At 36.7% G+C, this 144,179-nt stretch overlaps 1 long non-coding RNA gene across 2 annotated transcripts; it reads right to left on the reverse strand.

Annotated features, from left to right (window-relative positions):
- Positions 1–3,936: 3,936 nt before the first annotated feature.
- On the reverse strand, positions 3,937–111,941 carry LOC130708763 (uncharacterized). Of its 2 annotated transcripts, none has more exons than XR_009009137.1 (3): positions 111,731–111,941; positions 111,139–111,226; positions 3,937–4,398 (listed from the first exon to the last, which is right to left on the reverse strand). It is a non-coding gene; the product is annotated as an uncharacterized LOC130708763 (long non-coding RNA). The 2 variants fall into 2 exon arrangements; XR_009009136.1 differs by lacking the exon at positions 3,937–4,398 and adding an exon at positions 27,939–28,264.
- Positions 111,942–144,179: the final 32,238 nt, after the last annotated feature.

Below are 144,179 nucleotides of genomic sequence, written 5' to 3' on the forward strand. Positions count from 1 at the left end.
AATAAAAGAATTGCTTTCCTCGGGGCTTCCCTGGTGGCGCGGTGGTTGAGAATCTGCCTGCCAATGCAGGGAACACGGGTTCGAGCCCTGGGCTGGGAAGATCCCACATGCCGCGGAGCAACTAGGCCCGTGAGCCACAACTACTGAGCCTGCACGTGTGGAGCCTGTGCTCCGCAACAAGAGAGGCCGCGATAGTGAGAGGCCCGTGCACCGCGATGAAGAGTGGCTGCCGCTCGCTGCAACTAGAGAAAGCCCTTGCACAGAAACGAAGACCCAACACAGCCAAAAAAAAAAAAAAGACTTAAAAAAAAAAAAAAAAAGAATTGCTTTCCTCTAGGGATGAAATGTAGTGCAAGGGTAGAATCTGGAGGAAACTTCATATATATTTCTAACATGGCAGTCAACACCACTGATTGAATAATAGTTTGCCCTTCTGCCTTAGGTTGGCTATCTGGAGCTTGGTAAAAAAAATAAATAATCCTTTTCGTCAAACTTGAGCCTTTAGCATAGACTTGCTGAACCATTTTCGACTCCTAGCTCCCTTCTGACATTAAGGATATGAAAGGAAATGAAAGGAAGAAAAAAGCTTTCAAATCTTAGTAAGGGCCTTTGGTTATCCAAGGATATTTTCTCATCTTTATGCTATACACAAGTTTACTTTATTCAAGAAATTCTGGCTGAACATTTGTTTTATGTAAAAAGCTCATGTTTTTTAATATAATTTGTTGCTTATTTTTAAAGGGTTTGTGATGATACATATTTAAAAATAAAAGTATGCCTAGTAAAATTTGTTCATTTGGCATTATATTTTGTTTTGTTTTATGTTAGCCATAAATGAATTATAACATAGAACTCTAATATGTAACTTCCCTGGTAGAAAGAGGGGTGTGGGAGAAGTTCGGCACCCATCCAATATTCCTTTCCTTGCTCCCCACTCCTGGGGCAACCTCTAAGGCAATTGTTCTCTGCATCCTTCCCCAGAGGCTCTGGAGAACACAGGTTGGAAAACCATTGCCCCATATAAGTATATTATGATTCAATTTCCCCAAATCATTTCTGCATAGGGTTACAGGAACACTTCTGTTGGTGAAGTTAGACAAATTTGTTACATGTGAGTTGCAGTAATTCAATGAGCAAAAGGTGGTTCCGGAGTGTGTCATTTTTAGAGTTTGTCAGTTTTTGCATTTGGCACGTTGCAAGCTAATGAAAATTGCTGATACTGTGGGAGAAATAATCAATGAGGAATGTTTATTACAATGACACAATGCAGGGAACACATTGAAGCAAGCTATTTCTCACATTTCCATCCTTTCAAAATGCATTGCTTTATTGTGCATCTATTCTTATTTCTAGAGAAACTGAGTTATACTTGCAAAATAATAAATATTCATCTCATATGGGTTTTTAAAGGTGACTGATTTGTAAAAATCAATAACTGTCTTTTGCCAGCTTGTGGACTGACATGATTGCCTTCATTTTCAAACATAAAATGACTGCATTAAAATAACATTAAGAGAGAAACATTGGCTAACACAGGAAGAGAAATTCTTAAATGAAAACTGCTCCAGCCAGCTTTAATCAGTTCCTATCATGCTTTTTATTATAGTGCAAATGGGCTCTATTAAAAGGAAAGCCAATTCCAGATGATGATATAAATAATTATAGCTGCCTTTAGCCTCTAGTTAGTGTTATTAACTAATGGTTTCAAAATATGTGATTTATTTCAGAAAGAACATTTTCCTTTAACAATGAAACAGAAAATTGGACTTTATCTAATGTCACATATGCAGATAAAATAACTAGTCTATTTTTTGGATATTTTAAAAAATTGGAATGATGAACTAAATTACTTCATATGGATAAACTTCAAGTTCATTAGTACAGCAATTCGCAAACTAGTTTTTCTCCTACATTCCGTTAAGTGTGAGAAATTCCGTATACACTATTTACCCTGCACCTTCTACCATTTGAGATTATAGTGTATATTTTGCACATCAAAGTCCTTGAGAAATTTTGCAGTAAAGATCTGTATCTATCTTGTTTAACCCAATTTTCCCTAATGAGTTTGAAAATGGAAAATAATTTTAATGCATATAGGTTAATATTCTGTGTTACTGCCATCCATGGAATTCCCTTTTGAGAGATTATGAATGAATTTATATTTTTTATATAACCCAACAACAACATGTTAAGTCAATCATCCAGCCACTCAGTCAAAAAATTGCATTTATGGAATCAGAAGTTTAAGGTTTAAGAACAATAATTTAAAAATTTTAAAAACTGCCTCTAAAAAAATGTGGATCATTGAACCATCCTCTTGAACTACTTGATTTTTCACTCTTGGAAGTTCTAATGAGATGCAAATTGACTTGTGCTCAGTGCTATATTTCTTAGCATTGATTCATTAATTTAACTTATATATAGTTCCATTATTTTATATGGCACAGGAATTGTACTTTTTTCTTTTTTTTTGCCTTTGTCTCCCAATGGATGCTATGGAAGTCTGCTGCTCAGTTGTTCCTGCAAGAAAAACTTACTCAGCTGTGAGGACTGTAGTGAGCTGACAGCCTCCAGCTGTTACAACTTCAGGATCTGCCTGAGCTTTCAAGGAAGGCCAGGCCTTTCCTGGGCAGCACCTAGCAATCTAGCTCTAGTACCGGGGCCTGGCTCTCTCTGCCAGTGCAGGATTCCTCTCACAGACAGCGTTTGCTCTGGAGCTCCCCAGTGCACGGACCAAAATTTTGTCACATCTGAGTCGTGACTTGAAAGCTCTCCCCGGTCAGTCCTCTTCCTCCTGCTCTTTTTATCACCTACAACCCTTACTTCCAATAACCCTTTTCTGTTCCTAACTCTGTCTTGGCATCTGCTTCCAAACAGGCCCTACTGATACTCCCTTATGAGTCTTCAAGATACTTTAGAGGTAAGGTCATGTCTTTACCATTGCATTTTAAATATCTATCATACAAGAGTTAAATAATAAACAATCAGGTAAATTTTCAATATAACTTAGATAAAAAAGAAGCATAAATATACGTACAGAGTTTGCTGGAGATGCCACATTTGAATCATTTTTGTTACCTGGGTTGTGTGTGTGCAAGTGCATGAATGAATGCTGTGTAGGAATTAGTAGAACGTTTATGTGAAAGAGTTAAATTTATTATGGTTCAAGGTAAACTTTACCCCTATTTCTGGATGACTCCAACAGAGAAAACTTTGTCCCAACGCCATCTATAGATTCAGGTCATTAGAATATTATATCCTATCTGCACAACTGGAAATCATTTAGTAATCATTTTAATTCAGGAGACAGATTTTGAAAAAGATATCATAGGAAGATTAACATTTGTGTGCATAACAGATGAAAGGGAGAAGACTAAAAGCAAAATCATTCTAGGAGACATTTACAGCAACAGTTATTTTGGGTTATCACCATCAAAGAGATACTGGCTGATGCCTATAACATGCCAGACATTTTACATACATTTACATGTTTAATCCTCAGAAAAAGCCTAAAGTATATGTATTAAGATTGGGGGAAGAAAGGCTAGAAAGAAACTTTGTTCTAGGTCAAGTTCAACTTTCTCAAACTGCCTCCTATGTGGGAATAGGGATTCTTTTAAGACTAACATTGTTCGCAATAACTTCGTCTAAGTTAAAAAAAAAAAATGTGTGTATGTGTGTGGCAGGTGATCATTGCTCTGGGGCTTGGACTCCAAAACAGATAGGTAAAGAAATATAAGGCATGATCTGACAGGTAATATGAATACAGGTAAACAAGAGGTGAAGAAGTCTGGAAATCTAGAAAAAAGTCCATATAGGGAGCTAAATCATGGTACTTGGAGAAGGCAACAGATGGGTTAAAAAAATGCCATAAATGACCTGAGTCCAGAGACACCCAAACAATAATATAATAAGGAGTCAAGTTCAGAGGCCAAGTTCAGATGTAAGAGCAGTCTTCTAGAACAGGGGTGGGCAAATTGTGACCATAGGCCAAATCTGGCCTGCTGTCTGTTTTTGCAAATTAAAAAAAAATTTTTTTTTTTAATTAGTGGATGATGGATGGAGACAAGCTGGTGTAGATGATAACTAGTTTGCTTTTTTTTTTTTAATTTTTATTTATTTATTTATTTATTTATGGCTGTGTTGGGTCTTCGTTTCTGTGCGAGGGCTTTCTCTAGTTGTGGCAAGCGGGGGCCACTTTTCATCGCGGTGCCTGGGCCTTTCACTATCGCGGCCCCTCCCGTTGCGGGGCACAGGCTCCAGATGCGCAGGCTCAGTAATTGTGGCTCATGGGCCCAGCTGCTCCGCGGCATGTGGGATCTTCCCACACCAGGGCTCGAACCCGTGTCCCCTGCATTGGCAGGCAGATTCTTAACCACTGCGCCACCAGGGAAGCCCCTGCAAATAAAATTTTAAAGGAACACAGTAACACTTATTCATTTACTTATTGTCTATGGCTGCTTTCACATCATAACAGTAGAATTGAGTAGTTAGTTGTAATAAAGACCATATGGCCCAGAACACCTAAAATATTTACTCTTTGACCTTTTACAGAAAACGTCTCTTGACACCTGTTCTAGAAGGCTCTTATAATTGGGCTTGTGATCATAGATCTAAAGCAGGGGTTGGCTAAACATTTTCTGTAAAGGGCAGGATAGTAAACAGTTTAGACTTCGGGGCCACAGATGGTCTCTGCTGCATAATCTTTTTTGTTTATTTCCTCTCATTTAAAAATGTAAAACTATTCTTAGGTCACAAGCAGTACCAAACAGGTATATCTCCTAGGCAGTTAAAGAATCTTGAGGTATACAGGGTGACCACCTGTCCTGGTTTTCTAAGAACTGAGGTGTTCCCCAGACATGGGACTTTTAGAGCTAAAACCAGGAAAGTCCTGGGCAACCTGGGACATTTGGTCCCACTAAAAATGCCCCAGTGTGACACTGAAAGGACATGCTGCACCCTCTTCACCTTATGCCTTATGCCTAGAGAACTTTCCTTAACTGTGAGTTTGCAATAATTATTTTCCCTTGTGAGTGACCTTGATAAAGCATAAAATAGTCATTTTGTGTGGTTACCTTAATTTGCATTACACTCATGAAAAATAAAACTTCCTTTTTAGTTATTTACGAAAATGCTGTTGCTCAGGATAACAAGATGCGTAAGAAGCACTCTCATAGGTTTCTACCGTGGCATGTGGGCATAGTCACAGTTTAGTCACCAGTGAAGTACAGCACACAACAGCCCTTCTTCTCACACTTGATGTCTGTCTTCTCACACTTTGTATTTGTGTTCATCTACAATGCAAAGGTTTTGTGTTATATAGTAATCATCTGAGATTTACTTTCCTGAGTTCAGTGGGAGAAACTGGCCCAAGTTAAACTTTGAGACTTTTCAGGTTTCTTTTTTTTTTTTTTTCTTTTTTGAAAGGGTAAAGGAGGAAAGCCTAAGAGAAATTCTTTAAAGCCACCAAATTCTAGAATATTGCATATCCACAGTCACCAGAATCTACTGCCTCAATGCATTTTCTCCCTCCTGTGGCTCATTCACATGTTCTCAGTGTTGGGCTTCTCAAGGTGTCAGCCTGGAGACTGCAGGCTCCCTAGGGAATCCTGGGCGGAATGACTGAGGCAGGTAACCAGGCAGATGGACCTTCTGAGAGCCACTCAGATTGCAGAACCCAAAGACCCCAGAATGGTATAGGAAGTGCAGCTGAGTGTTTCTGAGATCCCCAGGAAAATGGGAGTCTCTGTAAGGGCTGAGAGCTGGCTGACTGTTAGAGGCTCAGCCATGCTGGCTCTTTCTCAAGTATAGAAATTCTTCTCTACTATCCACCAAACTTGCATACCCCACAGGTTCTGGTAATGGTCCCACCACTAACAGAAACCACCCCTGTTGGAAGGCCGTCTACGGTCATCTATTTTTACTTGTACCTGCCCATTGCCATCTCACCTCCTTATCCCAAATTGCTCATCAAACGTTTCTTCCAAGCCCCCTCAACAACTTTTTGGAGTGTGATTCTAGTAATATAAATGTATTCATCCCATTGCATAATACAATTTAGATCAAATTATAGGATGAAATCAATTCTTGACAGAGCAATGCAAGACAGGAGAAGACAATAGGGGAAAGTGGAAGTAATTCAGGAAAAAGAAATCTTTCTAATATCCTCTAGTTGGAGAGTGGAGCTGTGGAACGGTGGCCTGAGTCCACCACTCCTTGGAGTTACTTTTCTAACCACAGAAAAGTAATATTAATGATACTAAGACCAGAGAAGGGGAACTAGGATTGCTGTTACACAGCGATTTTTTTTTTTTTTTACTTTTTTTTTTTTTTTTTTTTTTTTCTGATCTAGCACCAGCAGGAAGGAAAAGTAATAATCTCCTAAGAGCCATTGTTATTGCTGAGGACCAAGAACAACCGAAAAAGGTATCTGTTCAGATACCTTTTAAGAACTCTGAGGCATCTCTGCAACCGAAACTCTCACCAACTCATCAGTCTATTCCAAAGCCAGGGAAACTATTGAAAATCTGAAAAGCACCCAGCTTATTTCCACTGTCCAGATCTAGACCTTCCTTTAGTGCCTAACCCACCCTTCAAACCTCCAGAGAATCTTCTCGAATATCACCGTGCTATTATTTTTAATTTCAGTAGCTATTTAATTTACCTTATTTCACTAGACCATCTTACATGGCACACACACACAGTACACGTACAGATAATTTACACCCCACGATATGGAATACTTCTTGAAAAAGGGAGCCATTCTTTGATTTACTTTACATTCCTAAAAATACCCCTTAAAACAATACATTATTTTCCCCATATTTGTGGAATAATGGGTTCAAAATAAATAGACTTTCCAGGTAACTTGAGTTTTCATTTGGAATTTCCAAATAAGAAATATGTTTGAAAATAGAGAGGTGACAGGCATGTCCAGGGAGGTTACTTAATTAGACAGGGTGCTGCTCATTTGACTACTCCCTCTCCTTCCCTCATTTGAAGGGTACCTTTACTTTAGGATTATTTGCTTGAGTTTGTGGGTTTACTCTTAAAGCAAAGTTGAGGAGACTTATGAGACTTGAAACCAGATTGCAACTTACAGATTTTCTGTTGAGCATGATATGCCCACAGCAAAAGAGAAAAGTCAGAAGTAAGAATGTGGCAATGGAGGCAAGGAAAGCAGGGTAAATCATAGAGGCTCTGCCATGGCCTTTAAAAAGAAACAAAAGGAAAGAAAATCACCATGGGAAAGGGTAGACAGGGGGAGGAAACAATGGTATGGGAACTGAGCAAGGAAAAGAATAGATTTCACATTGTCTTAAAGGTTGTTTTGCTAGACAGAAAAGAGAAATCAAGATACATAATGGTTCAACCCAAGAAAAATGGATGAATAAATTATGGTAAGCCATGTATCTATCTGCTGTCTTGAGATTTCTCCTGGACTACCTAGTCTTGGCTTTCATTATTTTCTCTTACCTAGTAACTTCCAAAATCTCAGGGACAAATTCTAATCCTCTGTCTCCAAGTCTCAAATATAAACATAATTATTCTGGATTTAGAAATCAGGAGATTTGTATTGGAATTTTAATTCTGCAACTTATAAGCTGCTCGTCTACAGATATTTCATTCAAATTATTTGAACTTCAGTTTATTATTTGTAAAATAGGCCTAAGAATAGTGCCAAAAGTTGTTAGGATCTAACAAAATAACATGAGAAAATACCTTGAAAATACAAATCTTTATGCAAAGGTAAAGGTTTTAACTTATTTTTTATTTAATGTGGGTGTTTCATTGTTACCTACAATTTCATAAGTCTGAAAGCACATTTAATAGCTTACCACTCAGAACTGGTTATTTTTCCTTGTACTACATATACTAGTAGTTTTCCATTATTGTCTTACCTAGGTATGATAAAACTTAGGGTTATCTTAGAATCTTTCCCACCTTTAAAAATTCCCTAAGTCCTGCTATTCCTTCTTTGCAACATTGGAGGGGTGAATCCCTTGCCATTTTTACTGTTTCTATGTCTCTGTTCCTCTAGGAAACTACCTTTCACTCCTGGTTTGGAGCCCATCTTGCATACCACTGTTCAGCTCATCTACCTAAACCACTGCTCTTACCATCTTACCTCTCTTTGTGGATTCTTTCAGTAGTTGCCCCATTTAAAGTCAAATTCCTTGCCAGGTCTTATGACCAGCCACAATCTTGCCCTTCCTTAACCTTTCAGAAGATGTTCCCGGTATGAGTACTCTGGACCTCCCAAATATTCTCTTTCAGTCTTGAGTAGCATGAACGTTAGTAATGGTAGTTTGGGGAAGGATTGGGATTAGGACCATGAGATGATTGAAATGATTACATTAGGAGTAACTGAGATGGTAGCATAAAATATTATGGGATCAGGGCTTCTTAAGGATACCTGTGCTTTTGCCTACTTTTCCCGTTTTGTTCATACATATAAATGATCTATATAATTTTCATTTCTTTTAAAAAATCATTTCTAGCTAAAACAATAGACTTATGTCCAGAAACAATACAGGAACTTTTGTATGAAGGGTTAAAACTCATCCAAATCAAGTAATAAGAGTTTTCAATACAAGAGTCCTTACACAAAGCTATCCCCCAAACACACACAGAGTCTTTTAACATTATCATTTTGTTTCTGAGTAATAGTGAAAAGAACATATAGCAGCCTTGTTGCAACACATTAAATCTTAATTTTTACATCGCTAACCAATATCAATTTGTGCCAAAGGAATACTTATAGTTGATGAAAGAATTAAATAGGTGGATGTAAGTCTAATTTTATCACAAAAACAATTTTCGTCCCTCTAATGCAATATTCATTTTTTTGTCAAATACCTCACTGAACTCTATTTATTGTTATGGGTCTTTGGGCTTTTTTTTTTTTTTTTAAGCATATTGTCCTGCCATATAGCATTGGTAAAGCTATTTCATTCCAGTCTGCCACCTTCTGTTCCTTCTCTAACTGGCCCCCAGATCGTGTCAAGTCTACCTCAGAGATGGTTTCAGAATAATGTCTAGAAGGAGAGGCCACAAGAATGTCTCTAAAGCATCTGTAAGTTTCTCAGAAAATGGCACTACCTACCTTCAGCTTGTGAAAAAAGGTCTTGAAGGTTTTTGTAGACAGGATGATTATTACCTAGAAAATTTTCAAACCAGAAATAATCAACAGCCCAAGAGAACCTAAAATTGTCCTAAAACCCCCTCTATTGGTCATGTCATAACTAGGATATAACATGCTTTTGTTAAACTGTGTTCTGTATTTCAAGGTCTTTCTGTAGTCAGTTCTATTCTGAACAGCTGTCTACATACCGGGCTTTGATGGCGGTAGTAGATACAGTCTGACCCCCACGGTGGAGACAGCAAAGGATGGTCTCTTCTCTCAGTTGCCTCAGAGTCATATAGGAAGACTCAGAGCACAAGGGTGTAAAAGGACATCAGAGTTAGTGAAATATACCAATTGTGTGATACAGATAGCTAAGTGATTGTGCATGGCTAACTACTGAACAAATAGAAAATTGATCAAGGGGGGGTTGCGGTATGACTCACCAGCCACGGGAAAGGGGACGTTGGGGCTCAGTCAACCTTCAAGTTACATTCAACACTTTTTATTTGATGCCAAAATGTAATTGAACATTGTTCATTATGACTTAGGAAATTAACCAAAATGTTATCTCTGGGTTCTTTGCTTTTATGAATGAAGTTTAACTTGGTAAGAAGATACAATCTCTTTTCTTCCCTCCCTCCCTCCCTCCCTCCCTTCCTTCCTTCCTAAGTATATATAGAAGGGCATTCTGGCCATGAATTATTTGTAAATGTACATAGTCCCTGGATCATAGATTGTTTATGGGTATTCACACAGCTTGTACTTATTTAGCTTTAACCATTAGGCCCTTGGGAAGTGATAAAACATAAGATGTTGATATGAGACAGACATTGTTTTCTCCTCTATTATTGTGTGTGTGTGTGTCTGTATTATTTATAAAAAGGATAGTTTGCTTCTGTGTTTCAAGGCATCAGGTATAGTGCTTGTAGGTATTTTATATAATATTTCAAAATGTGGGCCAATAGCTAAGGAAAGTATTCCCTGTTATGATATTACTGCTTAACAGTAAACCACTAACAGTCTCTGAATCCCTGGGTGGCACTGGGACTAAGTCAAAACACATGGGCTATGGGCAGTACATTTAGATGGAGTTCTATTGGATTTCAGCCCCTTGTTTCTCGCTGACTCTGAGGGGAAGCAAATCGACGGCAAAGATATTGCTTTTCAGTGGATCATTTAGAGTCCTCAGGGTGGGCTTCCCCTCAACTGCGTGAGGATATAAATTAGTCACAGGAGTGCCCCGAATCACCACCGGTTGGACTAGTTTCTTCTGCGGGAACCCCACGCAGGCTGTGTGGCAAAAACTCCTGATTAGGTGATTGAAAGCTCCTTGAGGAAGAAAGAGGATACGTCTTTCCCCAATTCTGTTATTCCTTAACTACTACAACGGTGTTCTGCGTACAGTAAGGGCCTATGAAATGTACCTGTAACGATAACTGAGCTAGCTTTTCAAAAGATGGTTACCAGGACTTTGTGACTTGTGCCTTTCTGTATTTTTTTTTTCTCCCCAAAGAATATTCACTAATGAAACTCTGACCTAGTAAAAAGTCTGAATAGAAGTCTAGGAAACAGGGCTGAGTGTGTAGATGCTGGTGAGAATCTCTCAATGCACATTAGAGGCTTGGGAAGCCACCACCTCATTGCTGTTTCATTGTAGTTGTTGTTGTTGTTGTTGTTTATATTTGGTTTATGACATGTAAATGTTTATCTTAAGTCCATTGGGCAATGTTGGTAGTATTTCTCTTGCATACAGTAAATTCCTATGAATATTTGTTATCCAACCGTTTTTATTTTATACCACAGTAAATTCTCAAAACAGAATAATGATTTAATAATAGCTGTACTTTGTGCTCTAAGACTGTCAGTTATTCTGTAATATATTTGTACTATGTTGAGGAGAAAAGGAAAAAAAAATGGAAAATGACCAAGAGTTTAGCAGAGGCCACCCAAGATGATTTGTTCATTGCAACACAGTGGGAGCTAGTTTTGCCACAGTCTATATAACTGCTAAGGGAGATACAGGAATAGGTAAAAGCATGAGTTTGGGAATCAAAAGATCTCTGTCCTAGTCTCACTGAGCTGTGCAATTTGGAGAAATTACAGAGCTTCTCTATGCCTTAGTGTTCTCCTTCTAAAACACTTTTTAAGACTTTCTTAGTTACAACACAACCAGTTTCTTGAATACATTTTTTCTTCACGAAGCACTAAAAAGTAAACTAGTTAAGCCATTCTCTGTGCACATCTTGGAACAAGAAAGTTCTGTTAACAGAGTAATCTCTTTAATTTCTTGTTGTATTCATTTATGATAACACATCTCAGAAACCTCAAAGACAGAAGGCAGAAAAATAAAGCTGAGAAATAAACAGGTTATTTAGCTCATGGGGAAGATGGCAAGCAAACGCTAGCACATTGTAAAACTTCTAGAATTTGTTGACTTGTGTGAATGTTAAAGCTCATTATTGGATTTTTTAAATGAAACTTTTTATTGCAAGCTGCCAAGCAGAAGCGTTAGTGTCCTAGACAAATAAAAGGGTACTAAATGGCCTTGTCATTGGCAGATTACGGGCTGTGATATAGAGATGAGAGACTTGATTCTTACAGATATTGTATCTGCTGCTGTGATCACCTCATTCTGAAGATGATGATATAACTGATCATAAAAAATATTATCTGGTTGATCGCCCATACTTTGTTGAGCTGCCTTGAAAGACATATATATAGATGTTTTCCCCATTTAAGTTTCTTTTCTTTGAGAATTGCAATAAGTAATCTTTTTAGGCAAAAACTGATCTTAAAAGCTCAGCCAGTTTTAACCATTCATGCAGAAGAACATTTCAATTGCTATCAAAATGGAAAATAATTCAACTCGCCTTTATTTCACAAATAAAAATAATAATTTTGGGACTAAGAAAAGGTATAAACAATTTCTGATAATTTTTTCACAGGAATAAGTGTAAAATTATCAGGGTAAAACTGATGACACATGTTTGAACTCAAGAAATAAAATAAATTTGCAAAACATTATTTTAAGACTTCTTTTTCAAAATGTATTGTTAAGTAATATTTTCAGTTAGATGCAAATTTTTTTGTTGTTTACAATGTGTTCATCTTCTATGACTTTTCTCCAAAATTTTATTGGCCCTAAAAAGATGTTTACATTTTGTCAGAAACTATTGAGATTAAAGTTTGCAGCTATTAAGCATGTACAGTGTTAGCATTATTCTTTGTTCACTGAACATCCACAGCTCTCCCTGTGACAGGCTGTCAAAAAACGTGTCTCTGAAAAGACAGGTTAGCTTTTAGAGACAATCAGTGATGCAATTCTCAGTGATGTGCTACACCCCACCAGAGTGCCCCTGAGTGTTCCTGTGTGCAGTGATGTGATGTCTGAACTATTTGTGTGCTCTGCCATAAGATAGCATTAGCAGATGTAATGGGAACAGATCACTCATTTGCAGAAATATTTATGGCAGTGCCTTCAAAGGACCGTTCAATCCACAGTTGCAACTGATGAAGCATGTAGCAAGGACTGTTTCTAAAACCATGTGGGCTAAAATGTCATCCTACAAGGCAGTTAAAATGTGTTAACTTAATATGTGTATGACCAGAGATTAGAAAACACTGGCTGTCATATCTGAGCAGATTCAATGCATGTGCATTTTCAGTAAAAGAGAAGTAAGAAATCATATTATGTTGAAAGGGCCAGGTTAAATTGCTTTAACAAAAGAGGAAGGCTTCCCTCTCGCATATTTTATACTGCCCAGCAAGGAACCTCTTCATATCCAAAATGCACCGTTTTTTCCTGGGCAAAGCTTTTTTTTTAATATTATAGATACTGTTTTCTGAGCAGTACTTAAAATCACACTTCACAGCACTCGAATGCAACACATTTAAATGTGAAACTGAACCAGTCTTACTCTTTTAAGCTGCTGACAAATTCTCTATCAAAAATCCATAGAAGATAAATTAATTTAACAGATGGACATAAGTGTGATGTTGGCCACAAACAATAGCTTTCATCTCTCATAGGCAGCATTACATTCTTTTGTTAAGCACCTCACTGTGCTCTAATTATTGAATGTCTTTTAGTCCCAAAGCTCCCTAGAAGTAGGTCATAAAATATTGTGCCCCGCCAATGGATGCTGCAAATCTTTGTCAAAAGTTTGCCAGAAGTATTGAGAAATTCCTGAAAGGACAAGGAGAGAAGGCTAAATGCATTCAGCTAAAAGCTCAGGAATACCACAAGGATGTAACTTTTGGACATTTTTTAATACTATCATTACTTTGGGCTACTTAGTGCAGTGATAATTTACTAAATAGGAGCAATTTACTAAAGAGACTCCAGAAATGTAAAAGAATTATTGCACCTCTGAAATAAGTACACAGCATTTGCGCTGAAAAGATGACCCAGCGTTTTCCAATAAAGTTGATTTACTACTTAATGCACATCTGAAACAGCGTAGTGTTGGTTCAGAGAGCAGTTTGTAGCAATTTGATTTACACTAATCAAATGAAATGGTGCATTTTCCTGACACGTAAATGAAGTACACATTTTTTAAAAACTTACTTAAGAAAATAGCTATTCGAGATATTTCGTCATGATGGAAGCTAGCAGACATTTCACACTTACATTAAATTGATGAAGGTTAGTTGTCTCTAAAGATACGTCTTTGTAATCATCCATCTTGTAAGTTTACTTTAAGAAATTAAAAGTTCATCCTTCTAATTTTATTTAACTTCACATCAAATATATTTTAAAATATATAAGCAACATGGAGGGTAGAATGAGAAAGTCCAGCCAAATACAAGTTCTAAAAGGAAAGAAAATATTATCTAAGAAATGATGCCATTAAATGTTTTTCTTAAAAAGATGGACTGGGTGTGTGTGTGTGTGAGGGCAGAAATTTTATAAAGTTTATGTCCCACACACGGGTACTGAGCACTTGCTATATGCCAAGCACAGTGCTAGGTGCTTGAAATGCAAAATTGCATACAACATGGTCCTTTAATTTAACAAATTCATATTTATTATTGGAGATAACTTGACATTACTGAATCATCTAAGAGGGCATCCAAACCAGATCTGGCAGTTTAGAGAGATCTCCCAAAGCCTGAGTTGAGCTGGAAGGACAAATAGTTAGTTGTTTTTCAGGTTAATAGTAGTATGTATCTGTTTAGGGCCAAGGGGCAATGTGTCTAGAGGGTATTCCAGGCAGGAAATATGGCTTAGAAAGAAGCATGGGTATATGAGCATGTCCTCCAGATAGGGTAGGACCTAGTGTGGTGGAGAGTAGAGAGCAGATGAGGAGAGGTGAGACAGAGCAGGGTGGGAGTGGGTAAGCAGATGTCACAGCATGAAGGACTCACAGGCTTTGCCAAAGAACCCAGGACTAATTCTGAGGGTCCTGAGGAACTATAGAAGGCTCTCAAGCAAGGCAGCAACATGATTATATTTGTCTTTTAGGAAGAGAAGTGAAGAATTAAGATGGGTTTAAAAAAAAAAAAATCGAGGCAGGGAGATACATTACAAGGGGTTGTAGTAAAAGTGAAGATGTAAACTAAGTCATTCACAGTAGAAGAGAGAGATTTGACAGATATTAAAGTGGTAGAATCAAGTTCAACTCAAGGTGGGTTCTATGTGACAGATGAGTGAGAGATAGGACTCAAGTACAAAGTCCAGTTTGGGCTGTGTATGTGTGTGAGAGATAACTAGAGGGTAACATTGACAGTAACCAAAAAATAAGGAAGAGGAGGGGCAAGTTTGGGGAGAAAGATGATACTTATATTGTGTTTAATGCAAATCCTGGAGCTCATTGGAGAGATTTGGGCTGGGATATAGATTTTTAAGTCATTGGAATAAAGAAGATCATTAAACTTATGTGTGTGCAAGATATTTAGGGAAAATACACAGAGAAGAAAAACAGCTCAAGGCAGGACTATTAGGGGAAAATAAAAACATAAGTACTATTGAAGAAATGCAAATCTATAGAGCAGACTTTAAAAAAGACATCCAGAAAAGCCCAGGAAAAGGAAAAATGCTTTAAAGAAGACAAGAAGAAAGAATTTCAAGAAAGTCAAAGTCATTTAATTATTTAAGGTTTGCAGTGAAGTAAATTAACATAAGGATTGAAGAAAGTTCATTGGAATAAAGAAGTTTCAAGAGAGGATGGGGTTGGGGAGACCTGATGGCAATGGGCTGGAGAAGGAAAAGGAGAAGAGAAAATTATACCAGTAAGTGTAAGCAAGCAAGAGCGGGAAAGTGTAGCAGTTACAGAAGGAGGTAGGACCAAGGGATGTTTCTATTTTTAAGAAGAGAGAGGTGAACAAGTTTATATTTTGAGAATGAAAATGAAATGAAATGAAAACATGACAGAGGTTGAAGGCAGAACCAAAAGAGAAGATGGTGATGGCTCAGTCTCTGAGTAGGCAGGTAGTGGTGCTACCCAGGGAAGGAAGAGGCAGAGCTACCACTGCAAGGAACAAAGGGGGAAGAAGAGATTTGGATGCAGACAAGTTTAAAAGTTAGGAGGATTGAGGCATTGCATGGGGGTGGGCTGGGGCAAATCACACAGTAGTGAATAGATTGGTGTTATTGCAAGTGAATGGTCTCTAACTCCAGCCAGATCTCAGCACTGCCTGAAAATCCACTTGTGTGTCTTTAGTGAGGTCCCTTAACCCCTGAGTGGAATAACTCTGAGGATGATATTCTGCACTGACTCTTAGATTTTTCCACTTTACCCAGATTTTACCTACAGTGGTAACTTGTTTGATAACACATGCTTTAATGCATGTGTCCCCTTTCCTGTGTCACTTCCCCACTCCCCACTAATGTTTCCTGGAATCACATTCCAAATAAACAATTTTTGTTCAAATCCTTTTTGCAGGTTTGGTTTCTGGGGAAGCTCAAACTAAAACAAATAAGGCGCATAAAATAATGCCTGGCAAATAATAAGCACTCGATACATTTTTTATATGTAAATCATAAGGGATAATAAGGGGAATAAATTATATTGTCTATATAAGGTGCTTAGTTCGTTCCTGGCACATAGAATGTGCTCCCTAAGTAGCCATGTTGTTGGGAACTGGGAAAGGCTATTTAGTTTCTAGGATCTGTGCCATGTAGAGTTTAGGAGAATGACCAGCTTCTACCTGGGATGAATCAAGAGAAGCAGATGCCACCAGAAAGAGCCAGGCAGAGAGATGGAGGCAGTATTCATAGAGTGGTTGAGGAATGAAAGGTAGTTCCACATGAAACAAGGCTTTTTTAGGCTGCTGTGGGCACATTTGGGAGGTCAGTAGGGAAAGAGCAGAGAATGTACATGTGAGCAGAGGAAGATATAGAGAGATAAGTAGAGGTTTTCATTCGGGATGGGTGATCAAGGATGACTGAAATGAGGCAGAGTGGGATGAACTGACCCCGTGGTACCACATAAAGTTGCTTCACTCTATCCCAGGCTGAGACTCTAAACCTAATGGAGCTAGCAGTTGATAGAAGGAGCTGGAGTTTGGAAGCTGAGCCCATTAGTCAGACATAGCGTTACTGAATCCAAGCCCATATACTGCTTCCTTCACAACAGGCCAATAAATTAAGAAACAGGGTGCTGGGGCAAGGAATAGTGACTTTATTTGGAAAGCCAGCAGACTGAGAAGATGGTGGGCTAGTGTCCCAAAGAACCATCTTACTTAACTTAGAATTCGCACTTCTTTTATACTGAAAGGGAGGGGGTGTGGATGGTTCCTGGTGCGGGCCAGACCCCAGAGGGGATATGATTATCCTCGCAGCTATCCACCTAGGCCTGGTCAAGATGTTCCTGTAAACCTCCAGCAAAACAAAGGTTATTCTCTGTTCTGCAACTTTTTATCTCTGTATGAATGAAAAGTGTTATACCTTTAAAGGTCAAGCCTGGAAGGCAGAGCCTTGAGAAAGGGCTATTATGTATATTTCAGGCTATAGGCAACATTCTTTTACTGTTGGAGACAAAGGCGCAGAGCCAACAAGACTAAGCACAGGCAACAGAGCACAAAGGTTAGGGCTAAAGGAATATTTTCAATATGGGGTCAGGTTTGTTCTTCTCTATTACAGTTGTAATATACATTGACAGATGGGTGTCTGCAGGTTTAACCAGGACAAGCAGTGATAACCTAAAGGAAGAAAAACAGAACATGTTCATTAACCTGAGTCTTCTCTTGGTTCTATTGTACATAATAATCATTCCTAGGCTGATGTAACTTCCTGTGCCTTGAGAGTAATAGTCTGTAATTACAAGCAAATATGTACCAAGTTCCTAGTATTGCAAAACCAATTATGTGCAGTGATTCCTTAAATACTCCATTAGAGAAATTTGAACACAGACATGGGAATAAAGGGGAGAATTTAGTCCCTACCAGTAGATTATAAATTCAAGCCTATGAAATAAGCCCTGTGTGCTGCCTTGGTGAGCTGCAGTGAAATGATGATTCATCAAGCATTTATTTTGCACCTGTCACATGCTGGGAGCTTCACTTACATTGTTGCATTTATGAAATGTCTTCAGGTAGGAAACAGTGCAGGTGTCGCAGTTTTAGCTGCAGTTTTGCGGTCTGGATTTCTTTTGGTCATGCAGCATTTCAGCAGTCAGGAAGAGAAGGTAAAGCTCCACTGCTTCCTCAAGGCAGTGACAATTAGAGGATATTGCTACCTCCCTCTATCTAGCTGTGACAATCTCCCATTCCACCCTGAAGTCCTCTCAACCGCTCATCACATATTGTATGCCTCTAAGGTGATGAATTGTAGAAATAAGGGAAAACAGAGGAGAAAGGCTGAAATAAGATTTTAAAGAGAGAAAAAATGTGAGACAAGAAAAGAAAAAGTAAAAATAAAAATGGAGACCCAGGAGTGACAAAAACATTATATGGAAAATAAGAAAAAGATGGTGTTTGAAAATGAGCTCTTTGCTTATGTCAGGATGCTTATTTCTACACCTAAAGCACACATTCAACCTAGATGACAAAATAGCATGTAATCTAGTCACATGGGGGAAAGGAAGTTGCAGATATTTTTCCAAAGCCATTATGAAAAAAAAAAAATTTATGCAGATATTTTTCCAAAGCCATTATGTAAGGCAGAGGCCTTACATTTCTACTCCTATTCAGAATAATCTTACAAGTCAGAGAAGGTGGAAACAATGTTTAGTGTTTGTAAAACTGTGGTTGAAGAAAGCTAGGTTCTGATTTTAGAATCCAAATCACAAGCTCTTTGCATTTAATTGTGACAAAAATGGAGGGTTTTTATTAGGTAGGTGTTTGTAGAGAAAAAATCAAATAAGCATTAGGGGATTTTAAACCCCTGATGAGGTAGTTACCTGCTGCATTATTTAGAACACTTGGGACTCCAACTTCTGCCCTTTTGTGTGCCAAGCTGCCGCTGACTGATGTAAGAGCTTCAGAATTTCTCCCTTAGGAGGTATAATCAATGAAAATCCTTTACGAAGACTAGTCCCTGAGGTGTGTCCTCCCACTGCTAGACATCTAAGGGATGATCTTTTTCACAAATCATATTAACTCACTACCACAATAACAGTAATGCTCATTGTAAGTTGCTAAATTTTACAAATTAATGAATGACAAGATGATGGCATAGGTCAATGGTACATGCTTATGTTTCAGAATTATGCTTAATACTAATTAAGAGTTTGATTTGCATGTTACACCTCCACCTATCTGAATAAAAAGGCGATGAGAGTGGAGGCACCAAACGTTATTAGAACTCCACAATTATATTACATTTTTGCGTAAAATGGAATGAAACTTTCTGATGTCTCATAATTACTACAGTGTATTAGCAAAATTTTATTATGCAATTACAACATTAGCTACAACAAACATAAATATTTCTATGTGTTCTTGATTAGAGCACTTTCATAATCACTGTTCACTTGTGTATAAATAGTTTACATACAACTAGAAGCACGTTATATGAATTAAATTAATATAAAAGTGGGATTTCAAACTTTTAAGTTTGCTTTTTCTACGAACGGAAATTATTATATGGACAGTAAAAGGGATAAAACTGACATTGCACTGCAGTATAACCTGGTGGCTCTAAGTGCCTTGACCTGGGTTCAACTCCTTGCCCTGCCACCTATTAACCATGACACCAGGAACAAGTTGCTTCACCTGTCTGTCCCTCAGTTTTCATATCAATAAAATAGGAGCGCCAACTATAGTGAAAACACTTTCTAGGCTTGTGGTACAAATGAAATGCATTGATAGATCATGCCACTTAGAACAGCACCTGACACATAATAAGCACGGCATGAATGATGGTGATTAATACCACTATTATTGCTTGATTGTCAGAGGAGCTACTAATCTAAATCATCAGGATTAGGGTCTTTAATAAGCTTTCTCCAAAGATCCCAAAGAACTCTAGGTAGGCAAGGCAAGTAATCAACAGAAAAAAATTTTTTTCCCTTAACGATGCAAAGTAGCAGCAGCGTGCTGAAACAGTTACGGCAGGTCAGTGCTAAAGGCCTGACTCCCATTCAGATAGCATAATGAAACAATGGTAGGAGTAGGAGAAGCAGGAGTCTGCCAAAGAAGGAAAACTCTTCATCCCTCTCCTCCCTGAGGAAGTCTTCCACCCTTTCCTCACTCCTCTTCTGGAAAGAAATCTAAGGGCTCAGAGTTGAGGAATTTACTGAGGCCATCTTTATCAGTGGGGGAAGGGGAAATGGGACCACTGCTCATTGGCTTCCTCTTGTAGCACGAGGAAGGGGCTGGTCCAGAACCTATTTTCTTGAAGCAAAACCATCACTTGCATTCTCTTCTTCAGTCCCTGCATTTTTTTCTGCTTATTTTTATTTTATTTTATGTTTTTTGAAGTATAGTTGATTTACAATCTTTCAGGCGTACAGCAAAGTGATTCAGATATATATATATATATATATATATTTTTTTTTTTTAATATACTATTCTTTTTCAGATTCTTTTCCATTATAGGTTATTACAAGATATTGTACATAGTCCCCTGTGCTATACAGTAGGTCCTTGTTGTTTATCTATTTTATATATAGTAGTCAGTATCTGTTAATCCCAAATTCCAGATTTATCCCTCCCCTGCTCCTTTCCCCTTTGGTAACCATAAGTCTGTTTTCTATGTCTGTGAGTCTGTTTCTGTTTTGTAAATAAGTTCTTTTGTATAATATTTTTTAGATTCCACATGTAAGTGATATCATGTGATATTTGTCTTTGACTTACTTCACTTAGTATGATAATCTCTAGGTCCATATAATAATCTCTAGGTCCATATACATATGATATATACATATATCATATGTATACATATACAGTGGAGTATTACTCAACCATAAGAAAGAATGAAATGACGCCATTTGCAGCAACATGGATGGATCTAGAGATTCTTCTGTCCTTTCTGCAGCCAACCAAAGTATGGTGAAATCCTGCTTCAGGGCTTTAGGCATAGCGAGAATAAAGGCCCTTGGCCCTATGTGCTACAGTCCAGTTTACCAGAGCATTGCTTGGACTTCAGGATAGGAGCCCAGCTAACAGTAAAGTGATAATCTGCTTACTTGGACTATCATTCCTTGCTTGTAGCTATATCTTCCATTTGGTTGTGGTCTGGAGTAGGATTTGGACACTCCTAAATCCTTTCACAAATCCCATCTAAAAACACCCCAATCCCAACACAATCCCTAACATCACCTAATGACGTTAAGAAATAGGTCCATTGAGAAAAAGTAACCTGCCCAAGGTTACATGGTAGTTAGTGGTAGCCCTGTGGCTTGAAGTCAGGTTTCCTGATTCCCAGTTAAGTGTTCAAAAATTTGATTAAATAGTTATAATAAGATGGACAAAATACAGAAAACTTCCAACAACTTGAAAGATATTGTGAGTTCAGTTCCAGACCATGGCAATAAAGCAAATATTGCAATAAAGGGACTCACACAAATTTTCGGTTTTCTAGTACATATAAAAGTTATGTTTACACTCTGCTGTAGTCTGTTAAGTGTATAATAGCATTATGTGTAAAAAGCCAAATGTACATCCCTTCATTCAAAATACTTTATTACTACAAAATGGTAACCATCATCTGAGCCTTCAGTGAGTTGTAATCTTTTTGCTGGTGAAGGGTTTTGCCTCGAGTTTTATGCCTGCTGACTGCTCAGGGTGGTGTTTCCTGAGGGTTGGACTGGCTGTGGCCATTTCTTAAAATGGGACAGCAATGAAGTTTGACACATCTATCGACCCTTCCTTTTACAAATAACTTTTCTGTAACAAGTAATGCTTTTTGATAGCATTTTACCCACAATAAAACTTCCTTCAAAACTAGAGTAGATCTTCTCAGACACTGCCACTGCTTTATCAACTAAGGTTATGCAATATTCTAAATCCTTTGTTGTCATTTTAACAATCTTCACAGCATCTTCACCAGGAGTAGATTCCATCTTAAGAAACCACTTTCTTTACTCATCCATAAGTAGAAACTCCTTGTTTGTTCAAGTTTTATCATGAGATTGCAACAATTCAGTCACATCTTCAGGCTCCACTTCTAATTCTAGTTCTCTTGCTGTTTCCACCACATCTGCAGTTACTTCCTTCCACTGAAACCTTCAACCCCTCAGTCATCCATAAGGTTTGGAATCACCTTCTTCAAAACTCCTGTTAATGTTGATCTTTTGACTTCTTCCCATGAATCATAAATGTTCTAAATGACATCTAGAAAGGTGAATCCTTTCCAGAAGATTTTCAATTTAGTTTGCCCAGGTGCATCAGAGGAATCACTATCTTTGGCAGCTATTTCCTTACAAAATGCATTTCTTAAAGAATAAAACTTGAAAGTCAGAATTACTCTTTAATCCATGGGTTGTGGGTTGGATGTTAGCAGGCACGAACATAACATTAATCTTGTACATCTCCATCAGAGCTCTCGGGTGACCAGGTGCATTGCCAGTGAGCAGTAATATTTTGAAAGAAATCTTTTTGAGCACTGGGTCTCAACAGTGGGCTTAAAATATCCAGTAAACCATGTTATAAACAAACGTACTGTCATCCAGGACTTTGCTGTTCTATTTATAGAGCAAGGCAGAGTAGATTTAGCATCATTCTGAAGGGCCCTAGGATATTCCAAGTGGTAAAGGAGCATTGGCTTCAACTTTGAGTTACCCCTAAAAAGACAGCCAGCCTGTCCTTTGCAGCCAGACATTGACTTCTCCTCTCTAGCTATGAAAGGCCTAGATGGCATCTTCTTCAAGTGGAAGGCTGTTTCATAGACATCAAAAACCTGTTGCTTATTGTAGCCACCTTCATTGATTATCGTAGCTAGATCTTCTGGATAACTGGCTGCAGCTTACACATCAGCACTTGCTGCTTCACCTTGCACTTTGATGTTATAGAGACAGCTTCTTTTCTTAAATGTCATGAACCAATCTCTGCTAGCTTCAAACTTTTCTTCTGCCCCTTCCTAACCTCTCTTAGTCTTAATAGAATTGAAGAGAGTTGGGGCCTTGCTCTGGCTTAGGCTTTGGCTTAAGGGAATGTTGCAGCTGGTTTGACCTTCTATCCAGACTACTAGAACTTTCTCCATATCAGCAATAAGGCTGTTTCACTTTCTTATCATTCATGTGTTCACTGGAGTAGCACTTTTAATTTCCTTCCAGAACCTTTTCTTTGCATTCACAACTTTGCTAACTGTTTGGCTGAAGAGGCCTAACTTTCAGCCTATCTAGGTTTTCAATATGCCTTCCTCAGATATTTCTCAAAGCTTAAACATTTCTTGCTTTTGATTTAAAGTGAGAGACGTATGACTCTTCCTTTCGCTTGAACACTCAGAGCCCATTGTGGGGTTATTAATTGGCTTAATTTCATTTTTGTTTTGTCTCAGAGAATAGGGAGCCCTGAGGAAAGGGAGAGAGACAGGGGAATGGCTGTTCGGTGAAGCAGACAGAATACAAACAACACTTATAAATGAAGTTTGCCATCTTACGTGGGCACTGTTTATGGTACCCCAAAACATTTACAATAGTAACATCAAAGATCACTGATCACAGATCACCAAAACAAATATGATAATAATGAAAAAGTTTGAAGTTGGGAGAATTACCAACGTGTGACATGGAGATACGAAGCGAGGAAATTCTATTGGAAAAATGGCACAGATAGACTTGGTCTACACAGGCTTGTCACAAACCTTCAATGTGTAAAAAACACAATATATGCAAAGCACAATAAAACAAGACAGTCCTATCATTTTTACAGTGCGCAAGCGTACAGTCTGCTTTTGTATAGAACTGAAGTCTTAGCCAAGCTTTACTTTTTTCTTCCAAAATCCTTTTCATGTTCTTAGCCAGATTCCCACTTAGGCAATTACATCCTGTTCATATAAACTGTCTTTATATCTCATTTGGACAGAGCACACTTCCATCTAATTTGTCTTGCTCTCCTAACTGGCTTTGCAGGCTTTTTGTGTGAGCTTGGAATTTCTGTGCTTCTTCTCTGCACTCCAGTACATCCTTAGGGAGCCATCAAATAAATTAGTTTTTTCAGTGTGCTAAATGGTACCCTGGTGCCCTGAAAGAGTTAATTCACCTCGGATAGGTGAGCAGTTATTCACTCAAGAACCATGACTGTGACCGACCCAAAGGGAGCGGTAACAATCCAGGCATATGGCCAATTAGCCACATGCTGGCTCAGCAGACATTCAGTAGGTAGGTACCCAACCATCGTTTATGCCCCATTGGAAGTGACTCAACCATGGAGAACATGTGACTGGTTCAACTGAGTCCCAGGTCACCCTAGGTGTAGAGGTGAGAAGTAGTTCTGCCTAAGAACACCTATTTAGATTTACATCTGACTTCTGAGGGATGAGGAGGGCTCTGTTTTTGTTTACAACCAGCCCTCGGGACTCCTGAGTATACACATTGGTTCTGCAATGGCCCTGCCCAGATAGGATATCATATTCCACAAAGGAGCATCTCAGGGGTTCCAACTGAAGGAAAAAATAAGTAATTACGGGGTGTTATTCCATCCTCTAGTACTATTCAATAGAAATATAATGTAAACCACATATATAATTTAAAATTTTCTAGTACTATGTTAAGAAAATTGAAAATAAATAGGTAAAATTAATTTTAATCATATCTTTTATTTATACCCACAATATTGTCATTTCAACATGAAATACATATTATTAATGAGATATTTTCCATTCTTTTGTTTGTACAAAGTCCTTGAAATATGGTGTGTATTTTATAGTTAAAGCACATCTCATTTCAGTACCAGTCACCTTTCAAGTGGTCCATAGTCACATGTGGTGATGGCTGCCATATTGGCAGCACAGCTCTAAAGGTGGTCTGAATTGGTATACTCTTGGAAAGGACCACATTTTGCTCTCTTCCCTACCTGTTTCTTTTTTCTTTTTTTGGCCAGGAAAATCCAAATCACCTGAGCTTGCTCAATTCTTTGTAAGTTTGGTCCTGCATCTTCAGAATGTTCTACAGACTTGACCAGTTTTCATAAATGTTTGCACTGTGGGACACTTGTATGCTTTTTATCTCAATTCCTGGCATAAAAGCCAGGCTGGAATATGATGAAAGTAGAGCTATAGCATTTCCAGACATGTGGAAACTAAGAGGAAAAGAATCTGTTTTTCTTTCTTTTTCCTTGAGGTAGAGGGGAGGTGAGAAATATTGGGAAAATTAAAATGGAGTTCAACAGTTTCATGAAACATTAAGAATCCACTATGAGCCAGGCCCTTATGGCACAAAGATGAAAAAAGCCATAATTATAGCAATTGAGAAGATTGTAGTTTAGCGGAGAAGACTGTCCCAAGAATGATTTGATATGCTATAGAAGGTTAATGAGAGGTAAGCACAAGTTTTATTTGAGCAAACTGTGTGGTATTTAACCTAACCTGGGATACAAAGACACCTTCTTGGAGGAAATGGGAATAACAATAGTGAAAGCTTGGATGCCCCAGATGAGAATAACTAGAAGTAGAGCACCACCTGAAACCTAAAGCATGTACATCATGCTATGAGCTGACTTTTTTTCTGTAAGTGATGGGAAGCCATTGGGACTTTCTAAGGGAGTTACCGAATTAGGTTTGTGTTTTAGATGGATTACTCTGACTACTTTATGGAGGGTGGATACAAGGGGTGGGAGAGGGGGCATAGGAGCAGAATAGAGGAAAGGAGACAAAGTAGGGGGCTGATACAAAAGTGCAGTGACTGACCAAGGGGGAGGGACCAGCCTAAGGCCATCGTAGATACACAGGAAGTAAAATCAGTAGGTCTGGGTAATTGGTTAGATCCAGGAGATAAGATTCAAAGCAACTAGGTAGAGATTTCAGGAAGAAAGTCAGCGTAGAAGTGAAGATGGTTACTTTTATTTTTGAAAAGCCTGAATGTGCATCTGCAACATCGCCATGGACTTCACCAATAGGCAGTTACATACAGGTCTGATGCTTACTCATGTAGATAGTAAATAATACCTACTATTTACAGATCATTCAATGAGGTCAAAGACTTAACATTTGTAACTCCATTTAATGGCCAAAGTGACCTTATGAGGCATAAATTATTACGATCAATTTTACAGATGTAGAAGATCAGGCATAAGTGTCACAGTTAGTAAGTTAATTGGATCACACAGGAGCCAGGATTAAAACTCCAGGCAGTCTGAACCCATAGCCTCCAATTGTACTCAAAATTTTATCCTAGTCATAATACCATAGGCTAAAACTCATGAGTGGCGATGATATCGCCCAAGATGAGGATGAAAAGAGATCAGTGGGTCAAGGACTAAACATTTTATCACTTATAATAAACTTGAAAGTGCATTGCTTTTCACATTTAAATATATGATAAATAACTTATTTGCTTACAAATTTAGCATGTTTGGTTTGAAAGCTTGAAGGAATAGATTGTTAATAAATTATAACTTTATAAATTAAATGTTGCCCTTCTAACAGTTTTTAGTTATGAAGTAAGGTATAACTAATTACAATAATTTGATTTTAAATATTTTATATTAGTTTGTAACAAATGATTCAATACTTACACTATCTAGGTTCTCTTTGTTTTTGCCAATTTATGAAGAAGCCAAATTTTAAGAAGAAAGGAAACTAATAATACTAAAAATTTAAACTTAAGACAATTTTAAGACCTGATAACTTCCATAGTGTTAAATGGTCACACAAAACTATCACTGTCTGGAAAGAAACCTCTTCTGCCCACTGTCTGCCACCAATTTCCCCATCCTACCTCCCGCCATTTTTATCTTTTCAGTGGTAAGAAAATAAATGATTATGTTAAAAATCATTTAATGAAACTTTCCCATAGGATGATTATCTATGTCTATTTATTTTTATTGTGTTACTGTCATTATCAGAGCTTTTTGCTTGTTACCCCACTTGAACATGTGTTCCAAAACCCAATGCTTTATACGGCCCAAGGTCCCCACTCCTCCTCATGGCCTCCATTTCTGTTTTCTGTATCAAGAGTCTATTTAGATACTGTTAGATAGTTGCTGTTTGTATACAAATCAAGACACCACTTAGGACCCCAACACTGTCACCCACTCGCCTGAGCATTAATGATCACCCCCTTACACTAACGCTACCCTCGCCCACTGAAGGTGGCCTGGCTACAGCCCGTTTGATATGACCTTTGAATGTTATAATTGGGTGACTCTCAAAGTCTAGCTCTTACAGCCTGATTAGGTCTCTGAGAAATGTTATCATGTATTTCTAGCTTCCCTCTTTTGGTACCAGCCTGCCATGGTGTGCCCAACATGGCTCTTGGCAAAAGGTGTTTATACTTTTATTGTAATTGCTTTTAGTGTACAGGGACTATAATCACACAGTAACATGTCTGTCATAGAAAATCTTACTATTTGCAGGCATTTCAGAAAGTGTTTTGGAGAAGTAAATTCTAGATGACAAAATAAATGAACCTTTCCTATCTGCTTAAAACTCATAAAGCAAAATGATTTCTTTTTTGGTTAAAGAAACTGAAATATCCTTAATAATTCTACAGCTAGACTCTCTCCTAAAATTCAACTAACTAGGTTACAATTAAGTTGTTACAAGACTGATAACTATATATAGAATGATAAATTCATCAGCTAGGCCTTATTTAACACAACTGTCAAGACTCAGTCTTTTTTTTTCTTCCTCTCAGCTGTGCCAATTAGCCTCCTCAATAACTCATATCTAATCTTAGGCAGGTTTGGAGCCTTTCTATTCATGAAGCTGGTCAGGTAGCTGCCCAGTTGACATTTTCTGAAGAAGCCCAGGTCTTACTAAAATCCTTTCATATGCCAGCCTTACAATGTATCTACAGTCATCATTAAGTAATGTTGGGAATAAAAATCAATGACTTACTTATCCAGTAGAGCTGCGATCCATTTGCATGAGTAACTGCACTTGTTTACCCTGATTACAACCTATTGTCACCATAACAAAAAGTATAGTTTTTCATTTATTTTTAGAATAAACAAATACTTACTGAGTGATTATTGCCCATGCGCTAGGCACTGTGAAGGCCCTGAAGGTACATAAGAGAACATCACAACATGGATTAAGTCTCTACTCTTAATGAGTCTGTATTTTCATGTATACTGATGAGGGGGGAGAAGTATTGGATGGTGTATTAGTCAGGGTATAGGCTAGGTATGCTATGGAAAAATATATCCCCCAAACTTACTGGCTTCGGAAAACAACGCTTTAGCTCTCTGTCACTTCATGCCCTTTGCAAGTGAGTCCGGGCTTTGCTCCACATCTCTTCATTCTGGGATTAGGCTAATAGAGAAGCCACTATCTCCCAGGGAAAAAAACATTCTAGAGGGTCTTGCACTATTCATTTAATGCCTTGATCTAGAAGAGATATTGTTTCTTCTACTCCCAACTTGATGATCGGAATTTGTCATGGGAACTTATTCAAGTGCAAGGAGACAGACACGGCTGGGAGGCAGAGAACTGGAATATCTGAAGAGCTTTAATGACTTCCAGGGACATGCAAGTTCTGAAGTTGAGGGGAAGATAGGTAGGGGCCTTCAGTGTGACAAGTATCCTAGGTCCCACAGAATAACATCTTTGGAGCTCTGGGCATCCGAGATGAAGCCTGAAAGATAAAAGTGCTGGAAAAGGGGATAAAGGAGCAGAGGAAGAAGAATTGCAGTTATCGATTATCTACCCTGTTTCAGTAATTTTCATTTCATTATATTGTTTAAACATTTAAATTTAAGGGATTGAGGAGGAAAACAAAATGTTAGCAGTGAACAAGGAGCTAGAGGTATCCCAGAGGTAAACTAGACTCACTGAGCCATCTGATTTAGATTTAGTAACATGGTACCAGATATAACACGGTACATGCAAACTGATACCTGTGACAACTAACTAGGTAAATGCATTTGTTAGAATGCTATGAAATTTAAATTTTTAGAGAAATTTGGGGAATAATACACAATTACAGTCCATACTTGATTATCAGAAATAATTTGGAGAATGGGTGGAAATAAAGTAGGTTACAGGTAACCCCAAACCACACACAGTTCAAATAAAACCACGTCAATGCTTCATGACCTCAAAGCAGGTAACCCAGTTTGCAGATCGATCAAACACTGAATAAACTAGAGTCGGGATCTAGGAAGATTTCATTTCTTAGCGAGGCTGAACAATTAGGTAATGACGAAATTGGAGTTGAAGGGCAGCTCTCCCAGATGCAGGAACTGAGGAGCCAGACTCTGGGTAGGGCTGTTAATAGAGTGGATCAAGTGTGCCAGACTTCAGGACTCCAGACCTGGAATCCTGTCCCCCGCCACTGCAGAGCTGATAATCAGGGTTTATGCCCCAGGGCTAGATTACATGCCCTGTGAGCAAAGTGACCTAATCCCAAATCTCTGCTGCACCTTAAACACCTCCATCTGAAAACGTGCTAATCCACAAACCCATTCCTCCATAGACCAGTTTATCCACCCTCAGATAATCAGGAATTAATTGTATGTGCACGTGTGTGTGCATTTTAATGCATCATAATTAGAAACAAAAGGAGCAATTTTCCACACTTGAAGGCCCAGAAATTCTATTTAGGATATAACAGAAACATTTCTTGATCCTCATCTTTTAATCCACATGTGAAAATACAAAGTGTATTGAAAAGTATCCCTACTAACTGCTTCCTATACTCCCAAAGTTGACATTTTTAAGCCTTCTGAACCTGGTGATTATTTTCTAAGTGAGCAAAAATTTACTTTTCAATGGATATTTTATCATTATCGTTAATTGACTCAAATAACATGTATTGAGCGCCTGTTATACATCAAGCCAAAAACCATCTACTATATAAAGGGTTATGGCTTTGTAATAAGAAATCTATATTCTTAATGCCAAGTATTTAGGACATTATAACCAAAAACTGACAAGTGCAACACAAAACATACTAGGCATGTAGCATTTGGAATAAAAACAATGCCGGGTAATGAATCAAAGGTTTATATTCTAAAACAGCATGCTATAAAAACAGATTTTACAATAAAGGGCAATTTGATCAATGTGCCAGAATTTCAATCTTATTGAAATAGAGCTTTTCTGTTTGTGATAAAACAGTGAACTGATTAATAGCATCAGCCAGGACTTTTCAGGTTTTTTTGCAGGCTGAAGCTTCTCTCCTCTTATCTAACCCAAGGGAGGTGTCGTAATCTAGAACATGGCTTGGCACAAACGGTGGCCTGTGAGCCAAATCCATGTCTCTAACTAAGAATGGCTTTTACATTTTTAAAAGATTATAAAAAGCAAAGACTATACAACAGAGACTGTATGTGACTCACAGAGTCTAAAATATTTACTAGCTAGCCCATTATAGAAAAAACTCACTGACCCCTGGTCTAGAATATTCCTAGACTCCTCTCTCTTCTTCATTCCTCAAATCTAATTTAGTGTCTGCCTCCTAATATCTCTGCCACAAGTGCTCTTTCTCCGTTCCCCTTGCTAACTGTCCTAGATTATGACTCCATTGCCTCTTGGCTAATGTGGTTCTCTGCCTCCAATCTCACCCTTTTCCAACCATCCATTATAATGTCACCTGAATAATCTTTTAAAGAATAGAAGTCACCATGTCCTTCTCAGTAAATCTTTTCTTGACATCCCACCACCGCTACAACATACATATTACAGCTTGCTTCTGCTTCCCTGCATTTGTTCAGATGTCCATGCAACACACTTCACATCAAGCATTTATTTACAGATTTGCTTTCCCTTTAAGCTGGGAGCTCCCGTCAGGGTAGATACAGATATAACATCTGCCACGAAGAAGATGTGTGTCAAAGACTAAGTGAATGAATGAGTTTAATCCAGTGTTATTTGAGTGTAGAAAAAGTTCCTAGGGTTCTGGGTATCTTTGGAAGAGAAGAGGATAGGTATGTGCCACCAAGAGAATGTTTGGCAAAAAAATAGTAAAACTAGGAGAACTGAAAACCAACTTCTCATCTGCCTTTCATGCTAATGTTTCCTTTCGTGAATGCATTTGAATATATAAAATTTTTAAATGTTTAAATTATGCACAACACTAAGATGTGTACTTTACATGTTTTTCCAGTTATTTTTGTTTTATAAAGTGGGCATATGTGTGAATATAGAACTGAAAATTGACAGAATGGGTGCATTGTGTATGTGTGGAGAATAAGGATTGGAGGAAGGCAGGAAAACAGAAGGAAGATAGAAGAGCTTACCATTAGCTGCTTCCCTGCTTCTAACTTCTTTCCCCTAGCTCCAGAAAGAAGGCAATCTCCTTGCCTTCTCAGCATCCTTTTTTATTAGTCGGGGCAGACAATGCTATGCTGCAATAAAAACTCACTCTGAAATCCCATGGCCTTAACATAGCTAAAGCTTATTCTTTGCTTATGTTAACATTTTCATTTTTAAGCCCATATGAGAACATGGGCTCTCCTCCACGTGGTCACTCAGGATCCCTGGCTGACGGCAGCTCCATTGACCAGAACTGTATAATTTGGGATATGTGATCTTCTTCTTTTAAGAGAAGAAAGTACATAAAGACCTTCTATCTTCATTCCATTGCTCAGAGCTAGTCACATGACCCTACCTAACTGCAAGGCAGGTACAGTCTCTCTTGTAGTAGGAATGAAAGAAGAATCAGATAGTGGAACACTAGAAAGGTCTACCACACCCTTTCAGATGAACTAGTTATCTTTAGTAAGACAAAACTATCCACTTTGTAGCACAGAATTCGAACTTCTGTTTATTTAGTTTGGAAGGTGTCCTTCTCAGGGATTATTGATGTCATACACATTTGGCCAGCAATCCAGAGAACTCCGGTTATGGTTCCATCCCATCTTCCTTACATCTTCAGTTTATATTGAGATTTTTTTTTTTTTCCCTCAGTACCTCATTAGCCAGTCAAGAAAATAGAGCAGAATATTTACTCCTGGAATAAGTACCTTCTCTGATCATCCAAACAATAGCTCTCTAATAGTTCCCCAATTCTCCTGATTTCCCTAGGATGAATGGAACCAGAACAATAGTCCACAAATTAGAAATCCGGGCAATAGCTCAGACCCTGAATACTTTGTGTATATGGTGAAGACTGAGATAGTCTTCACCATATATACAAGACTGGGATAGGAAATAGGGTGGGAATGGATTATTGGGGGCCAGGCATACATGAGCTAGATCTCTAGCCTTCCTGACTACTATGAACACAAAAGAGGGAACCACCAATTCACAGCCCGAAGGTTTTATGTTAACCATCTTAGAGTCTTCCTTTTCCTTTCTCGGCTGCCTCGGAGATTCATTTTAGCAAGCTCCTACCCGCGAATGTTGAGAAGAAGGCCACTTATCAATGATCCTCTGTACCCTGTTCAGATATCTGAAAAATCTAAAGAGGAATGAATATGTGTTGGATAAGAGATTAATACAGTTCAGATGAGCCCATGTTGCAAGCATATATAAACATAATTCTTGAATCACATGGACTCTTAGTCATTGTATTAGTGACTTAGTCACTCTTAGTCATCCCTTCTTGGGATTTTAAGGTTAATTCAGTACTTGCTTGAGGCCAGATGTCTGACTAATCACGTCTCCTGAAGAGAAAGAAGCCAGAAGACCCTACCAGCTTTAAAAAGAGAAATGTAAGGAAATGGGTGCATGGAGACTGTTAGCAACACAACCTAATTTCTGGAAAAAAAAAATAAAGGCTTCCTTTGGTCAAAAGGTAAACTTCCAGTTATAAGGTAAATAAGTACTAGGGATGTAGTGTACAACATGATTAATATAATGAACACTGCTGTGTGTTATATATGAAAGTTGTTAAGAGAGGAAATCCTAAGAGTTCTCATCACAAGGAAAGAATATTTTTTTCTTGCTCTTTTATTTTCTGTCTGTATGAGATGATTCATGTTCACTAAACTTATTGTGATAATCATTTCATGATATATGTAAGTCAAATTATTATGCTATACACTTTAAACTTATATACTGCTCTGTGTCAATTATATCTCAATAAAAACTGGAAGAAAAACACAACAAAACAAGGCAAAATCAATAATTCATCTCCTCAACTCCAAGCAGCACTTTATTTTCATATTTAAATTTTTTTCTCTAATTGGGAACCATATTATAATCAATGCATTCTCTAAAAATTTTATTAATCATATTTTACTAGCAATGGTGCTTTAGAATTGAGGGACTAATAAGAATAAATATTTCTGTTTCGCCAAAAAAAGAGAGAGAAAAATAAATAAATATCAAAACAAAACCAAAACAAAATAAAGGCTTCCTGTCCCCTGAGAGGAGGAAGATCTCATGTGAGTTAAGATCATAGGGCTTCCCTGGTGGCGCAGTGGTTGAGAGTCTGCCTGCTAATGCAGGGGACACGGGTTCAAGCCCTGGTCTGGGAAGATCCCACATGCCGCGGAGCAACTGGGCCCGTGAGCCACAACTACTGAGCCTGCGCATCTGGAGCCTGTGCTCCGCAACAAGAGAGGCCACGATAGTGAGAGGCCCGCGCACCGCGATGAAGAGTGGCCCCCGCTTGCCACAACTGGAGAAAGCCCTAGCACAGAAACGAAGACCCAATATAGCAATCAATCAATCAATCAATCTTTAAAAAAAAAAAAAAAAAAAGATCATAACGCACTCATAAGGAGCCCAAATGCCAGTCACCAAGCTAGTCTATGGATAAAGTGAAGATATTTCTCTTCTGCTTGTCATTTTTGGTTATGGATCTTTTCTCTTTCTTCTCTTCCATGTGTCTGTAGATGGGCCTGGGGCAATCTCCTGTTTGTGAAAGTCTCCCCAGTAACTCTCCCCTCTGCCATCTCTTGGGAGGTCTACCATGGAGATGATAAGGTGTCTCAAGTATACACATAGTTTGGTCCTCAGCGTGTCAGCCTGCGCAGCCTGTTTCAAAAATTTGAATCGGTTGCTAATGTTTAAAATTCAGGAGACTTCATATAGAATTCAGGATGCCTGACTGCTCTGGTAATCCTGGGTCTGCGTTTCCCCCATGGCAACTTTTGGCTGGAGCTGAGTAGCAGCTGCTCCCGTTAAAGGAGGCAAGAGCACGAGAATTCTCTAGTCTCTCTGCTCCCCATTGTCTTGTTAACAATGAGGCCAGGCATTTTATATCAGGTTAGCCTTGATGTTTTCCTTGGACTCCCAGCCTGTTTTACTTAATCATTTTTTCCTGCCTGGCCGCTTTAGATATTTTAATTTGTAGCCTCTGGCTAGTAGAATCAAGTTTTAGTCAAAGCATCAAAGTTAGATAGTGTATTCTTGGACATATTTTGCATGGCCTAGAAGGCCAAGATCCAGGTATCAGTTTAGAGGAAAGAAATCTAGGAGGCTGCTTACCTTGCCTCAACCTTGGACAGAAAGAATCCTGAAGAGCCACATGTGGTCTAATCCAATGTGTCAAATGCAAGGGGTGGAATGAAGACCTAGCTAGTGTGCATTTGACAAAAGAATTGCACATGTATTATCTGATTTGTTATAGCCTTTAGTGGCATGTAACAAAAACACACATAATCCAAAATGGTCTAACCAAAAAGAGGTTCTGTTGGTTCCATAACTGAAAAGTATAGGAGTGAGTCTGGCTTTAGCTAGCTATCTGGTGTAGCTAGACCAGAGGCTCAAATGACACCATGGGCATGAGACTTCTGTCTCCGTCCTTTGGCTCTGCTTCCCCTGGCTCTCCTCTCAGACAGCCAACTTGCATCACCATCACAAAATGGCTGCCAGCATTGCCAGAGCTACATCCTTACAGGTCCATATCTAACAGGAGAGATCTTTGTCCTCGCATTCCAGGAAAAGCCTAAATACTTCACATCAATTCTGATCGGGACAGATTGGTCCCAGTCTCTGTAGCCAGGGGAATGTCAGTCAGGCACCAGGGACAGGTCAGGTGCTCCACCAGAGAAGCAAAAGTGGCATGGGGGGGCAGGTATAATCCCCCAGATGGAAATCCATCTGTGGTTACCAGGAGGGAAATGAATGAATGATGGATAGCATCAGTAGCTGATTTCAACTATGTCTGGGCCACTTGTTAAAAAACAAATTCCCACTGCTCAGGTATTCTGATTCATGAGGCCCAGAAACCTTCTTCTTTAATAAGATCCCGAGGGATTCTGATGCAAGAAGTTATTCAAACTTTGAGAAACACTTTGAGACTGCAGTGTCTTATTAAAACTAAAAATAAATTCATAATTACATGCCAGGAACCATATTAAGTATTTTACAACCATTATTTCAGATAATCCTTAAACAACTCTATGAAGTAGGACCATTATTATCTTCATTTTTGGATGAGGAAGTGAAGCTTAAGAAGTTTCATAATTTTCCGGATGACGCCTAGATAATAATAAGTGACAGAGCCAGGATTCAAACCCACAGCTACCTGACTGTAAAGTTAATGTTGTTACTACTTTGTTATAATATCTATATTCCTTTAGATATCTGTGCTTGCCACAGATTGACGGATGATTCATGAGTCAGAGTGTCTGATCTTGCCATTCTTTGACATGAAGAACAACTTACTGATATTCACCAGAGTGAGTCACTGAGTTAGACAAAGTTATATCAAACATCAGTGTGTTGTTCCTACACTGCAGTATACTGTATGTGGCCTTAGGAAAGTTACGTCCGCTTTCTGAACCTCAGTTTCCCTTTCTATAAAGGATTATTGATATCATTTCATAAGGTTGACATAGGAATTAAATGAATAAGTAAAAGTGCCAAGACCATACCTATCCTCAATAAATACTGGGTATTTTTTTTCCATCTGTGGGTTTAATCACAAATGACCAGATGATAATTTCTTTTCCTATCACTTTGTTTTGGCTGCTGATTCATTGAGAACTTTCACTGTAGGCTCCTCATTACCCTTAGCATAGGCACCAACCAATTCTGGCCAATGTGTAATCTTCAGATGTTTGTGATGCCCATGGCAGCTGGTATGTCAGTTTGAGAGAGGTGCTCAGGGATTGGAAAGAGAGGAAGGAACAAATAATTATTAAGTGCCTATTATATAGCAGGCATATTTCAGAAAATAGTTTGTTAAGTTTTTATATTATTGTTGAGGTATAACTGACATATAACATTGTGTTAATTTCAGGTGGGCAATATAATGATTTGATATTTGTATATTTTTCAAAATGATCACCACAATAAGACTCGTTAATGTCTGTCACCGTAAATAGTTACAAATTTTTTTCTTGTGATAAGAACTTTTAAGATCTTCTCTCTTAGCAACTTTCAAATATGCAATACAGTACTATTAACTGTAGTCACCATGCTGTACCTTACATCCCCAGGACTCATTTATCTTATAACTGGAAGTTTGTACCATTTGACCACCTTCACCCATTTTACCCACCCCCTCTGGCAACCACCAATCTTTTTTCTGTGTCTATGAACTTGGTTTTGGTTTTTGTTTTAGAATCCATATATAAGTGATACCATGTGATACCACATAGTATTTGTCTTTCTCTATATGACTTATTTCACTTAGCATAATGCCCTTAGGGTCCATATATGCTGTAGCAAATGGCAAGATTTTCTTCTTTTTTATGGTTAAATAGTATTCACACACACACACACACACACACACACACACACACACATTGTTTTTATCCATTTATCCACTGATGGACACTTAGGTTGTTTCCATATCTTGGCTATTGTAACTACTGCTGCAATGAACATGGGGGCACATAAATCTTTTCCAGTTAGTGTTTTCATTTTTTTCAGACAAATACCCAGAGATGGAATTGCTGGATCATATGGTAGTCAATTTTTAATGTTTTGAGGAACCTCCATACTGTTTTCCATAGTGGCTGCACCAATTAACGTTCCCACTAACAGTGCTCAAATGTTCCCTTTTCTCCACCTCCTTGCCAACACTTGTCATCTCTTGTCTTTTTGATAATAGCCATTCTAACAGGTATGAGGTGATATCTCATTGTGGTTTTGATTTGCACTTCCTTGATGATTAGTGATGTTGAGTACCTTTTCAGTACCTGTTGGCCATTTGAATATCTTCTTTGAAAAAATTCTATGCAGATCCTCTGCCCATTTCTTAATGGGATTGTTTGCTTTCTGCTACTGAGTTGTGTGACTTCTTTATATATTTTGGATATTAACCCCTCATCAGATATATGATTTGCAGATATCTTCCTCAGATATACGATTTGCAAATATTTTCTACAGCTATTTCTATAGGTTACCTTCTCACTGTGTTGAGATTTCCTTTGCTGTGCAGAAGCTGTTTAGTTTCATGTAATCCCACTTGTTTATTTTTGCTTTTGGTGTCAAATCCAAAAAATCATTACCAATACCAATATCGAGGAGTTTACCACCTATGTTTTCTCTTAGGAGTTTTATGGTTTCAGATGTTATGTTTAACTCTTTAATCCATTTTGAGTTAATTTTTGGGTATGTTGTAAGATAGTGGTTCAGTTTCATTCTTCTGCATGTGGATATCCAGTTTTCCCAACACTGTTTATTGAACAGACTGTCCCTTCCCCTATTGTATATTCTTGGCTCCTTTGTCATAAATTGACCATATATGTGTGGGGTTTTTTCCCTGGGTTTTCTATTCTGTTCCATTCATCTATGTCTGTTTTTATGCTGATACCATGCTGTTTTAATTAGTATAGCTTTGTACCATAGTTTGAAATAAGGGAGCATGATGCTTCCAGCATTGTTCTTCTTTCTCAAGATTGCTTTGGCTATCTGAGGTATTTTGTGTTTCCATACAAATTTTAGGATTGTTTGTTCTGTTTCTGTGAAAAGTACCTTTGGAATTTTGATAGGGATTGCACTGAATCTGTAGATTGCTTTGGGTAGTATGGACATTTTAGTAATATTCTTCTCATCTGAAATATCTTTCCATTTATTAGTGTTTTCTTCAGTTTCTTTCATCAGTGTCTTATAGTTTTCAGTGTACAGGTCTTTTACCTCCTTGATTACATTTATTCCTAGGTATTTTATGCCTTTGTTATGCAGTTGTAAATAGGATTATTTTCTTAATTTCTCTTTCTGATAGTTCATTTTTAGTGTACAGAAATGCAACAGATTTTTGTATATTGGCTTTGTATACTGTAACTTTACTGATTTCATTGATTAGTTCTAATAGTTTTTTGGTGGCATCTTTAGGGTTTTGTATATATAATATCATGTCATCTGCAAGTAGTGACAGTCTTACTTCTTCCTTTCTGATTTGGACTCCTTTTATTTCTTTGTCTTGCCTGATTACTGTGTCCCGGACTTCCAATACTATGTTGAATAAAAGTGGTGAGAGTGGGCATTCTTGTCTTGTTCCTGATCTTATAACCATTGAGTATGATGTTAGCTGTGAGCTTGTTATATATGGCCTTTATTATGTTGAGATATGTTCCCTCTATACCCACTTTGTTGAGAGCTTTTATCATAAATAGATATTGAATTTTGTCAAATGCCTTTTCTGCATCTATTGAGATGATCATATGATTTTTATCCTTCGCGTTAGTGTGGTAGGTATATCACATTGATTGATTTGCAGATGTTGAACTACCTTGCTAAGTTTTAACAACAATGCTACATTGTGTAGATGAGGACTCTGAAGCTTGGAGAAGTTATTTGCCCAGGGTCACTCCCCCAGGCAAGTGGGGGAGCCAGAATTTGAACCCATACCTCATCCTAGTGACTCCACAACCTGTGGGCTTTTCTGCATGTGTTACTTCCCTGTGAAAGTGAAGCCCTCATCATGGATGTAAACTATTCGTCTGGTGCTGACTCTACTTGAGTAGACTTTATTAGTGAAAATTTCAGTTTTCTTGGCATATTAATGCTCAAAAGCAGAATGGAAAGGAATCATCAAATGTGAAGAAGGAACACTGACAGTTTTACTGATGAGTTTTACAGTACTGGAGACGTATTGATTATGACAATAATAAACATACCATCTTTTAAATACAGTCTTAGCTTACCTTTTTTTACTCTAGGGTAGAAATTAGAAGTTGAAACTAGTCAAATGCTAATGTAAATATATTCTCTAATAAAGAAAACACCATGGTTTTGCATACATATCAAGTTTTTCTCTTTTCTTTTCCCTGAGAAGAAAAAATCTTTTGAAATCCTCAGTTGAGTTAGAGGAGGTTCTTATTAGGTAAATGTAATAAATTTATGATGAAGATAGGACTTTGTAAAGTTGCTTTTCTTACTTGTTTTACATTCAATTCCTTTAGTACAATGGCATAAAAATTCAACTGAATAGGAAAAAAATTCACTGCAGTTCCAGAACTTGATCAATTATCTAACAATATTATGAAACTGAATATATTATCTAATGCAATCCATTTTATCTTCCCAAGTCAGTTATCATTATTCTTTCTGAGACTCAGTAAGAGAATTCTTTGGGTTTTTCTAAAACTTCCTAAAGTTCAGATACTCTATTCCTTCTCTCCATTGGCCATCAATACTCTGAAAATTACAATAATTCTCTTTCCAACCTATAGAAGCCACTGTCACCAAGTACTTGAAAGCAACATCAACCTCTTTTTCAAATAATGGATTTCAAATATTGATTCAAAAAATGTTTCCATTATTTTAAAATGTTGAGTAGCTAGATGTAAGTTACACATTCTCAAAATGACTAAAAATTAGTTCCAAGATTTTAGCAAAGGTATTATAGGATGGTACAAACAACGTGAATGCTATGCTCTTTCTTCACAGCTCAATCTCAGATTTTAAGGAGTATGTACCCAACATAAAACATATATATATATACATTTTCTGAATTCCTCTAAAAGGCAAGATTACTAGCCTACAGAAGCCTAGTCATTAATATCCAGTGTGCAAATGCTAGAAGCTGGAAGGAGGGAGAAGAGGACAAGTGATTCCTTCTTAGGCACAAACCTACCTTTATATAAAGTTGTTGTTTAGGCAGAGATTTCCTTTGACATTGCTAGTTCTTTTTTTCTCATTGCCTTAACTACATCCTAGTTCTCCTCTGTCCAGACACCTAGAGACTCTATGCCCACATTCTGCCTCACATGGGATCCTGCCAGGACTTGTCTTGGACCCCAGTAATTTGGGGCTCAGGTAGCCACACACTCCAAAATCATAATCTTCATTCTTCTAATAAAACTGATCTGTGGCATAATATCCCTTTAATCTTCCTAAAACAATATATGCACCTTAAGTCCAAACCAAACTCTAATGTATTGGTTCTTAAATGTTACTATGTTTAAGAATCACTTGGAGAAATTGTCCAAAATCAGATTCCCAGGATTCCCCCACAGACATTGTGATTCAGTAGGTCTGAAGGAGGGCCCAAGAGTTCACCTTTTCAACACAGACTACAGATACTCATGATGTAGTAGTTCAGCAGAGTAAACTTTGAGAAAAACGCTTTTTATCAATGACAGTAGAAGGAAAATAAAATAAAATAAGACATTCAGATAGAATAGACAAAGAAGTCTTCTCACATGCCCTCTCCACCTCACCCCTGTTCTCCTTCTTCTGAAGATTTGGCACCAAAGCTTCCTAGCCAAGGACTCTGCCCCGTGAATTTTAGCTGTCCTTGCTTTAAGCAAATTGTTCTTTAAGTCTCTTTGAAATCAGATGGAGGACCCCCTTACTCCACTTACGCATATTCTACCCTTGAGGGCTACTGTATCTGGCAGTGAAAGCAGGTATTCTAGTGTTTGGAAAAAAACAATTGAAAAGGTGTGAAAGACCTTGTTTAGTGAATTGTGTCTGAGAGGTATTCAGGTATTGTTCATGCCTTTGTAACAATTTTTGAAAGCTATAATCTGCCTTAATCAATATTTCCCCCAGTCTACCTGGATAGAATGGTTTCCCCCCAAATTCCTGTCTACATAGAACCTCAGAATGAGACTTTATTTGGAAGTAAGGTATTTACAGATTTAATTAGTTAAAATGAGGTCATAGGTCTTACCATATCAGAGTGGGCTCCAATCCAATGACTAATGTCCTTATAAGAAGAGAAAATCGAAGCATAGAGATGAGATGCACACACAAAGGGAGAAAGCCGTGTGATGATGGAAGTAGATATATCGTGATGCATCTACGAGACAAGGAATACTAAGAATTGCTGGCATCCTTTGAAGCTAGGAAGAGACATGAGATGGATCCTCCCTCATAGTCTCTACCAGGAACTAACCATGCTGACTCCTTGACTTTGGACTTCTGGCTTCTAGAACTGTGAAAGAATAAATTTCTGTTGTTTTAAGCTACCTAGTTTGTGGTAACTTGTTACAGTAGCCCTAGAAAAATAGTATACTACCTTTCCAGTCTTACCTCACTTTACTCCCTTATCCTTACTGTCTCCTCAGGAAGCAGCCTCCACATTTTGCCTTCCTCTGTTCACCCTCTTGGAAGTGCCTTCCCCTTTCTTTCAGCCAGTTCACATCCAAGTCATCCCTCAAGGTCCAGTTTAAACAGGACTTTTTCTATAAAACCGCCTCATCACTCAGCTCAAAGTCAGATTTTTCAGGTATTTTCTCTGAATATCTATAGTAAGCACTATTTGAACAAACTATTAATTATGTAAACATGTCTTAGCATTATGACACTCTTTGTTGACTTGAACTATGAGTTAAATCATAATATGGTTATTTAGATGTTATGCCTTTATAATATTATCTCCTCAATTAGTTTATAAATTGTGCAGTAGAGATTAACCTTGCCAAAGAGAGGTTTGGCCTTTGCCCTTGGCTCCTGGGAGGTAACCTCTAAACCTTTGGAATATCCTGCTTGATTAGAGTGTTTTCGTTTACCTGGGACCTTGGGCTAAACCTGATAATCTATGCTAATAGTGTGATGTATGGTGAGGGGCCTAGGGCCACATGGTTTCAGCTCAACCTCTGGAGGGACTGGAAACTAAGTTCAGCTACGTGGGTGATGACCAGACCTCAGTAAAAACTGGAGACACCAAGGCTCAGGTGAGCTTCCCTGGTTGGCAATATTCCACGTGTATTTTCACATGCTGCTGCTGGGAGAAATAGGTACGTGACTCTATGGGGGAAGACAACTAGACGTCCCACAGCCTTGGTGTCTCCTGGGCTCAGCCCTACGCACCTCTTCCCTCTGCTGATTTTAATCTATATCGTTTGGTTTTATTGCAGTAATAAACTGTAATCATGAGTTTAACTGCTACCTGAGTTCAGTGAATTCTGCTAGTAAATTATCCAACTTGAGAGTGGTCTTGGGGACCCTGAACTTCCCACTAGTGTGAGAAGTAAGGATAGTCATGGGGACTCTGGATATGCTAGTAAAGGGACAGGACTGGACTGTGTCATATTTATACACATACATAACCATAGCACCTAACAGAGTTTAGTACACATCGTTGAATTATTTAATTCTAGTAGCAATTTATTGTCTAATCTCTTCCTTAAACTTCACTTCCATAGCACATCATATAAAGATAACTACTTAAACACAGGGCAGTGAAGAGTGAAAAGGAAAAGTGATTTGAGTAAATGTGCTAAGTAAAGGGAATTCTACGTGATGATAAGTGTGACCATTTACTGAGAATATATGAAGCACCAAGTATGGTACTAGTCCTTCACCTGGAAAACCTCTTAATTCTCATAGCAACCGTTGGAAGTTTTATTGTTACTTTTGCGTCCTTGGCAGATGAGAAAACAGATACAAAACTTTTAACAAATATGTATAACTAATCCATTAATGATTAACTTTTAAACAATCCTTGAATCCCTTATCTTTTTCTAGCCACCAACCTATTTTTCTATGCTGCCTCACAGCCAACTTCACAGAAAAATTTCTCCAGGTTGACTACATCCCTCATCTCCACCTCCTCGCTTCTCACACGTTCCTTCGCCCACTCTAACTTACTTATCTACACCTTTCTGTCAAAATGGTTCTTGTCAAGGTCTCCAACTGCCTTCATGTTGCCAAATCCAGCAACAGTGCTTCCGTTTTCATTATACTCCATCTCACAGTTTATCATGTCCTCCTTCTTCTTTTTTTTTTTTTTAAAGAAATTCGCGTTCTTTTATTTATTTATTTATTTATGACTGTGTTGGGTCTTCGTTTCTGTGCGAGGGCTTTCTCTAGTTGTGGCAAGTGGGGACCACTCTTCATCGCGGTGCGCAGGCCTCTCACCATCGCGGCCTCTCTTGTTGCGGAGCACAGGCTCCAGACGCGCAGGCTCAGTAATTGTGGCTCACGGGCCCAGCCGCTCCGCGGCATGTGGGATCTTCCCAGACCAGGGCTCGAACCCGTGTCCCCCGCATTGGCAGGCAGACTCTCAACCACTGCGCCACCAGGGAAGCCCCCTTTTTTTTTTTTTTTTTTTTTTTTTTTTTTATAAATTTATTTATTTATTTTTGGCTGTATTGGGTCTTCGTTTCTGTGAGAGGGCTTTCTCTTGTTGTGGCGAGCGGGGGCCACTCTTCATTGCGGTGCGCGGGCCTCTCACTGTCGCGGCCTCTCTTGTTGCGGAGCACAAGTTCACAAGTTCCAGACGCGCAGGCTCAGTAGTTTTGGCTCACAGGCCCAGTTGCTCTGCGGCATGTGGGATCTTCCCAGACCAGGGCTTGAACCCATGTCGCCTGCATTGGCAGGCAGATTCTCAACCACTGCGCCACCAGGGAAGCCCCTCCTTCTTTAAATAGTTTTTTCTCTTCTGATTTTTTTATGCTACTTGCTGATCCTAATTAGTCTCTTTTGATGATATCTGTTCCTTTACCTAAACTTACTTTTAAATGTCAGAATGACCCAGGGCTCCCTTTGGGGCCCTATTCCATGTATACTGTCTCCTTAAATGATTTCATTCCCTTGATTTGCAAGCATCTATAGCATGATGATGCCCAAATCTAGAATACCAGCCCTGACATCTCCGTGGTGCTCCAGGCTCAGAAATCTATGTTTCGTGTTTATCATCTGGTCAACACCATCACGTAGAGGAGATTTTTGGTATGGAAAAGGCAAAAGTTTACTCTCCTGGTGCTTCTGCTTAGTATGGTATCAAAGGAAACTGCTTTTCTTACTCTAATCATCACCCAGGATATTCATGTTCAACTAGAGGGGATAAAAAAATTGTGAATGAGCACAACTGTTTTTTAATAATTCATGTATAGTGCATATAGGTACATGCATAATATATTGGGATTTTATGCAACATTTCATAAATTTTGAATATTTACATCCAATTCAATTTTCTACAAATCTGTGTGACAGCTAAATCAAGTCATCTGTTTTGATCTCAGTATTAGAATAAAACCCAAACGCCTTTAATAGTCTTCAGCGTTATCAACAGCCTCTGCTCCCCACTCCCTCATCCCATATTCTGGCCACACTGCCCTTTCTAGTCATTGAATGTTGTTTCCTACTCAGGATACCAGTACTTGCTTTTCCTTCTGACTGGTGTACACTTTTTTCCCCTGATCTTGCACAGCTGACTCCTCTGTCTTCAGGTCTCAACTCAAATATCATCCCCTAGCCCAACTGAAGTAGGAGCCCCCAGTTAACTCTGTATCATGTGACTTTGCTTACTTCCTTCCAGAACTTATCACAATCTATACTATTTTTCGTTGTCTGCCCATGCCCCACTCTCTTCCACCATTGTTAGAATGTGAGCTTGAAAAGAATAGGTTTCTTGTCTGTCTTACTCACTACTGTACCTCAGCACCTATAATAGCATCTGGCCCACAGCTGGCCCTTATAAATAATTTGTTCAATTAATTTGTTTTACTAAGCACCTGTGCCAGGATTTGAACTTGAGTTGAACTTGGCTCCAGAACTCCAACTCTTAAATACTCTGCTTTGCTAACGTTTCAACTAAAGCAAGTGACAGTAGATAGTTAAAGATGATGAGGTTTGGCATCAGTCAAGGAAGACTTCTTGGAGAAGAAGTGAATGATTTGTATACAGGCAAAAGTTTAAAAGAAAACATTCCAGACCAGGTGTACACACAGAACTAGAAAGAGGCTGGATTTATGAAGTGGAGGACAAGGAAAGCTTAATTATAATTATAATGGAATTGATATTGAACAGACACAATGTAACCCTTTGGTGGGAAAGTTTAATTCAATCCTAGTTTTACCCAGTTTCCATGCCAAATTTAAGTTCTTTGGAGGGCTGATGAATGCACTTACACATAGACCCAAAACCCAGTAATTCGGACTCTTACTCTTTATTCATGTTTGCTTTAAGCTGTGCCGTAATAGTCAGCATGGCAGATACCTGGTGGAAAGAGCAATAGGAATTAGGTGCAAGAGTAGGGGCAAGAATTGAAGAAACAAAATGTTTTCATTTTGCAAATAAATTGATTTAAGCATTCTCCAAAATGTTGTACCTTATATATTTTCATCTTGTTTCCAAGAATATGCCACTTTCATTTTGAACTCTAGTGTTGTTAAATAAGAAAGCCTAATTAATATGTAGGAAAGAGTATTATTCACCTCACTCAAATGCTTAGAAAAATATACTTAGCTATACAACCCCTGATTCACAAAGGAAGCTGAGGGCCAACTGCAAACTACAACTCCCACTCAGACATAATGAAGCATGAAATGGCACTTTAGAATTACAATTACATTGAGGGAAAGTGCCTTTCCAAACTCAAGAAAAAAAAAAAAAAGCATTGAAATGTTAAACAAAACTACATAGAGTATACTCTTACAGGTTATTAGCCAATAAATAGTATGTTGTTTGCAGGGGTTATTTTCCTTCCAGTTTATGTGAGTCTTTGCTTTTCCTAAAGGTTGTAATATTTCTTAATAATTTCTTATGAGAACAATTTATTAATATATGTGATTTAAAATTATTTTCAGAAAGAAATATACCTGAGCCTAGAGTTTCATTGTATCAGGTAGCTATTGTGGTCAAATTCTAAATGTATGTTCCTTTGAGTTACCCTCATAAAACATTTCAGACATCTCTGCTTCTTGAATTGTTATGTGTTTTTTATGTTTTCGTTTGAATTTATTTTCTATCCTATCAATAACCTGAAAACTTCAGCTGTTCCTTAAACTTTTTCCAAATATTGAAGAAATTTGCTCATGATCCAGTAGGTAAACGATTCACATATACAAAGCCCAAAGGAACTATTCATAGCCCTCTGATATTGTGTTATTCAAGAAAGAAAGAATAAAAGTATCTTTATACAGATATTTTATTTAACTCCTAAGTATATCATATTAAGCCTGCAAACTAATTTTATTCTTATTCTTTTTGATTTTGCTGTTATAATTATATAAAAATTACATATATCCATTCATGAATTTTGCTGATTTAAAAAAAATACATGAGAATAATGCATTGTGTATAATAGGATATAAAAAAATTAATAGTGATTTTATTTTTATTCCTAAATAACAGGAAATGTTTCCAATTATTTTTTAGAGCAGGACATTTGGTACAAATAATGTTGCTATAGCAACTTTAGAACAGGCTTAATTTGGGCCACAGTGAGTGCACCCACTTGTTTTTTTTTTTTTTTTTTAATTATTTATTTATTTATTTATTTATTTATTTTTGGCTGTGCTGGGTCTTCGGTTCGTGCGAGGGCTTTCTCTAGTTGCGGCAAGTGGGGGCCACTCTTCATCGCGGTGCGGGGACCGCTCTTCATCGCGGTGCGCGGGCCTTTCACTATCGCGGCCCCTCCCGTTGCGGGGCACAGGCTCCAGACGCGCAGGCTCAGCAGCTGTGGCTCACGGGCCCAGCTGCTCGCACCCACTTGTTTTAAATTCATCATTCAGTCTCATCTAGCATTTACATGAAGAGCTGCGTTTACAAATACTGTATCAGGAGTGCCTGTGTGGCAAGTTGTTTAGGGATACTATGCCTCAAATTTCCACTTGCAGTTATGGCATTTATTAAGAGCTTATATCACAGTACCAAGAGCTCTAATGTTTATTAAGGAAAAATAAAACCTTACTCCAATTTAACTTGAGATTAAAAGCTTTGAAGATCTATTTAGCCTTAACAGATCTCTGAAAATATTTTGACACTAAAATACACTTTACTTTCTAGTGTTAAGCCTTACAAAATCTTGGAAAAGATTTTATTGTGTTTGCCTGGAGAAGGATATTTTAGGTTATTCTGCATTAGCTTATTTCTACTGTAATGATACCATGTACCTGTAAGAATTCTCACAGAGTTTACACACATTTAGGATCAAGCTGGTTTCAGATGAGGATACAGCGGCTTCCCAATTCTAGGAAAGCATGCTAAATGCACTGGTCTTTAGGTTTCAATCTCATAAAAGCTAAAATCTTCTACGATTCTAAGATTCATTCTTTGTTACAAATGAGGTATGGCCTTTGAGGCAACAAATATCTTCACACCCTTTACCTCTGCCTGGAATTTATTTCCTGGGCCATTATGTTAGGATTCAACTCAAATGTTAGGTCATCTACCAAACCTTGCCTGATTTGCACCGCAAAACTGCCCTCTTCTCCAGAACATTGGGTCTAGACTGGGCTCTGCTATTTCACATACTTATTTGCATATTTCTCACTACTAGGCAGAGAGTTCCACAAGGAACACTTGCTTAAGCTTAGTGTCTTCTTTCCCCCAAACCAAAACAAATTCAACAAACATTTGTTTTAATGCATCAACACATAACTATTGACCACCAACCACGAACCATAATAATAAGTGTTCTGGACTTACTAATTTTAATTTGGGGCACTATATCCTGAAATGACACCTGGGAGTATAAGGCAGAAAATGTCATTTGTAAAATAACTAAAACCAACAATAAGAACAGTAAGCTATATGAGAGTCTAGAAGACAGTCAACTAGGAGATCGGAGAAGATTTTAAAGAAACAGGAGGATTGAACTAAATCATAAGTATAACTGGGAATTGGGGAATTAGCCAGAGAGTGTGGAAGGTTTTTTCAGAGAAGGGCAAGAGCCAAAAGAAGTGGAAACAGGGTAATTGATTCAGGGAGAGTAAATACTCAAATGTTGCTGTGTCTAACGCTAGATGAAGGAGAGGGATTCCTTACACTTCGGAAGAGTGTTTAAGACAATCTTCCTTTAAAAAAAAAAAATGACTGTGGAAATTATATAGAAAGGTTTTGAATTATGCACTACTAAGTCCCAATGTCCAGACCTAGAACTGATTTTGATATTTATTGTTAACTGTTACTTTCCCCTCAGAACATTTTTAGAATAACAGTAAATAAAAGAGTCATGATAAAATAACATATGAAATACCAAATTCTTTCTCAAATTAACTATTTCCCAATAAGATTGTATTTAATAGATATTTCACTCAAGACAGAAATGCAATGAAACAGTATAATTTAGGAAAAGGTACATTTAGTTGATATCTCATCTGTCCTAAGATATTAGTTCCATACTTTTAATTTCAATTTTTTAATCTCTTCATTGACATGATAGAAATACCTAAAGCAGAAATAAAAAAATAGCTGTTTATATAAAAAAGAATTGAGCTAATGATGGAGAAAAGATTTAAAGATCATCCTCATGGTTCAAGAAATATAACAAAGGGAGGCTCTTAAACTTTGCATTATATTACTGTTATATCCAAGAAAATAAATTTTCTAGAATAAAAGAATGGGCTACTGACAATTGTTATCTAAAGTAGTCATTATGTATGTTCAAAAGTAGTAGAAAACAGGTAAAACTTAAATCATTAAAAGGAAAAAATGTAGAAGGTTGTAAATCTAATGAGAGGTCAAGATGTAACTTCGCATAAAAGACATTCTGAAGAGAAACATTAAATAAACATATGTGAGAGTCAACTATTACAGCAAATGAAGATTGGATTTAGAAAACAGTAAGGAATACAGGTATAGATGTGACAAATGACACAAATATAAAACCCTAATGTTTAACCTTTAAATCAGTGATCTGGGAGGCTGAAACATACTATGACAGGTATGAAAAGCACAAATAAAATAGCATAAAAAGCCATGTACCAAATTAACAAAATATGATTCAGGATCAAAAATTGCTAGTCTGTTGCTAGCAATAAGAAAAATAAAAGGTAAGGAACTTGGTTTTGACAACATGATATTAAACCAATTATGAGAAGTAAAGGCAATATAAAATGGAATGGATAATTCTATACTTTTGCCTCCTAAGAGCACTGAGGATTAATGAGATGACAACACAGTTCCATCTGATACAAAAGGAAGGTGATGAAGCTTCAAGGGAAAAGTGCCTTTATTAATGGGGAAATATGTTTTGTTTGAACATTGAAAACTATAAGCTTGGAATTTCCCTTACTGGAGTCCCAGAAAAATAGTCTTGCTGCTATTTTAGGAGCTTACACTTCTATTTCAAAAAATAATCCCAGATCAGGACTCTCCCTAACCTACCCTATATGAGGCAAATAAGAAGTAATCGTCCTTTTTTTTTTTTTAGTTCTACAGAGAGTGGAAGATACTTTCTCATCTTTCTGTATATTATTCATTGCTTCACATCTCTATACAAATAAATATAATAAAACTAGAATGTGTGATATATAAAAAATATAATAATTGTATAACATATATTAATCACTTACCATGTTCCAGGCACTATGCTAAACATGTTCAGTGTTAACATATTAAGCCTGTTCATTACAATAACTCATATGACTCTGTGTGATTGTGGTTTTTTTTTTCTTTTTTAAACATCTTTATTGAAGTATAATTGCCTTACAATAGTGTGTTAGCTTCTGCTTTATAACAAAGTGAATCAGTTATACATATACAATATGTTCCCATTTCTCTTCCCTCTTGCATCTCCCTCCCTCCCACCCTCCCCATCCCACCCCTCTAGGTGGTCACAAAGCACCGAGCTGATCTCCCTGTGCTATGCGGCTGCTTCCCACTAGCTATCTATTTTACATTTGGTAGTGTATATATATCCATGACACTCTCTTACCCTGTCATATCTCACCCCACCCCCTCCCCATATCCTCAAGTCCATTCTCTAGTAGGTCTGTGTCTTTATTCCCGTCTTGCCACTAGGTTCTTCATGGCCTTTTTTTTTTTTTTCCCTTAGATTCCGTATATATGTGTTAGCATACTGTATTTGTTTTTCTCTTTCTGACTTACTTCACTCTGTATGACAGACTCTAACTCCATCCACCTCATTACAAATACCTCCATTTCATTTCTTTTTATGGCTGAGTAATATTCCATTGTATATATGTGCCACATCTTCTTTATCCATTCATCTGTCGATGGACATTTAGGTTGCTTCCATGTCCTGGCTATTGTAAATAGAGCTGCAATGAACATTTTGGTACATGACTCTTTTTGACCTATGGTTTTCTCAGGGTATATGCCCAGTAGTGGGATTGCTGGGTCTTATGGTAGTTCTATTTGTAGTTTTTTAAGGAACCTCCATACTGTTCTCCATAGTGGCTGTATCAATTTACATTCCCACCAACAGTGCAAGAGTGTTCCCTTTCCTCCACACCCTCTCCAGCATTTATTGTTTCTAGATTTTTTGATGATGGCCATTCTGACCGGTGTGAGATGATATCTCATTGTAGTTTTGATTTGCATTTCTCTAATGATTAATGATGTTGAGCATTCTTTCATGTGTCTGTAGGCCATCTGTATATCTTCTTTGGAGAAATGTCTATTTAGATCTTCTGCCCATTTTTGGATTGGGTTGTTCGTTTTTTTGTTATTGAGCTGCATGAGCTGCTTGTAAATCTTGGAGATTAATCCTTTGTCAGTTGCTTCATTTGCAAATATTTTCTCCCATTCTGAGGATTGTCTTTTGGTCTTGTTTATGGTTTCCTTTGCTGTGCAAAAGCTTTTAAGTTTCATTAGGTCCCATTTGTTTATTTGTGTTCTTATTTCCATTTCTCTGGGAGCTGGGTCAAAAAGAATCTTGCTGTGATGTATGTCATAGAGTGTTCTGCCTATGTTTTCCTCTAAGAGTTTGCTAGTGTCTGCCCTTACACTTAGGTCTTTAATCCATTTTGAGTTTATTTTTGTGCATGGTGTCAGGGAGTGTTCTAATTTCATACTTTTACATGTTCCTGTCCAATTTTCCCAGCACCACTTATTGAAGAGGCTGTCTTTTCTCCACTGTATATGCTTGCCTCCTTTATCAAAGATAAGTTGACCATATGTGTGTGGGTTTATCTCTGGGCTTTCTATCCTGTTCCATTGATCTATATTTCTGTTTTTGTGCCCGTACCAAACTGTCTTGATTACTGAAGCTTTGTAATATAGTCTGAAGTCAGGGAGCCTGATTCCCCCAGCTCCATTTTTCGTTCTCAAGATTGCTTTGGCTATTCGGGGTCTTTTGTGTTTCCATACAAATTGTGAAATTTTTTGTTCTAGTTCTGTGAAAAATGCCAGTGGTAGTTTGATAGGGATTGCATTGAATCTGTAGATTGCTTTGGGTAGTAGAGTCATTTTCACAATGTTGATTCTTCCAATCCAGGAACATGGTATATCTCTCCATCTATTTGTATCTGTGATTGTGTTTTTTATCAATTCATTGCCTCTCAACTCCAAATCTACCCTTCGTTCCCTGTTCTGAAAAAATAGAGCTGAACCCTTTAAATATTTTTCCTTTGCAAAGTGGCACAAGGTTAAGCATCATCCGTAAAGGGTGTTGGGGTACACTGAGGGAAGAAGGGCTGTTTCTCTTCCTGAGTCTGGTGTGCTCCCCTTGCCATGCTCCTGCAGTGAGCATACTTTCTCCTGGCTCCTGCCGCATGCAGCAGCTTGCAGAACCAGTGGCCAGAATCTTCCCCTAAGGCCCCCTAAGTCATCGTCACAGCCAAGCGCCATGGTGGAAGCATCTCCCTAGGGATGACTTCCCCTGGTATCTTCTCAGGCCACTTTGCAGCCAGCACATTCCGTTGTTCTGCCCTGGGTGCTGTATCTCCGCCTTCAGGTAGTAACTGCTCCTTAGGAACTGCTATTCCTGCATTCTGTGGAGTTCTCTTTACTTCTTGCTAGCCGTCTGTTACCTCCAGTAACGGGTAACAGGTAGCAGGTAATCAGTCCTCTGTTACCTCCAACCCCCTGTTAAGGCTAATAATTCTTGTTCAAATAATTATGAGGTTTCTGTCTCCTGCCTGGAATCTCACTGACACAGTGCCTTCATGAGGTAGCAATTAGTAAGCTCATTTTATTGATAGAAAACAGGCTGAGAGAATAACTTTTCCAATATCATATAGCTAATGTGTGGAAGAACTGGGATTGAATCTTGTTTTCTCTAACTTCACAGCTCCAGTACTTAGCCATTTATGACCAAGTATAATTAAAAATAGCTCCCCCTTTTATTCTCAGAAGTGTCCCAGTTTGTTTGATAAATTACATGGCTACCCTAATTATATTAGACTATTTCTCATTTTGCTTAAACAAGCAATTCTCAAGCCTTTACCTCATGACACAAATGAGAATGAAAGTCACATGCATGTCCCATTCTCTGTCCAGTTCCTTTAACCCTTTTCTCTCACACTCAAGAAAGCATATGCCAAGACAAATTTGAGAATGTTAAGGTGGAGATAACCTTGAATAAACTGTAATTTATTATAAAGGCAAGTCTTCCACATATTTTGGTATTTTGTCTACTATCAGTAATTAATTACTTATGATACCTTACAGCTGATTGAGATGCAATATGTCTCAGAAAAAATGGTTATTCTCACCCATTCACTAAGGAAACATCCTCATATGTAAACTAAAGCTTTTCAATTGCTTTATGTAATATACAATTTATTATGTGCAATATAATATATGAATTGTTATTATCCAATGTATGCTTTATTAAAGTACAAAGTGTATTGCTATATTAGTGTACTTTATAAAGAGTTGATTATTCCAAGGGTGCCAAGTTATATCTCAAGCAGGACAATTGCTTTGATACTTTATCACTATCCTGAATATTAACTTTTTCCATGTAAATAGCTCAGAGTAGGGACTCTAGATAGCGAAGACACACACAAAACTGTGCATCTCACCAAGAACATCCTACAATAAATTAATATAAATGTGACAGGACCTTTTCCATCTTCAGATAAATAAACTGCTAACATTTTTTCCCAACAAGCCAGGAATGAAGATTCTTTATCTAAGAATTTCCAAAGCTTTCCTAGGCTTATAAAGTACAGGTTTTTTCTAGACTTACATCTGATGACAAGGAATTGAACAGCACTGAAGTTGTAGTTCCCCTCTGCAAAGTTTAGAAACCAGAAGATTCAGAAGAGGGATTGAATGTATGGTAATTTGGGAATGAGACAGTGGCATGTAGGATGCTCAATAACTAAATAACAAATCAGTGTGTTAAGTGGATAGATGAATACTGTTTCCTCATACAAGTATCATGTGCACTTACCCACCCAATATGCTTACCTCGATATTGTGTAGCCTAAGCATCTGAAATGTGCAAGGCATTGACAACTTCAGACTCCCATTTGGAGTTAGGGTAAGTACTTGGGAATCCAGCCTTGTCATCTTAAGGATTGTGTGGCCCATGTGTTTGAGTGGGGATAAAAGACTAACATTGGGCCTTACTTTCACCAAGAGTCTATCCTCAGACAGCAGCTATGACCCATCATTCTTGAGGCTTTGCCTGCAGGTTTCTCAACAGGGCTTTGGCTTATGTGAGCCACTGCATCTGCTTGCTGCATACTAGTGAGATCTGTCTCCCTTAAGGTATTTAATATCTATCACAGAGGCACCAGATGCCTGACAGCAAAAGAATACTAATGAATGCTGCAGAAGCAGGTTCAGGAAAGATTACGGAAATTGTTTACAGAAGGCTTAAAATGGATGTTAAACTAACTGCTCGCCTGGGTTTCTTTCCATTGCTTCTAGAAATCAGATGTTGTTTATGCGGTTATTTAGTATCATTTGGCGATTTGGGTTCTCTCCAGATATTACAGATATTCTTTATTCTTTCCTAGAATCACAAAACAACTGGTTGATAAGACTGACTACTGCTTGAATGCTTAGCAGTATATCTAGTTCTCGAGCTCCAGTTCTCAGCTGGAATATTCATTTGAAAAATTCTTTGCGTGTTTCTCCTTAGTGAATGTTTGTGCTGATTATAATGTGAGAGTTTACTTGTATGGTTATACAATCTCATTTTTGCAATATGTGTTTTTGAACACAAGGCCATGATATACTCATAATAAAAATAAATAGGCATGCAGTGACAAAACATTATATGTACCTTTTAGAGATATTTCTTGCTGGTGAAGTGTTTATTCATAAAGATCTTTGCATATTTAGAGCCATTATTTCTGCAAATTACAATCAACAGTTTTTCAAGAGAAAATTGGAAATCCATCTTACAGACTGTATAGAGAATAATAAGTTTAACAGCATAACAAGAGCTACTGAACTTACCCCAAGGCAGTTGGAAGGTATTAAAATAAAACTTTAGCTAGATTTGATTTTTTGAAAAAAGCCATTTGCCTTTTATTCCTCTGTAAATTAATGGATTCTTTCTTGATTATAGAAGAATAAATCTAGGGAAACCCGCTGTATGTGCTTCTCTTCTCCCACACTTTTACTGAGGTGACAAGAGAGTCGCTACCAGCCCATTTTTGATCCCTCAGTCTGGCACTTGGGCGGTACCAGTTTTTGTTGGTTCGATTATTTCAACGTCAAAGCCATGTCTGGATGCTCCAAGCCTTTCAGCCAGTAGCAAGGCACAAGGAAAGGATGAAGGAAAATTTTTGGAATGTGCGATATCAGTAGCACGGGTGTGGGTTTGGGGGCCCTGAGGTGTGAATACTTAAGCTGTTCAAGGGGCTGAAAAAAGCAACAAGCAGTTGTTAAGTAATGAAAACTTTCAGTAATTACCAGCCCCACTGTCTTGACTATAACTGGCAAAATATTCTGCATCCCGTTACATATCCTGTGATTCATCCCATCCCCCATGAGACAAAGATTAATGCTGCAATACCAAAGAAGGAAAATGTGATTACACCAGATTTTATTGTAAGTAATACCATTATCGATTTGTTGCCATAATAATGTAGGATGCACATTGCTTTACTTCAGTAAGTTTTTATTTTTCTACATCTTCCTCTAGAGATTTGTGAGCCTATATGTCTATAAACTTGCAACCTTGAGTCTGCAATTGGAAAGGCCTGTCTATTGTTCTAAAGTTACCTTTATTCTGACTATACAGGTAGGCATAAACTATCATAGTAATAAAGTGTTGATCCTTAGTACTATAAATTTGCCCTAAATAGTCCCAATTTATACTTGTATCCAAGGTGTAGTTATTAATACAATTCCTTTTCACTCTTAAAAGTGTCTCAATTTAGACCAAAATGTTATGGTCATATAGGGGGATGGAAGGGGAGAACAGGTAGAATGGACCAGTGAGAATGAAGAAATAAGTGTGGGAAGAGCAGAGACAGATGTTTGATTACTTAAACACAGTTTATGTTGTCAATTTAACATTGAAAACATATTAATATTTTATATTAAGTGTTAAATGAAATCAATAAAGCTAAAGGTATGTTTATTAGGTAGCATAACTATACAGAAACAATTTAGAATGACATAAAAATGCAAGAATAGTTTCTTAGTGGGACAAGAAAGAAGAATTGCAAACATGCCAAACTTCTCACAAATTATATTGTTGTATCGTTGATACTATTGGTATTATTCTAAGATAGCTTTGTATGTAGTACAGAGTAAAGCAAATGAATAATTGCACTTATGTCATTAAGCACCAGGATTTTCAGCACGAGAGAAAAGACGATAGAGATGTAAGCTTCAGTAAATATTTAATAGCTCTCAGTTTGAATAAAAAGCTCCAGTGTGAACTCAGGATATATGTTATATATATGTATATAATGTGTATGTGTATATATATGTATACATATGTATGTGTATATATGTATATATATTTAAAGGACTTTATTTTTTTTAGAGCAACTATAGGTTCATAGCAAAATTGAGAGGAAAATACAGAGATTTCCCATATACTCCCTGCCTCCACACATGCACACCCTCCACTATTATCAACATCACTCACCAGAGTGGAATATTGGCTGTAATTGATGAACCCGCATTGACAAATCGTAATCACCCAAACCTATAGTTTATACTAGGGTTTACTCTTGGTGTTATCCATTCTGTGAGTTGGGACAAATGTATTGTACAATGACATGTTTTCGTCATTATAATATCATATAGAGTATTTTCACTGCCCTAAAACTTCTCTGTTCTCTACCTATACATCCCTACCAACCCCATACCTGGCAACCATTGATCTTTTTACTGTCTCCATAGCTTTGCTATTTCCAGAATGCCAAATCGCTGGAATTATATGTTATGTGGCCTTCTCATATTGGCTTATTTCACATAGTAATATGTATTTAACATTCCTTCATGTCTTTTAGTGTCTTGTTAGCTCATTTCTTTTAAGCACTGAATAATTTTCTGTTGTTTGGATGTACCACTGTTTATTTACCGTTAACCTGCTGAAGGGCATCTTGATTGCTTCCAAGTTTTGGCAATTTAAAAGAGCTATAAATGTCTGTGTGCAGGTTTTTATGTAGACATAGGTTTTCAGCTTCTTTGGGTAAATACAGGGAGTACCCATTGCTGGATCATATAATAAGGGTATATTTAGTTTTGTAAGAAACTGTCAAACTGTCTTCCACAGTGGCTGTACCATTCTCTCTTCCTACCAGCAGTGAATGAGAGTTCCCGTGGCTCCACATCCTTGCCAGCATTTGGTGTTGTCAGTATTCCAGATTTTGGCCATTTTAATAGGTGTGTAGATGCTGTTTCCATCTGTATTTCTTTGGTTAGGTGTCTGTTAAGGTCTCTGGTCCATTTTTTAATCAGGTCTTTTTTTTTTTTTTTTTTGAGTCTCAAGAGTTCTTTGCATATTTTGAATAATAGTCCTTTATTCAGATGTACCTTTTGCAAATATTATCTCCCAATCTATGGTTTGTTTTCTCATTCTCTTGATATTGTCTTTTACAGAGCAAATAGTTTTTTTAATTTTAGTGAAGTCTAGCTTATCAATTATTTATTTCATGGATTGTGCCTTTAAAGTTGTGCCAGAACCATTTACTGAAAAACTATCTATACTCCATTGTGTTGCCTTTGTTCCTTTGTCCAAGATCAGTTGACCATATTTATGTGAGTCTATTTCTGGGCTCTCTATTCTCTTCCACTGATCTGTTTATCTATTCTTTTGCCACACTCTCTTGTTTACTCTAGATTTATAGTAAGTCTTGAAATTGGGTATTATCCATCCCCCAACTTTGTTCTCTTTCAATATTGTGTTGGCCATTCTGGGTCTTTCACCTCTCCATACAAACTTTAGGATCAATATGTTGACACCTACAAATTAACTTACTGAGATTTTGATTTGAATTGTGCTGAATCTATAGATCAAGTTGGGAAGAACTGACATCTTGTCAGTATTGAGTTTTCCTATCCATGAACATGTAATATTTCTCCATTTTTCTGGTTCTTTGATTTCACTTATCAGAGTTTTGTGGTTTTCCTCAAATAGATCTTATACATATTTTGTTAGATATATACTGAAGTATTTGCTCTTCTTGGGTGCTAATGTAAATGGCATTGTGTTTTTTATTTCAAATTCCACTTGTTCATTGCTGATATATAAGAAAGTGGTTGATTTTTGTATATTAACCTTTTATCCTGCAAACTTGCTGTATTTGCTTATTAGTTCTAGAAGTTTTTGTTGATTCTTTCAGATTTTCTACATAAATGATTGTGTCATCAGTGAACAAAAACAAGTTTTATGTCTTCCTTCCCAATCTGTATACCTTTTCTTACTTATTACATTAACTAGAACTTCCAGTACATTGTTGAGAAGGAGTGGTGAGAGGGGACATCCTTGCCGTGTACATAATCTAGTGGGATAGCTTCTAGTCTCTCATTATTAAGTATAATGTTAGATGCGGTGTTTTTGAAGATAGTCTGTTGAGTTGAGAAAGTTCTCCTTGATTTCTAAATTATCATTAATGGATATTGGATTTTGTCAAGTGCTTTTTCTTCATCTATTGGTATGATTATGTGATTTTTCTTTTTTGTCTGTTGATGTGATGGGTTACATTAGTTGATTTTCAAATGTTGAACCAGCCTTGCACATCTGGGGTAAATTCCACTTGGTCATGGTGTATAATTATCCTTATGCTTTTGGGGATTCCGTTTGCTAATATTTCTTTGAGGATTTTAGCATCTCTGTTCATAGGAGGTGATAGCCTGTCATTTTGCTTTATTGTAATGTCTTTGGTTTTGGTATCAGGGTAATTTTGGTCTCATGAGTTAGGAAGTATTCCTTCTGCTTCTATCTTCTGAAAGAGATTGTAGAGAATTGGCATAATTTCTTCCTTAAATGTTTGGTGAAATTTACCAGAAACCCATCTGGGCCTAGTGCTTTCTTTTTTGGAAGATTATTAATTAATGATTCTATTTCATTAATAGATATAGGCTTGTTCAGATGGTCTATTTCTTCTTCTGAGAGTTTTGGCAAATGGTGTCTTTCAAGGAATTGGTCCATTTCACCTAGGTTATTAAATTTGTGGACATAGAGTTGTTCAGAGTATTCCCTTATTATCTTTTTAACATCCATGGGATCTGTAGTGATGTCCACACTTTCATTTCTGATATTAGTAATTTGTGTCCTCTCCCTTTTTTCTTAATTAGTCTGGCTAGAGAGTTATCAATTTTTAAATTTTTTTCAAAGAACTATATTTTGGTTTTATTGATTTTTCTCTATTGATTTAGTTTTCAGTTTCATTGATTTCCACTCTAATTCTTAGTACTTCTTTTCTTTTGCTTACTTTGGGTTTAAATTTCTCTTATTTTTCTAGTTTCCCGATATGTTATATCTTGAAAACCAACAGAGAAAAACATACTTCTTAATTCTGTACACTGAAAAAACCTAGAGACAGTGACCAATTCAGTAGCTCTGAGCACCCCTATTGTCCACATTGCGTTCACTACTATGAATTCTTTCTAAAAGGAGCCAAGGATCCTTGGAGAAATAGATGCCTCCAGGTCCAGGGTAGGAAACGCCAAGGTAGCCTGGACTTCTTGTTATACCAGCAAGTAAAGAAGCTATCAGTGACTACTAAGTCCAGTAAAAGGATTCAGGGGACAACTTGAATAGTCTCCCACTGGCAAAGGGGGGTGGAGAGGAGGGAATCATGCATTTATTCTGCCTTTCTTTAACTGTACCTCAGTGTAAGCAGTTACTTTATGTTGGGAAACTTCTCTTTATGGAAGTGTTCTTACTAATAAATAAAGCTTTTAGAACTAGAATATTACTCTTTTACATTCCTAATTAATCAATCTGGAAAATGATCATCAATAGCTAAGATTATAAAACAACTTGCAGTCAGATAGTATATAACTCCTGAGGACGTACACACCACCACCTCTAAAGTAGTCTGATACTGCATTTTGATCTAACAATCAATACACACAAAATACCTGGGACATCACAGGAATGCAACCAACACAACCCAGGAAGTGGGAAATCTATAAGAAAACCTCCTGGTTTTTTTGAACAAAGAATGTAAGAAAAAAAAGAGGTAAATGCTATAGACCTAAAGAGACTTAAGAAACATGTTAAACAGTTGCAATATATGGACTTATTTGCATCTTGCTTCAAACAAACAAAATATGTAAAGCAAAAACTGTAGTCACTTATAAGGTGATAACCAGAGAAATGTGAATACTAGCTGAATATTTGTTTATTGATCTATTGTTCATCTTTTTTTTGTGGTAATGATATTTTGGTTACTTTTTTTTCAAGAGCCCTGCACATTTTCCATTGACAAAAAAAAAAAAAAAAAAAAAAATGCAAGTATTCTAAATAACCTCCCTTCTGTAGCAATCTAATGATATGGCTGCTTTTCTTAAATATATATGTAAGGACACAGCTTCTGGAACCCTTTCTCCAACTAACACCATCAATTTAAGCACTCAGCACAATCTGATCTTCATAATACACTTCACAGTTATAGCATATAATTATGGTTAATGTACTTTGCAAACAAGCAAAAAAAAACCTCAGATACTCTATTGGTTATTCCTACAGATCAAAATAAACAATTTTTTTCTTCTATGGAGCACGTGCCTCTTGGCCTTGCCACATTTTCTCCTGTAGTATCGCATCTCGACAGTCAGACCCAGAAGGACTGATGCCAAAAACCAAAGCTTTTAACTCGAGGAAGACTGTGAGCAGAGAATGGTTGTGGTGTTACCTTGCAAATAACGACCAGAGAAAACTCCAGAATATCTGAGAGTAGTAGGTCCAGATTGCCATTGGGATATAGGAAAATCAGTTTACATACCAGAATGGGGTGGTTACAAACAGGAGGAAAGTTGGAACAGGTGCTGAGAAGCTAAGTTTAGCTGAGTAATAAGAATGGAATCCAGGTTAAAGATAGAGTCAGGAGAACAGATGGAACAAAAGTTGAGCGGTAAGCAGTGGTGAATAACCAGAACAGGAGCCGTATCACAACCAGAACCAAGAAAAATACAGAAATCAATTCTCTGAAGAAGCAACAGAGATCAGAATCTTACAGGCTTGTTGTGAATAAAACTTCCCTGGAGGCACAGGGTAATTTTTGAAGAACATTGGCCCAGAGGCTTTTCTTCAAAACTTCACTTGCCTTAAAAGAACTGTGGTTCTGGGTGGCTAGGAAACTGTACACTGTTCACTACCACAATTATACATTATTCATTATACATATTAGCTGTAAAAAAAATGTAATGACACGATATCATGGAGTTTAGGTTAAGGATTAAATAAAATTAACTTTTTAAAGCACTTAGCACAGTGCTCCTTAAAGGTTAGCTTCAAAACAATAACAGCTAATGTTGAAGGGAAGCTCTGTTTGTAAATTATATCTTATTAAATGAGGTCACTAAATCCTGTCACTTCTACTCCTTTAAGGTCTTTAAACTTCTTCCCCCTTGACATCTCTGCTAACATGACCTTAGTTTAAGGCAGTGGTTCTCAAAGTATAATCCAGGGATCCCTGGGAGTCCCCAAGACTCTTTCAAGGGGTCCATGCAGTCAAAATAATTTCATTATAATATTAAGATATTATTTACCTGTCTCACTGTTTCCCAAATATTTAGCAGAATTTTCTGGAAGCTACATGACATGTAATGACATCTTTACTCTGATGACTAAAATATGTGTTTGCTCCTGTGCTTTAAAATTTCCTCACTTTTTGTTTCTAATATGGTAAAGATCAATAGATAGAACCTATATAACCATAAGTTCTTTGAGGTCCTCTAGGATTTTTAAGAGTATGAAATGGTCCTGAAACCAAAAAAGATTGAGAACTGCTGCTTTAAACCATCATTTGTTGCTTTAACTTTTACAACTGTTTTCTAATATATCCTGCCCTTTTTCTAATTTCTCCAAAGTGCTTATTCAAAAATGCAAATCTGATCATATTGCATCTCTGCTTAAAATTTTTATATCTCTTATAACCTAGAAGATGGAGAAATAGCAAAGCACAGTGGAACAAACAAGTGAGCCTTTGGTTTCACCTAGGGCTGAATTCAAATTCCATGTGTGTCCAGACTCTACTAATTGTCCCCCAGTCACCATTTATCTTTCTTCATCTTTGTAATAAAACTCCTGAGTTTTAGCTTAGCACATGGTATTACCACTAGAAATTACTCCCTTGAGGATGAGTATAGTCGTATGATGTTGGGCATTGGGAGATGAGCAGAAGTGATATATATGCAACTTCTGGGTCAAGTTGTCCAAAAGAATAAGCTGGTTGCCTCTTGTTTCTTTCCTCTTTCCTGCCAGCTTCAAAGGGAACTAGAGAATGCCGAGACAGCTTCAGTCACATGGACAAAGATCATACCTGTCTACTTCAGATTGTCTGCCTAAGACCATATTGTTTCATGGAAAAAATTAGCCTTTCTCTTGAGTCAGTTTTGACCAAGCAGGCAAAGATTTGCGTTTAACCTCAACCAAGTGCCTGCATGACCTGAATCCCTTAGGTAAATTTGTATAAAGGGCTCTTTCTAGATATTTCAAGTTCCTACTCTGGGTTCCCATTAACCTGGGCCTGCTCCAAACAACCTTTTTTTTTTTTCATTTATTCTTTCATTTAATATGAATGAAGTATGCTAGGCACTGTGCGCAATAGCATAGCAATATTTAGTCACTATTCAATACATCCATCAACACCATGGGATTCAAAAGGAAAAAACAAAACAAAACAAAAACCAGAAAAAAACCCATGTCCTGAGAGGCAAGCAGAGCAAAATGACAGTCGCTGAGGTCCTGCTACTTGTAGACAGACCCAGAAACCATGCGATCCTCAACAAGTGACAGGGTTCCAGATTTATTAGAGAAGGCAATAAAGACAAGAGTGGGACACTAGTCCCTGGCTCAGAATGTGAAGTGCAGAGTGGGATCTGTGCAGAGGGGTACCTGTGTGTGACTGAAAAGTAACATAAGCACATCTTTTATCAAGCCTGGGCTATTCTAGAATCCAGGTGAGACTGAACATGAAAGTAGGAGATGAGTGATCCAAGCTCATCAAGAGCTGGGGAAGCCAAGTAAGGAGAAGTGCTTCTGCACTAACAGGGGATATGTGTAGAATGTTGGAATTATACCTTTCATAGACATACTTTTCCATGTGGAAAAGGCACATACTTTCCCTGCCCATTTTTTGTTTAAAATGGGAATGTGACCCATTTGGGTGATTGACAGTGTTAGTTTTACATTTTTACTAAAAATAGTTTCAAATGTTATATTGTTTTTAGGTTGAGCCATATGAAATTGCTGCTTTGTGGATCAAACACAGAGATAAAGATTCATACAACTGTGACAAGGTAGGAGTGAAGGCCAGGAAGGCCTCTTTTGAGAAATCTGAATATGCAAGAATTGAAGGTAAGCCAACACCAAAGGTCTTGGATACCTGCAGCATCAAAGTGGCTGATACTCAGAAGGATATCAAAATGCCAAAGGTAAAACTTTACCTGTACCATCTACCTAAGGTCTGTCTAAAGCTAAAGCATTAGTGGCTTTTCCTTTTCATCTCCTTACAAATCTAATGCAAGTACCTTTCATTGATAGTTTCTAACTAGAATCCTGCTGGCAAGGGAATCTGTAGAACAGTTTCTAGATGTTACTCCCTGCGGTACAGTGGGGAACCTAGAAGAACTTTAACCTATGTTAATGTCATTTTTTATTAACTAGACTATGGGTAGATTTCCTGGAGTAGAACAAATAAGAGTTCAAAGCAGAAAGAAAAGGTAAGGGAGGTGTGTGTCAACTCAGACTCTTTGTCTTTCCCTTTGTTCCCTCTTCCTTTCCAGCTCCCCCTCTACTGTGGATGAATGGAGATAAATGCTAACACTCATACCCCATATGTGTGTGTGTGCATGTGCATGTGTGTGTACTTCCTTTGGATCTACAAAAGAAAGATTTAGAGTTATTTTTCTGTTAGTCTCTGCACCTTCCTTCATTCAAGGAATAAAGGTCACATCTATAATTTTTAAATTGTGGGAATTGGAATTGTTTCAAAATATATAATATATTAACCAGGAAAGAGAGATATCTGGGGTTCTATGCTGTAACATTAAATACATATTTTATTCATTAATGTCCATTTAAAATAGAAACTGATGTGTTATTGTTAATGAAAATGTAATTTTTCATTTGGTAAAGATGTCCCCAGACTCACCATTTCAGCTTTTCAGATTGATTATTTAAGAAACCTGTGGCAGATCTAAGCCATGGGGCTTTCACTGTAATTACATCTGATTCTTGTATATTATATTAATGCTGGACTATTAGTATAATAATGGCCACCGATGTACTTTTCATTTGTATTTTCACAATAGTATCTATCTATGGAAAGCAGCTAATTTGTCATAATGGAAAGTTGGTGTTTTTAAGGTGCAGTTTAAAAGGGTAATTCCTTATGACTTGACCATAATAGTTCATGTTGGGAAATCGTATTATTTTTTTCAATATGTCAGTGTTAATCCATTTTGAAATCTCTTTAAGCCTGGTTTGGTGCTCAGTCGTTAAAGCTGTAATTGTCAAATGTCTTACACATTGTCATACATACATACATACATACATATAAAGACATTGAGGGGAATTATTTGTGAGAATAGCATTTCTTGGAATTATAGAATTGTTTATATTGACATTTGAAATAATTTTCAAGATTAAAAAAAGGAAGATGAGTAAAATTACTTAGGGGAAATAATGCATCTCTCTCTTCAGATTACTTTCTTTTACTTTATACCTAGATCTAAATATTCAGGCCCATTGTAGAATGTATCTTTTAAAATGAAAACACAATCCGCATGTAATTCTACTACCTAAAAACACCACCATTTTAAAAATATAGCCTTTCTTTTCTTTTTTTTAATCTGTGTGTGGAAGTAGATATGTGTGTTGGGGTGTGCACACATGAATATGGATGTTTGTGTTGTCTGTAAGAATTCAAATTAGGAACACAATATCTTTTGTTTACCATTTAAATGTAAGAGAATTCATCATTTAGTGTTGGAAAGTAAAATCTGAGGGCAGATTGATTTTCACTGCTTTGTAGATAACCTAAAAGTTTTATAAGATCTAGGATTTTGTTGATATGAGTGGATTATATTAATAGATTTTCAATGTTAAGCCAGCCTTGCATCCTACTTGGTCGTGGGGTGTAATACTTTTTAGATAATTCTGAATTCTATTTGCTAATATTTTGTTAAGGATTTTTGTCTCTAAGGGACATTGGTCTATAGTTTTGCTTTGTTTTGTTTTGTACGGTCTTCCACTGATTTGGTATGAGGTTAATTAACATTGGCCTCATAAAACAAGTTGGGAGGTGTTCCCTACTCTTCCGTATTCTGAAAGAGGTTGTGTAGAATTTATGTTAATTCTTCTTTAAGTATCTAATAGAATTCTCCAGTGAAACCATTTTGTCCTGAAGGTATCTTCTTCAGGAGCTCTTAAACTATGAATTCAATTTCTTTAATGGTTATATGGCTATTCAGATTATTTTGTATTAGTTGAATTTTGGCAGTTTGTGGTTTTCAAGGAAGTGGTCCATTTCTTCTACGTTGTTTAATAAACGAGCATGAAATTGTTCATGGTATTTCCTTATTATCTTTTTATTGGCTACAGAAATCTGTAGTGATTCTTTTTAAACAGGTAAATTTTGCAAAAGTTAAATGCACAGATCTGGGCAGCACATTTTGATGAGTTTTGACAAATATATACACCCATCTAATCATTGCCCAAACGAAAATGAAGAATATTTCCCTCACTCTTGAAAGTTCACTTGACTTCCTTGTCAGTCAGAAAGCAGGACACCTTCGGAAAGCATTGTGAAGGTTTCTATCATGCTAGAACAGGGTCGGCAAACCACAACTCAGACCAGTTAAATCTGGCCTACCACTCGTTTGTGTAAATAAGGTTTTACTGGAACAGAGCCACACCCATTTTTTAATGTGCTGCTGCTTTCCCATCACAAGGGCAAGGTTGAGTACTTGAGACTGAGACATTATGGCCCACACAGGGGAAGTCAGTCTTTTCTGGATTTTTCAGTGTTCCTGCAGAGACCCAGCCTCCTGAGCTATAAAAATTGACACGTCATAAGACAGAGAATGCTTCCATTTGTCTCCTAGAAACATTTGTACTTCACATTTGAAGGGTATGAATTTACATTTCGAAGGGGGACGAAACTGGGAACCGTTTGTTTTCATTTCAAAGGAATGTAGAATAGGGGCCTTCTTCTTTTTCTTTCCCAGTGAAGATTTATTTACATTAGAGAGATAAGATATAGGTCCTTTTCTCAGGAGAAGTGAAGGGCACCTGAATAGTAGTTCCCATATAAACCCCCAGATTCATAATTCTGGGGTCCCTCCCCTGTGGTACAAAACTTCCTTTTCGTACTGCAGGCCTGAACTTCTGGCTTTTATCCCATTGCCCTGAAGGGAGAGAACACGGAGTAGGGAACCTATGCAATGACTGTTGTAAGCAATAATAGTCTGCCTTTATTCAGAAACTTATTGTTTGCTTTCAGGACAAAACAAATGAATATAGATACTAAAAATTTATCTCCACAAAGCCTGAAATATTTATTATCTGGCCCTTTACAGAAAAAGTTTGCCAATCCTTGCCCTAGAGTGGTATTACTGTTCTTGAACTGAAATACAGGGAATCATAAGTTTGTACTCCATCTGGTTTCTTTTGTTCAACATAATGTTTGAGAGATATATCCATACTGTTGTGTATATCAATAGTTCTTTTAATTACTAAGTAAATCCCACTATGTGACTATCCTACAATTTGGTTATTCATTTTCTGTTGATGAACATTTGAGCTGTTTTCAGTTTTTGGTTATTAGGGACAAAGTTATTATGAACATTCTTGTACAATTCTTTGTAGACATGTGCTTTTCCTTTTTTGGAGCATAACTTCTGAGTCATGGCGAAGATATATGTTTAACTGTATTTTAAAAATCTCATTTGCCAAAACTGATTGTATCATTTTAAACTGTCAGTGTCAATGCATTAGAGTTCTAGTTGATCCAAATCATTAGCAATACTTAATATGATCAGTCTTTTTAATCTAAGCCATTCTATACCCATAGAAGTGGGTATCTTCTTGAAGGTTTAATAACATTTTTCTAAATAGTAATGATGCTGGGCTCGTTTCTATGTGCTTATTAATCAATCATATGCCTTTTGTGAAGTGTGTGTTTACTGTTAGTCCTTTTAAATTCTATTTTTAGCAGTTCACTTTATATTTTGGATGAAAGTCATTTGTCAGATACATGTATTGTGAATATGTTCCCCAATCTGTGACTTGCCTTTACATTTTCTTAAGAGTATTTTTGGACGAGAAGATTTTTTAGCTTTTTTTTTTTTTTTTTTTTTAATTTTTATTTATTTATTTATTTATTTATGGCTGTGTTGGGTCTTCGTTTCTGTGCGAGGGCTTTCTCCAGTTGTGGCAAGCGGGGGCCATTCTTCATCGCGGTGCGCGGGCCTCTCACTATCGCGGCCTCTCTTGTTGCGGAGCACAGGCTCCAGACGCGCAGGCTCAGTAATTGTGGCTCACGGGCTTAGTTGCTCTGCGGCATGTGGGATCTTCCCAGCCCAGGGCTCGAACCCGTGTTCCCTGCATTGGCAGGCAGATTCTCAACCACTGCGCCACCATGGAAGCCCCCGAGAAGATTTTTTAATTTTGATAAAATCCTATTTATCAATTTATTTTTTTGTGGTTGATGATTTCTGTACCCGAAGAAATTGTTGCCTATTCTATAGTGAGGAAGATATCCTCTTATCTTTTCTTCCAGAAGCTATATCCTTTTAGATTTTACATTTAGGTCTATGAGCTACTTTGAATTAACTTTTATATATGGTGTTAGGAAAGGTGTCGAGGTTTGGGTTTTGTTTTTCTATAGAACATCCAGTTTTTCCAGCAACATTTGTTGAAAATATTTTCCTTTCTTGCTTAATTTCTTTGGTACCTTTATTGAAACTCAGTTTGCCATGTGTGGGTGAATCTATTTCTGAACTCTATTCTGTCTGCTGATTTGTATATTTTTATGTTAATACTACACTAATTTAATGTTTGTGGCTTCATTGTTTATCTCAAAATTTAGTTGTCTTCCAACTATTTCTCTTCTTCAAGATTTCCTTTACTATTCTAGTTCTTTTGAATTTCCATATGAATTTTAGAATGAGCTTGTCTTCTGCAAAACAGGCTGCTAGGATTTAGAATGAATAAATTTGGGGATAATTAACATCTAAAAATACTGAGCTTTTTCAATCTATGAATATAATATATCTTTGAACTTATTTAGATCTTCTTTAATTTCTCTAAGTAACATTTAGCAATTTTCAATGTACAAGTCTTATAAATTTTTCATTAAATTTATTCCTAAGAGTTTGATGGAGGTTTTTTTTAATGCTGTTGTTTTTTTTAATCTTAAATTGGCCAATGCGAGAAGATAAAATACTATTTATTTTTGTAAATGGACCTTGTCTCATACAACCTTACTAAACTCACTTATTAGTTCTCATAGTTTGCTTATAGATTCATCTGGATTTTCTCTGTACATAATCAAATCTTCTACAAATAAAGACAGTTTTATGTTCCTTTCCAAACAAGACACATATGCAGACTGGACTCAGCTCACAGGTTACTAATTGACACCCTTAAGAATCTAAACTCTTCAATGTGCAAGTAAAAAAACTGAGGTCCAAGAAATGACATACTTAGTAAGTGCTTAGCTGAGCAAGTACACAATCCACTGATTCATAGGCCAGGAGTCTCTTTGTGACCAAACTGCCATCATGTGACTATAGGATAGCTCTCAGAGTAAAAGTCCCACTCCTATGCCTGACAAGTTAAGTTTAGCTACCTTACCAAAGCAGGTCCAGTCCTAGGATGCTCCTCTGCAGTGTCCTTCTGTACAGGCAAGTTGTAAAAAGGATGCATTTTTGAAATGCTTATAAATATTTTTTATTCTTGGAATTAAGAGAAAATCCTGGTATATCTGTAGGTATGAGTCTCCTGATTTTGGATCAAACTAGCATACAGCTTTCAATCCACATCCGTAAAGCTTACTTTAGCCCAAGAACTTTTCTTTGCTTGATTTTAATTTTCTTCAGTGTTCCTCCAATTATTGGATTTCAGTTCTTACTAGCTACTTCTGTTCATTCATTCAAAAATTATTCAGTCTATATATTCCTATCACTGTAGTAGGTCCTGGATTAAGAAGTGTCAGCAAAAACAGGTCCATTTCCTGCTCTTATGGTGCTTAACGCTGAGTGAGGATGCTGTTATTCAGTTTTGTACATGGTTCAAATTCTCAATTCATAAGCTATAGGTCAGAGAATAAGGAATAAATAAAATGCCAGCCCCCTGCCACTGTTTTCCCAAGCAGGTGACTCTGTTGGGTCACACAAGGCAAATATAGGCTAGCCATTAATCTCATGCCTAGTGGATCTTATCCCCAAGTTCCATTAACAGCATGTCAGACAGCTTTGGTTTTTAGTATTATTGAGTTTCCATCTCTTCATAGTGGGAAATCAGAAGATGTGTCAAAACCTGTAAGAGGGACATTGTTTTAAGACAGAATTTCAAATGACTTTTTAATATAATCAATTCATTTTCCTAAATATTGTTCCTAATTTCTAATGCTTTCTGAGATTTTTCATTGGATTTTATTTTAACTTGCCTGGAAATAAGCATTTTATTGTTCAAACGAGTTATCCTTCCTGAACAATTTGGGAATGCATTGTTTTTAAAAAATAATCCAATCTTCTATAACAATGACTATCACTATTTCTAAAATGTATTCCTTGTTTTGAATCGAAACACACACACACGAATTTCTCTTTAGAGGAAAATAGCCCAAACTAAGGCACATTATCTGTGGAAGAGATTAGTTACAAACGTCAGAAGCAAAGCTCTTCATACAGAGTCAGTCAGCGTCCGATCAGTCAGCATCACAGAATAATTGCTGCTACTCCAGCTGATGTTGAACTCTAGGTGAAAATGTTTTGTGCATCAATTTCAAGTCTTTTTTGGCAGCCTTCTCTTCATTTTAGTACTAAAATGGATATATTATTTGCAGAAGAATTATATGCAGATTACCGCATGTAGTGTCATTTATTCGTTTTCAAATTACACATTTCTCCATCAGTTCTGGAATCATTTACATTATAAAAGATATGTACAGGAAGGGATAATTAATTTGCTTTCATTCTAAGTACCAGAATCCTCTGTTCTAATGTTATGTCAGTTCTTTATCCATGTCTGACCTCGACCTCATCAGCAGAGATGATAAGGTCAAGGGAATTTCCTCTGTCAAAGAAGTATGACCTACGGTTCTGGAAGATCAGCTAGATGCGATAGAGCAGTATTTTAAATTTTAGTTAGCAGGAGAAAAACAATGAAGTAGAGAATAGTTTGATGTATAGTTTGATGCTAAAGATCACTGTGTCTGAGAATCTGCTCTCAGTGGAAGAACGGATTGTATATTTCAGCATTTAAAGAAAGAATTTTCAGTTACATGCCTCTCTCCCCTCAAAACAAACTCATGGTGTTTTTGGTTTCTCTATTTATTATTTCTTTCTGCTAACTGGCTTCTGATTTGCCTGAAGAAAAGAAGCATAATCTAATGTGCTGTTCCTTACCAATGAGGCTGGATGTTCATATGTGTTAAGAAAGAATTGATGTCTCAGAATATTCATGTTTTTTTAATTTTTCCTTGCTGACTTATTTCAGGGATATAAAGTTATATGCCTCACAGCCCAAGCAGGTAATAAAAAGTCATGATTCTAGCTTGGTATAAAACACTAGAGATTGATGGGTCCTAGAGATCCTAATTTTTAAACATTGTTTTAGCTAAACCAAACACTTTAGGGAGGATGAGGGGAGATATGGAAGTTTCAGCCATAAAGACAATAGTTTCTTGGTCTAATCTAAGAGGCTGGCACTAAATACCTTCTCTCTTTAATTCTATCAATGGCGCTAAGGAAGTAGCACTATCCCCACTTGATCAATGAACAGAGAGACCAAGGAGGTGTATATGCACTTAAAATATGTGAAAATAAACGTGTTTGTACTTATATAGATGATTATTATATGTGTAGCTACATGAAAGGTAGAACTACATAGCAAAAGTAACATCAAATCTAGAGACAGTCAAACTGGACTTCAATATCACCTCCGCCACCAATTCATGTACAATATGGCCGAGTCACTTAGCCTCTCTTTGCCTCATTTTCCATCTGTAAAATGAGGATTTGTCATACTTTTTTTTAAGAATCAAGAGAGGCAGTATGTGTGAAAATACTTGATAAACATGAAAATGCAAAAGTAAACCCAGGTATAAATTAACCTTCACATAGTATGAACATCCGTGGCTATATAGAGGCAACATGGCAGTGGATGGGGACATGGGTGGCTATAGAACTATGTTAAGCAGAATAAAGATCTCCCAAAGAGGTCCCCATCCTAATCCCAGGGTTTATGAACATGTTAGGGTACATGGCATGGGGGAATTAAGATGCAGATGGAATTAGAGTTGCTTATCAGCCACTCTATGTCCTTCACATAAGGAGATTATACCGGATTTTTCTGTGTAGGCCCCTGGAATCACACGGGTCTTTAAAAGTGGAAGAGAGAGACAGAAGCCAAGTCAGAGTCAGAGAAGGAGATGTGATGACAGAAGAGGAGAGTGGGTTATTGCCATACGAGAAGGACTCAACCTGCCACTGCTGACTGTGCTGCCAATGATTGCCGGCAGCCTCTAGAAGCTGAAAATGAGGAGGAATGGATTCTCCCTCCCTTAAAGCCTCCAGAAAGGAATGCAGCCCAGCTGACACCTTGATTTCAGCCCAGTGCAACTCATTTCCGAGCTTTGACCTCCAGAACGGTGACATAATAAATTTACGTTGTTTAAGCCACCAAGGTTGTGGTAGTTTGTTACAGCAGCAACAGGAAACTAATACAAGAGCAGAATGACGGAGAGGGCCAGTGTGATGTTCTCTGCTATGTGATTCCCAGCAATTCACAGGAAAGTCAGAAACAGTACAATTGGGCTAAGCCTTTTCCATAGAGTCTGGTGGCTTTCTGGCTACTTTGCTAGGGCTATTTCACCACTGAGACGTGCACTACAGAGATCGGAGAGAATTCTCTGGACAGGAATTCATGAAGTGAGGACACTTTTGAGGGTGATAAATATGTCACTCTCTTAATCATGTCGATGGTTCCGGGAATGTATACATTTGTTGAAAGGTATCAGTGGTACACTTTAAATATTTCCCATTTATTATATATCAGTTATACTTCAATCAAGCTGCTTTTAAAAAATGAAATGTGGACTCTTCCGATTTTCCAGTGTCTCACGCTGAGCCAAGTGCAGCAGTGGACTGAGAAGTATCGCTGGTGCTGTCCCGTGATATGGGCCATGAATTTTATGTGATTTGCAGCTTGCTTCCCAGCATGAGTCCTGAACTGTAACTTCTTGGCAGCTATAAAAATGAGATTTGGGGTTTCACTTGGCACCTTATTTTCTTAATGTAGCAATAGCTAATTCTTTCTTTTCCTTTCGTGGCTTTCATGTGGTATAGAGAAGCAGAAAAGCATCCGTGTGCCTCCCCCAGAGTTTCCATTGTCTTATCCTGTTATGACCAGGAGGGAAAGCCTGCCCTTGTTTCAGGAGGAGTGTGTGGGAAACAAATAAACTGCCAAGTTAATCCAACTTGCTTATTGGATTAACTCCACTCATTGACTGTCAATCCTTCTGGGCTCTACTTCACGTCTAGAATTCACAGTTCAAGATGTCGGACTACCTCGGTGCAATGTGGTAGGCGGCGCTACCATATTGGAAGAAACTGACTCCTTATGTCCCTTTTTCTTCTTCTATCCAGCCCCTGACCTCCCGCCTCCAAAATCACATCACCAGTGTGTTTATTTTCCAGCTTCTAGGTTTCACAGGTGCAAGGGTGAGCTTTGGCTAATCAAGTCACAAAATTTACGTATTTATCCACCTGTGTTCACTCCAGGTCTTCTCTATGAACTTGAACAAATCAATTTCTATTCTCTCATCTGTAAAGTGGGAATGATATTTCCTGGCTGCTCCCTCCTTCATATTCATAAATGAGATCAATAATGGAGGCTGGAAATATTCACACAGTTCTGAGTTCCTCAGAGATGTGGCTAAATAGAAATTATGTGATCCATATAAGTGTTCATTATAGACATGCCTAATGAAAAAAAAAAAAAAGCTAAATGGAGAAAGAGAGTGTTATGGACATTAGGGAGAGTTATTACAAATTACACAAGTTCCTTTTAAAGCTGCGATTAAGCCTGAGCCTCATTAATGAAAGTGCCTAATCCACTCGATCACACAACCTCTGGGAGAGTCTGATAATAGTAGTGCTTCTTTTGGTTCCTTTGCTTAATCTGGATACCCCCAAATTGATTTAGGATTTTCACAAAAATAGTTTTATGCAGCCCAATGTTTTTCTCTTTTTATTATTATTTTTCCCCTGAATATAAACCTATTAATTTAAACACTCTTGTATCTGTAATGATGGACTCGCTGTGATATTTCAAAATTATAGTTTGTATTAGTAAGTATATTACAAAATTGTCTTTATAGTCTCTCTTTAGAGGCAAGAAGAAGGGTAGCATTTGAAACAAGGCTATGAGTAAAACCTTTCTTTGTCTCTCTCTGATAGACACAAATGCACAGGCACATGTGCCCACACAGACACAAACACCCCACTCCCAGTGTTAGATGGCTGTATATTGAACTTGAAGAAAACCTCAACTACCACTCACTCTTTGGAATCTTTTTTGTTTGCTTATGCCTTTAGAATTCAGTGTTGTTTTTTATCTGCTCTCCTTCCAGATACTGAAAGAGATACATACAACATTCTGTATATTAATGCCATAAATGTCTGCCTCTGGCAAAAGCTTAATGTATGACAAAGAAGGGAATTGTTCACACAGCAAAACATACAATGAGAAATGAATATCAGTGGTGGAAACCTCTCTGTTAGAGGGAATTTCAGATCATTTCAATGTTTACATTTGCAACTCAAGCATATTGACAGAGCAATGCAAATAGATGTACACTAGGAGATGTGGGAAGAAAATTATTTGTACAGATACTGCAAAGATTTTCTAGCTATGTGAGAAATGAAAATGCGTTTTTGCCATATTTGGTAAACTGAATGTTATTAAGAGGACAAACCTTATGTAAAAGGGAGATAAGCAGAAACTGATTTGAATATTATTGCAGGGTAAAGTAAACAATCGTGATGTATTCAACCTTTATAAATGTGCAAAACCAGATTAATTTTCCCAATTACAAACTTTAATAATATTGAATTACTTTTAAAACGTAAAATAGGATAAGAGATTGATGGTAATGATAATCCACATATGTGTTCTAAAGGATATTAATAAATGTTTGGTCAAACAAAGTAAGGAGGGGATAGGGAAGAGAGGGAAAACGCTGTGTTAAATAAAGTTAAAGAGGTATCCTTCTTATAGAATTTTAAAACGCTAATACATTACGAATCTCTAAATAGAAATAGAATGTGTGATGTTTCCAAACTTTTAGACCTGGAAACTCACAAAGCACTTTGATGAACTAAGAATTCCACTTTGATGGACTAAGAATTCTGAGGGACACATAAGTAATTGGATGTCTTCTCAATTGATTTAGACTTAGAGTTAAACTGAACTGCACGTTCTATTCTAGACCTTGCTACAGTGGCCACTGTTGAAATCTGATTTTCTACAAATGAATAAAGGGTTTATAGAAATTCAAGTAGAGACATCATTGTTCTGCAGTTTGGTTCCTGAAACCAGGTCTCCATTGCTGAGAGTTATAGAGGTTATGCCAGAGAAATGCAGACCAGATAGTCCCACAGAGGCTAATGCCAGGAGGTCTCACAATATATTGATGAAGTCACCATGATACAGGCCCAGAAACTTGACTTTGTCATGACCAATATCATACTATCAATCCCAAAGGTCAGTATCAGATTAGTTCTTAAAAATTCACTTATTTGTAATAAAAAACAAAATTGTCAGGCATCCATATCCTCTGCCTAGTGCCTCTTCTCTTTGGAGTGCAGTCTATCTGGGAAGCCAGATTAAACTCAGAATGTTATTTGGTGAGCGTGGATTAGAGCAAGAGGAGCTTGCAATTTGACCTGCATCATTACTGGCAGGAATTCCAGCCTCAGGCAAGGTAGAGTATCACGGGAGCACTGCCAACTACTTCTCCTTCCACACTGTGCTTCAATTTTTTTGTGTGCTAAACACCTCAATTTGACTGATTCCGTGCTTCCTTAGTTATGATAATGCAGTTTAATCTGCATCAGCAGGCTTAGCCATTATGTTAGAATTAGACTTCACCTCAAGCTACACCCTAGTAAATGGATTGGAGGAACCTATTATTGCCCACTATAATTTTCCATAATATCATGCTCACAGTCACTTTATACCCACATTCTGAGACTATCTTGCTATCTTATCTTTTTTGTTGCTACGGGTAGAACCTGGTAAATACAGACATCCCCATTGCATTATTGCTCATCTAAAGGTGTTAATTAATCAGACACTGCCACATACACAAGTGTGTAGTACAACCAAGCGTGTGCCACCCACGTCCATTAGGATTTTCTCTAGTCACAGCCAAGAGGAGGGAAGTCCAGAAGTGCCGAGGAGCTAATAACTCTGGGAGCAGCTCACAGCTAATGACAAACAAACTCCAGCTCCCCCATCCCCAGATATGACAACATCATCCCCCAAAAGTCTCCAGTGGGATTGAGTCACAATTGACCAGAGCAGTAACCTGCTTATTAAGCACATCATAGATTGTCTTGCTTTCCCTGGCGCACTTACCCACTTCTGGACTGATGCTTCCTAGGATCACTTCCCAGATAAGCTACTGGCACCTCAAATTCTAGTCTCAAGAGTTCCAGCAGAACCCAACCTAAGACCATATGTAACTATACGGCTGAATTAGAAATCTCATCTGGACACAGAAAGGCTTACTTTCTTCCTGGCAGCTCAATTCATTTTAAGTCATTTTAATTACCTATACCTGGACTTATGTAACTCTGTAGAATTTGTACTTGCTTATATGTTATTCACTAATCCATGACATGTAGTGACTACTCAACCTTCTTGAAAAAATCATTCCTATATCAAATAAGTCAACATCCTACCTGTGGTTTGGTCCATGTAGAACCTACTGCTTATTTGGCTTATGAAGGAAAGACAAATGACAGTATTCAAAACAGCTTGGCTAACCAACAGTGTTGGTAATATAGCAGTAAAATAGCTCGATAAAGCTCAGTCTCTCTTTCCCCTCTCTCTTGCCTATGGACCTAGTTTTCCATAAATATAGTTCAGTTTCTAATCGTAGTGCATTATTGTCAGTAGACTATAATTTTTATCATGTTATTCATGCTGAAGGATTAATTACACTTTTGGAAAGTGAGCAAAAGGTAAATAAATGACTGAAACATGGAATAAGTCGAGATCCAGGCACTGCCCTTACTGCCTGCAACTCTCTTACCTTGCTTATCACAGAGGAAGGTTGCATTTAGTGTTTTTTAAGGAATCTCTCTAACCCTAAAATTTTAATTTCTGTGACTCTACCAAAAAGTATTGACAGTTATTGTACAATTTACAATTGTACAATTTATATAAATTTATATAACTATATATATAAATTATATAAATTATTATTATTATTAAGACCAAAGAGAAAGATTTGCTTCTAGATTCTAGAAACTAGATTATGCAAGATTATTTGCACTTTTTTTGCATTTGAAAATTAGCTTTAGGTTAATTTTAGGCTAACAGTTTTAAAAATAACTACTTTCTGGAGGGTTTTTTATCATAAATGGGTGTTGAATTTTGTTGAAAGCTTTTTCTGCATCTTTTGAGATGATCATATGGTTTTTATCCTTCAATTTGTTAATATGGTGTATCACATTGATTGATTTGCATATATTGAAGAATCCTTGCTTTCCTGGGATAAACCCCACTTGATCATGGTGTATGATCCTTTTAATGTGCTGTTGGATTCTGTTTCCGAGTATTTTGTTGAGGATTTTTGCATCTATGTTCATCAGTGATATTGGCCTGTAGTTTTCTTTCTTTGTGACATCTTCGTCTGGTTTTGGTATCCGGGTGATGGTGGCCTCGTAGAATGAGTTAGGGAGTGTTCCTCCCTCTGCTATATTTCGGAAGAGTTTGAGAAGGATAGGTGTTAGCTCTTCTCTAAATGTTTGATAGAATTCGCCTGTGACGTCATCTGGTCCTGGGCTTTTGTTTGTTGGAAGATTTTCAATCACAGTCTCAGTTTAATAAAGGCCATATGTGACAAACCCAGAGCCAACATCATTCTCAATGGTAAAAAACTGAAACCATTTCCACTAAGATCAGGAACAAGACAAGGTTGTCCACTCTCACCACTATTATTCAACATAGTTTTAGAAGTTTTAGCCACAGCAATCAGAGAAGAAAAAGAAATAAAAGGAATCCAATTCAGAAAAGAAGAAGTAAAGCTGTCACCGTTTGTAGATGATATGATACTATACATAGAGAATCCTAAAGATGCTACCAGAAAACTACTAGAGCTAATCCATGAATTTGGTAAAGTAGCAGGCTACAAAGTTAATGCACAGAAATCTCTTGCATTCCTATACACTAATGATGAAAAATCTGAAAGAGAAATTAAGGAAACACTCCCATTTACCACTGAAACAAAAAGAATAAAATACCTAGGGATAAACCTATCTAAGGAGACAAAAGACCTGTATGCAGAAAACTATAAGACACTGATGAAAGAAATTAAAGATGATACAAACAGATGGAGAGATATACCATGTTCTTGGATTGGAAGAATCAACATTGTGAAAATGACTGTACTACCCAAAGCAATCTACAGATTCAGTGCAATCCCTATCAAACTACCAATGGCATTTTTCACAGAACTAGAACAAAAAATTTCACAATTTGTATGGAAACACAAAAGACCCCAAATAGCCTAAGCAATCTTGAGAAAGAGAAACAGAGCTGGGGGAATCAGGCTCCCTGACTTCAGACTATACTATAAAGCTACAGTAATCACGACAGTATGGTACTGGCCCAAAAAAAGAAATATAGATCAATGGAACAGGATAGAAAGCCCAGAGATAAACCCACACACATATGGTCACCTTATTTTTGATAAAGGAGGCAAGAGTATACACTGGAGAAAAGACAGCCTCTTCAGTAAGTGGTGCTGGGAGAACTGGACAGCTACATGTAAAAGATTGAAATTAGAACACTCCTTAACACCATACACAAAAATAAACTCAAAATGGATTAAAGACCTAAATGTAAGGCCAGACAGTATAAAACTCTTAGAGGAAAACATAGGCAGAACACTCTGTGACATAAATCACAGCAAGATCCTTTTTGACCCATCTCCTAGAGAAATGGAAATAAAAACAAAAATAAACAAATGGGACTTAATGAAACCTATAAGCTTTTGCACAGCAAAGGAAACCATAAACAAGACAAAAAGACAACCCTCAGAATGGGAGAAAATATTTTCAAATGAAGCAACTGACAAAGGGTTAATCTCCATAATTTACAGGCAGCTCATGTAGCTCAATATCAAAAAAACACCGCAATCCAAAAATGGGCAGAAGACCTAAATAGACATTTCTCCAAAGAAGATATACAGATTGCCAACAAACACATGAAAGGATGCTCAACATCACTAATCATTAGAGAAACGCAAATCAAAACTACAATGAGGTATCACCTCACACCCGTCAGAATGGCCATCATCAAAAAAATCTACAAACAATAAATGCTGGAGATGGTGTGTAGAAAAGGGAACCCTCTTGCACTGTTGGTGGGAATGTAAATTGATACAGCCACTATGGAGAACAGTATGAAGGTTCCGTAACAAACTAAAAATAGAACTACCATATGACCCAGCAACCCCACTACTGGGCATATACCCTGAGAAAACCATAATTCACAAAGAGTCATGTACCACAGTATTCATTTCAGCTCTATTTACAATAGCCAGGACATGGAAGCAACCTAAGTGTCCATCGACAGATGAATGGATAAAGAAGATGTGGCACATATATACAATAGAATATTACTCAGCCATAAAAGAAACGAAATTGAGTTATTTGTAGTGAGGTGGATGGACCTAGAGTCTGTCATACAGAGTGAAGTAAGTCAGAAAGAGGAAAACAAATACCGTATGCTAACACATATATATGGAATCTAAAAAAAAAATGGTTCTGAAGAACCTAGGGGCAGGACAGAAATAAAGATGCAGATGTAGAGAATGGACTTGAGGACATGGGGAGGGGGAAGGGTAAGCTGAGACGAAGTGAGAGAGTGGCATGGACATATATACACTACCAAATGTAAAATATATAGCTAGTGGGAAGCAGCCATATAGCACAGGGAGATCAGCTCACTGCTTTGTGACCACCTAGAGGGGTGGGAGGGAGATGCAAGAGGGAGGATATATGGGGATATATGTATATGTATAGCTGATTCACTTTGTTATAAAGCAGAAACTAACACACCATTGTAAAGGAATTATACTCCAATAAAGATGTTTAAAAAAAAAAAAAAGCTAGCAGTCAGTGACCTGAGAGAGGACTCTATCACATCTAGAGTCTAAACAAAGCTTATCCTTGGGCCAGTCTTACACCTGCTGGAATGACCAGTGACCTTGGTGGTCACTTTCCATTGTGTTCCACTCTCCATTGTGTTGCTGTCCATAGTGGCTTTCTGGATCCTAGTTATGTCATGCTTAGCCCCTCTTCTCTCACAAGGACCTGTTTATCCTACTTCATTTTCTCAAGTATTCCAAGTCCTTACCCTGTATTTCAACATGTCTTTGCAAAAGAACCCTGTTCTTCAGAAACATCTGTTTGTGTTCCTAGACTTTTTCATGTATGAAATATGGAACTACTTTCTGAATACTTATGGATGCAGGAAACAGATACCTGCCAAATGGATTCAACAGTTAGTCAGTAATGAAAAGCAATAATTATTCTTACATTCTTCATTTTGCTTCACATAATCGTGAAATTCCCATGGCCTTTCCTCACTGCTTAGGATATATGGAAACATTGCAGGCAAGAACTGAAAGAACAGATGTATGTGCCTGGGCTCTCATAAATCCTAGATTAAATGATAGATGTCTTTTATACAAAATAATTTTTGTTTACGTGTTTTTCTTTCTCAGACTGTGTCCTAATAGTTGCTCACCATTACTCTGTTAATTTAACCTTCTTGGGACCTGTGACATCCTGAATTTGGTCATCATATGATGTCAGAATGATATTTATATTTTCTTTACCTCGTGAGCATTTAAATATCTGAATGTAGTCAAACTAGGCTGAATAATAATAGCAGGTTACATTTGTTGAGCGCTTATTATTTGCAGGTACTGTGCTGAGTCCTTTCCATGTATGATTTTCCTTAATCTTCTCAGTATCCCTGTAAAGTAGGTCTTAATTAACCACATCTTACAAAAATGAAAGCTAAGGCCTAGATTCTAAGTATCATGCCCAAGGGTACACAGCTAGTCCCTTGTAGAACTAGAATTCAAACTCACATTGAGTACAAAGCTCTAAATAGGGAATTTTATCTAACTACTCAATTCCTCCTAAACAAATAATTTTCAAAGATATACTTGGAAAATATTAATAAGCTGGAAATAAATTACCAGCTGTCACGATCCTCTCGTAGCTCACAGATTGCACCCTTCTACCATATAAAAACACATCAACAACAAACACTTGGATATGCTCCAGTGTCAATTAAAAGAAATTGCAGAATAGAGAACTCTACGGGAGCATTTCAAATTCAAAATCATGTTTCATTATTGCCCCCACCAATGCCTTTTCCTCCTCCAAACCTGTGTCAGCTAGCGGTTACTTGTTCACTTCTTTTCTTTTCTTTTCTTTTCTTTTCTTTTCTTTTCTTTTCTTCTTTCTTTCTTCTTTCTTTCTTTCCTTTCTTTCCTTTCTTTCCTTTCTTTCCTTTCTTTCCTCCCTTCCTCCCTTCCTCCCTTCCTCCCTTCCTCCCTTCCTTCCTTCCTTCCTTTCTTTCCTTTCTTTCTTTCTTAACTACATTTCAGGTCCTATTTGTCAAACATTTTTGTTTGCCTCTTATGTGACTGAAATGATCAAATGAATCAGTTGCCCTCCACTGGCATGCTGGGGCATTTGGGGATGTACCACAAATGTTTCCTGAGTGTGCTGCCGAATTTTCAGCAATGTGTAAAAGGTATAATGTGTTTGGTTACAGCTAAGGATGCATATGGTCCCTGAGATGTCTGTCAGATGGAATATGGAACACAGAAGGTTCTATACTTTGCTCTGGAGCAGGTTAGGACTTTCTGAGGGGAGGGGAAGAAGTAAAAGCTGGTCAGTGTGTTTTCAAACTGGCTTCAAAGTAACATGGGGGGTTCCTTAGTAAATTCCAGATTTTTGTCACTTGGGGTTTTAAGAAAGCATTTATCTGCAATTATCAGTTATTCTCAAGCGGAGACTCAGTGCTAAAGGTCAACCTCTTGAATCCCGGGATGACTATGGCTGCATTTATAGACTGGGAAATGTTACACTGTGAATGTGATCATGTGGTAATCACTCTAAGTAGTGAAACAAATCCGAAAAGTTCAAGACCTGCTGAAATAGACTGACTTTTTTGCATATAGGCCTGACTTTAGAAAAAATTATCTTCCATCCTTTTCCTTCCAGCGACTTTCTTATCCTTCAGAAAACCAGTGCACTCTTGCTACCCTGGAATTTTCCATGTTACCACTACTCTACCACCCTTGAGTCTGAGCTCCGAAATAGTAATCTTCATTGTCATACTACTTTCTGGTTATGTCTCAGCAACCCAAGCCAATTTAACTGCTTGGAATAATTGACTACCTACCTAATAGTCTGCTAGCATTAGTAATCTAAATGTCTGAGGTCTGTGGGTTTCATAATCAATTCTAATTTGTCACTTAGACAAAATAGTCAAACTGATTTTGCATGCCTACACACTGCCATTGATTAAAAGATGCCTACCCATCCAAGCGACAAAAATGATCAATCCATAAATAACCATGTGTATATCACACACATATATTCAATCATCTACTATTTGGGGGAAAAAACAATCAATCTCTATATTTTTATGAAGAAAGCATGAGTCTTACCTAAATTATTAAATGTTGAATGATTGAATAATATTTTCTCAAATATTAGAAAAGATCCTAAACACTATTTGAAACATCAAAAAATCATGAAGCACATGCTCCACTTTTTTGGTATCACATTTTGACAAACTTATACACCTGCCATCCACCTATTTTCATAGGAGCTTTCACTTTCATTTTTTTAATCAAGTACAGAAACTGCTCTGCAAATGTGAGCCTATATTTGCCTATAAATGTGACATTCCTAGCCAAAAGCATAGATTTATATTTGTAAGGTTCATCTCCAAATCCCACTAGTTGCCCTCAGTGAATGTGCTAATTGCATTTCTTAGCTCTCCATTTTCTTATCTTAGCCTTTGTGGTTTTATGCACATTTTACTAGATGTTACACTTTCTTGTGTTTAGGTTTTATTTGCATGACACCAAAGTGTGAGTCAGTTGGCTCATTGCATTTTGCATACATCGTGCATAATGAATACCAAAGTGAAGATTATCTTTTCACAGAGCAAAACTGAAAACATGTGTTTCTCTGCCAGATCTGCTTTGATGAAAAACAGAGAAACCTAAAATGTTGGGCAGTATATGGTAAAGTAATCTTTCTACAATCCAGTCTTCTGAGCCATGGGAGGCTTTGTTTCTTGCCTTTTTTATGTTATACATACCTCAATATTCTTTAAATTTGACAAGTGACATCTAAGAAAACCCTACTTAAATTCTTTAATCAAAGTGTAGGGTATAACATTTGTGTATGTATGTTTGTGACGTGTGTAGATATGGTTGCCATATGATTTTGCACTTTGATAAAGTATGCTATATATGTTACATTATAATTCAGATTTATTCTTAAAAATATAGAAAAGAGAAACAATCATAAAGGAAGAAAATTGAAATAGGCCCAAATCTTAATAGTGTTAGCACAATTTTTTTTAAACATACCATTTTTCTTATGCCGAATTCTTGTTGGCCTTCTGACTATTCTCGCCTCCTTCCATGTCTTGTTTTCACTCTTTTAAGTTTACAATATGTTTTAATATCTAATATTGCAGATACATCCCTCATTACTTTAAATGGAATTGCACTGCATCTCTGGAATAATTCATGAGAGAACTTTGTGCCACCATCCAATATGGGAAAAAACCCTTCCTGGGGGTTTTCTATTCCTTCAACTTCCCACTTCAGAAAGAAACTCAGCCTGTGCAGGGTTTCTTCTTGGAGAAACACCTGCCATTGTGTTTTTCATTTGTGTGCTGAGTTGCTTGTTGTGGCCCCTGCTCAATGACTTTGCCCTCCCTTCACCAAATTATGGGCTGTTCGGGTTTCCTCAAATTATTTCCCAAGCACCCCACATTTTCTCAAGAAGGAGAACATAAACCTCTTTAATCTGGGTGCCCCTGCATAGCTCTAGCAGAAAGTCCCTGAAGTTTAGGGTCTGGAAATAGTAACCTTCAATCTTTTCAGCATGGATGTAGGTCATGGTTGGCAGAATAATGGTCCCTCAAAGGTGTTCAGGTACCAGGAACCTGTGACTATGTTACCTTGCATGGCAAAAGACACTTTGAAGATCTGATTAAGTTTGGAACCTTGAGATTGGGAAATTAGCCTGGATTATCCAGGTGGCTCCAATTTAATCACATGGGTGCTTAAAAGTAAAGAAGCTGTTGTTACAGAACTCAGGTTCGGCTGCTCACCGCTCAAAAGCCAATAATTCAAGAGGCAAGTGTTGGTAGAAAGGAAAGGTGCTTTAATCAGAAAAGCCAGAAAAGGAATTGAATTCTCTCAGAGTCTCCAGGAAGAAATGCAGCCCTGCCAACATCTTGATTCTAGCTCAGTGAAACCTGTATTAGATTTCTGATTTGCAGAACTGTGGGTAATTAAGTTTATGTTATTTTAAGCCACTTAAGTTTGTGCTAATTTGTTACAGCAGCAATGGAAACTAATACCCAGGTTTCTCCACTTTTTTACTTGTTTGTTTCTTTGTTTGTTTTTATTATTCTGTTGGACATTTCCCTGGGATTGCTGGATAGAAGAGGAGGTGCAAGGGAGTTAGATACCTGTACTCTTTCGCCACAGTACCAAAAAGTTCTGTAGTGGGAGTGTTCAGGAAGGGAGGGAGGGAGGGAAGAAGGAAGGAATGAAGGAAGAAAAAGAAAGGAAAGAAGGAGCGAGGGAGGGAGAAAGGAAGAGAGGGAGGTTGGTTCTTCTAATATTATGGGTACATTCCAGTTTTAAATTTTGCACCCAAGAAATTGAAATTTGCCAAATAACCTTTTTAGTTTTTAGAGAGTCTTAGTCTGATACGTGGCAGCAGAGTGGTCTCTACAATGGTATTTGTATCACTGGCAGAAAACTGGAAGGGTCGTGTTCTACATTATCGTGTATACAGACTTGACTGCTAGTTTTATCAACACTTATAAATGAAAGGATTCCCGAATTCTTTCTTTTACGATATTGAAATATACAGAATTCTGTTTTCCCAGGTTATCAGCTTCAGGAAAAACTTACCTCATACATTACAAAATGAACTTATTTATCTCCCAAGAGCTCCCAAAGAAATAATCTATGACTTTTTATTATAATAAAGAGTTCTACTTAAAAAAAAAAATTCTAAAATGTAATACTTCCTTTCTGTTTAAAAAAAAAAAAAAGTATCCAGAACTTGAGAATAAGAAAAAGAAAGGCTGCATGTCCTTTCAGTGGCATCCAAGGACTATTTAATTCTGTAGGGCAGTGCTCCCCAACCTTTTTGGCACCAGGGACTGGTTTTGTGGAAGACAGTTTTTCCACAGACGTGGGGGGGTGGGGAGGGTTGGTGGTGGTTATGGTTCAGGCGGTAATGCGAGCGATGGGGAGCAATGTGGTGCGATGGGGAGCGACAGATGAAACTTCACTCGCTCATCCACCTGCCGCTCACCTCCTGCTGGGCGGCCCAGTTCCTAACCTTGCAGCCTGGAGGTTGGGGACCCCTGCTGTAGGGGATATACTTTTGTTGCACTTACTATCGACTATTGATTAAGGCCCAGCTTTGTAAGTTAACGTGAAATTGTATATTTTTGTCCGATAGAGATGCAAATCACTTCTTTACAGTAGAAAAGGTAGCCACAAAGATTATGTTTTATTGTTCTATAGGACATTCATCAGTTTTGTCTCTAACTTATCCAACTTATTTCACTTACTTCGGAGCTCCTTTCCTTACTGATGATGTAAACTGCTGTTCATAAAATTCACCACTTAATCAGCTTACTGTTCTGCTGTTTTACTCTTTAATGGGTTAAAAAATCTTTTACATGTGTTCATTTTATATGTGTATGAGTCATGTTTTTAAATTTTTGAAAATTATATGTTGGCATTCCAGAATATTTTAGCCATGTGTATGTGTGTATATGTGTGTGCATGAAATGACTAATGATGTCATTTAAGCAATATTAATAAAGGGATTCTATGTTGGTCTTAATTATATATGTAATTATGTGTGTGTGTATATATATGTACATACATATATATGTTAGAAATATTAAGAAATATTAGAGAAAGTCTAGACAATACTTAATGTCTGAAATTCAGTTGCCAAAAAACTGCTAAACATAATAAATTACGTAATTATATACTATTTCTTATTCTGGGATAAAAATATTTATAGAAATATTTTTGAAAAACTAAAATGTAGAATCTAGCTTTTGAGTTTGGGGTCTGAGAAAATTACTTCTTGTTCTCTTTTACCCTCCATATAGAGTATATGCAATAATGTTTCATCAATTTTTAATTTATAATTTAAACACTAAGCAATGAAGAGATTTACATAAAAGATTTTATAACTAGTCATTTGCAGGGTAAAAATGTGGTTTCTTATTATTTCTAGCTCTTAAAATGTTAATGTAATACGTAGTTGTGTAATTTTACAGGACAGTTTAATTCCCTTGAAAATACGGAGCTCAGTGAAGAGTCCAAATTAAAAAGAAATTAATATGTTTTAAATATAAAGTTATATTTCTGGTCTTCTGAGTTCTCTTATATGTTGGCCTGGTGAAAATTTTACTTAAAGGAAGTTACCAACAAACAATCCTAGTTGGGGATTTTTCACATTACCAGAAAATAAAAATGCTTTTAGAATGGGTATCCCATATTTGTTTCATTATTTTAATTACCATCAAATATCACAATAATCAAAATTCTGTTGGCATGGAAACTAGTAGAAGCATATCCTTCAAATACACTAGTTGTTTCCCAGCTTTTTCTATGTAGATTAAAAATCTTCATCATTTGCTCTGTCCAGAATCTTTCTAGTTTGGGACCAGATGCTAGTTAAAAGGTGAAGTTAATCCATATATGTGAAAAGTTTACTTGGTAAGTTTTAATAATAGATAATATTTGAACTTCAAATTTGATACCCATTTTATAGAAGCAAGAGTTATGTTGAAATTATAAAAACAGATTATGGCTATAATAACAAATTTGGAAAACCTAAGGTTCTTGGCCTGCACTGTCCAAAATACTAAACCCTAGTCAACATGTAATATTTGTACATAAGATTAAGTTAATTAAAATTAAATAAAATGTAAAATGCAGTCCTTTATTATACTAGCCACGTTTCTAGTGCTCAGTATCTTCATGTCGTTGGTGGTTCTTGTATTGGACAGGGCAGATATAGAACATTTCCATCACTGCAGAAAATTCTACTTGACAGCGCTGTTCTAGATTTCTGTCATGTCGGTCGTACTTCTTCCTCTTTTCAAATATTAAAGATAAATTTGATCTTATCCAGAGCTTAAGCAATATTAGATTGGACAGATATCATACAAGAGAGCAAGCTCAACACCCTTAATTCATGGAGCAGAGAATTTCAGTATGCTTCACATTTACCTATATTTTAAGTACGTAAAACATTCTCTACTTATTCTTTAGATTAAGATGTGTAGAGGGGGCTTCCCTGGTGGCGCAGTGGTTGAGAATCTGCCTGCCAATGCAGGGGACACGGGTTCGAGCCCTGGTCTGGGAAGATCCCACATGCCACGGAGCAACTGGGCCTGTGAGCCACAACTACTGAGCCTGCGCGTCTGAAGCCTGTGCTCCGCAACAAGAGAGGCCGCGACAGTGAGAGGCCCGCGCACCGCGATGAAGAGTGGCCCCCGCTTGCCACAACTAGAGAAAGCCCTTGCACAGAAACGAAGACCCAACACAGCCAAAAATAAATAAATAAATAAATAAATAAATAAAATTAAAAAAAAAAAAAAAAAGATGTGTAGAATGTGCTTTATTCATCCTTAAGATTTCTTAAAATTGTTTTGATTTTGAGTGAGAATTATTTATAATATTAATGATATTAGAAAATAAATGGTATTTTATCAATTCACAATTCACTACTCTTGACTAAAGCCCAATAAAAATCAGAATATGGATAATTTTATCTCATGATGCTTTGTTTTGCAGACTGCAAAGCTATTTACTAATTTTCTTTAATACGTCTGTGATTTCCATTTCTTGGGCCAAATTCAGTAGTCATTACTCATATAATTCAGCAAGAATGAAAGTTGAAATCAGTGATGGTTCCAGGCATCTTTTTTCCTATTCATTCTAATCATAGGCCGATGATTCATACTGATAGTAATAATGATTGCTTTAAAATAATTTAATTTAAATAATTTCTGATACTGTAAAATAAGGGTAAAATGGAATATCTACTATTTTACACTTAGGGATTTTACATGACATTGATCACTTCTTAATATTAATCCTGTGTTTTAATCTTTCTGTAGATCAAATTATATTTTTGTTCAACTTAATAGAAAGAATGTATTTAGAAATGCTACAGAATCCTGAAGGAAACCTCCTTTTATAAAGATTTATAAAGTTATTATTTAGAATTTTAATAACAGGGATTTGCACTAAAATTAATACAGCTTGGTAAACTCTGGAAAACTGTTTATATGTTTTCAGTTTTCAAGCAGTCAAAGGAAACCTCTGTGCCATTTTATTGAGAAAAACATGAGAAGAGAGGAATATTACTGATATCCTGCTTCTCCCAGGATCTAGATAACCCAACATTATATGTGAAGAAAGAGTTAACTTGAGTCTTGAGCTAGAGATTCTGATGATTTAAATGTTATTTTAGCAGACAAGATAGATGGTAAAATGACAATAAATTATATTTAAATATTGTATATGTGTATGTGTGTTTAATGCAATCTCCTATATAAAAAGAGCCTGATTGAGTAATTTTAAAACCAAATATTAGCAATAGGGGAAACATTTAACCTAAACTAAAATTAAAATATGTGTTTTTCATTAAATTATATTGATATAAATAAAAGCACTTTCATTCAAATCACTGATGTAACAGTGAAAGTTTCATAATCTTGCTTAATCACAGCAATCACAAAGTTCTGAGCCTGAGAAAATGATTATATCTCTTGTAGAACACATGAAATGCACATAATCTTGAGTTAAAAGCACTCTAATTTCCAACCGTGTATTTAAAACAAAACAAAGTGCTGGCATGAAAGAATGGTTAACTATCAGAAGATTTATCAATGTAATTAAGTGCATTAACGGATCAAGGAGAAAAATTGTGTTCGTATTTCATAAGATGCAGAAAAAAGGATTTGATGTAATAGATATTCAACTATGATTTTAAAAATAAAATCAAGAAAACAAGAAATAGAAGAAAATTGCCCTAACCTTATAAAGTATATTTAGCAAAAACCTATAATAAACTCCATAGTAAACAGTAAAATTTTAGAAGCAGTCCTATCAAAGTCAAGAGGAAGAGAACTATGACTGTTAGGTCCAGTACAATATGTATTGTACCGGAGGTTCTTACAATAAGACAAGATAAGGAGAAAAAAAGTATAAAAAAAAATAAAAGAGGCAAAAATTTTGTGTTCAGGCAACATGATTGAATGAAGAAAAAAATCAAAAGGCGTTCATAAACTTCTATTAATAAGAGAGGACAATAATGTTCTTGGATGCAAGACCAACTTTCAAAAATTAATAGCTTTCCAGTACACAAGTAGAAACTAATTAGAAAATATAATAGTAACAACAATCAAAAGGAACCTACCAGAAGATGAGCAAGACATTTGTTGAGAAAATTGCACCCATTGTTGAAGGACATAAAAGAAGGTCTGACTAAATGTCAAGATGCACTAAGTTCACTAATGGGGTGACTCCATATTGAAATTAAGTTAATTCTACACTAACTCATATAGAAATGTAATGCAATAAAATAAAAATCCCACAGAATTCTATATGCAACCAGGTAAATTGAGTCTAAAATTCATATGAAAGACTAAAGTTCCAAGAATTGGCCAAACAATTTTGTGGAAAATGAAAAGAGAAAACTTGCTTTGCCAGACATCAAGATCTATAATAAAAGTATAATAAAGAAAACAGCGTGTATTATTTATCAGGGCAAAGTGGACAAATAATCTAATGAGCCAGATAGAAAGCCCAGAAAGGCACATGCACGTGCAGAAGTTTGACACATGACCAAGTTAATAACTGATGATCATACAGGAGAAAAAAATATGTACTCATCTCATAGCATATCAAAAATAAATTGCCAGTGCATTAAAACTAAACTTTTTTGCAGCAAAAGCTAAAACTTTTAGAAGCCATCAAGATAAGAAAGAATTTCTTAAGACAGGAAGACCACAACCATAACAGAAAATGTTTGCACATTTATCTATATTCAAATTTTAATAAAAGTAAGCCACATTATGGAGATATATTGTAAGACAACCTGCAGTATGGGAGAAGATATTAAAATGTGACTTTTGATAAAGTTAAGTGCCTAGAATCCATAAAAAGTTCTTCCAAATCAGTAAGTTAACAGCAAATGACTGAATGGCCTGTAAATATACAAAAAGATGCTCAGCCTCACCAGTAATCAACAAAATGCACATTAATACAATGAAATACCATTTTATAACCATGAAATTGGCAACATTTAAGAAGCTTTACAATACCAAGTTTTGTCAAAGATTAAGGAAGAGAGTGAACTCTGCTATACTGCTTGGGAAATGTAAATTAGTTAAAATCACTTTGGGGAGCAATTTACAAATATCTAATAAATGTGAAGACGTACATACATTGTAATCCAATAATTCTACTTCTAGGGATATAGAGCTCTCTCAGTATGTGGAAACTCTCCCTTATGCACATAGGGAGAAATAAGTAAGGATAATTGTTAAGGTATTATTCATAATATTTAAAACTTAGAAACAACTTTGACATCCATCAATAGTTAAATAAATAAACAAATTGTATGTTTATACCAAGGAATACTATTGAGCAATAAAATTAATGATTTGGAAGTAAATGCATAAACATGACTACAACTCAGAAAAATTATTTTTAAGTAAAATTTTTCAAAATTTTAAGGTTCTTCAAGGAAGAGTTTTCAGACTCTTTAACAAAAATGAAAGAAAAAGGCTTGTAATTCCTCCCCTACAGTAGGCAACAGCAGGCTGAAACTTGGAAGTGGCTCCCTTTTAGAGAGAACACATGCTTTCACGTTCACCTTGGTCCCCATCCTCCCCTTCTGTATCTCCAAAATGAAGGCCAAATATCAGTTGCTATTTTATATCATTTTGGTAGAGTTTTTCTTAGAATATACAAGTGTTTTTCTTTATCCGTGCCTCCATCAAAAGATATATGGAGAAGGCTTTTGATATAAAGTTTTAAAACACAAAAACTAACACAACATATTATCTGTAAACATTTACACAAATTATTATATTACACAAATGGTAAAATTGTTGAAAACATGGATAGGAAAGATATATATCTTAAGGAAGTTGTTTATTTCTGGAGGAGGAGGGAGTGAATTTGATTAGAGTGGACTAAAACCTTACCTGAACATTTGATTAAATGTAGAAGATCAGCAAATCTGGCCAAACATTGACATTAGTTAAATGTAGATGATGGATATACAGGTGTTCATGATACTGTTCTTGTTTGTACATTTTGAATTAGTGTGAAATGGTTAAACAATAATTTAAAAAGCATTCTGTGCAAACAGAAAAATAGGAGAGAAATAGCAGGTTTTTGAAAAGATCAATAAAGTTGACAAATCTCTAGCAAGACTGTCAAAAGAGAAAGACAGAGGGAGAGAAAGAGACAGAAGACTGAAATTACCAACATCTGGAATGAAATAGGGACTATCACTGTGGACCCCCCAGATATCAAAAAAAATAATAAGGAAATACTGCAAACAAGTCTCCACACATACATTTGACCACTTAGACAAAATTGACCAACTCCTTAAATAACACAAACAGCTACAACTCATCCAATATACAGCAGATTGTCTGAATAGGCATGTAACTATTAAGGAAATTGAATTTATAGTTTTATAAGTCCCCCAAAAAGAAATCCCCATGCCCAGATAGTTTTGCCGAGAAATTCTACCAAACATTTAAAGAAGTAACACCAATTCGACACAATCTCTTCCAAAAAATAGAAGAGAAGGAAGTATTTCCTAACTCATTTTTTGAATCTTATCTAACCTGATACCAAAACCAGCTAAAGAGAGTACAACGAAAACAAAAACAAAACCTGTAGATCAATATCCTTCATGATTATAGATATAAAGCTATAAAACTCCTAGAAGATAACATAGGAGAAAACCTAGATAACTTTCGGTATGGCAATGCCTTTTTAGATACAACACCAAAGACATGATCTATAAAAGAAATAATTGATAAGCTGGACTTCGTTAAAATAAAAAAAATTCTGTTCTATGAAGGAGTCTGTCAAGATAGTAAGAAGACAAGCCACAGACTAGGAGAAAATATTTGCAGAAAACCTACCTGATAAAGGACTGTTACTCAAAATACACAAAGAACTCTTAAAACTCAACAATAAGAAAGCAAATGACCCAATTAAAAAATGGGCCAAAGACCTTAACAGACACCTCATCAAAGAAGAAATACAGATGGCAAATAAGCATATGAAAAGATGTTCCACATCAAATGTCATCAGGGAAATGCAAATTAAAACAACAATGAGATACCACTACACACCTATTAGAATGGCCAAAATCTGGAACACTGACAACAGCAAATGCTTGAGAAGATGTGGAGCCAGAAATGTCATGCATTGTTGGTAAAAATGCAAAATGGTACAGCCATTTTGGAAGACAGTTTGTCAGTTTCTTATAAAACTAAACATACTCTTGCCATGTGATCCAGCTCTCACATTTTCTAGTATTTATCCAAAGGAGTAGAAAATGTGTGTGCACACAAAAACCTACACACAAGACTTCCCTGGTGGCGCAGTGGTTAAGAATATGCCTGCCAATGCAGGGAACATGGGTTCGAGCCCTGGTCTGGGAAGATCGCACATGCCGCGGAGCAACTAAGCCCGTGCACCACAACTACTGAGCCTGTGCTCTAGAGCCCGCAAGCCACAACTACTGAGCCTGTGTGCCTAAAGCCTGTGCTCCACATCAAGAGAAGCCACCGCAATGAGAAGCCTGCACACCACAGCGAAGAGTAGCTCCCGCTCGCCACAACTAGAGGAAGCCTGCGTGCAGCAATGAAGACCCAGTGCAGCCATACATACATACATACATATATACATAAATAAATAAATAAATAAATTTTGAAAACCTACACACAGACGTTTATAGCAGCTTTATTCATAATTGCCAAAACTTGGAAACAACTAAGATGTCCTTCAGTAGGTGGATGGATAAATAAACTATGGTACATCCAGACAATGGAATATTATTCCACACTCAAAGGAAGTAAGCATCAAGTCATGAAAGACATGGAGGAATCTTTAGTGCATACTACTAAGTGAAAGAAGCTAATCTGAAAAGGCTACACACTGTGTAATTCCAACTATATGACATTCTGGAAATGGCAAAACTATGGAAACAGTAAAAAGATCATTGGTTGCTAGAGGTTACGGGAAAAATGTGGAGCACAGAAGATTTTATGGCAGTGAAAATACTCTGTGAGATTCTATAGTGGTAGATACATGTCATTATACATTTGTTTAAACACATAGAATGTACAACACCCAGAGTGAACTGTAATATAAAGTACAGACTTAGGGTAATTATGATGTGTCAAGGTAGTTTCCTCAGTTGTAACAAATGTACCATTCTGGTGGGGGAAGCTGATAATGAGGGAGGCTGTGCATTGGCGGGGTGGGGGAGGCAGACACAATATGGGATATATGTATACCTTTCTCAGTTTTGCTGTGAACCTAAAACTGCTCTAAAAAATTGTCTTTTGAAAAACTTAGTACAATGCCCCAGCTTTGAATAAATATTTGAACTCAAACATATTCTAACTTAAAGCAGCTCCTCCTTGCTTGTCATCCAATTGCAAACTCCTTAGGCTGGCCTTTAAGACTGTCAGTAATATGAATCTGGCTTACCTACCACTGCTTTCCCATACATCCAGCCCTTAATGTCCACCCCAGCTGCGCTACTGATCTTGTTACCGAGTCCAAGCTTGTACTGCTCACCGAACGACAGGCCAGTAAATCGAGAGACGAGGTATTGGGGCAAGGAATAGCAACTTTATTCAGAAAGCCAGCAGAAAGAGAAGATGGTGGGCTAGGGTCCCAAAGAACCTTCTTACACAAGTTAGAATCCAGACTTCTTTTATATTAAAAGGGGAAGGGTGTGGTTGGTTGTTGCTAACTTTTTGGTGTCAGAAGGCTTTGTTCTTGCAGCTGTCAGGGTAGGTCAGATCACAGTATTCCTGTAAACCTCCAGCAAGACGACTGTTATTCTCTGTTCTGCAACTTTATCTCTGTACAAATGGGAAAGTGTTATACCTTTAAAAGCAGAGCCTTGAGAATGGGCTATCCTGTATATTTCAGACTATAGTCTACTTTCTTAACCTGTAGCAGAAGCAAGAGCGTATAAAGGTTAAAGTACAAGAAACAGATCCAATATGGAGTCAGATTTGTTCTTCCCTATTACATGCTCACAGTTCCTGCCTCTGTGCTTTGCCCAGTGGAACTCCCTCCACTAGGACCCTAGTTCCCCATCATCTCTACCTGTCAAGTGTTTGTCCATTCTTCACCTGGTTCTTTCTCTCTGAGGTATTTCTCTCCTTATAAACTAAAAGTTGTCACCCCTTTCTCTAAAATCACTCCCACCACCACTGAACCTCTTTTATGGCACCAAGAGATTAGACACCCCTATGTGTGATTGTGTGCGTGTTCAGCTGATATTTGTCCATTTTTTATCTCCTCACAGATTTCCTGGCACAGAGTGAGTGAGCAATAAATAAATTTATTAAATTAAGTAGCTTTTTTTTTTTAACTGTTTAATGCATGATTTTTTATTCTGGATCATCATTTCCTACAGAGAAATAACAGTTTATTGGACTTTTTAAAAGGACTTAAAATATGGCATTGCAAATGGTATGGAAATGCTGCAATGTAAAAATAGTCACCTATTTCATACAACTGTAATGAACATAGCAAAAGGAGGTGCCCAGCTTTATATCATCTGGAATATTTTCATAAAATTAAAACATTTAAGAAATACTTGGTGACAGATTTGGAATGCTAATCCTTGGCAATGTTAAGTATAATTTTTCTTGGGTAATATGACGGAAAATACAAATAAAATAGTTTGCTGTGACTACTAACCTAGAGTGATTTTATGTGTTAGATAACAGAAGTAAATCAGTATATCTGTTATCTGCATTATCTCTATATGATTGTCATCATTCGTGTCAGTTACTCTGCTCTATTTATTTGGCTTCTCTCTGTAAAGTAGATCAGTCAATTGTTGTTTTATTGGAACAATGCACATGCTATATATGGTTTGCTCATCATATAGCACAGAGTTAATTAAGATTTAAAATAAAAATATTTCTTTCACTTTATAGATACTCCAATTACCAGTCACTCATTATAAGTTATAATAATATTTAGATACACTCAAGCATGTACATTATTGAGAACAAGATATTTATCTATTATATTCAGTAATACAATATTTTAATCACCTAGAAAGCTTATAGTCTTACTTTATTTCTCATTAGTACTTTAATTTTATAAGTTAACATAACAGTATAAATATTAGAACAGTGTGGATCCTCTTGGTCAGGAATGTTAAGGAATATTATAACATTTTATTTTTGGAGAAGGGTTCTTCAGGTTATATGGAAGGATCCAGAAGTGTTACCATCTGAATTGTTACTAAAAATACATCCACAGCTCTGGGAATTAATGCCTAGTAAACAGAAGGTACCCCTAGTTGTCAGGGTAATTGGCTTTACTTTAGTGTGCCTGAGATGTCTTAGTTACTTTCAACGGTCTGTCTGAGTAAAATGCTTGTTATTTTTTTTAAAACTGGCACCAAGTAAAGCCAACATAACATTAAGTTCTACCTTATTAACATCAACAGTTTAAGTGTTTCTCAGAGCAACAGTGCCACTATGAAATCTAACTTATTAGGCTTGAATCCTTCTCTCCTATCCAAATGCTTCATTCAATCATTCATTCATTCATGTAACAGATATTTATTATTATTATATCTAATATATCCCAGGCACTGTGATATAGAAAGGTACTAGTATTTAAGAAATTCAGTCTAGTGGGGGATCTATATTAACAGAAAAATTATAATACAATATGGTACGTATAACTCATTAAACCATTCAACAAAATTATATTGAACACTCACCATGTATGCCTGGTAGTGGGTATTCAAAGAACTACAAGTAACATCACAAGTAAACACACACGGTCATTGTCTTTAGGGAGTTTGTAGTCTAGAAAGTTCTTTAACAAATAAATAGAAGACAAAATTGATAGTTATTGGTAGTTATCAATAGCTGGGTTATATAATCGATAAGTGAGGGTTTAAAGTTGAAGAACACACAAACAATTGCTTTCAGGGTTCTAACATGGGTTTGTTTATTTGGTTATTCATTTATTTATATTTAATACATGCTAGGCTCCGTTATAAGCACTTATTAATTCATTGAACCCTCGATAACAACCCTACCACTATTTTGTCCCTATCTGTGAATGAGAGGTCAAGTAACTTCCCCAAGGTCACAGAGCTATTAAGTGTTAATACTGGAACTCCACCCAGGCAATCTGGCTCATGAATCCATATTTCTAACCACTAATCTAGGCTGCCTTTCACAAGTCACAGGTGACAATAGGCATGTCCCATGGCCTGTTGCCATGGAAAATAAAAAAGCATAGCTCTGATGGGGAAGATGTCGGTTTGAGATATTTAGAGAACGTAAGTATCGGTAGGTGGCTTGCTGGATGTGAGTCTTAAATTTAAGAAACAGGGATGGGCTAAAGACAGAGATTCAATAGTTGCCAATTTATAGAAATTAGTGAAAGCCTTAAAAGTAGGTGAGCTCACTTAGTGGTGATCCACAGACCATTTGGGGTCTATGTTGAAACTTAGCAGGTCTTAGCAAAGTAGAGAAATAAGGATTGTTGAAGGCTGTAGTACCTGTGATGGTTAGTATTATGTGTCAACTGGACTGGGCTGAGGGATGCCCCCAGATAGCTGGTTATTGACAGGACATGGAAAATTAAGTAAACAAAATAAATACAGTTATTAATCTCATAGAAAATACAGTTGTTATGCAGCAAATGTAGTCATAGTATATTACATGGTCCAGCTTTTAAAGATGCAATAATGTAAATAATGCATATTTTATAACCAAAATTACTGTATAACCATATTGATGGGATGGGGATAGAAAATGTGTGTTGAAGAGGGAAGGGTTATGGGACAGAAGGGTAAAAGAGCACTAAATTTTTATCTTCCAGATTGTCAAGTCAATAGACAGTGCCTAAAACTCAAAATAAGAACTGACACATTTTATTTAGAAATATAGAGATAAGTACAAATAATCAGTTAAGAATTGAGTGTGAAAGTTTCCAGTAAGGAAGAAAGAAGGCTTGGGGACTACTGTTTTTCATAACAGAATCTGTGGTGCCATTGAATTCTACTTAACTGTGTATACATGTAATTTTTGTTTTAAAGCTAAGTAATATGTAAACTTGAAGAAGGAAAACACAATGAAAGCCATAGATAGCAGAATTTGTATTGGCAAATATCGAAATAGTAAGCTCCTGGAAGATGGGGTTGAAAAATTCCACCAGAGACAGAAAGTTCTAATATCTGGAAAATAGGAGTTTCCAGAGAAGAGGGGAAAAAAATAAAGATTAAAAAAGATGGAATGGATTCTTAGGATGACAAAAATAATAGATAACAAGTGTCCTGTTCCTGACTCATTATAGTGAAATTCAGGATTATCAAAGACAAAGAAAAATTTCTAAAAGCTTCCAAAGAGAAAGAGCAGATCACTCATCAAGAAAAGAATGTTAATCAGATTGACATCTGACTCCCCAACAAAACCCCTGGAAATAAGACAATGGAGGAATATTTTCAAAATATAGAAGAAAAAGAACTCTGATTTTAGAATATATCTTCCTAGACTGTCATTTAAATGTAAAAGTGAAATTAAGACATTCTCATGCATTCAAGGTATCAGAGGTTTTGTGTAACAGTGATCCTCTAAAAATACTCTTTGAGGAAGTACTACAATAAAAAGTAGAATACTACTAGAAATATGAAGAGAATTGGTGAACAAGTAACTTAGTAATGTTATTGTGGCATGGAATAGCAAGAACCAAAATTAAAAAGAAAAAGCAAGCAAGAAAAAAAATAGAAGTCAAAAAAAGAGAAAAAGGAAATCCATTTCAACACAAAACTGACATTCTGGAACTTATATGCTACCAATACAGTAGCAGAACCAAAAGGTGGAGAGGTGAAAAGGTATCAAATATTTATCCTATGTGAAGGAATATATAGATACTGGTAAATTCATAAAATTGGCAAGAAAAATTCACCTTATGTGTGCCTTAAAATGTTAGTGACAACAATAGAAAAAGAGAAATAAATATGTATATTGCATTTTAATCAGTGAAGAATTTGGTTTATCTAATGCAAAACAGGAAAGAATGAAAAACAAAAATGTGTACAGTAAAGAGAAAATATAAAATAAGATAGAATTTTAAAAATCTCAATATAGAAACAAGTATAATAACTATAAATAAATTCAAATCTCCAGTGAAAAGCCAGAGATGATCAGATTAGATTTAAAAAGCAGTATCCAGCAATACCTTGTCAGAGTAATGCAAGATAAACTTATAAATTCTATGGTACTTTTTACAAACAGCAAATAGAAAGCATACCCTTTTCAATAACACCCAACACTCTACACTACAGAGGATTAAAGAATTTACAAGACCTCTTGAAGAAAATTGCAAAACTCAATCGAAAAACTTCAAAACTCAATCAAAAAATATAAAATTCTAAGTGAAAAGATACCCTGTGCTTGTGTAAAGGATGACTTAATATTATTAAGATGTCTTTTCTCCACAAATGTGTAAAAGCAATGCAATCACAATTAAAATCTAGCCAGAATTTTTCGGAAGGATACAACATGTTTATTATAAAACCAAAATAACAGATTACAGATCAGTGAATAACTAGGTTAACTTTTTAAAAAAAAATCTGCAAAACTGGGAAGAGAGGTTTGGCATCTAGCCTACCAACATTCAAACATACTGATAGTCTTAAAAGAGAGAACAGAAGCATAATCTTCATTTTTTTTCTTTTCTTTCTTTTTTATACATCTTTATTGGAGTATAATTGCTTCACAATGCTGTGTTGGTTTCTGTTGTACAACAAAGTGAATCAGCCACATGCATACATATATCCCCATACCCTCTCCCTCTTGAGCCTCCCTCCCACCCTCCCTAGCCCACCCTTCTAGGTCGTCGCAAAGAAGCATAATCTTTAAGTAAAAGCATATAAATTAATGGGTTTGAATGCACCAAAATAAGGATATTTGTTTAAAAAAAGAATATCCTAGACAAAGCTAATGAACAATGACACTATAGGAGAAGAACTTTACAACACCTAAAACTGACAAAGGAATGATATACAGTGGGGGTTAGGAGGAACTAATACTTCAGGAAAATAAGAAAAAGAGAAGAAACCCAAACTTGATAAACACGCATTTAGGAAAGGAGGAAGCACAAATGTTAAATAATTATAAAGAAATACTGAATTTCAATTTGTAATGAGACTAAAGTAAACAAATGGATCCCACTTTAAACCTTAAAAGACTGAAAAATATTAGAAAATGGGCAAGGATATGGGGAAACAGAAACCACCATGGTTCAACTGGTGCTTCCTAGAGTAGTGTAGCTACTCTGGAGAGCAATGTGGCAGTTATTAGTAATATTAAAGAAAAGTACACCCTACGCCCAGCAACGCTTCTACTGGAATTTCCTCTCCAGAGAAATTCTCAACTAGGGTACATGCCAGAGTATGCATATTGCAGGGGGACTTGAGGGCATCTAGCCGTCCCTCACTGAGGGGAAATGGGCAGGGTAAAGGGGGTGGATGCGTACTATGGAATATTATTCAGGTTAGAAGTGTTAAGCTTCTTAAGATGTGCCCTAAGAACAAAGATGTATCTTGAAAACATAGTGTAGAAAAAAGTGAAAACCAAAATGGGATCTATGATGAAATTAACTTTATGTAAATTTAAAATATATGCAAAAATTTACTATATATTTTATATATTAAAATCATTGTCCATACAGGGGAGAGCAACTGAAGGATAATAACATGAGAAGAAATATGTTAACAAAACAAGAGAGGGGTCTTGTGGGACAGTGCTGATACCAGGCCATGAACTGAAAAGAACAACTCCACGCTCTTTAGCTGAGAAGGAAGGAAAGGGAAGAAGGAGGGAGGAAGAGAGAGAAAAGAAAAAGTAAAAATTTAAAAATACAGACCTTTAAATATCTATCATTTTCTAATTAAGTTAGTCCAGTTATTATCAATTTATAACATAACTTGTGCATAAATTTGTTTTCTCTCTTAAATCTATGGAGTTCCCAGAACATCCACGTTCTGCCATATGACAGTCATTCTACACTGTCCTGTTTTGATCCAAACAAGGGGGCAAAAACCTAACAATAGACTGCGGACATTTCCCTCCCAGGCCCCAGGACTCGGGCTGCCACTTATGTGAAGTCCAGCAACCTTGAAGCGAATGTGTTGAGAGTGCCCCAAACAATGAGCCTCTGGACTGATTGAAGTGGTAGAATCTCTGATCTTTGGGGGTATCACCGTACTTCTATCTTACTACTAAACAAGGCAGTAGTTTCCTAAAATACGCTTTTGTTCAAAACCTTAATTCTTAATTCCTTCATGAGACTATCTTTTTGGATTCCAGCAGTATAAAATGTTGCCAACACCCTTAAGGTAATAAACTGTGTTCAATAATCATTATTTCAGGGAACGCTTTGATGATGGAGATTTTAGATTCCAAAGTAAGTGGTGTGACTTCATGAAGAGATTTCCAGTCTCAGACAAGAGCTAGTGTGGAGCATTTAAAATAAGGAATAGAGACAGGAAAATTCCAGAAAGCCAGGGAAATTTTTGAAAGTGACGGTAAGCAGGCAATAAGGTGAACATTGGCAGAAAGTGGTAAATGCAGTGAGAAGACAGGAAAAGATAAGCATTAGGAAATAATAACAACAACAAAAATAGAATAGGGAAATGGAAAACCAGTCAAATATTTGCTTAGGTGAATGTTGTACTCATTCATCCAACATTTATTGATTGCCCACTCTGTGACTGTCTCTGTGGGAAAACAGCTGTGAATAAAACGTTACCTCAGAACTAACACTCTAAAGTGGAAGACAGGTTAAAAAATAATGAAGATACAATATGTTAGGCACTGTAATAAGGGTATAAAAATGCTGTGGGAAGACAATGGAGAGAGTAATTAATTCTTACCACAGGGATTAAGAAAAGATTCACAGGATGGCATTTGACCCCCAATCAAGAATAAAGAGCAAAGATTGAGGATAATCACTGAGTAAATAATATATTCTTGTAATTTATTAGTATTTTATACTTACCAAAGACTCCTTATTCTAGAATGATCTCTGCCTGGTATGAATATGAAAATTATTTTTAAAAAAACAATTCTTGTGGGCTAACACTTTGATTGTTTTGATGGAAGCACAGTTTTGAAAGATGACTTTCACAATATAATTCTTATCAAGGTGTTTGCCAAGATTTTCCCTAAATTGGCCTAAAAATCACTCACTTCTCTTTTATGAATTAAAAAATGTATTCTTTTCAAAAATAAGATTAGTTTTATTTGAATTTAACAACTTCTAGAGCATGACTCTGATCAATCCAGCATAATTTTAATTAATGCAATTTGCATATAAAATGAATAACACCATAGTATTATCTCAGTTTAGCTTTGAAGATAATAGAGTAATTTATCAAAATACTAAATGATAAAGAAGTTATCATATAGGTTAATGCCTAGCCCAGTGCTTGGCAGGCCATAAATGTTTACTGATTAAATAAATAAACTATAATATATCAACATGAACAAGTTAATCATTTTAAATGAATTTACTAAATTAATTGAGAATGAGATTGGTCAAACTACTTACTGAAATGAATTGGCCATTTGTCTGAGTAACTCAAATATCTAGTCAGATCCTGTAGTCAAAACAATTTTCCACGTAGATGAAGATTTAGTCTCCATCTCCATGTAGAAAATAAGCACTGACAATAATGAACATTAATGGAGTCTTCAGTGCAGGAAGAAGGAAAGGTCAAATCCTTTCTAAAAAACAGCAGTCTTTGGTTCTCAAGTCCTCATCGGTTCTTTACTGGTTTAAAACCTATTGAATTTACGTCATCCAACTTAGATGTAAATAACAGTAGTAGGCAATATGCTGAATTTTCCCCATGATAAGAGAAAAACAAAAGAAAAATACACAAGAGTTCTTGGGAAAACAAAACTAACACAGAACAGAAAGTATAATATATGAGGATGATGAAAGATGCTAGCATATCTCTTTGTATAATTCAATGCCTGTTTTCATTACAAAAGAAGATATTATGACAAATTCAGAACTCCCTTTGAAATCAAAACCTAAATGCTTCAACCGGAACTTAAAAATTTGTTGTTCCAAGTTCCTTTTAGAGACAGAAAATTGAGTCCTAAGCTGTCATTTGTTTCCAAATTGTATTTCAGTTTCCCAGAAGACAAAGGAAAAAGGAAAAAAAAAGCCATTTTGCAGAAACCATGGCATTTTGAATAGTTTGATTTTGCTGTTGTTTACAATGAAAGATTGTTTAAAAGATAACACAAGTATGGAGAGGAGACCGAGAATTGAAAGTCACCTGTCTTAATACTATCCTCATATAAGATAGTCCCTTCAGAACGCAGAAATATAACATAACAATATACATGTTTGGTGACAGGGACCATAGTTCCTTCTGAACTTTAGTAATAGAGGTTTGTTTCATCAGTGATTTCAAAACTGTCTGAATGTTTTGAAATTTTAGAAATAGATTTGTAACAAATATTTACATATATATTTTGGTTGATCATGGTACTCAAGGGTTGGAGAAGGAGGGAGTGGAATTTTATTCTTTGTTCTGACGAGAATCAGATACACGACCCACACAAAGCAGGTCAGTCAAATTTCCACAGTGCCATATTAGCTACTTTCCCATAGATGCAGGTTAAGGATTGTAAGGCTCTTGGTGCAAGCAACAGAACCAACTGGCTGTCAGGAGTGAAAAGGGAATTATTAGAAAAATACAAAGTCTGCAAATTGGAGGGACTTGTTCTGGACAATGTGTGAGACCCAAAGGGATTCTGGAAGTTAGGCAGCATGGATTTTCTGGCCAAGATACTACCACTGCACACAACAATTGGACACTCATTGCTACAGCTCACCACACCTTCATTCAAAGCTCTAGAATGCTTAGTTCTGTCTGCCAAGAGGTGGGGAGAGAGAGGAATTTTCCCATTCAGGCTCCGTAACAGAAGTGGGGCACCAGATCCCACTGATACTACACCCAATTACAGTCTTCCTAAAAAGAAAGGCAGATATTAGATGCCGAACAGAAACAACAAGAAAGTAAGAGAAAAATATTTATGGCATTCCTGTTCCCTCTTCTTCTCTAAAAGATATAAAAGATGGGGACTTCCCTGGTGGCGCAGTGGTTGAGAATCTGCCTGCTAAAGCAGGGCACATGGGTTCGAGCCCTGGTCTGGGAAGATTCCACATGCCGCGGAGCAACTAGGCCCATGAGCCACAACTACTGAGCCTGCGCGTCTGGAGCCTGTGCTCCACAACAAGAGAGGCCGCGGTAGTGAGAGGCCCGCGCACCGTGATGAAGAGTGGCCCCCACTTGCCGCAACTAGAGAAAGCCCTCGCACAGAAACGAAGACCCAACATAGCAATCAATCAATAAAGAAATCTTTAAAAAAAAAAAAAAAAAGATGAAGACAAGAGCAAGAGATAGAAAAGCTTCCTCTTTTAGGCTCACCTGATTACGTTCTGAGCCCTGGACCGTGTGTGCATTTTAAAGGCTAATTTAAATGACTGCAATGCATTGGAATGTCTTAGATGGACAGTTTTCAAAATATCATTTCAGTCAACTGGAATTTCAATGAAACCTCAAACATAATCTATTTATACACATTTTATAAATGACATGACACTAAACTGCTGGTTAAAATGTGAAAGAAGCGATAAACTAACAGATGTTCTGTTAACATGGTATCTATATTTTTGGAAAGGTACAGAATGACTTTAAGAACGATACCTTACTTAGGGAAAATCGTAGTCATTGAAATAAATCTCTGATTTGTAGACAGAGATGGCAACATGAAGAGGTTAAAATTGCAGGCCAAATACATTATAATAAATAACATAGCCGTCAAAATTGCTTTATGACAGGTAAAATAGAACAAAAATCTAGTACAGCTAGAGTCCTTTGGAATTAAACAAAAAGGAAATCAACCCATAGAAATAATTTTCAACTTTTTTTTTTCTAATCGCTCCTGAAAAGTGCTTTAGATGCCTGAGTTTGAAAATCTCAGCCCAGAATATAAAATGTATGTCCAAATCCATTTTTCACATGGGAACCAAAGTGAACTTTCTAAAACACAAATTGGATCATGTACCTCCCCTTTCTTAAACCTTCCAATGTCTTCTTATGCGACTTAGAACATAATTCAAACAGCACACCAGAACCTGCAGTCCTCTCTGCTTTCTGCCCCTGAAACCTCACCTCTAGCCAATTCTCCCCTTTGTTTTCTGTCTCCTGGACTCACTGACATTTCAGGTCAGTGCCCAAGCTCTTTCCCACCTCAGGATCTTTGCACACCCTGTTTTCTTTACTTAGAATGTCCTTGCTCTTCCCTTCCTTCCCTTCTCATGGCTAGTTACTTCTCAACCATCAAATCTCAGCCTACATGAGTACTCCCCCCTCAATATTTAGCAAAATGTAAAACCTTTATTTATTTAATGTCTATCACCCTCACCACAGGACAATATACATCTTGAGGGTAGTGGACAGGTCTTTCCCTCCCTGCACATTTCATAGTATCTGGCATGTAGCAAGTAGTCCATTAATATCGGTTGTACAAATTAATGTTTTGAATAAATATTTTATTCTATCATTTTCAACTTTTCAAAAAGGTCAAGTATATTTTACATGAAATATTTTGTTTCATGAGTCATATGAATTCTTTTTCAACAGATGAGGTAAAAGTATAAATTATCAAGTTCACTAAGGCAAACTAATTGGCTGCAGTTTCAGAGTAAGGAGATACAGAACTCCTGTAATTAAGACAGAACTGTCTTAATGACCCAGTAGCTAAGAGTGGAGCCCAAGGAGACAGGCTGATTGGGTTGGAATCCAGGCTGACCTATGTATTAGCTGTAGGACCCTAAAAAAGTTAGTTTCTGAAACTCAACTTTCTCATCTGAAAAATGGGAAAAATAATCCGCTTATTGGGTTGAGGTGAGAATTAAATAAGACACCCTAAAGGAAGCATTTGAAATAACACCTGACATATTGTGAGCAATTATTATTACCCAAGTAAAACCTCCAAGTTCAGTGGACCTTAGTACATTGAAAATTGCAACATTCTTCATAATCATTGACCCTTCCTAGTTACTTGCCAGTTGCCATAAGTGATGAAGATCATTTTAGAGTTTGTGTTATGCTATCTTTCTAACCTCATGCCAAAAAAGCTCTGGTTATACGGGGCTTCATCAGTTACTTCAGAGTATCTGCCTTAGCCAGCTATTCTGATCTGTTTCCAACTTTAACATATTTTGGTTATTTGAAATGTTGGTGTCAACATTTTTAAAAAGAAATTGAACCTGATCTGCACCTGGCATTATTTATAACTCCAAATCACTTAAATCTTATCCAACTTCAAACCCCCATCTGTAAAAAGTGCTGGCAAGCAGAGAAAAAATATATGAAACTATTACTTGTTATAATATGCTTTCTCTTCCCCCAATCTCTTATCCCCATAACTCATGGAATAATTTTGAAGTTATGTGGAACATAGTATCAGTCTAATAATCACCTACTCACTGTCATCAAATGGTTTTCAGGAAAGAACAATACTTGTATAATAACAAAAAAATGAAGGAAAACAGATTTAAAGATGCTTTTTTTATGAAAAATGAAATGGCTCATTACCTGAACTCATAGCAGATGATCATGGTCATTAAAGACGTATATAGAACAACATGTGCATATTAAAAACCCCTTGTAATCCTTGTCAGTCAGAGTCCTATAATTATTGTATCTTCCTTTCAAACACCCTGGAGCCCTCCTCCAGCTTATATTTACTCTTATTCTATATACTCAATTGTTTCTACCAGGAATTTATGAGCAATATTGTTAAACAAAACACTGTTAACCAGTGTCCTTAGACTTGAAAAATATCTATACATAATTTTTACTTGTGTGTAGGGAAAGAAAATTGTAGAATCATAAAATACAGATTTCAATGGGGCCTTGAAAATATTCTAGCTCAGCCTTCTAGAGACTTTTGTACAAAGCACTCACAACTTACATCACTCACTCTATTTGTATACATCTTTGCTAATGGAATTGTTTGGATTTAATTAGGTTCAAATGTGCCTTCCTGAAACTTTTGGATCTGCCCCAGAGAGCTTCACAGAATACATCTAATCCTTTTCCTACATGGCATTCCACAAAAATGAGAAGATAGCAATTGTATCACCCCTCCCCTGAAAAATAATTTAGTCAGTTTCTGAAATATTGAATTTATTATCTTCACAAAGAAGTTGGACTCAGTCTACACCCCTAAGTTTCCAGTTTTCATTTCCAGGGTCTGAAGATCGTCAGGTCTTTTTGTTAGTGAGTGGTTCATTCATAATTAAGAGTTTATTCCTGGCCTCTCCCTTAAGAAATGGAGTTACAGAAATCAAATCTATTTGGGCTAATTTTGTTCCTCCTTTATTTTCAGAATTCAATAATATTAGACCCTGTATTGGGTTGAATGGTGGCCCCCCAAAAGATTGGTACTCATCCTAACCCCTGACACCTGTGAATGTGTCTCCTTTGGAAAAGGGGGTTTTGCAGATGTAATTAAGTTAAGGATCTTGAGTTGAGAGCAGCCAAAATTTAGAGTGGGCCCTAAATCTAATGACCAGCGTCCTTATAAGGGACACACAGAGGAGAGACACATGGAGAGAAGAGAAGACACAGAGAACGCCATGAGAAGACAGGGGCAGAAATAAGAGAGAGGCAGCCACAAGCCAAGGAAAGCCTGGAGCCACCAGAAGCTGGAAGAGGCAAGAAAGACTTCTCTCCTAAAACACTCAGAGGGAATGTAATTTTATTTCAGATTTCTGGACTCCAGAACTGTGAGAGAGTAAATTTCTGTTGTTGTAACCCACCCAGTTTGTGGTAATTTATTATGGCAAACCTAGGAAACTGATACAGAGTTCTCTCTCATTCTGCATTTCCAAATCTGTAAAACAGAGCAGCTGCCAAGGGATAGCCTGTTCTCCTTTTGTCTCAGAATAACGTTACCTCACCTTTCCTTGGTTTTCATTTAAGATTGATTTATTTGTCATTTTTAATCACATTTTTAATGCTTACTATGGGGAAAGATCCAAGAGATACCCTTGGATTCAAGAGGCTGACTAAAGAAAGCTCAGATGAATCTGGAAAATCAAAGCTTGCATGCTCTTGTGTCATAAGATGATAAACATTCATGAGCTGAAGATATCATGAGAACCCCAAAATTAAAATAGGGATAAATGTCACATTGGAGGCTCATTTTTTCCATCTCTCTTGATTATGCGCCTGCCACTAATCATGAAAAGTGGGTTGTTAGAAGAGGAAATTGTGAAATTGTGCAAAAGAGAAAAAAAATGTGTACCAATTGATGCAAACACACACAATTTTACATACAATTTTATGGATCCACCATTGACCACACAAGAGTCAATAGCCCTGTATTAGTTTGCTAGGGCTGTCATAACAAAGTCCTACACACTGGGTGGCTTAAATAACAGAAATTTATTTTCTCAAAGTCTGGAAACTAGAAGTCCAAGATCAAAGTGTCAGCAGGATTAATTCCTTTGAAAGCTGTGAGGGAGAAACTATTCCATGCCTCTCCCCTAGCTTCTAGTGGTTTGCTGGCGATCGTTTGGCATTTCTTGGCATGTAGAAGCATCAGCCAATCTCTTCCTTCATCTTCACATGGCGTTTTTCTTATATGCTGTCTATCTCCAAGTTTCCCCTTTTTATGACACCAGTCATAATGGATTAGAGGCCCACCTACTTCACTAAGACCTCATCTTAACTAATTACTTCTGCAATGCCCCTATTTCCAAATAAGGTCACATTCTGAAATACTAGGGGTTAGAACTTTAACATATGAATTTAAGGGGGGACGCAATTTAATCCATAATAATCCCCCAAATTAATTACCCTTGAGGTATGTACTACATGTTCAGAATTGTGCCCATTGTCATGTAAAGTAGAAAGAATTGTGTCATGATCTCTACTCTTAGAGAATCTCCCTGAATGGGCATGTGAAACAATGACTGAAAAAAATAAGATTATTTACTATGTGTGTCATGAAGACAAATACTGTATGATTCCACTTATATCAGGTATCTAGTCAAATTTATATAAATAGAAAGTAAAATGGTGGTTCCCAGGACTGGGGGTGGGGATGGGTAGTAAAAAGGGGAGCTGTTTTATTGTTTAATGGGTATAGAGTTTCAGTTTTGCAAGGTGAAAAAGCTCTGGAGATCTGTTTCACAGCGATGTAAATATATTTAACGCTACTGAACTGTACACTTAAAAATGGTTAAGATGATAAATTTTATGTTATATATTTTCTACAACAATAAAAAATAAAATAACTGAAGCAAAAAACTGAGTAGATGGGTGCATGAACAAATGAGATTCTAAAGTATGAAGAAAAAGTAGTAAGAGTGACAAAGAATAAGATTTCGTGAAAGTCATGAAAGACAAGAAAAGATTGAGGAAATATTAAAGGCCAGAGACAAGTGAGGAGAAATCACTCCCAACTTCAAGGGAGATTCTGGATTAGAAAAAGGACATTAGTGAAAAGCTGGTAAATATAATTAATTTTTAAAAATAAAAATAAAATTTAGTTTAGTTAATAATATTGTCCCAAAGTTCCATTCCTGTTCTTGATAATTGTACTATGGTAAGGTCAGATTAGTTAACATTAGAGGAAAGGGGGATTAGAGTTATAAGTTCCTCCTTTGACCTATTTTTGCACTTTTTTTGAGTCTAAAATGTGTTCATAATTTTTTAAAAATAGTCTTCCAGCACAGTATAAGCTGCTGTGTTCAAATTCGTTCAATTGTGTTCAAATCCTTACTAGCTGTGTGAATTTGAGAAAGTTACTTAACCTCTCTGGTATCATATTCCTTATATGTAAGCTGGGAATACTATAGGCATATACTTCCCTTGGTTGTTATGAAGATTAAATGAGTTAATATTAGTGAAGTGACTGGCACATAACAAATACTATAAAAGTGATAGATAAAAAATAAATTATTGCTAAAAAGATGTGTTGACTAGTTAAGAATGTAAATAGACTTGCAATTGGTTAATAAAACATCCAGAGTCTCTGAGAGAAAGCAAGGAGAAACAAGTCATTGAGAAGAGGCTCAGCTTTGGACAACATAAAGGATACTTTTTCCACTGAGGCTGGAGGAAATATTATGGGATGGGTATATGCTAACGTTTATCATTGAAAATAGGAAGTCAAAGGACTTTCCTACCTAAAAGATGCTTTATAATTTATAAAATAGAAAGGAGGATTCTTGACTAAATATGAGATGGCAGGAGTTAGAGCAGTTGGCCTGTGTGCATTTGTAGTTGGGGATGGAGGAACCTTCTGGGGAAGGAAAAAAATTAGGAGATCGTGTAGACATGTTGATAGTTGAACACCCTGTAAATAGACTGATGATATTTGCTAGAAGGAGAGCCCTTATCCTTGGAATTCTTTTAACAGGATGTTCCTATTTTAGGATTGCTCATGATAAACAGACCTAGGTCATAAGGATTTATGGTGCATGGCTCTCTGGAAAATGTCACACAAGCTAAGTGACTATTTGGGGTCCAAAATGGAGATATTTCATAACCTAAATGCTCCCGCTTCATAAAGTAATAACCCATGAGCATTTCTTAGAGACTTCATCTATTACTCTGGACCACTCAGTGCATGGCTAATGTGGGAATGATGGACCATGAGAGCTTTGCAAGGTGTCTTAGACCTCTCCAGGCTTCCCCTGTGCCTCTTGATTGCTTGTATTCTTGAATGTTTTTAGTAAAGCTTGATACTGGAGAAGATCTCTCATTTATGTGAGCCAATTTGATAATCAAATTCTTTAGGTTAGCTCAGTGACTAGGAAATAATGGAGCAGGAGGTATAAGGAAAAAAATTTGGAACAGAGAAGGGAGGTGACAAAGGACACATAGCTAAAGTGCTCAAGACCCAGCTGGACTAGAGACAATGAATGGGTAGTGTCACCAGTCCTCATGGACATGTGATCTCTCCAGTAGTGCCCGACAACCCGAATATAGGAACAGAGAAGGTGGATGATTCATCTAATGGAATCAGAGAGAGAGAGAGAGAGAGAGAGAGAGGTTGAAGTGAGGTGTTAGGAGGTAAAGTTTGAATATGGAAGGGAGTGGAAGTGTAAGAGCTGTATGGGGTGGGCTACGCAGCAACTAGACCTGAATTTGAATCACTGCCCGCCCCCTTCCCTTAAGCCTCAATTTCCTTATGTGTGAAATGGGATAATAATTCCTACTTCATAAGCTTGCCATATGGTTTATGTGAGATAATGGGGTAAAGCACTTAGGACAATATAAGTACACAGTAAATTGTAATTTTTATTGAATAAGTTGGTTGAAAGAAAATGGAGAGGTCAAGGAGATCAAAGCTCTGATGAAGTTAAGACATGCTTGGCAGGAACATAACTGAGAGGATTGAAAGAATCTGAAGTTGCTCAGAGAATGGAATGTTAGAGTTTACGATTTCAAGGGTGGAACAGTCCCAGGGAATAAAAAGGTGCAGAATGGGGACCCAGGGTTCCATGGGTAGGTAACATGCATGAGTACGGCGGTCACTGACGTTCGTGGAAGCCCAGAACTGTGAGGCTTCTGGGACAGGTCCCAAAAGAGTCCGTTTCAACGTTTTTGCTTTTCACTAATGTAAGCATCATGCAGCTACAACTTAACTCCACCTTATATCAGTAAATTCTTAAATAACACTATGAAATTTGTGTTGAAAATAGATTGATTTGGTTTTTATTATTTCCTATGTAATGAAAACACTGGTGAGGACAGTTGTGCCTCTCGTATCCTGTTAAGCTCAGTGCATCTGGTTCTGCTGTTTCCCCATGAACAGCACGTTACCTGAGGTCCATGAAGCAATGAGGCAAGAAACACTATGTGTGTAATGGCAGTTTTCATTTAAATTATATTATAAACAACATTCCATTTGGCTAATTTACAAGATCAAAAGCATAATTATTCTAACATAGTTTCTAAAGAACAAATTAGTTCAAATCACTAACAGATTTGCTGAAATTAGTTATGTAATATAGTACTTTAGCAGAATAAATGATTTAAACTAACATAACTTGTTGAGGTTAATAGTAACAAACTTGAGAATAATTCATAGACAAGGTTAGAAATATACTAATATTAATGTTAATGACATTAACATGATTCTTCTATATTTTAGTGATGTAACTAGTCCAGAAAACACATAGTAAGCAACAACAAAAAATTAGAACCTCCAATAGCGACCAATGCTGTTGAATATAATTATAAGAAATTATAAATAGGCAGGTAAAACTCTAATCCTAAATATTATATCCATGTGATATCCCTGTAATTTGTTTTAAGTGTAGATTAGGATTCTATTCAGAAGAATAATTTTATTTCTATTTTGAGTTTACAAAAATGTTACGTTATATTTACAAATAAATTTTTTTTCAATTTAGTCTATTCTACAAAATACCAAGCATTCAAATATTTAGGGACATTGGTATGACTGATTTTTTGGTATAATATAATAGTAAAGTATAATAGAGTATATACATAAACATAGTAATATAATAATACTACAGTTTTATGTTTTATAAAATTTTAGTTGGTGGATTTTGCCATAAATTTTCATCAGAATGGTTTCTTCTTTCCAAGTGAAAAAAGGAATGGTTTGACAGCTATTTCTACTATCATTGTAGACCAGTAGCCAAATCCATTCTAAAGTTACAGTGAAGATAAGATTTCTGGTGTTTAAATCCGTCAAAAGAGTAATATACTGTTGTATAACATTCATCTTAAAGGTTTAAATGCACTTTACCTTCTTTTCTTGCTTCTTTTCTCACATCTGCGCCTTTAATGCAAGATTTGGCCAAGTTCCTATTCTCTGGCCTCTTCTATTTTCTCTCCTTTAAAATAAATTATTGCAATCAAAATAATGCATGCTTATTACAGCTACTCAAATACTACCAAGAAATGTGGTGGTAAACAACAGTATCCCTCTACTTTTCTACCAATCCCACTTCTATTCCTCAGAAACAACTCTTAACAATTTCAATTTTAATAACTAAATAGTATGCTTCTATATACTTCAGTTTATTGATTTGATGACTCGATACTATCTATTGATTCAGCACTATGAATTTTGAGATTTAGCATATTTATACTTTCTCTTTTTCCCATCTCTGCTTCCTTCTCCCAATGTTTATAGTTAGATCATTATCTTTAATACTCCTATTGCTTACATTTATCACATTAAGTAATATCCTTAAACTTCTGTCTCTTGTTCTATTAATTTTAGGCAGGATCCCTTGACTCTCCACTTAAAAAATTAAGATATTTGGCTTCATACCCTTCCTTCCACTTTTCTTCCATCTCCATATCCCTTCCACATCCCACCTTCTACCACTTACCTCTTATTTTTGTGTTTTCAAGGCTGTTAACATTCACCTTCTTTCGTGCAACCACAGCCCAACTTTCTATTCTTTTCTATAGATTAAAGGTAGTGACCCAGAAACAGCATTTACATTATCATTATTATATAAATATAAATGTTGTTCAAAGTTGGACCAAGTACTATACTAAAATTGTATTACTTTTTTCTGTAGTTCTAAAGTTACAACCTCCAGGGACACTCAAAGGAGATTGTGGTGGCTTTGTAATGTCAATGTGTAATGTCATCAGCTAGGCTGAACTACATTTCCCAGGACTGCCTTCCCCACGTGATTCAAGTTAGAGTGGGCCGGGAAATTTTGTGTGAGATTTTGAAGGCCAAAGTGAAGAAGTAGTCATGTTGTTTTTATGCTCAGCAGTTTGAGGCAGGGGCAACAGGAGGTGTCAAACTCTCGCACATTTTTGCTTATTTATTGGTTCATCTTGTTGGCAAGGAGCAAAGCTCAGCCTGAAGTGGCTGCATCTCTCCCTAGATTTTTCAGTTTCTTTGACTTCTGGGCCAGGTGGATGTTTAATTCCGTGACAAAAGGAGCCAGCTTATCCTGCAGAACACACACATTATCCAAGTTGGAGGTGGTGAGAAATTGGCACAGATTTCAGTCTGCTCTTACTGATCTCAGCTAGTGTTCATTGGTTCTGATATGCTTACTCCTCACTGTTTTATTTATCTTTCCTTCTCCATTGAATGTCCTGCAGACTTCTTAAAGCCTCAGACATCAGATGCCAGTTGCCTTATGTAAACAGCTTCTACAACTGCGTGTGTGTATACGACTGATATAAATATTGTTTCCAACATTCATTTCAAATGAATTTTCTTTTTTTTAAAACATTCTACAATTGCTTAAAATTGTATCACATCTTAGCTTGCTTCATATTTTTTCCTGAAATTTCTCATTGCATTTCTTTGTTCCTTGAATTTGTGACTTTACCATACTCACATTTTTCTACCTCCTCCATCATATTGTCCACAAAGTTCCTTTTTCCCCTCCCAGAGATCTACTTCCTAGAGTCCTTTCTTTTCAATGCGAATCCCGAATTGTGCAAAGGTGTAGTTCTGAGATTTCACTGACTTTTTTACCAAGTTAGATTGACTGTTTCTTGGATCCCCTATCTCCTTTCTTTGTGTACTTTCCTGTATTGCTGGCGTATATCCTGTAGTCACTTAGAGAAAGGGTTGATGAAGAATGAGTCTTTTGAATCTTTGCATGTCTATGTATGTCTTCAAACACCCCTGATTTTTGTTGAACATAAGATATTTTTTTCCCCTTAGAACTTTGAAAGACTTCTTTATATAAGTTTTTAGTGCCTTTTATCCTTGGTACTCTATAAAATTTCATTACAGTATATCTTTGTGGGGGTCTTTTATGGAGTTCTGGACAGTTGGTGAGTCTTAATATAAAGGCTCAAGTCTTTTTCAGTTTGGGATAATTTCCTTCTCTTTTTATGTTTGATAATTCTCCCTCTTCCACTACCACCAACAAACACGCACACACACACACACACACACACACACAATTTTTTGTCCTGTCTTTCTAAAACTCTAATTAATCAAAATTTAAACATTCCATATTTGAATCCCCTGCCTGCCTCATCTTTTCACTAACATTTACATTACTTTCTAATTTTGGTCACATTTCTGGGAGTTTTTTTTTTTTCAATCCGCTTGTAATTCCTTTGCATTGCTTTTCTGTTCTTGGATTAAGAATGTAATATCTTTTTGAATCTCTCTGAATATATTAGATACTTTAGGTAGAATAGAAAACACATGTGGACCTTAGTTATTTAACTAGCTACACAAGGATAATAATAACTATTCTGTGGGATTATTGTTAAGTATTGAGATAATATATGAAAAATGACTTGTAAATTATAAAATATGTAAGTATAATATAGAAAAAAGATATGTAATTATATATTCCTACATAATAATATTTCAGAGCATGACAAATAAATGTTCATATTTATTTCTTTTTATTATTTTTTTAAAATAAATTTATTTATTTATTTGTTTTTATTTTTGGCTGTGTTGGGTCTTCGTTGCTGCACGTGGACTTTCTCTAGTTGTGGCGAGCGGGGGCTACCCTTCGTTGCGGTGCGCGGGCTTCTCATTGTGGTGGCTTCTCTTGCTGCGGAGCACAGGCTCTAGGCGCGTGGGCTTCAGTAGTTGTGGCACGTGGGCTCAGTAGTTGTCGTTCGCGGGCTCTAGAACGCAGGCTCAGTAGTTGTGGTGCACGGGCTTAGTTGCTACGTGGCATGTGGCATCTTCCTGGGCCAGGGATCAAACCCATGTCCCCTGCATTGGCAGGCGGATTCTTAACCACTGCGCCACCAGGGAAGCCCTAAATGTTTTTATTAACCTTGCTTTATAGTCGTATTCCCTTCTATATTGTTCCATACACATAAAATTCTGGCCAAATCACACAACAAAATTTTCCAAGTTATTTTTCTGAATCCTTTGCTGTGATACCTCCTTGCCTTTTTTCTTGTGGTATATATCCCCAATACTCATTTTCCACATCTTCTTCAGTAATAAAATCCTTAGTTTTTAGCAAGACACATCATTTTTCCACCTCTCTGTGGTTGATTATGAAAATAAGCAAAATCAGTGTATCCAACTTTTGGTAAATGTCCAGCAATAAAGGGGGCATGCTCTTCTTCTCTACTGCCTCCTCCCTTAGTGCTGGCTGGAATGCAGATAAGATGGCTGGAAATCAAGCAGCCATCTTAGAGCCGAACTGGAAGTTACATGCAGGAGATAGGCAGAAAAACAACAGAGAGGGAGCACCCTGGATTCCTATCCCCAAGCACTGTACTAGCGCTAGGCTAATTATATCCGGATTACATTTATGGGAGGGGGAGACAATTTCCTAGCTTGTTGGACCAATGTTTTTTGGGGTTTTTTAGTACTCAAAGATGAATCTAATCCTAATACACTAATATACTCCCCATGCTAATACACTCCTTATCAGTGCATGATACTATTTACTCATCTTTTGAGACTCAGTTAAAATATCACTCTCTCTAGTAAGCTCTGCCTTATTAGGCATCCCCAATCAATTTTAATGTCTCACCTCTAGAGTATATTTTTCATGAGACCAAGGACCCTGTTTATTTTATTCACTACTCTATGCCTAGTGCCTAGAACAACATGTAGGTCATATTAGGCACTCTTTAAATATGTTAACTATGCATAACTCTATGACCCTTAGGACTTAGTGGCTACCTACTATAACGTATATGCTTTTCCCTAAGTTTCTCCCCCAACTCAAATTATAACCTCACTCATAACCATAGGTGGGTAAAACCATATATGTCGTATCACTATTTTGCTCATTTATATATAGTACATTAGGACAGTGCTGATGAATTGAATGCTTTAAAATGAGAATAAACTTAATATATAAACAATAAAATTTTAAAGAAAATTTTAAACAAAATTTAAACAAAAATTTAATTTAAACAATTAAATTTTAAAGAAAATTTAAATAAAAGAAAATTTAAACAAAATTTAAACAAAATTTTAAAGAAAATTTAAACAAAAGTATTAAAATTTTGGGTGAAATACATCAAGACTGCCATCAAAAAGTAGTGTTTCCTCTCTCCTGATGATAGTGAGACAATTTAGTGATTCTATCTTTATTAAACATCATAGAGCAAATCATAGTCTGACTCTGGGCAGTTTACTGAACTTCTAAGCCTCAGTTTTTTCATCACTAATGTGGGGTTGATATCTATCATATTTGGCATCTTGCTCTGTGCTTAACACATATGCTCAGTAAATGATAGCTACATTTCTTATAATGACTAATAAGACATTACCTTTAAAATGTAAAGTTTTATGTACACTCATTTAATCACCAAATATTTGCTTGGTCCCTACAATGTAACAGTGATCTAGATTCTTAGGATACAAGGTCCATGCTCATCCTCCAGGAATATAGCCCCTAAACAAAAAATTACAAATGGGATGAGTGCTATTGGGAAAAAGCAGGCAGAAGTGGGCCAGTTCATGAAGAGTGTGCAAGTCATGGTGAGGATTTGAGAAAGCAATTGTAGGGTTTTAGGAAGGTATGCAGGACTCATAGGTCAGGTTAAAAGATTATGCTAAAAGATTACTCCTCCCCAGACCCTCGGCCTCCTTGTCTTTTAGTTTCTACTCACCCTTTGGAACTCAGCTCAAATGACATTTCCTTCAGGAAGCTCCCTACCAGTGCCCCAGATTACATATGGTTTTCCTATTACTCACCTGGTCTTTCTCCTTCAGAGTATCACAAATAGAATAGAATAGTTAATAATAAGCATAAAAACACTTGCGTGTAAATAAGATTTTTAAAACAAATCATTCCATATGTATCATATTTTCTATTTAAACAAATTCTGTTATTAATTTTTTAAGACACAATCACCTCTTAATTATATTTTTAGGTGAGCAAGTCCAACTTTTATAATATTTTATTTTATTAAAAATCAATACTTGTGAATATATGTGTATATATAATAATTTATATAAATGGGTATAATTTTAAATATAAGAGACCATAATGCATATATGCTTTTAACACATATATTTTTAGGATATTAGGTAGTAGCACTATTCTAAATAATAACATGTTCCATTTGAAGCAAGAGACTGAATATACATATAAGTCACTTATTTAACAGTCTATTTATATTTTTAATATGTTCAAATTTAACATATTTTAAGAGTAAAGTAAGTTACTCAGTTTTTCTCTTAAAATCATGGTAATATTGCTGAAGTCCTTCTAACTTGCTTCCCTTTGTTATAACACCTAGCATCTTTCAAATGTTTAGAAATCTACTGTGAACATGTTTTTTTTCAAATGTAAGAAAAGCCAATTGATTTTTTTAGCAACAAAAATCAGGTTGTAGGAGAAAGAGGAAGGAGACTGATGCATTCATCCTAAAATGGCAAGGCTAACGTAAAAGAGAAGTAGAAGTTTATGTAAATGAAGGAGGTTAAGATCCAAAAGGTTATGACACAGTTGGATCATTCTCATTACAGAGGCATTAACATAGATGAGTACAATCTGCAGACCAGCTAAATCCAAATTGCACAACTGTACCCAAGGGAACTGAACAATTTCAATAGTTTCCTTAAACATAGAGCTAAACAGTTTGAGTTTGAAAGGGTTGCTAAGTTATTTAGAAGAACTGTTTAATCTTTAACAGTAAAATATTAAGCCAAAGAGATTTTTTGATCTATGACTTATTTCTAGAGAGCAATAAATTTATTATTCACATATTCTGAATGAGCTTGCATCAATCACTACAAGACATTCAATCAAATTCATCTTGAAAAATGAAATGGCAAATGCATTTAAATTCAAGAAAGCCAATATGGGGCAATTGACTATAATTAAGACTGTTCACTGGGATGAGGTCTACTAGATTCATGAATATATAAGAAAGAGCCTTGAAAACACTAAAATACCAGAGTTGGGATTTTAACAACCAACTGAAAAGAATAAGATTGGAAAGAAGGTTTGCCTGAGTGAGTGAGCAAGTTTACCGAGTGAGTGATGAGTACGTATGTGTGTTTTGGGGTGTGTGTGTGTGTGTGTGTGTATGCACACGTACAGAACCACAGTTAAAGTTACCAAAAGGAAAAATTGTAATTCTTCTTCCTCCCAACCCCCAAGCCTCACCACTATCAGAGAGTAATATATTCTCTATCTTTACTCCTCCTCTAAAATAAAGCCTTGAATTCTTGTGAGTTTCTACTTAAATAATGAAAAATTGACAGGACAAGTTTTGGAGTGTATAATTTAAGAAGAGTATGCCCTGGTGGTATAGTATCAGACGAATTCACTTTCTGAAACCAAGCTTTTAGGGAGAAGCAGGAGGTTCCTGCCACCCTCTTGAGTAGGTACTAGTTGAGCAATATCCTAAGTTATTATTCCTGCAGGCACAGACAGTCAATCCCAGTTCACAGAGCAAACTGTGCCTGCTTATGAATCAGGTCTTTTCACCATTAGTTTGCAGCTTTAAAAGATGGTACTTCCTTAAGTGCAGTTAAATTTGATGCCCTGAGCTCACTATAGTCCCAGTGACACCTTCAACTGGCTTCTCCCCAAGAAGCACCATATTGATGTCACTGGCAGGCACTGTTGTCAATTTAATTAATACTTTTGACTACACAATCTCCAAAAGAGTAGTTCTCAATTTAACCAAAGCACTTTCCATGATGCCAAAAATTAACTTGTTTGGTTGCCTTCACTCTTCCAACAAAAGTACTTGGACAACTGCCAAATGCAGAGCGCTCGGGTGGGGTACCTCAGGAATACACAGATGCAGGCAAGAGCTGGGTGTGGTTAAAAAAAAAATGTAAGCAATTATACTCCAATAAAGATGTTAAAAAAAAATAATACAATCAACTAAAACACAACACAGATTGTAGTGAATGCCAAAAGTTAGATTCAAAGGCTATGGGTGTTCAGTAAAGGCAGAGAACATATTTTTACTTCTCTTTCACCCAATGCAGTAATAATCTGCTTCCAATGACCTGCTCTGTCCCCCACCACCCGCCGGTCCAGGTCTCATTCCTTTCCTGCCCAGCGTCAATCCCAGCACAGACTTCAGTTTCTCTGTACCATCAATTTCTTAACCTTTTAATCTCATTATTATGTCCACTCTGCAAATTCTCAACTAGAGAACATTCTAAACTTCCAGTGCCTCTATTATTAAAAATAGGTAATCTTGTTTTCTTGATTGAAGTATAGTTGATGTACAACATTATAAGTTACAGGTATACAATATAGTGATTCATAATTTTTTAAAGTAATACTCCATGTATAGTTATTATAAAATATTGGCTATATTCCCTGTGTTGTACAATATATCCCTATAACTTACTTTGCATAATAAGTTAAACTTACTATGCATAATAAACTATGCATAATAGTTTATACCTCTTAATACCCTCAATAGGTACTATTATGTATAAAATAAGCTACCCCTTTCTTGCCCCTCTCCCCCTTCCCTCTTCCCACTGGTAACCACTAGTTGGTTCTCTTCATCTGTGAGTCTGTTTCTTTTATATTATATTCATGTGTTTGTTGTATAAAAATAGGCACTCTTGATGGAGAAATGCACATAATTGCAGAGAATGATGCCACCATTACAAAGTTAAGGTATCTGACCTCAAAGAAGCCTTCAGGACAACTTGTTAATTCTTTGATTTTCCTCAGCAACTTCTCCCCTCTTATTTTCTTCAGCAAATATCCAGAACCACCAGTAGTCTCTATAAATCTACTATTCAACTCCTCACCCTCAGCAAGGGTTGCCTGAAAACACAGAAGGAAAATCAAGGTCATAGAGTACAAATTCCCTCAGGTTCTGGTTCTCATCCTTGCTTCCTAAGGCTTTGTATTTATTCCTCATACTTTCCTATTGAGGCCTAATTTCCCCATCAGTGCTCTAGAGCTCAACTAGTCTCCTCCAAGACCTTTCTTCAGCAATTTTTAGTCCTTTTCATCTTCAATTGGTTCTTCTCCACTGCCTCTTTCCTTTCAGCCTGCAAACCTATGTAAATCTCTCCCTCTTTGCAAACAACCTTCCATAACACTGTGCCTCTAGATCTTTTGACTTCACGTCAATCCTTTTTTCAGATTATAAAGGTTCTCTATAGAATATTTGAAAGTTTCAGAAATGTATAATGAAATAAAATTTGTCCAGAAATAATCGTTTTAGTTAACTGTTTAATGTATTGGTATATTCCTTTGAGTATTTTATTCTGTGCATTTGTATGTCTGGGTTGTTTTATTTTTTAACACAATTTTAACTTAATTTTAATGTAGCTTAAATCCTAATGTTTTTACCTTATTATATCAAGAATATTTGTCACCAAATATTTCTTGAAAAATAATTTTCATGGCAGCATATTAGTCCATTTATTGCTGTAGCATGCATCTATTTTTCCCACACTGTGGCATTAACAAATATTTTATAATATTTGTCAGTTTAATGGACAAATATATATTTATTTAAATGTGTATTAATTTGATTACTGGAAATTTGGGTATTATCTGTGGTCGTTCTATCTTTCTTTATGAAATATCTGTTGGTGTTTTTGCTCACTTTTCTATTTATTTATGAAACTTTTTTTTAAATTTTAGAGTATTAACCCTTTTTCATATGTTTACTAATATTTTTCTCACTTTGTTATGTGTCTTAATTTTTTATGGTGTTATTTTACATTTAAATTATCAAAGTTTTTTTCAGGTTTTTTCCGTTGCTTTTATGCACAATAAATCATCCCCCCTTCTAAAAATCTTTCTTTCTCATAGAGCTTCAATTGTTTACATTTAACTCTTCCACACCCCTGACATTTATTTGGAGCTACAGTATGAGGTGAAAACCCAATTTAACTTGATATTTTTCATAATATAGGTAACACTGATGCCAGTAGCACTTATTAAATCATCACTCCTGTCCCCTCTGATTTGTGATGTCATTTTTATCATATATTCTATTTGCCGTTCTGTTAACCCTTTCTTGTCCTGCTGCTGCTCTGCTCTATGTATTCTGAGCAGGCTGACCTACATAGATTTTTTCTGCACTCCCTTAACAGGTAAGAGGCACTGATGGGAGGAAGTGAGGAGCCAAAGTATTTCTCCCCTCTTTCTGCTTCAGGTGGTGTCTTGGGCAGAGGTTGCACTTCTCTGGCACTTTGTCCCTGCTTGGACAGGCACCTCATGATTCTACCTAGTTCACTAGTTGACTCCGCCCCTGAGCTCTGGGAACTTCACTCCCTGCCTTTGTTCCTCCAGCCTAGGCGTACAGCAGCTGCAGCTGTAGTATTAATCTTTGGATGGCTTCTCAGTCTTTTCTCTCATCTGTGTAACCCATTATATGCATAAAGTTCACTCTGCTTTAAACATTCAGTTCGGTTCCTGTTTGGAACCTAACTGATGTAGCTATCTTTCCTATTCATTGATGTATGTGTACTAGGGCTACAATTTTAATGATTGTCTTTTAAAAAATGTTATTGCCTAATTTTGTTTTGAAAAAACTAATTTTTCCAAGTGAACTTTAAAATTATTTTGTCAACTTTTTTTTGTCATTTTATCCCATTGACATGCTTAACAATACACTCACATGAATAAACAAAAATACCTATGAAATGTTTATTGAAGGACTGCTGTACTAGTAAAAATAAAAAACTGAAAGTAACCAAATTTACAATATATTTATACAATGCGATACTCTAGGGCTTTAAAAAGAATATGTTACATACACTGCTATAGGAGTATAAATTGCTATAATTATTTTGAAAACTCTTTGGCAGCATCTACTAAAACTAAATATATGAATACCCTATCACCTAGCTGTTCCAATTCTAGGTGTATACCCAACAGAAATATGTACATATGTTCACAAACAGACGTGCACAAGAATGTTCCCACAGCCCCTATTCATAATATTCTCTGCCTGGGAACAACCCAAATATCCACTAAAAGATGAATGTACAAATTGTATCATATTCGTGTAATGTAATATAGCAGTGAAAAGCCAAATTACTGAATGACTCAAATGTAATGTTGAGTATAAGAACCCAGACACAATAATAACATACTGCTTGATTCCATTTGTATAAAGTTCAAAAATGAGTAATATTAACCAATTCTGAAAAAAAATCACAATAGTATTTACCTTTGGGGAATTATGATTGGAAAGGGACCTGAGGGAGGCATGATTTCTGCACTCTTTTGTAAGTGTGATAACTTTCCATTTTAGAAGTTTAAAAATGTATAAGGTAGATCCATATGTATTGATGTAGAAAGATATCCAAGTTATGCTGCTAAGTTAAATAAAATAGTTGCTGGAGTGTACATAAAGAAAGAGTCCATATGTGTTAAAAAAAAAGACTATTATGTATATGTATGTGTGTATAAACATATATTCATGTGTGAATACATACACACATACAAGAGAAAGTAAGAGAATGAGAGACTTGACTTGATTTTTCCCCACAAACATGAACTATTTTTATAATAAAAAATTATTAATAAAAAATTCAATGAAATATCTGTACTACATTGCACTGAAACTATAAATTAATTTAGGAAAATAATTCTATCTGATAATATTGTTTTCCTAGCCAGAAATATGGTACATCTCACCATGTGTTCATCTCTTATTTTATACCCTTCAGTCAAGATTCTTCACTTTCTTCCTGTATGCCCTGCATGAGTCTTGAGAGGTTATTCCTCTGTGTTATTTATTTATCATTGCTCTTATGGATTAAATTGTTTAATAACTAAGTTTCTCAAAAGAGAAGTCTAACCTTCTGTTTCCTTGTTTCCCTTCCCTTCTTACCTGCTCAACCCTAATGAAGCTGTTCTGGCAGAGATTACCAGTTGCGAAGTACAACAGATGGCTTCCATTTTTTAGCATGATACTTTTAGACAGTTATTAATTCCTTAATTCAGTAAATATTTGTTGATCACTTGATGTATGCTAGACATAGTGCTGTACACTGTAGGTTCAGAGTAAATACAAGCCCTACCCTCAAATTGTTTATACCTCAAAGGAGCAAACAGTAGATGGGTACTTACAACAGACTATGGTATGTGCTAAAGTAGAGATAAACACAAGATTCTGGGGACAAACTTCAAAGGGCCCTACCCAGGTTTTGAGTTATTAGAAACCACTCATTGTATCAGATGTTGTATAAGCTGAATGCTAACTTATGAAGTAAAGATGAGAATGAAGAACATTTTAGACATAGGTTAGATTATTTCATAATCTGCAGAAGGTCAGAATCAAGAGAAAGAACAGCATATTTCAGCAAATTTAAGGAAATGCTAGTTATTCAGTATGGCTGGATTACAGAGTTTGGGGGAGGTAATTGTAGAAAGTTAAACTCATACAGTAAGCAGAAGGCAGGTCATAAGGCCTTTCATGGCATCATAAGGAGTTTGGAGGTCTGTGACAAGCCACAAAAGGTATTAAAGATAGGGGTTGATATGATCAAACTTGCACTTTAGAAAATGGAGTTAAGCTGCAGTATGAAGAGCAGATTAGAATGGCAGAGGCATTCTGGAAGCAGAGAACCCCAACTTGTTTTATAATCTGGACAGTGGAAATGAAGGGAAGTAATTAGATTCCAGAAGTCAAACAAGTAAAAGTAAGGAGAGTTGGTAATTAACTAGATATAAGAGGTAAAGATTGAGGGGAGTCAAGGATGAAAACAAGGTTAGGAAGAAGATCAGGAAAATGTAATGTCACCTAGGCTAAGGGGGGGATGGGGAGGGAAGGAAGGAGCATTTCAAGAAGAAAAAGTAGACAACAGTCTAAAATGCACTGATAGAGGCAAATAAATAGGGACTCATTTAGCATCAAACTATCTTAATAAGCACAGATTCATTGGTGTTCTAGAAACAAAAGCCAGATTACATTAGGCTGAGGAAGGAATAGAAGTTGAGAAAAATGAAGTCACTGAGTGTAAAAAGAGAAAGATGATGGAGAAAGATAGATGGAGGAAGAAGGAAGACTGGCTATAAATAAAATAAAAGAGACTTGACCGTGTAAATGCTGGTGGGAAGAAACCTTGTGTGTGAGGGTGGTTGTAGCTATTGAAGAGAAAAGATAGCTGATAGTAAAGAGTTAAAGCTGAAGTGGGAGAAGATGGATCCAGTACAGAAGCAGGAAGGTCCTGGGTCAGAAGGAGGAGCTTCTACTCCACAGTGACTGCAGGGAAGGAAGGCAAGAGAAAGTGGCAGGAGCTGGGAGGTTTGCAAATGCAGTGGGAGGAATTGGAGGAAAGTTCCCTCTGATATTGTCTAGTTTCTCTGTAAAGTGTCTGCTTTGAGTGAAGAGTGAGACAGAGAGATCAAAGCTTTGAGGAGAAGGAAAAGTTGAAAAAAGTACTATGGAAATTAAAAGAGGGAACCCGCTAGAGGAACTCAGAAAATGATCCAGGTAGATTTCAGGACCCAGTTTTTCTTGAAACTGTTAATTTGTCAGATCATCCATCTATTGTTTGTGCTAATTTGCTCCAGCAGTACCTAGTAGCCCAGGAAGGAGAATGGAGAAAGTGGGCAGTTAAATAGGCTGTGAAACTTTGGTTTTGCCCGTGGATACAGGGGAAAGGAAAGTGGCAAGAGTTGAGAGAAATGGCAAGAAAGTGTTGCTAAAAACTGGATTTGACTCTTGGTGGGTGTCAAGCCAAAAGACACAACCAAGCCAAAGCATGGGAGAAGAAAGGATTTATTATTTGCAGCAAGTAAGCAGTGCCTCTCAGAACAGCAAAATTGGGGAAGTGTTAAGCTAAGGGTGCATGCATATTCATGCAGGGGCTTGGGCAGACAACAGAGTCCAAGCTTTAGTTGACTGACATCACGAGGGTCAGAAAAGGTCAACATCATCCCTTAGGTTTCAGTTGATCTAGTGGTTGAGCACTTCAGGCTAATCTTTACCACTGAAACAGAACTGGGAGCCTTTACAACCAACATAGTATCTTTGCTATTGTTACTTTTCTTGCCTGACAACAGTCATTTGTTTCTGCATTCTTTTGTTCCCTTAAGATTGTTAATTACTGAGACCTGTCACGGGCAAGTATTGTGGCCAGGCTTAGATCACAAAATGACTTAGGCCAAAAAATGGCTTCTCTTATATCAAGAAAGCCATGCCTGGTTCTCTGTTTCCGGAGGCCCCTTACCCTATCTGGCTACCAAAAGGGTTCAAATGTTGGAGCATGGACAGAGAAGAAAGTGAGGAAAGGAGGGAACCCTGGATAAAAATAAAGGGAGCAAGAAATTGTAGATCCTGATGAGGTTGCGAAAAAGTGGTGAGAAGAACCAGAAGGGTAAGAGTTCGTGATATGAGAGCAAGTTGTGAATGTTTCAGAAATGGAGCACTGTCTGAAGAGGCATGGTCTGAGTCGGGGGCATGGAATGTACGTGAAGATCATTGGCATAGAAAAAAACAATCTAACAAGAAGTGAGGCTATTCTCTGAAAGATCCAGTGATCACTGCAGTTACCCCAGATAACGACAGGAATAGGATTAGAAAGAACGATGCATCGGGTGCCAATATACATAATGAATGAAAGGTAGTGACTGGAAAGTTTATGAGAGCATAATATATACCGTAAAAGTGTCATGAACCTCCAAGGAGGAGAGAGGTGAAGAATCATAAAAAGTCTGGATGTGGCATTGAGGCATGAGAGTTTTGAGTCTACACCCAACTCCCCAGCTTGACATGTGAAGATAGGTGGCATCCATTTGAGACAGATGCTGGAGAAGCCACTTTTCAGTGAAGGTCAGGGAGTAGGATCAACTGTCTATGTAGATGGTAAAGATGTGGGAGAGGTAGCTTAACATAAGCTACGCATTGCAGAGGGTGGTGTGGGAAAGTCTGGGAAGTGGGGGAGGGGAATGGTGGGGCAGAGAAGCCCCTTCAACATGAGGGTGAGAGTACGGAAAACAACACACAGTGGAAGGCTTTAAATTAGGGGCAATGACCATAAATGACACCGACCTGAGGCATGGTGGGATTCACCGACTCTAATTTTAAACATTTCATGCCTAAACTATTGTAATAAACTCCTGTCTGGCCACTCTGCTTCCAGCTTTGCTCTTTTAAATTTATTTTTTATTTTTTGGATGCATCTGGATTAGATTATGTAAAATGCAGTTCCAATCCTGTCATTCATCTCCCTGATTAAAATCCTCCAATCTCCAGTGCTAATTGCAAACTCCTAAAGTTAGGAGTTTGTATACACATCTCTACAGTTGTCTGGCTCCAGTCCTCCTTCCCAGCTTTATCTCCTCAGAGGCCCTCAAGTGGACCCTGTTGCTCGGTTTCAATGAACCACATGAAACTTCCCCAAATGCCGCACATGCTAAATGAAGATGTGAGAAAAAAAAAAATTCCAGGTGGAATAAACAGTCTGAAGAGAGATGTAGAGATGAAGGCATTGGGAAAAGTCAAGAGATAACAATTTAACTGGACTCCAAAGCAGAAATACATGATAAGACGTGAAAAATAAGGATTGCTCACAGCTATGATTCTTGAAAAAAGTACTGCCTCTTTGAAATGTATTAGAATATAGGTGCTTTTAATTTTTCTCAAGGAGTTTAATTTTATGCACCTACCAGGCTAAATATTTTTGGTTAAGATACACTTGTGTGATGGTGCTATTAATAATTACGGTACACATGACCTTTTCCTCATCTTTCCAATTTTTATACAGTCAAATTTTTTGATGTTGAGAGGCATATTGGTTAAGAGGTACTCTTCACAGCATGTAACTCATAACAGACACCTTGCAAAAATGTGTGTGAGTTTGTATATTTTTCAAAGATAATGAGGAGAAAGATTTAAAATCTGTTCAAACATTTTCTGGCAAAATGTCCCTGAATCGTGCCAAAAGGAATTGCGTATTGCATGCCTTCATCTGTTTTTGAAATATTTGTAGATACAGGCAACATCTGTTCCACTGGACAGGGATATACTACTAGTGCTAATAACTTTGGAAAGCCCTGATTTTAAAAGTTTGGACTTGAAAATTAAATATTTTTTAAACAGGTACATGCTGAAGTTCTCAAAGTGAACTTAAAAAAAGTTTTTTTTTAATCACAGAAATTATAAAGAAAATATTTTACAGGATAAACCGAAGTCTAAAACTTAAGGAACTTTCTGAATGGTTTCATCATGTGTTAAATACACCTACTGGCAAAATATAATATTGCAACGAAGCTCTATTAAGCATAGATGGTGAGGGCCGAGGGAGAGAACTGAGGGAACTATCTACAAATATGTAAAAGAGATTCCAGTTTTGGGCAAAAGCAAAAGCTATGTGGTCTTGAGAGAACATGAATGTGAGTAAAAAAAAAACAAAATCCAAGTGTAAAGAAAATGATGAAAAAGTATCACTGGACTGCAAAAAAAAAAAGAAAAGAAAAGCAGGGGTGAGGGCAGGGAGTGATTTGGTGGAGATTTCTGCTCTCACCAGCACAGGTAAAGACTGGACCTGGTTTAGGATTAGTAAATACTGGAACCGCTGGTACACCAGCAGTGACCAGATTGTCAACTGGAGTAATATTATTCCAGAAAAGTATAGGTATGAATTAAAATAATTGAAAACAAGATTCACTTTATAAAAAATCTATTTTGCAGTAGATTACATGAAATGGTAGACATTTCTCTTTTATGGCTACAGAAGGAACATCTTTGACAATGTGCGGATTGTCATTATACAGTAGTTTTCAAATTTCAGGAAGCCTTACATTAGTGGATCGTGAAATCCATTTGCATGGATCATAACATTTTTTAAATGAAAAATAATGGAAAATAAGACATTGCATCACAGAGAGTAGGGGTAAGAATTTTTAAAATTTTGTTTCAAATGTGTATGTGTGAGAAAGATAGGAAATGTACTTCTTACTGTAGATCACAGTCTTAAAAAAAGACTTGAAACCCACTGCAAAAGGAACACCTCCATGGAACCTCTTTGGAGGCTGACCTAGTTACACTTTGGTCTTAAGAGCGGATCTTAATCAGAGAAGATCCGGGGCCAGATAAAGTCTTGGGTATTACAGACTCCTCTGAGGGCCAGAAGTACAGAGAGGCCATCAGCCAGGAAGGATTCTAGGGAAGGTGACAGGGGGTTGGGTGGGGATTGCAACAATTACCCTACTCCTTCCCTTACAACTGGGGGAGCCCAGACTGGGCTTTGGAGAAAGAGGGGTACTTCTGCACTACACTAGGAAACATTCATCCCATTTCTTTGGAGTATGTAAGGAAATGATAGCAAGGGAATACATGGCTGGTTTTATAATCAACAAGAAAAGTGTACCTTATTAACTCTATAGTTGTGGAATCAGTATTCCAGGGTCCATGGGTATTGGTCAACAAATACTAAATATCTCATGTGATTTAGGAATTCACATGGCTAAAGCAGGACATAAAACCCTGCATATATGGTGAGTTGAAAAGTTGTTGTTGTGTAACTGAATGACGAATATAGTAATACTTTTGTTATCTAGCCTGATCAAAAAACGAGGAGTTGAAAGACTGGTAAGGAGGTTGATCTGGGGAGGAGAGCTAGGTGGCTAAGTGGTTAGGAAATAGGTTAGGAGGGACACACTTTTCACTGCACACACTTTTTCAACTCTTGAATTTTAAATCATGTGCATTTTATCAGTTTAAAAAAATAATTTTTTGCATTTAGGAAACTAAAATAAATATCAAATAAATATCAAACATTAGTGAAATTTTCAGATAAAATTAGCTTTAAATGGGACACCTTGTAGGTTATTTAGCCAGCACTCTCCTGGATCCTTTTTGTTAAAAATCCCTGATTTTCTTCTGGTGGTAACATATCCAAGCCCCAGAAGGTGAATCAAGGTTAGGCTACATCAAGCCAGTGATGGCAGGAAAAATCAAACCAGAGAAGGGTGCTGCTCCAAACATAGAAGCATCAATAGCCAGCCTAAGAGAGGAAGGCAAGGCAATTATGAAGATGTAAAGATGCCTGTCAGGGTGATGATGCCTTCCACCTACCCCTCTTATGCTAGACCATAAGAGAAAAAGTATTTATCCACAGCTAAAGCAATAAATCTGGACATGCGCGCATGAGCGCACACACGCACACACACGCGCGCCTCTACTTCTAAATGCAGGCAATGGTAATCAACATTAGTTTCACAGACAGGTCTTCCCAAATACACAGATGTGAATACTATCAAAAAATCACAAAACATTTGAAGGAAAACCATTATGAAAGGAAGCCACAAATAGTTTAAAGGAACAAAAATATTTTCAGGGAGCTATCTCATCCATGAAAAAAAAAACAGGCTGAATTTTTAATTCTGAAGATAAAAAATATGTGGTCATGAGTACTAAAAACAAGGATTGATGGGCTGAATAGTAGAATGATTACACCTGAAAAGTAAATTAGAGCGCTAGCCTGTTACAGCAATCGCTTCGCCTGCCACACAGCACAAAGAGACAAACAGACTTGGGTGGGTGGTGGGGAGAGAAACATGGAAGAGAGACCCAGAAGGTCTAACATTCAACCAATGAGAGTTTTTGAAAGGACTGATAAAAGGAAATAATCAAAATATAAAATGGAGTAGGGGATTATCAAAGCTGAAGAAATATAGGTGTTTTTCTGTTTAGAACAGACCATCCAGTGCTAAGCAGGATAAATAAAAAGGACAACCACCTGAAAACACTTGGAAAACTGCAAAAGAGAAAAGATAATTTGAAAATCCTTGAAACTTAAAGAGACAGAAGTAAAAAATTTAATTACAAGGTAATGAGATTAATATAATAGACTTCTCTTTGGTAAAAATGGATATTAAAAGACAATGGAACAATTCTGAAAAGTAAAACCATAGGCCAAGTTTACACTGAAGTATAGCTGCAAAACTTCTATAAAAAGTTAATAGGTTAAATACAGCAGTGTATTAAAAGTTGCTTGATAATGTATAGCTGATTCACTTTGTAATAAAGCAGAAACTAACACACCATTGTAAAGCAATTATACTCCAATAAAGATGTTTAAAAAAAGAGTTGCTTGATAACAGTAATGCAAGGAAGATTCAACACTATAAAATGTTTTAATGGTATTTATTTTTTAAAAGAAGAAAGAGAAAAAACACAAAATCATTTCAATAAATGCAAAAAACCCATTTATTAAAAGTGACATCTATTTATGTTTTTTTTGGTCTTTTTATGGGTAAATTCTATAATAATTTTATTTTATTTCATTTTCTTTATTTCTGAGATATACATTTTAAAGTAATAACTAGAATTACGACTTATAACATTATACCAGAACATATAAGATTTTTAGAAATTTCATGTAATGTCTGAAACATTTATATTAACATATTTCCGTACAAATAACCCAATGAAAGTTTAGTATTAGTTGTTTTGTTTGTTTGTTTTTGTTTTTTTATACTGCAGGTTCTTATTAGTCATCAATTTTATACACATCAGTGTGTACATATCAATCCCAATCGCCCAATTCAGCACACCACCATCCCCACCCCACTGCGGTTTTCCCTCCTTGGTGTCCATACGTTTGTTCTCGACATCTGTGTCTCAACTTCTGCCCTGCAAACCGGTTCATCTGTACCATTTCTCTAGGTTCCACATACATGCGTTAATATACAATATTTGTTTTTCTCTTTCTGACTTACTTCACTCTCTATGACAGTCTCTAGATCCAACCACGTCTCAACAAATGACCCAATTTCATTCCTTTTTATTGCTGAGTAATATTCCATTGTATATATGTACCACATCTTCTTTATCCATTCATCTGTCAGTGGGCATTTAGGTTGCTTCCATGACCTGGCTATTGTAAATAGTGCTGTAATGAACATTGGGGTGCATGTGTCTTTTTGAATTATGGTTTTCTCTGGGTATATGCCCAGTAGTGGGATTGCTGGGTCATATGGTAATTCTATTTTTAGTTTTTTAAGGAACCTCCATACTATTCTCCACAGTGGCTGTATCAATTTACATTCCCACCAACAGTGCAAGAGGGTTCCCTTTTCTCCACACCCTCTCCAGCATTTGCTGTTTGTAGATTTTCTGATGATGCCCATTCTAAGTGGTGTGAGGTGATACGTCATTGTAGTTTTGATATGCATTTCTCTAATAATTAGTGATGTTGAGCAGCTTTTCATGTGCTTCTTGGCCATCTGTATGTCTTCTTTGGAGAAATGTCTATTTAGGTCTTTAGCCCATTTTTGGATTGGGTTGTTTGTTTCTTTAATATTGAGCTGCATGAGCTGTTTATATATTTTGGAGATTAATCCTTTGCCCGTTCATTCGTTTGCGAATATTTTCTCCCATTCTGAGGGTTGTCTTTTTGTCTTGTTTATGGTTTCCTTTGCTGTGCAAAAGCTTTCAAGTTTCATTAGGTCCCATTTGTTTATTTTTGTCTTTCTTTCCATTACTCTAGGAGGTGGATCAAAAAAGGTCTTGCTGTGATTTATGTCAAAGAGTGTTCTCCCTATGTTTTCCTCTAAGAGTTTTATAGTGTCCGGTCTTACATTTAGGTCTTGAATCCATTTTGAGTTTATTTTTGTGTATTGTGTTAGAGAGTGTTCTACTAATTTCATTCTTTTACCTGTAGCTGTCCAGTTTTCCCAGCACCACTTATTGAGGAGACTGTCTTTTCCCATTGTATATCTTTGCCTCCTTTGTCATAGATTAGTTGACCAGAGGTGCGTGGGTTTATCTCTGGGCTTTCTATCTTGTTCCATTGATCTATGTTTCTGTTTTTGTGCCAGTACCATATTGTCTTGATTACCGTAGCTTTGTAGTATAGTCTGAAGTCAGGGAGTCTGATTCCTCCAGCTCCGTTTTCTTCCCTCAAGACTTCTTTGGCTATTCGGGGTCTTTTGTGTATCGTTACAAATTTTAAGATGATTTGTTCTAGTTCCGTAAAAAATGCTATTGGTAATTTGATAGCGATTGCAATGAATCTGTAGATTGCTTTGGGTAGTATAGTCATTTTCACAATATTGATTCTTCCAATCCAAGAACATGGTATATCTCTCCCTCTGTTGGTATCATCTTTAATTTCTTTCATCAGTGTCTTATAGTTTTCTGCATACAGGTCTTTTGTTTCCCTAGGTAGGTTTATTCTTAGGTATTTTATTCTTTTTGTTGCAATGGTAAATGGGAGTGTTTCCATAATTTCTCTTTCAGATTTTTCATCATTAGTGTAGAGGAATGCAAGAGATTTCTGTGCATTAATTTTGTATCCTGCTACTTTACCAAATTCATTGATTAGCTCTAGTAGTTTTCTGGTGGCATTTTTAGGATTCTCTATGTATAGTATCATGTCATCTGCAAACAGTGACAGTTTTACTTCTTCTTTTCCAATTTGGATTCCTTTTATTTCTTTTTCTTCTCTGATTGCTGTGGCTAGGACTTCCAAAACTATGTTGAATAATAGTGGTGAGAGTGGACATCCTTGTCTCTTTCCTGATGTTATAGGAAATGCTTTCAGTTTTTCACCATTGAGAATGATGTTTGCTGTGGGTTTATCATATATGGCCTTTATTATGTTGAAGTAGGTTCCCTCTATGCCCACTTTCTGGAGAGTTTTTATCAGAAATGGGTGTTGAATTTTGTCAAAAGCTTTTTCTGCATCTATTGAGATGATCATATGGTTTTTATTCTTCAATTTGTTAATATGGTGTATCACATTGCTTGATTTGTGTATATTGAAGAATCCTTGCATCCCTGGGATAAATCCCACTTGATCATGGTGTATGATCCTTTTAATGTGTTGTTGGATTCTGTTTGCTAGTATTTTGTTGAGGATTTTTGCATCTATATCCATCAGTGATATTGGTCTGTAATTTTCTTTTTTTGTAGTATCTTTGTTTGGTTTTGGTATCAGGGTGATGGTGGCCTCTTAGAATGAGTTTGGGAGTGTTCCTTCCTCTGCAATTTTTGGAAGAGTTCGAAAAGGATGGGTGTTAGCTCTTCTCTAAATGTTTGATAGAATTCCCCTGTGAAGCCATCTGATCCTGGACTTTTGTTTGTTGGAAGATTTTGAATCACAGTTTCAATTTCATTACTTGTGATTGGTCTGTTCATGTTTTCTGTTTCTTCCTGGTTCAGTCTTGGAAGTTTATACCTTTCTAAGAATTTTTCCATTTCTTCCAGGTTGTCCGTTTTATTGGCATAGAGTTGCTTGTAGTAGTCTCTTAGGATGCTTTGTATTTCTGCAGTGTCTCTTGTAACTTCTCCTTTTTCATTTCTAATTTTATTGATTTGAGTCCTCTCCCTCTTTTACTTGATGAGTCTGGCTAATGGTTTATTAATTTTGTCTATCTTCTCAAAGAACCGGCTTTTAGTTTTATTGATCTTTGCTATTGTTTTCTTTGTTTCTATTTCATTTATTTCTGCTCTGATCTTTATGATTTCTTTCCTTCTGCCAACTTTGGGTTCTGTTCGTTCTTCTTTCTCTAGTTCCTTTGGGTGTAAGGTTAGATTGTTTACTTGAGATTTTTCTTGTTTCTTGAGGTAGGCTTGTAGAGCTATAAACTTCCCTCTTAGAACTGCTTTTGCTGCATCCCATAGGTTTTGGATTGTCGTGTTTTCATTGTCATTTGTCTTTAGGTATTTTTTGATTTCCTCTTTGATTTCTTCAGTGATCTCTTGGTTATTTAGTAACGTATTGTTTAGCCTCCATGTGTTTGTGTTTTTTACGTTTTTTTCCCTGTAATTCATTTCTAATCTCATAACGTTGTGATCAGAAAAGATGCTTGATATGATTTCAATTTTCTTAAATTTACTGAGGCTTGATTTGTGACCCAAGATGTGATCTATCCTGGAGAATGTTCCGTGTGCACTTGAGAAGAAAGTGTAATCTGCTGTTTTTGGATGGAACGTCCTATAAATATCAATTAAATTTATCTGTTCTGTTTCCTTATTTGTTTTCATTTTGGATGATCTGTCCATTGGTGTAAGTGAGGTGTTAAAGTCCCCCACTATTATTGTGTTACTGTCGATTTCCTCTTTTATAGCTGTTAGCAGTTGCCTTATGTATTGAGGTGCTCCTATGTTGGGTGCATATATATTTATAATTGTTATATCTTCTTCTTGGATTGATCCCTTGATCATTATGTAGTGTCCTTCCTTGTCTCTTGTAACATTCTTTATTTTAAAGTCTATTTTATCTGATATGAGTATAGCTACTCCAGCTTTCTTTTGATTTCCATTTGCATGGAATGTCTTTTTCCATCCCCTCACTTTCAGTCTGTATGTGTCCCTAGGTCTGAAGTGGGTCTCTTGTAGACAGCATATAGATGGGTCTTGTTTTTGTATCCATTCAGCAAGCCTATGTCTTTTGGTTGGAGCATTTAATCTATTCACGTTTAAGGTAATTATCGATATTTATGTTCCAATTACCATTTTCTTAATTGCTTTGCGTTTGTTTTTGTAGATCCTTTTCTTCTCTTGTGTTTCCCACTTAGAGAAGTTCCTTTAGCATTTGTCGTAGAGCTAGTTTGGTGGTGCTGAATTCTCTTAGCTTTTGCTTGTCTGTAAAGCTTTTGATTTCTCCATTGAATCTGAATGAGATCCTTGCCAGGTAGAGTAATCTTGGTTGTAGGTTCTTCCCTTTAATCACTTTAAGTATATCATGCCACTCCCTTCTGGCTTGTAGAGTGTCTGCTGAGAAATCAGCTGTTAACCTTATGGGAGTTCCCTTGTATGTTATTTGTTGTTTTTCCCTTGCTGCTTTCAATAATTTTTCTTTGTCTTTAATTTTTGCCAATTTGATTACTCTGTGTCTCGGCGTGTTTCTCCTTGGGTTTATCCTGTATGGGACTTGCTTCCTGGACTTGGGTGGCTATTTCCTTTCCCATGTTAGGGAAGTTTTCGACTCTAATCTCTTCAAATATTTTCTCTGGTCCTTTCTCTCTCTCTTCTCCTTCTGGGACCCCTATAATGCAAATGTTGTTGCGTTTAATGTTGTCCCAGAGGTCTTTTAGGCTGTCTTCATTTCTTTTCATTCTTTTTTCTTTATTCTGTTCCATAGCAGTGAATTCCACCATTCTGTCTTCCAGGTCACTTATCTGTTCTTCTGCCTCAGTTATTCTGCTATTGATTCCTTCTAGTGTAGTTTTCATTTCAGTTATTGTATTGTTCATCTCTGTTTGTTTGATCTTTAATTCTTCTAGGTCTTTGTTAAACATTTCTTGCATCTTCTCGATCTTTGCCTCCATTCTTTTTCCAAGGTCCTGGATCATCTTCACTATCATTATTCTGAATTCTTTTTCTGGAAGGTTGCCTATCTCCACGTCATTTAGTTATTTTTCTGGGGTTTTATCTTGTTCCTTCATCTGGTACATAGCCCTCTGCCTTTTCATCTTGTCTATCTTTCTGTGAATGTGGTTTTTGTTCCACAGGCTGAAGGATTATAGTTTTTCTTGCTTCTGCTCTCTGCCCTCTGGTGGATGAGGCTACCTAAGAGACTTGATGGGGGGGACTGGTAGTGGGTACAGCTGACTGTTGCTCTGGTGGGCAGAGCTCAGTAAAAGTTTATTCCACTTGACTGTTGATGGGTGGGGCTGGGTTCCCTCCCTGTTGGTTGTTTGGCCTGAGGTGACTCAACACTGGAGCCCACCTGGGCTCTTTGGTGGGGCTAATGACAGACTCTGGGAGGGGTCATACCAAGGAGTACTTCCCAGAACTTCTGCTGTCAGTGTCCTTGTGCCCACGCTGAGCCACAGCGCCCCCCCCGCCTCTGCAGGAGACCCTCCAACACTAGCAGGTAGGTCTGGTTCAGTCTCCCCGGGGGTCACTGCTCCTTCCCCTGGGTCCCGATGCACACACTACTTTGTGTGTGCCCTCCAAGAGTGGAGTCTCTGTTTCCCCCAGTCCTGTCGAAGTCCTGCCATCAATTCCCACTAGGCTTCAAAGTCTGATTCTCTTGGAATTCCTCCTCCCATTGCCAGACCCCCAGGTTGGGAAGCCTGACGTGGGACTCAGAACCTTCACTCCAGTGGGTGGACTTCTGTGGTATAAGTGTTCTCCAGTCTGTGAGTCACCCACCCAGCAGTTATGGGATTTGACTTTACTGTGATTGTGCCCCTCCTACCGTCTCATTGTGGCTTCTCCTTTGTCTTTGGATGTGGGGTATCTTTTTTGGTGAGTTCCAGTGTCTTCCTGTTGATGATTGTCCAGCAGCTAGTTGTGATTCTGGTGTTCTCTCAAGAGGGAGTGAGAGCATGTCCTTCTACTCTGCCATCTTGGTTCCTCTCCTATTTATGATACTTTTTATTTGGCAGGTATGTAGTACAAGAAGAAACTTTCCTGACTTGATGAGGCATATCTATCAAAACATCAGCAATGGAAAATTAGAAAATGTAAATTTAAAAAAGCCCTAGTCATAAATGAAAATGACAGAAAATTAAAGAAAATATCTAGAAATAAAACTAATGCAAATGTGCAATATCTATAATAAAAACATTACCATAGGACATAAAAGAAGATATAATTAAATAGATTAATTAATCTATTAATTAATTCCAAACAGAAATAAAATATAGTAAAGATAGACATTCTCCACTAAATAAGTTGCAAAATAAATGCAATCCCAATTCAAAGCCTAACAAGATTTTTTTTTCAACATCTTTATTGGAGTATAATTGCTTACAATGGTGTGTGAGTTTCTGCTTTATAACAAAGTGAATCAGTTATACATATACATATGTCCCCATATCTCTTCCCTCTTGCGTCTCCCTCCCTCCCACCCTCCCTATCCCACCCCTCTAGTTGGTCACAAAGCAGCAAGCTGATCTCCCTGTGCTATGCAGCTGCTTCCCACTAGCTATCTGTTTTACGTTTGGTACTGTATATATGTCTATGACACTCTCTCACTTTGTCCCAGCTTACCCTTCCCCCTCCCCAAGTCCTCAAGTCCATTCTCTAGTAGGTCTGTGTTTTTATTCCTGTCTTGCCCCTAGGTTCTTCATGAGCACTCTTTTTTTTTTAGATTCCATATATATGTGTTAGCATACGGTATTTGTTTTTCTCTTTCTGACTTACTTCACTCTGTATGACAGACTCTGTGTCCATCCACCTCACTACAAATACCTCCATTTCGTTTCTTTTTATGGCTGAGTAATATTCCATTGTATATATGTGACACATCTTTATCCATTCATCTGTCGTTGGACACTTAGGTTGCTTCCATGTCCTGGCTATTGTAAATAGAGCTGCAGCGAACATTGTGGTACATGACTCTTCTTGAATTATGGTTTTCTCAGGGTATATGCCCAGTAGTGGGATTGCTGGGTCGTATGGTAGTTCTATTTTTAGTTTTTTAAGGAACCTCCGTACTGTTCTCCATAGTGGCTGTATCAATTTACATTCCCACCAACAGTGCAAGAGGGTTCCCTTTTCTCCACACCCTCTCCAGCATTTATTGTTTGTAGATTTTTTGATGATGGCCATTCTGACCAGTGTGAGATGATATCTCATTGTAGTTTTGATTTGCATTTCTCTAATGATGAATGATGTTGAGCGTTCTTTCATGTGTTTGTTGGCAATCTGTATATCTTCTTTGGAGAAATGTCTATTTAGGTCTTCTGCCCATTTTTGAGAAATGGAAATTAAAACAAAAATAAACAAATGGGACCTAATGAAACTTAAAAGCTTTTGCACAGCAAAGGAAACCATAAACAAGACGAAAAGACAACCCTCAGAATGGGAGAAAATATTTGCAAATGAAGCAACTGACAAAGGATTAATCTGCAAAATTTACAAGCAGCTCCTGCAGCTCAATATCAAAAAAACTAACAAGATTTTTAAATGAAATTTGACAGTCCAATTCTCAGAAAAGATGCAAAAGTAGCCAAAAATATTTAAGGAAAGAAGGAAAAAGATGGAGAATTTATGCTTTCAGATTTCAAAGTATGCTATAGAAATATAACAATTAGAATTGTATGACACAGATACATTCATATACATATGAAAATGGAGGAGAACAGAATCCATGGTGTGGGGCCTGCCAAACTATTGAGAATAGGACTGAACAAATGGAGGTGAAAAAAAATTGTTAGATTCCTAACTTGGTGCCAAGACAAAAACAACATATATTCGAGGTAGATTAAAGATATAAATGTCTAAAATAAAACTATAAGAGCATTCAAAAAATATATGTGTAATCTTGGAGAACTTTGAAAGATACAAAGTACATATGCTATAAAAGAAACTATTGATAGATTTGACATTAATGTTTAAAACATGTGCAGGAAAAAAATAATATTCCTACCAATATTATTAATCTTTACCATTAAGAAATTTAGAATCTTCAGAAGAAATGGCTGAAAACTCAGGAAATTAAGGAACTACCAATTGTTCAAGGCTTACTCAGTAATTGACTCCATCTGGGGTCTTGACAGACTATCTCATTTAATCTCAGGGAATCCTCATCAAACTTAAAAGGATGTATTACTATCATCATGTTGCTGAAGATGAAACTTGCCTTTAATCACATGTCAAGCAATTGACTGGAGTGGAATTCTAACCCAATGCTTTCAGCACCATCTTGACTCCCTGTTAATAAGAAAACATCAGGAATTATACAGGAAATTGCATGAGTGCTGAATAGCCTGTGAAAATAGTGAATCAGTTAGGATTGGTAGATTAAGATAGAAATAATCAATTAAAATGCACTCAAAGTTAACAGCTATTTAGTATATTGTATGGAGGAAACAAAGGATAAGAAGGAAGCAGAGGACGTACTGAGAGGCTGTTGAAATGATTTAGTAAAACACTGAGAGCCTGGACCAGTCAGTCTTCCAAGGCATGAATCTGTAAAATGTTACCAAGTGCTAAATAACAGCACATTAGAGCCAGATTCAGCTGTAAGAGAAATCATTTTAGTCTACTTCCAAGGTTGTAATGAGGTGGCTGGTGTGCTGACAGCACTGATACTGTTTGTTAGTTAAGAGTAGTGGTGGCCAGCTGAAAATGCGACCGGGGACTGCCTCTTGTGAGGTCATGTCAGTTGTCACTAATCTCCTTAAACTTGCGTTCTTGATACTAGGTGTAGTGATCTTGTGTCTTGGGAAGTTTCTGGACCGCTAAGTAGAGACAGTAGAAAGCTTATCAAAAGGGTTCTCTGAGAGAAATTTGGGATCTTCAGAGTGTTTGCTGATTTGAAAAGGCCAGAATCTACTTAAAAGAAGATAAGATCCTATTATTCATGTTAGCAGATGATAGGAGGATTTCTTCAGTGTGGTTTTTCTTTTTTTTCCTATTGATAGGAATAATTCTGATGTATTTATATTATTTTTTTACCTTTTTTTTAATAAATTTATTTTTGGCTGCGCTGGGTCATTGTTGCTGTGCACGGGCTTTCTCTAGTTGTGGCGAGCGGGGGCTACTCTTCGTTGCGGTGTGCAGGCTTCTCATTGCGGTGGCTTCTCTTGTTGTGGAGCACAGGCTTTAGGCACACGGGCTTCAGTAGTTGTGGCACATGGGCTTTACAGCGCAGGCTCAGTAGTTGTGGCACACGGGCTTAGTTGCTCCACGGCATGTTGGATCTTCCCGGACCAGGGCTCGAACCCGTGTCCCCTGCACTGGCAGGCGGATTCTTAACCACTGTGCCACCAGAGAAGTCCCCTATATTATTTTAAGTAGTGTCAATCCCTACTCTGTGTTAATCTACTAGGTTAACACTACCACATCCCGAAGTCCTTCAATCCATTAGGTCCTTTCAAAGTCCTGCAGTGGTTTAAGAACACTGGTGAGCTTTGCAATGAATATGGCCATTCAAATTATAGGATTTGGGACACCAAGAGTAAGGTCCTGGCCCCCAGCATGCCAACTGAAATATGAAACCTCACCTAGTAATCTCTCCCCATATGCCCATTTTATGTGACTTGATGTCTGCCTCAATTTTTGTTTGCTTTCATTCAGTAAAAATGGCACTACCCATCTGGCCTAAGCCTGATAAGTACATGGCTCTTCCCAGCCTCTTAAGAGGCTTAGTTCTGCATCTGGACCCATAGGCAGCAGTTGGATTGACTTTAACATGAACCAACAGCCTGGAATCCAAGTACTGTTGGTCCCCAAATGTTTCCATGTTTGCTGAGCTCCCATGGTTAATGAGACCTAGACTGATAGTCCAACTCTTTGAAAAGGAATATGCTTCACAAATGTGAACAACTCCCCATCAATATATTAGGAGGAAATAAAAACCATTGCCTGAATTAAACAAAAAGGGGAAATTAAAATGTTGCTGTCTGGTTATTATGGTATATAATATCACCAAATAAACAGGTTAAAATGTTTATTTTGATGGGTGGTTAAAAATCTTTTTTTTCAATTTATATTGTTTGTTATGGCCAATAAAATTCTTAGCTGTTTCCACTTTGGACACTTGAGTTAGAATGTTAACATTTGGGGGTAAATATTATTTTGGTCAGATGAAGACTGCTGCCTTGTATAAGGTGAAACAGTTTTCCACTAGAAAAAAATTGGAAGGTAACTGTAAAGCAATGTGCCAATATATTTGTGAGATTTAAGCCACCTAAAAAAGTGAGAAAAGAATGTCTAAGATTTTCTCCTCCAATGAAAAAAAACCTATAAACTAGAGATGCCTTTGTTTTACTTTTTGAAAATACAGTCTAGTGCCTTGAGTGGTTTCTTTCTCAACACATAATTGATTCTTGGAATGACATTCACTTTGAGTATGGACAGTTTTGCCTTTGGGACAGAAGCAGTTGTTTCTACCTTTGTCATTTTGTACAACAGCTATAGTAGGAGAACTATTTTCTCTCCAAATTACCACTTAAGAGACCTAGAAAGCTAAACAATGTCATTTTGTATATTTGTGAAAGAGAAAACGTCCTTCTACTCTAAACCAAGGAGAGGAAAAAAGCAATTGAACTAATGGTATCTTCATCACTGGGAATATACCACAAGTCATTAAAAATAGAGACATGTAGCATATTTAAGGATACAGTTAAAACAGTGGTGTATTGAAATTTTTGAAAAGGATTTAAAAAATAGGAAAGATTTTTTTCAGACTAGCAAAAAAATTAATGAAATTTTTAAAAAGACTACAGATATAAAAATTTTTTCAATGTATTTTTCTTATCTCTTTCCTTTTTGAGAAGAGACCTTGCATAAAAGATGGAACAAAACATGCCTCACGTGACAAGTGAATACGGGAACAGATAGATTATGCATTTGTTACTAAATAACTTTTTCTCTTAGCTGTAATAATAGATCACCATTGTTCTTTACATTCGATTCATAATTCTAAGGAGCCAAATGGTGTATTTATCCAGCTATAGATAAAACTTCAAAGTCATATAACTTGAGTGAACCAAGTGTGAACTATATAAACATCATAACTGGAAAAAAAATCAGAAACTAAGGATAAGTTAAGTATAATTTAAGTATAAATATATACCCAGTGTTGTACATATATTCTTTCTTTCTTTTTCTTCCTCAGGGTTTGCAGGTAGATTTAGTGATTATGAAAAGAATATTACTAAGAATGACCTAAATCAACAAGTATATTACAATGAAATAGCAATAAATGACTACAGTGCACTGATGAGAATGTGTTCCATTTTGCTTCAACTGACCTTCCATTAAACACAAAATTTGATAGTATTGTATTTGTTAAACAAGCTACAAATAGTAAAGTGCTGTTATTTTTTAGTATTTATTAATATTTTACCAAATTTCTTGCTAAGAACGTTTTATCATTGCCTTCAAGTGAGAATTCTAATCTATATACAATTTATTTTAAATTGTCCCCTATTACTTTTACTACCTCTTTATCAGTAATCCAAATCCTCAAAAACTTCCAAACTTAATCTTTTAAAAACCTGAAATTTGTTTACCAAAGTACCTGACAAAAAATAAGAAAAAAAGGCCATTATTGTGTTGGCCAATTAACCAGATTTTTTACACAATTTAAAAATATTATTTATAAGAATTTAATTAGAATGTTGGCCTTCCTATAATTAAAAAAGATTGTGCCCAAAATTATTGTAGCTTTCTTTCAAAATATTTTCAGGGGATTGTTATATGGTCAAATGTATTTTTCAATGAGAAAAATAATGGATTAAACTTTAACCTGAAGACATGAGGCGTTAAGAAGTAACAACACCATCCATAAAAGAAGGCACTATAAATGTCCTGAAAACATTTTCCTATGGCATTTCTAATTCAACCTGAAAAAAATCAATTTGCACACAATTTTTATAAGTTCAGCTATTCAATGATGTATCATAAATATACATTTTTCTCATATCTCTCTCACAAAATGATTGTGAGCCATTATATTCTCTCTCTGCATAAGAGAATATGGAAATTCAATGAGGTCGTGTCTTTGCCTCATCATTTGGATACAAAACATCTTCATTGTCCATGTTTCCCAGTTTATTGATATTTTCACTTCAAAGAAACTCATATTCACAGTTTTATACCTGAAATAATCATTATCTAGAAGAAAGTTTTAAGTTAAAATGAAAATAACCTTTAATATTGGTGTTATACTTCCGATGATCACCATCATTAAGTGCATATCATCGGGACATGTGAGTAGTTTACAAGCTGGCAAATATTTTTGTTGAAAGAAAAATACGTTAAACCTATAAAGAATATATTATATGCTTTACTCAAAGTTTTTTCTCTATCTCTAGATTGTTTTTAGTAATAAAGCTTCAAGTATAGAACTGAACCCTACATAATATGTAACAATGTAAACATCTCGATATATGAATCAATTAGGAAAGGTAATGTTTGTGTAGGAGGGTGCCTGGTAAGCTAAACTTTTCCTTTTTAAGCAAAAAAGGCAAGTTTGAGTCAATTTTGAGGAGACACGTGAAGGAAAATGTTTGCAGAGGCTAAATGGGTATGCATATGCGAATGGGCTTGTTGAATGTAAGGTAACTGGAACATATAAAGGGACATATAAGGAAAAATTAATGCATAGCCCACTTAAAAGCATTCAAGCACAAAAATTTCAAAATCCTGTGGTAGTCATTAACCCTTGTTTAGGTGAGATTTAGAAAACACAAGTTACCTTGGAGCATTTAGTTCTTTGTTTTCAGAGTCACTGGACCAGCACCTCCTATTTTACAAACGCCAGTTTTACACTTGTTACTCCCGGGGAAGAGTATAAAACAATTATTTTTTTGATTTGACGAAGGCTGCTGCTTCTAATAAACTCTTGAAATGCCGGACATCACAGGGAGAAGGGAGAAAATTTCCTAGCAACAGAGAAAGCTACCAGAAAGAAAAGGATTTCGACCTAACTTATTCTCTGTGCTCAGGACTTGAGATGGTCTGACTGGGGGTCATTGGTAGAAAACAACACCAATGACTGCAAAGAGGATCTTGCCATGCTATACGAGAGAATCTTAAGACCAGGACCACGAAGTTCATGAATGTATGGCTGAGACTAGAAGCCCCTTCAAGCCTTTTTGACTCATCATTTAAGTACAAAATAAGTGTTCTGCACATGAATGTGACTGACAGCGCTATATCCTGGGTGCCAAATCAGATATCATGACTGAATGAAAAAGGGTAATCCTTGCTTGATGCAAAGGAACAGATTACAATAGCAGCACAGAGTGGTGAAAACAGAGGCAAGGGCATCCCTGAATCAGACCTACAAGTAACTGATTAGAATGTCCCACTGCTCACCACCTCATGCTTGAAATCAGCTCCAACAGCTGTGGACCTTAGTAAGTAAGCCCCAGGAATCTTGGACAACTGGCCCAATGATGTCCTAAAAGGGAGATTCTGGTCTTCTGCCTTCTATGGCTAGTGAAGATAGAGGAGGGATCAAGTAATTAACTAAAGAAATAGAAAAGGTATCATATTTGTAGTCCTGGCTGGAGAAGTGGGTCTTTCTGGTTACATCTGGTTTATTAAGAAATCAAAGATTAATGAGTACATTTTTCAGGTAGAGAATTCAAATTCAAATTCTTATTTAGAGCTTGTAGTGATATGGTTCCCTTTTTAAATAAAATTTTTAAAAACTACACATATTCAAAAAAGTATAGACATTTACCTTTAGAATATTTTAGCTACCTTTAATAAACAAAATCTAGTAATGAAGATATGATTTCACATTTGCATCGCATACCATTTTACATATGCTTTTTCATTTCAGCTTCACTGCACCACTGTGATTTAGGCCAAATTACAGTTTTGTTATTCACGACTCAGAGGATAGATAATGTTTGAAAAGTTAGACCAAGCACCCAGGTCTTTTGGACCAAATGACGGTGCATACAATAGCAGAGAACCTCAAATAAATAGCCAAGTACACCTTAAAGGACCGTAGGATCAAAAGTATAAAGGGAGTTGATGTTTCTCTCCTTGCCCACCCAGTGTCCATTTCAGCTACCTACATCTTTGTATTTGGGGAGCAGAAAAGAGAAAGAGGAAGACGGCAATGCTACTTGCCAAAAGAGGAGCCGGAAAGGAGATCCCCCTGGTCCTCCTTCCCCACCTTTCCCAAAATGGGATAAAAGGGCCCTTGCCTAAGAGTCACATGGGGTCTCGTTACCAACAAAGAGCCCCAGGCTCACCTCCAGAGCCTATGGCTGGGATCTCTCAGGTGACCTATGGGGATCTTCATTTTTAATGGCCTGAAGTGCTTAGTCTGCACACAAATGTGTGTAAGGACCACTGCCTACTCCCTGCAAGAAGTGCCTTACATATTAGTTTAAAGTCCTAGTGTTAAAGCTATTTGATTAACAGTATTTTCAATATCACATAATTTGTTTATAAAGTCTTAATGAATGGGTCTGTGTTTAAGTCATTATGAATTCCAGAAAATTACTCTTTGCATTTTTCCATCTCCTACCCGAAATGGATCAGCTTATGAATTGGCTTTTGAAATAAAAACCATGTTGT

Source organism: Balaenoptera acutorostrata, chromosome 8, assembly GCF_949987535.1.
Source record: "Balaenoptera acutorostrata chromosome 8, mBalAcu1.1, whole genome shotgun sequence".
NCBI lineage: Eukaryota > Metazoa > Chordata > Mammalia > Artiodactyla > Balaenopteridae > Balaenoptera > Balaenoptera acutorostrata.